Here is a 135,728-nt window from a genome sequence, read left to right as displayed (position 1 = left end):
AATGTGGTCCCCCTATAGATAGATTTGTGGCCAAAACAGGCCAACTTTATCATGATTTGTAATAACTTTAACGCGTCGGTCCACCGCAACCAGCGGAACCGTATACTACGGTACCGTCAGTGAGACAACTATGCCTCGCATCGTGCGGCAGACCGACCGGAACGTAGAAGGCGGTTTCGCTGACATGCCCACTACAAGGGCCATTAATGGTACATCATATGGCAAACTGATGGGAACATCTTAGACGAGTATGGGGATGTATCCCACTACAAGGGCCATTCATGCCACATCATATGGCAAACTGATGGGAACGTCTAAGGCAAGTATGGGGATGTATCCCACTACAAGGGCCATTCATGATACATCATATGGCAAACTGATGGGAACATCTTAGACGAGTATGGGGATGTATCCCACTACAAGGGCCATTCATGCCACATCATATGGCAAACTGATGGGAACATCTTAGACGAGTATGGTAATATATGGTAAATAAAAACTTGAAAAAAACTTTAAAAAAAATAAGCACGTCATCGAACGATCAAGTCGTTCGAGACGTGCTATACAGTCCTAGTACGATACCTCCACTAGGTCATGTACTATCCACGGGACCGATTACCAGAGTAGAATCAGTTGGCAAGAGACATAGAATGTCGCACTATACCACTATATGGTATAGTGATATAGTGCGAAAAGTTTTACTGACAGTAAAACTTTTCGCACTATATCACTATACCATATAGTGGTATAGTGCGACATTCTATGTCTCTTGCCAACTGATTCTACTCTGGTAATCGGTCCCGTGGATAGTACATGACCTAGTGGAGGTATCGTACTAGGACTGTATAGCACGTCTCGAACGACTTGATCGTTCGATGACGTGCTTATTTTTTTTAAGTTTTTATTTACCATATATCACCATACTCGTCTAAGATGTTCCCATCAGTTTGCCATTTGCTAATTACTAATTACTATTACTATTACTAATACCAGTTTTTGCAACCGGGTTACTTGACCAAGTTTCCATCTGTTGATCACATCGACCCAGTGATATAAAGTTCTGGGTCGTACATGTCGTAACAATTGTTAAGTGCACGAGTGGTTTAAGATTGGTGATTGGTTGAAAACGTATCTATGGCTAACGCCTAACAGCGATGCACATGCAGCGAACCGCTCCCGTATACGCGTCCGTAGTTATGTATACAGTGTTAACCGTTAACGCCTATCGATGCGGCATAGACAGCGGACCGCCCATATACGTGTCCATGGTGATGGTTCGTACCGAGAGGCATTATTTAAAATCGTTGTTACGGCTTACTTTGGTAAACGAACGTAACGACATATGGTGCGTTCTGGTAGTTTTGCGACGTACTTTCACGACGTGAAGTCCGTTTTGGAAAATCTGCGCACAAATTTTTTGTTCCATACAAATGTGACCAAGTTGCAACCGGTCAACCCGGTTTACTAAGCGTATGCCTCTCATGCTGCGGCCTTCCAGCATGTTACCCATGTACGAACTGGCACATATCCCGCACGGATAGGCATTGCGCCTACGTTCGTAACTTATCACCTATCCCGCGTACTACGCTCACGTCAATTGCATTCGACAGAGCGGGGACGGCACTACCATATGCGAAACAGCTGGGTTTTGGAAAAAAATGCGGGTGTTGACTGAACTAAATCGGTTGTTGGAATAACTAAAAAAGTGTTGGACTTAGCTAAGAAAAAAAAATCGGATAGGTTGTTGGAAAAGCCAACTGAAAATATGTAGGTTGTTGGAATTGCTAACTACGGTTTGGAGGGACAGGTACGAACAAAGAGGCGAATAGCTATATGAGCTCTGGTGAAGTGGTGCACTACCGTGGCCCACTGCCAGATAGGTGGGAGCTCGGGTAAAATATTATCTCCCGGGCAACAATGAGATACCACCGTTGCTTCCGGCACTTGTCGGAGGCGTAGGAGGGAGAGTCTGTCAGGTTTCGTATCGTATTCCGAACGAATCCGGTTCAGACAAGGTTATAGTGATATAGTGCGAATTCAATATTGATCAAAGAAGTATTTATCAAGTGTGTGTGTGTGTTTAGATAGAGGAGCGTATTTAGAGTTAAACCATTAACGACTAAATTTTGTGTGGTGTTTATACGATGGCACCTACAACAAGAGCAGACCGCAATAAGCTGCAGCGGTCACTGACGGACATTGCGTCGTCATTGGTAGTAAGACAGGGCGATAAAGCTATCTGCAACATCGATCCCGCGTCAGGATGTCCATACGTCCAGAGTAGATTTGCCCCTGGCAACTTCATCCGTCACTTTCGTACCGTACATACGGAACGTGCATGTGCAAACAATCTCCTTACAATTGCCTATCCAATGGAGAAGAAGGAAAGAGTAATTCCTAAGCGTTTAATAGCTATTGACCGGCAGTTACTAATTGCGTCAGCAGTTAAGCTGACGACCTTCCATCATCTTCCTATTTCCTGCTTCGAGTGGGAAGGCTTCAAAGACTTACTGAAACCGATTACAACGACTCTTGGGTGCACTTTGAACCGTGTCACAATGAAATGTCATCTCTCGAAGACTGCCTGTCGTCTAAAAGAAATGTTGATAGATGAGATGAAAGGCAAGCTCGTCTGCTTGAAAATAGATTCTGCTGCCCGACACAATCGCCATATCTTAGGCATCAATGTACAGTATGCCCTAGACGAGCAGGTGGTCATTCGTACCCTTGGTATGATCGAAATCAAAGAAAGTCAAACAGCGGTGTTCTTGAAATCAAAAGTTATGGATACTTTGGCCGACTATGGGCTATCTCTTGAGAACATATTTTCCGTGACATGCGACAATGGGGCTAATATGGTGGCAACGGTTAGAAAATTAAACAATTATACGTACGTAATGCCTACAGAGCAGCAGGCTGATGGTACGAACATAGATGAGCTGGATGAGTCGGATGTGATAGAGGATGATCAACAGTGTGAACGAAACGTTACTGCTGAACTGGCCAATGAACTGTCCGAAAGGATTACTCTTGTGAGATGTGCCGTGCATACCTTACAGCTTGCAATACTGGATGTTGTTGATAAATCCGATGAGTCTATCCGAGCCATCACTGCTGTTGCTAGAAAATGTAAGCTGGTGAAGTACCGGTCAGAGTTTGAAAACTACGATGCTTCATACCCACCCGTCTGGAGTAGGACACGATGGGGTGGTATATTCAAAATGATGGAATCGTTCGTACACCAAAAAAGGTTTTTTAACCAGTTGGCCGATAATTTTCCCGAACTAGACCTTTCCAATCAATGGTCGTTCATTGAGCATTACTATGATACGTTTAAGCCGTTGTACATCTGCACAAAGCAAATGCAAGAGAAGCACGTGTCGTTATCTGACTTCTATATAGCATGGCTGATGGCAACGAGTGAGGTACAGAAAGTTCGCGAAAACTCTTTCAGTCCCCATTTACTTCGGTCGTTGAACAATAGATTGAACGTTTTGCGCCAATTGAAGGCGGTTCAGATGGCATTATACCTGGATCCAAGGTTCAACTATCGAGGTTCTAAAATATTCACGGCTGAGGAAAAAGATAAAATTCAGCAATACATAGTCGATACATGGGAACGTATCTGCCAACTGGGTAAAACACCGGCTAGTACAAGTAGAGAATCGTCAGAGTCTACCGATGATTTTGATCAGTATCTTACGCAAATGTTTGGTGAATCCGTGAATCTTGGTTGCGAGACCGGGTTTCTTCAACAAGTTAAGTCTTTGGACCTAGAGCCACGCCAAAAACATAACTACAACGTGTGGGACCATTGGTTGCGCCGTAAGACTACGCACCCAGAGATATATGCAGTAGCAATGGTTGTACTATCCACACCATCGAACCAAGTCTCTGTTGAACGGTCTTTCAGTGCCCTTGCCTTGGTTCTCTCTAATCAACGCACTGGCCTTGGGAAAGATACGTTGGAAAACATTTTACTTATTAAATTAAACAAAGACTTATTCTCCAGGGCGCTGGGAACTGCGTATGATTGGAAGGGCCCAATCGACCCGGTTGACGATGATTCTCAGGAATGAATATGATACCGTTGATGCTCAACTGAATGTCGAATGAGACAAATATTGTCGTCTATCACTGGCTCATCGCCGGGTGATAGGGGGATAACTTTTGTTTACATTTTCATGAAATCAATTTCCAATGATACTGAAAGGGTTCGGCAGTCATGATACTTGTTATGATTCAATTAGCGACAATCGTCGTTGGGTGGACGATGATATATGTGTTGTCTCAATGTAAGCTCGAGTCACCATTGTGATAACGAATTTTTTCAGCACTGGTTCACTTTCTCTTTCGAGTTTTACGGTCCAATCAGTAATCTTTCCATCTAACACTTTACATAGGATAATAGCAAAACCCATCAACTTTCGATATGAACTGTAGAATTGGTTGGAAATTACTCGAATTTGCGTAACAATTGAAAGAGAAAGTAAACCAAGAGAAACTGTCATTTGCACTTGGGACCTTCTCTTCTTCTTCTTTACTTTTGGTGGCGTCACCTCACTTGAAATGATGCCGATTGATGGCACAGCGATTTATCTATATTGCCAGTTAGTTTTCGTTTATAGTCCAATGGACTTTCTTTTCACTAGACTACAAGTGAACCCCTCGCTATGTGACAACGTGAAGTCACCGAAGTACGGATGAAAATCCTTTCTTTCTCGCGAAATACTCGAATTTTCACCGCACTAACACGATACGACGAGTTCACTCGTTGAGGGTTTCACCGGAAGTGGGACTTCTCTAATGTTCATCCAGCATTGTTTTTTTTTCTGTCGATAAAACAGTTGGATAAACACATTCAAATAATTTTGAATGGTATTTTGCTGCAAAACGATAACGATAATATGAGAAAATGGAACAGAACAATTTATCCTCGATATACCATTATTGTGAACGTAAAGATATGGCTACGATTTATGTACGACTCAGACGATCCGTCTCCTTCCGTCACAGTCAACCTCCGTCACCGTGAACATTAATTACATGCATTCTTATGGAGACATTCACACGTAACGTCACCGTCACGGAATTTCTTGACGGACGGAACGTGTGAACGTTCCGGTAAATAAAGTATTAAACTAATTTTGACGGAAACTGACGTTCCGGTGACGGTGACGAAAGAACGCGGACCGTCTGAATCGTACATTATTCGGAAAACTATAGGTAAATTTTTGGTTTTATAAGGCGATCTATAATAGAACTACAATTGAAACAAACGTATCCCCAGCCAGCCGTTCTAATTTTATTTATTCGAGCAGTACTACTGTCAAATTTAAAACTTAGGGTAACGGCTCTCTATTTCATCTGAGCTCCTATTTCCATCTCATCCCTTCACCTCATTACTTCGAACATGAATAATATTTTAACACCTACCTGAACCAAACTGTGAAATGTTTTAGAATGATTATAAAAGCTATTGTCACACTTTCCTATTGAAAGAAATGGTTTTAAGGTCTTCGGTTATCGTTTTTTTTTTTCATTTCAAATAAACTCACTTTTCAATTCAGGACACATTTTCGTCTCAAGATTTACAGTTCGTCATGTTTCTGATTATCTACTAATCGATTCGTCTCAAAACGTGATCACTTTTTCGCACAATTACACTACCATTGAATGCTGGATGACTTCATAATTAGTAATGTTCATTTGCTACTTGTTTAATTAACGAATTATTACTTCAAAAACTACCCGACAAACAATAAAAGTCTTTAAAAATATGAGATGAAAGTTTTTCACTTAGTTCACTTGATTGCGCTTTGTTTTCATTTCATTTGGTTTCGCAAAGTTGCCAAGTTATCTCATAATGTTACAAAACAAAAATTGTTTTTCTTCTTCAAAATCTCATCAAAAAGTATGTTTTTTGGTATCCGTGACATTAGTTTAATTATATTATTGATATTAATATTTCAATAAAACTGTTTCGGCTTCGAATATTAAAAGGAAGAGCATGTTAAATACTAATGAAATAACCATTGTGGTAAATATAGTAGCACTGGTTTCATTCCGCTATTGAGAAATTTGACGTCTCAGTTACTCACACCGATGCAGAGTGCGCAGATCTATTCATATACGAAATTAGAATGTGTGCGAGCCGAAGTCAAAGTTTGATGTGGGTTCAATTTTACACTGAGGTAAAACATTTTTGACTCATATTCATACACTGCGAAAAATGCATATAGAAATTCGTAAGCTATGAACTAATGAACCAAGTAGAAGACAGTTCCATTGCGTGATATAGAGTTCCATGAACGATTTTATTTCTTTCTCAACTGTTCTCTTGGCATTACAGTGTTTTTTATTGCATATATGTCTTCAATAATTGGCACGATGCGGCTCGACAAAATTCACTGGGTTATTTCGACATACTCACACTAGCATTAACCTTTCAACTGCTGAGAATAGTTACACCAACACATTCGCACGTGGATTGGACTATACGTCAACCTAACGCTGTGAAGTGTGTGTGTTTCATCGGCTGTGCACAGAGATGCCAGATATTTTCTGTTTTCACTAATAAAATCTGATAACATCATTTTATTAGTGAAAACAGATAGACCAGATATAGACTTTCCATGCAACGTAATACATATTCTATGAAAATATCTGGCTTCAAATAGTTCAAATTGGTTCCAAATTTTAATATAAATGTTTGTCAGTGTTCATAATCAATTATCTACATAAAAGATTTCCACTTTAACATGTGATTTGTCCGTTGGTTAATAAACTTTTAAAGAATCACCGCAATCATATACTAATAGATACTCAGAGAGAAAAGTCTAATTTTTTACTTCTTTCTTTCTATGAACCTGTACAAATCTGTATTAAATTTAGGAAATCTTTACAAAATCGGTACTTTGATTTAAACCAGTATGCGAACGCAAAAATCTATACTATACATATAAATCTGTATAAATGGCATCTCTGGCTGTACACTTTGTTTTAAGAAGGGCTAATGAATAAATGGTAACAATTACATTTTTGTTTTTATTTAAAGTTCACCAATTTAACTTTTCAGTAAAATTTTAAATTTAAAGCGAAAGGTAACGGAAACGAATAAAAAATTTTTAAACATTGAAATGATTACAAACTGGTTCTAAAAATATCGTATATTGTCTCATAGTTGGCATTAGGCCGTTTTTAAGAAGAATTCTGACATTTTGAACCTGAGAGTGTAATAGTGGAACATTTCGTTTTGATTGCTGTCGCCATTGCTAATTTATAGGATGAATAAAGGATCAACGATAAGATGGATAAAATTCCATTGAGATGAAATTAGGAGCAGAAAAGTGAACATTTCATAAGTGTTTTTTGCTGTTTTATGAACATAATTTTAATTTCCAAGGAATGTGAATCAAATCTCAATGTGGAGCAAGGCGAATGAAGCAGTAATATGAAATAGTTATAGTGATTTTAGTGGCTAAATCGAGGTGTGAAGGCGACGTCCTTACAAATGAGATGAAATAGGGAGCCCTTACCCTATATACACTGTCGTTTTATTTTTTATATTTTTGGCTGCTAGTTTTTCTTGTTATAAGTTCCAGATTTAAAAACCGACATAAACTATGCATCTAGAACTGATACACTCCTGAACATGCCTTAAACTACCATCACCTTTGCAAACTGTTTTTTTATTCAAAAATATAATGTTTAAAGCACACTGCTGAAGCTCTAAGATGCCGAGGGCTTTTTTAAATTTTAATTAACGACTTACTTAAAACTAGGGTTGTATCATTAGGTCGTATTGGGGTCGCAGTGGTCGACTTTGGCAGATCCAGCCTTCATTTGGCGATCGGCACCGACCGGTTGATCGTCCATGAAGTTTGCCAGCTTTCGAGTTTTCTGACGAGAAATACTGAAAAATTCATTGAAGCATATTGGTCTTTCGTAAATATCACCTTCTAATGCGCCCACTTTAGCCAGTGAGTCAGCCTTTTTATTGCCCGGAATGGAACAATGCGAAAGGACCCAGACTAACGATATTGAATAAGACCGTCCAGATAAAGCTATTAAATGTTCCCGTATTTTCCCCAGCAAATATGGAGATGTTTTCTTGAATTTCCATGAATCTCTTCTTTCATGGGTGTATCGAAAAGCACAGCAGAATCAAAAGTATCCAAGAAATGAGCACGGTTGGAAGCAAAAAAAGAAGGATTAATATTCTGAGCCATGTAATCAAAATACAAGGACATAAAACAGGTTTGAGAATTGAGATCAACTAACCTTTCGAAGTTTTCAATCACCAGAGGATTCAAAATGTCGCATCGAATGAGCAAACGATATGAGAGATCCCAGAATCGGGTTTTCAATGGATTCTGGGATCTCTCGTATCGTTTGCTCATTCGCCCGCCAGCACTTCGAGGCTCATCGTTTGAGTCGATTGCATGCAATCCAAGGTAATACGCAAACAACATACTGAATTCTTTCCAGCTTGATGAAATGAGTGTTCCCCACGGATCGGAAGCAGAAGCATCCGTAGGATATTTATAGAAAACTGAGTCAAAAGTCCCTTTAATGTCTAGGAAATCTGACGCCATTTGTTCTATACGAGCAAATGCCATTTGAATTTTTGTTGAGAACAACGCAAGACAATCGTTCTGTTATATTTTGTACAAAAGTAAAGAAGCGCACATCTACTCAGTAATCGGTGCTTTATTCAACTGACTTGCTTAAGACTACAAAGTGGTATAAATCCAGTGAGAGCAAGGTTAATCTAAACAAGGTGTGATTTATAATATAACATCCCCCTTTCAAGCCTTTTTGGTAGTTTCCTTTCACGTCTTGGTCGACTATCATGTTGTATCGAAAAACACAGCAGAATCAAAAGTATCCAAGAAATGAGCACGGTTGGAAGCAAAAAAAGAAGGAATAATATTCTGAGCCATGTAATCAAAATACAAGGACCTAAAACAGGTTTGAGAATTGAGATCAACTAATCTTTCGAAGTTTTCAATCACCAGAGGATTCAAATTCATTCGCATCGAATGAGCAAACGATATGAGAGATCCCAGAATCGGGTTTTCAATGGATTCTGGGATTTCTCATATCGTTTGCTCATTCGCCCGCCAGCACTTCGAGGCTCATCGTTTAAGTCGATTGCATGCAATCCAAGGTAATACGCAAACAACATACTGAATTCTTTCCAGCTTGATGAAATGAGTGTTCCCCACGGATCGGAAGCAGCAGCATCCGTAGGATATTTATAGAAAACTGAGTCAAAAGTCCCTTCAATGTCTAGGAGTCAAAAGTCCCTTTAATGTCTGTGGTATATTTGGTTTAAGAGTGGGATCTTGACACCGAATACATACATAACAAACGTCAGCTCAATACCGTAATCATATGAATCGTGCATGTGTGCGATAATCACAGTCCGTCAAATATTCTTTCGGAGAAATGTTGACGGAGCTTGCCGTTGACGGACGTTGACGTTCCGGATCTCTGCTGGATCGTGTGAATGCGCAAAGGGAAAACTCGTTTGACTAATTTTGACGGAGGCTGACGTTCCGGTGACGGTGACGGAAGAAGCCGGATCGTCTGAATCGTACATTAGCTGTCAAATCTGTTTCCACTGACGTTGTTTGATTGTTATTGTTGTCTGGTTTAATATCCTTTGCAGAAAAAGAAGAAGAAACGTCGAACGGTGACAACGCGTTTGCGCACTCGGATTTTTAAAGTTCTTCGAAGTTTTTTCGGATCTTTTACTTTGTTTGTACGGGAAAGTGATTTCGGCTAGGCCAGGATCGCGGATTACGAGTGAAGTGGAAATGATCACACGGCCTTTTAGGTCGGTTTTAGGGTTGTTATTTCTTGCCCTCTACAGTAATCAAAATGGCGGCCAAGGAATCAAAGAAAAAATAAATTAGGCATTTTTATACCTGCCTTGTGTTTATAATTGTAGGAACCTAAACTGGTTTACGGTGAACAAAAGTTATTGATAAATACGGTTACGGGTTCCATAGTATAAAATTGCGCGTAGTGTAAATTGAATTTAGAGTGCAGGTGCACTTCGCAGTGGTGGAAATTTCCGAGTGAAAATTAAAAAAAATTGCTTTTACATATACGAAAATGAAAAATTTAAACAGTGTTCAGAAAACCAAACTAACCGTAAAATCCCAACATGCCGCAATTGGACGGATTGCCAAAATGCAAATCCGGCCATCAAAGGCACAAGGCACTACAGCTGGAAAAGGAGTAAAAACTACGAATCCAGACCCTGTGCAAACAACAGATGTCATATATCTCGAGCCACAAAATTTTGAAAGATCAACCGCACTACATCCCGCTGCGGTGGGAAATTTTCATATGGAATCTGGCCTTAAACAATGCAAGGAAATTACAAAAATAGGAATGTTTCGTTTCAAAGTCGTACTGGATGGTAAAACAGATCCGGCGCAACTAACACAAGTCGATTTGGCAGCGATGAGCCTCTCTCTTTTCACCCCAAAAGGGAAAACACAAACCATTTGCTTCGTGCCGGGAGTACCAATAGATTTCACTGACGAAGAACTGCAAACGGAAACCACAACAGAATATCAGGTTGTAAAAGTAGAAAGGATTCAACGAAAGGATAAGCAAGGAAATCTTAAACCAACTGGGAATGTCAAGGTAACTGTTCAGGGGAAAGATGTTCCCAAATCTGTTAAAATCTACGGGGTAAACTTTAGATCGGAGCTGTATATTTTTCCGGTTAAACAATGTTCTGGGTGCTGGAAATTTGGACACATAAGAGGAAGATGCACCGGCAAAGCAAAATGTGGAAACTGTGGCGAAGAACATCTTGCTAAAGACGACTGCAATAGCACTCCAAGATGTGTCAATTGCCAACAACAACATGCTTCGAATAGTTCAACATGTCCAGTCAGAGCAGCCATTATTTTCGGATTTTTTGTCGTGAATACGACTTACTTTACTATGGGGCGCCTTTTCAAAATTTACCCTCTGAGAGAGTGATAAGTTTTTGATCGTGAATATCTCCTGTTATATCTAACAAATCAACATAATTCTTGCTACATGCCATCGGAAATATGATCACAATTTTATGATAAAACTTTCAGTTGTGTGACATATTCTTAAATAGTTCACAATTAAACTTTTCTGAAATGTTTGGTATAAACGAGTATCAAAGAGGATAATTCATATGGCGCGTTTGCCTTTCTCGTATTTTGAAAGCTCATAGCTCAGTGATCTGTAGAAGGATTTATATAATCTAACTACCAATAGAATCGAAAATATTCAACTTGAACGTGTATTACAACAATATTGAAGTTTCTCAATAGTACACTATCAGTCACGTACCCAGAGGGGGGGCCCAAGGGGCCCGGGCCCCTCCCGAAATCAAAAACTGATATATAATTATTTAGAAGATCTCAGACAATAATGTAATACAATAACAGTTTCAGAGGAAAAGTTTAAAGTGTCTGTTAAAAACACCCGTAAAAGACACACCGAGAATTAGCTGTATAAGCAATCTTCAGTAACATAATTTTTTTATCTTTGGGCCCCTCCCGAAACGAAATCCTGGGTACGGGCCTGTACACTATTGAAAAACCTGTTTGATTTAACCCATGACAGCACCAGCCAATCAGAACGCGAGATGTCTGTATCTATACAAGAGCATCCATATAAAAGTTGAATGGTTCACTTTTCCTATCATTTGCTGAGCAACTCTCCCCGAAACAAGACACACGACAGCAACATCGAGGACCTGTCGTCTCATTGTTTCCCGATATGAATGCACGAGACACCGTCAGCACAATGAAACCGAAAAAGGCAGCCAAAAAGTCCAGCAAGGCCCATTGCCGAAACAAGACACACACGAGAACCATCTCAGATCTCAATATTTCCTACCAAAAGATTCATCAAGATGGGAGTTAAAATAATTTGCACCGTCACTAACACATTCAATTACGAACGGCAATGCGAAAGCGAAAGTGATGATTTTGAACACATCTTTATACTAGTTTACAAATATGCCGTGCGAAACAGAGTTGCCACAGATCAATATGTATTTTTGTCGCGAGTACTTTAGTATGCGGCCGAAAACAAAAATTGTTAGAACAAATGTTTCCACTTGATTTGCGCATTCTACTTTCCAGGCGTATCAGAATTGGCTAAACTTAAAGCAATTCTAAATATTTCTTTATCACAGTGATGTGGTCATCCTGAAAAGGACGGGGTTTTCAACGGATGGCCAGCTGCAGATGACGAGGGATGATTTTCGTTTTCGTTGTCATGGGCAGCGTTACCGGTCAACTCCAACACTTCGGCAACCAAGTACTCCATCACTGCCGCCAGATAGACCGATGCACCAGCACTGACACGCTCGGCGTAGTTCCCCTTCCGAGGCAAACGATGGATTCTGCCGCCAACTGGGCACTTCAGACCAGCACGGTTTGAGCGGGACTTTGCCTTGCCCTTAATTGTTCCTCCACAGCTCGACGACCCATTCAGTATTACTGGCTGCCGCTCTGCTAACTCTCTCTTTTATATCGTTTCACTGTTTCCCGTTCTGCGTATAGGAAAGGAATTCTAACAAAGGGGACGTCCTACCGTGCTACCACTAGCACGTATAAAAGGAAATGTGATGTGAGAAATAGCGTCATTTAAGTTAAAGCAGCTACTCTGTACGTACGAGACACCGTCAGAACGATGGCTCCGAAGACAGGTAGAAAAGCAGATTTGTACCGTCACTAACACATTCAATTACGAACGGCAATGCGAAAGCGAAAATAATGATGTTGAACACATCTTTATACTAGTATGGGGTGGTGTGAAAATATGCCTTGCGAAACAGGGTTGCCATATATACAGATTAATCTGTATTATCATTATTATTATTATTATTATTATTATTATTATTATTATTATTATTATTATTATTATTATTATTATTATTATTATTATTATTATTATTATTATTATTATCATTATTATTATTATTATTAGAATCACTCTTGCATACCGAAGATCGTAGATACATTTCAGACCAGGCCATTGCAATTGTCTCGTACTGAAATTTCGAGAAGAATCAGATATCTTCGAACTTCATAGCTTCAATAAAAATAAACTACAAATTTGTCGTACCTAGCTTCCTATATTAGCAAATTAAAAAGGAATTGTTTCAAGTTTGGAATATATAGTTGTAGAATAGTAGCTGTTTAATGTAACTAAACTGTACTTTAATGTAGGTGTATCGCTTCAAATTCTATTAGTGAAAAAGAGGAAAGCTTGCACAATTCATACAATCAATCAACTAACTGATATTCGGAAAAGTGATGGGAGCGTGTCAGTTTTTTCGTATTCACGACATCCAGTTATGTCTCTGACATTACTCACCCGCCTTTTTTTCAAATCGAAACAAGACCATCCAAACAGGAAAAAATCAGCGCATGGTCAGAACATCCAACTCACATAACGAACCAAAAAATATCAGTTCACAACATGGCTCTAAAGGAGAGAAATACACCGAGATGAGAACAAATCCGATCAGAACTATGGAACTGGAAAGATTCTTAGCACAATTGAGGCAAGACTTGATGCAGTTTTCCTACGCACAATCGTTGCTACAACAATTGATTGTTCTACAAAGGAGCCTCAACCAAAGAATCCAACAAGTGAGAACCGAAATAGAAACGGATCAACTTTTAATCGAGGTCAGTACAGAAATGCAATAATTACGGAAGGAGGTTGTCACACAGGACCTCAGAACTTAGAAATGCAACCTTGCAATGACCACTAAACCGTAAGAATTATTCAACAGAACATTCAAAGCATACGTCAGACCGAAAAAAAAGAATTGCATATACAGGGTGATTTTTTAAGAGCTTGAGAACTTTTTTAAACAATAAAACGCATAAAATTTGCAAAATCTCATCGGTTCTTTATTTTAAACGTTAGATTGGTACATGACATTTACTTTTTGAGGATAATTTCATTTAAATGTTGACCGCGGCTGCGTCTTAAATGGTCCATTCGGAAAGTCCGCTTTTTTATCGACAAATTTTGTTCAGCGATGAGGCTCATTTCTGGTTGAATGGCTACGTAAATAAGCAAAATTGCCGCATTTGGAGTGAAGAGCAACCAGAAGCCGTTCAAGAACTGCCCATGCATCCCGAAAAATGCACTGTTTGGTGTGGTTTGTACGCTGGTGGAATCATTGGACCGTATTTTTTCAAAGATGCTGTTGGACGCAACGTTACAGTGAATGGCGATCGCTATCGTTCGATGCTAACAAACTTTTTGTTGCCAAAAATGGAAGAACTGAACTTGGTTGACATGTGGTTTCAACAAGATGGCGCTACATGCCACACAGCTCGCGATTCTATGGCCATTTTGAGGGAAAACTTCGGAGAACAATTCATCTCAAGAAATGGACTGGTAAGTTGGCCACCAAGATCATGCGATTTGACGCCTTTAGACTATTTTTTGTGGGGCTACGTCAAGTCTAAAGTCTACAGAAATAAGCCAGTAACTATTCCAGCTTTGGAAGACAACATTTCCGAAGAAATTCGGGCTATTCCGGCCGAAATGCTCGAAAAAGTTGCCCAAAATTGGACTTTCCGAATGGACCACCTAAGACGCAGCCGCGGTCAACATTTAAATGAAATTATCTTCAAAAAGTAAATGTCATGTACCAATCTAACGTTTAAAATGAAGAACCGATGAGATTTTGCAAATTTTATGCGTTTTATTGTTTAAAAAAGTTCTCAAGCTCTTAAAAAATCACCCTATTCTATGACTATGACCTCGAACAACATACACATTGCACTGCTGCAAGAAATATGGCTCAAGGAGAAGAAACCGTTTAGCTTCAAAGCTCACAAATTAACCTCAAACAGACGCCCTGAAGGATATGGTGGAGTAGGCATCTTGATTCGCGATGGAATAGAATACGAAGAAACCTACCAGACTTCAACACGCTCGAAACGAAAATGGTCAAAATAACCAAAGGATTTACACCAATACACCTCATCTCAGCATATCCACAACCACACAGGCGTCAATCAAGTGAAGACAAGGAAGACCTAGATAAATTTTTCGAATTCGTAAATAAACTAAATGGGGAAACGATCATTGGAGCAGACCTTAATGCACATCACCCATCGTGGAGTCCAGAATGCAATGCATGTAATCGCGGGAAGATCGTAAAGAGTATCATTGATGAATCTAACTTTATTCTACTAAACGATGGAAGCCCAACAATGATAAACTCACCAGGCGGAAAGCATTCTGCAATCGACCTCACACTTTCAACGACAGGTCTAGCGCGGAAAACAAACTGGCTGATTGAAGAGGAAGACTACGGCAGCGACCATATGGCTATCAGGCTTGAAATCATCGACGAAATTCCAAGAAACCTTCGATCTTTCACAAAGATCAACTCAAGCAAATTGATAGAACGACTGAACTCAATAAGACCGCAATTCATGTACGACCCAGAAGAAATGGTGTCAATAGTCGAAGAAGCAGTGAAGCGTTCTTCGTACACGGATCTGAACAACATGCGACCCATTGCGCTGATGAATATAGAAATCAAACTAATAAACGCGGTCGTTAAAGATCGGCTCACAGAAGTGGCAGAAATCAAGCAATTGATTCCCAATCTGTCATTCGGATTTCGGAAACACGTCTCAGCAACCACTTGTATTAACTACGTCGTCAACTCAATCCACAACGCAAAATAAATGAATAAAGAAGTTTTCGTTATCTTCCTGGATATAAGCAAAGCTTACGACTCAGTTAACACCGAAATACTTCTGAATATCTTGAAGCCTTTACCGGGCAAACTGACCGGGAAATACCGGGCATGGCTGTACGAATACCTTATGAAACGGAAAATGCTGCTAAAGACTGATGCTGGCACTATTGAAGTGGATATTTCAGAGGGCTTACCACAAGGATGCCCCTTATCGCCGATTTTGTTCAACTTGTACACAGCATCCCTACATGATCTCTCATCAGACATTTGCGAACTGGTACAGTTCGCGGATGATTTTGCTGTCATCGCAACAGCCGACACAATTGAAGACGCAACAGAAATATGCAATCAATTTCTGCATCGAATCTACGCAAGATTAGCAGTGCTAAATTTGACTCTAAGTTCCCAAAAATAAGCTGTTATCCCTTTCACAAGAAAACGCACTGATCACATCAGGATAAAAGTACATGGAGAAGCCATCGAGTTGGTATACACCCACCTGTATTTAGGATATACGCTGGACAGCAATCTTACTCATAGACAGCACATTGAAGCAATAGCAAACAAAGCTAGCAGGAAGCTGGGACTGATAAAGATGCTTTCCAAGACAGCTAGTGGTGCAAACCCAGAGACACTTATAAAAATAGGTAACACCCTAATTAGAAGTCGAGTAACCTCAACAAACTCCAAGTAATACAGAACGCATAAATCAGAAAAGCAATGAATTTCCTGAACAGCACTCCAGTACATGTTATGCTGGCCGAATCTGGACAACTGCCAAAGAAAGGGAGCTTATCAGAACCACTGGTGTAGGACACCTTTAATGAAATTCATTAGCACCACCTTGAATAGAGAAATGGGCAACGAGTCGTACTTCACTGAAACAGCAGATATGAACATTGACCTACTATACCAGATTCATCCATCCGACCGGGATTTCCCTTTCCTTAAAGGACTATTCACACATTTCAGTTCACTTCAGTGAAAGTGCCTTCAGTCCGCCGCCAGTGTTCTTTTTTGTCGGAACCCTTCTGTTCCGTTCCCGTGCCGCTTCCGTTCCGGCACCGCAAATGCAGGGACATACCGACTCCAGTGAAAATAAAAAATATCGGCGACGACGAATTTGAGTTTGCCGGACGGAAGCTACACTGACGGCGAGCTGCACTGAAACGGCACGGTGCCGGATAGGTGTGAATGCGCGCACAGAAAACAAATGAAATAATATCAGTATCCGTGCACGGTGTCGTGCCGGCACTGAACCGGACCGGATAATTGTGAATAGTCCTTAAACGTATGCGGTTTTTTGGAAAAGTAGAGTTCGACAGAATCGTTGGGACGATACTAACAAATGAACAACAGAAAAAGAGCTACACAAGCGCATCAACCTGGCAAGCCCTACACCGAGAAAAAATGGGTACAATATACAAGCTACATAAAAAAGTGTACACCGACGCCTCCAAAACAACCTCGGGCACTGCCTTTGCCGTGTACGATGAAACCGACCGAGACGTCATCAGCGAAGGAATAAGTAACAACTTTTCAATCACTAACGCAGAACTGTTAGGTATCCTGAAAGCGGTGGAGCTAAATAAAACCAAAGGATATGAGAAGGCCGTCATTCTTACAGATTCTAAAAGCGCTTGCGAGATGCTACTCAACGAGCACTCCTTTGGAGAAAACTACCTCACAGCAGAAATCTACAAAGAATTCTACGGTGCAAGGACTGTATTCAAATTCAATGGATTCCGAGCCATAACGGAATATATGAAAACGAAAAAGCGGATCAAGAGGTCATTGCGAAAACGAGAAAACCACAATCTATGTTCAACGGAATCACCATGAACCATAATACTTGGCAATCAAGAAACATGGAATGAATGGTCAAGAAAATACAGATCCATCTCGGCGGAGAAAAGGAAGTGGCACTACAAGATTCTAGAAAAACCCAGTCCGAAAATATGGAACAAAAACTTAACACTTAAACCCGACCAAGTCGAAATTCTAAATAGAATCAGAGTCGGACATAGTCTAACTAAAAACAGGAAAGCAAAGTGGGGATTAGAACAAGACGAAAAATGCGAATGGTGTGAAACAACAGAAGACCTGAAACATATCCTGTACGAAAGTCCACGATACAACCAAAGCAGAGTTGACTATCCAGTACATGAATACATGAAACCAATCGAAGAAATACTACGAGGAAAATGCGAAGAGGAAATTGAACAAATAGTAATTTTTGTCGTGAATACGACTTACTTTACTATGGGGCGCCTTTCCAAAATTTACCCTGTACAAGAATGGGCAGAACTTTATCGCGAATATCTCTTGATGTACTTAAACTAACAACATAATTTTTTCTGCAAGCTAGCAGAAATATGATCAGGAAATTGTGATTGAATTTTCAACAGCGTGAGATAACTGAAAAACAAAGTTTCCTAAAACTTTTTGAAATAATGAGGAAAATTCATCACGCATGCTTGCCTTTTTCGCACCCGGACGATGGTTTTGAAGTAGTCAAGCACATATCAGTTCATTTCTTCTAGTGCTTCAAACGGAACTGGATGTCGAGGTGAGGTTCTCCCACCATTAGTAAGAACAAACCTGATATAAAGCTTGAAACGATCAGGTCGTGCTTTCATTTGGATTTCGGTCGTCAAGAGGAGCAGTCGGCAATAAAAACGCCGACCTTTTGCGTGGTAGAAAACCTCAAACGCACAAATCGCAGAGCCAGTTCTCCTTTTAAGAAGATCGTTTGCTTCATGCTGCTGTTGGTGGTTTGCATTGGAGCAAAACCAGCCCTTCTATTGGCTCCAAATGTTATCTAAAGAACTATAAAAATTGCTTCTTTGCAAATCGGAAATTCAAACCATCAGTGTAGCGCAAATCTAGGATAATTTAATTAGCTTTGTGCAATTTTCGCAACGCAAAGTTCGCAACAGTGTTTATTATCGTTTATATCATAAAGAACTATACTGGCTATTTCGTAATATATAATTGTATGTCAGAATGTTTAATGTAAATAATCTGTACTGGTGCATTGTTTAAAATTCTACACGCAAAAGCCAACGATAGCAAAACAACTAAAATGTTAGTTGTTATTTCTGAATTTGATTGGTTAAAATTTGGTACTACTACTGGTACCAATCGATTGTTGTTTCAACTAAACTGTCATTTTTGATTTATCATTCTACCAGTTTAGCAATTAGGTTTTTTATCGTGACGACACAAATGAACAAGTATTCATCCTTGACAGTTCAGCGGTACTGTTTACAAACAAGCTTAAACAAAAATCGAAGAGCACATCTAAAACAATCATCTTTACACTTGGAACTAGTCACTTTTATTTAATAAATATCAAAAACGAACCGTATTCAATCGTGAACAAATGTTTTAAAACTTTATTTAGGCGATACGGACCGTAAATGGTCTGATCCAATTTGTCAATAAACAAACAAAAAAAATTTCTGTTTACAAACAGTACTGCTGAACTGTCAAAATGTGTTCATCCGATTGAGGTTAGCAGTGACGGTAAAAAACCTAATGACACCCATCAACGACACGCACCACAAACGAGTAATGAAACATTAAAGTTGAGCAATGACGTACACCCTAAGGGGAAAATGAAATGTTTCGATTAGGTGTCACTCGTAGAACTGAGTAATAACATATTCCCAACAAAGCTACCTGTATGCATGATAGCAAAAAATATCTCAGTTTTCAGAGTGGCTCACTAAAAAAGCTTTTTTGATTCGGTTTTCAAGAATGTTGTTGATAAGACTAATGCTACAGATGCACTTTCAAGAAAATACAAATACTATCACTCGACTTTAGCAGTAATTTTTTAACATTAAGCGTATTTATTTACATTGACATAAACTGTCCAAAACTACATTACTCGCAGTTGAATTTAAAACATATCGTAGGAATATATATTCAAGTACATGGAAAACTTGTTTCAAAATTAAACTCTTATGTTTTTCTGAATACTTTCATTTAAATGAAACGGTCACTACGTAACTGACATAAATGACGTTCATTTGCCATTGCAAATTTTCAAAGGTGAAATGAAGAGGATATTTGTTTTGCGTTTCGCTGTCTTCGTTTTCAACCCAGTGACAGCATTCGAATACAGCTATTTAGTTTACCTGAAGGGGTTGTGACAAATGTTAGTTAAATCAACAACATTTTAGTTGAAACAACTAGGACGTGAAACAAAAATTGCAATGTTGTAATTTTGACTTCTGCGGGTTATCCGTGTAGTGGTGAAAAAGGGGAAAGCTTGTAAAATTCACAAAATCGATCCCCTAATTGATATTTTTGGAAGTATAAAGAAAGAGGGTCAGTTTAATTCGTATTCACGATATTCAGTCATGTCTCTGGCATTACACACCCGTACTTTTTTAAAAACAAACAACAACACTAGGTCACGGCGATAAGGGGATCCAGCTACATCCACTACGTACGATCGATCGTTATGTTTTTGACTTACAGTTGCAGGTGTCCAATACTTATTCGCATCTGGTTGTAGTTGAACGTACAGCAGATAGAGGTCGAGATTTGCGATCATAGTAGTATCACAAACGAATTTCCAGACATGACAGTCACGATCTTTTTTTTGACGCACATCTACGGTCCCCCATGAAACTGGCAACAATGGTGATAAACTGGTTGCACTGTTGAGTTCCCATCATCACATTTATAACACAAATGTCAAACCGTGAGAACCTTTCGATTCGTTAGCTCATTTGTATATATTGAGATTTTATGGTACACTTAATATTTTGTTTGTTTTGATGTAATCAGCTAACACTAGAGATGTGCGAAACAGCTCACATTGGTGAGCAGCTCCGAACCGATCAGCTCACCAAAATGGACCGATTTGATGTATCAGCTCATTTAGATTGAACTGATTGTTAATTTTGTTACCCGTTTTTCTTGTGCCGTGAGAAGTAAGAGTTCTTACTGATAATGTCTCATTTAATCCGTTGAAGAAGGATAGATGCAGGCATGGAAGAAATAACGAAACTTGGTGCAAACATTTTTGTTTTCGAAGATCCGTTCACTCGCATATCAGTCCCATATCGATTTTCGCCAACATTGAGTTAGCTTGAGGAATGCAATCTATTTTTTTATTCAATAATATAATTATTTTTTAAGGCACACTGCTTAAGCTCTTAGGTGCCAAGGACTTTTTCTAATTTTTTTAACGACTAACTTAAAACTAGGATAGTATGATTGGATAATGTTGTATTGAGGTCGCAGTGGTCGACTTTGGCAGATCTAACCTTCAGCTGGCGATCGGCACCGGCCGGTGGATGGAATATATCATGAGTCTTCCAGATGACGTTGGCCGCATCCCTCGGTCCGTGTGGGTCCGCGGGAAACACCCCCAGGCTACGAACACCCGGCGGGTGGCCCGCATGACTAGAGCGGCCTTCCGTGGGTGATGATGGTGATGTTACATAAGAGAACGAAAAAATATAGAGAAGTAAATATTGCGGAAAACGAAGTAAAATGGGGATATGGGAACGAAATGACTAAGAACGACAGAGATCTAATTAATTGACATCGAGATGGAGAAGAGACGGGGAGGGGGGAAGCGAAAAGGTTAGTGACAGCAAAAAGATCTTGTTAGTTCCGATGAAGATGGTGGACAGATGAGGAATCGGGATAATCGGCGGAAGTTAGTGTCGAACCTGCAGGTGAAAATTATTCTTAGCCACAGTTGAAATAACGTCGATAAATAGGAGGAACTTTCTAAGCAAGATGTAACAGATTACACTTGTATATTAATGTGTTTGAGGAACTGGTATATCAGAAGCATATATGAACTATCCCGACTCGCCAACACATCCCGAACCGGAACCTCAGTCGGTCTACCTCGGGCCCTGAGGGATTCCAATAGCTCCGATCTGGCGTCGCGATACTCTACGCACGACCACACGACATGCTCGATGTCCTGATAACCGTCGCCACAGGTGCAGAGCCCGCTCTCCACGATTTCGATACGCCGGAGATGTGCGTTGAATGTATAGTGATTTGACATGAGTCGTGACATAACGCGAATGAAATCACGACTCACGTTCATCCCCTTGAACCAAGGTTTCGTCGATACCTTAGGGATAATGGAGTGTAGCCATCGTCCCAGTTCGTCATTCATCCATGAAGTTTGCCAACTTTCGAGAGTTTTCTGACGAGAAATACTAAAAAATTCATTGAAGCAGATTGGTCTTTCATAAATATCACCTTGTAATGCGCCCACCTTAGCCAATGAGTCTGCCTTTTCATTGCCCGGAATGGAACAATGCGAAGGGACCCAGACTAACGATATTAAATAAGACCGTTCAGATAAAGTTCTCAAATGTTCCCGTATTTTCCCCAGGAAATATGGGGGATACTTTCCTGGCTTCATTGCCCGGAGAGCTTCTATTGAACTTAGACTGTCCGTGACAATGAAGTAATGGTCTTTGGGCAATGTTTCAATGATCTCAAGGGTGTACTGAATAGCAGCTAATTCTGCGACGTAAACTGAAGCCGGATCACTGAGTTTGTAAGAAGCGGTGATGTTTTGATTGAAGATGCCGAAGCCTGTGGACCTATCGATGTTTGATCCATCAGTGTAAAACACCGTTTCACAGTTGACTGTTCTAAATTTATTATAAAATATATTAGGGGCCACTCGAGGGCGTACGTGTTCCGGAATTCCACGAATCTCTTCTCTCGTGGATGTGTCGAAAAACACAGTAGAATCAGAAGTATCCAAGAAATGAGCACGGTTGGAAGCAGACGAAGAAGGATTAATATTCTGAGCCATGTAATCAAAATACAAGGACATAAAACGGGTTTGAGAATTAAGCTCAACTAACCTTTCGAAGTTTTCAATCACCAGAGAATTCAAAATGTCGCATCGAATGAGCAAACGATATGAGAGATCCCAGAACCGGTTTTTCAACGGTAAGACGCCCGCCAACACTTCAAGACTCATCGTATGAGTTGATTGCATGCAACCCAAGGCAATACGCAAACAACGATACTGAATTCTTTCCAGCTTAATGAAATGGGTGTTCGCGGCGGATCGGAAGCAGAAGCATCCATATTCCATAACGGACAATATCGTTGTTTGGTACAACCTGATCAGGTCTCCTGGGTGGGCACCCCACCAAGTTCCGGTTATTGTACGAAGAAAATTGATTCTCTGCTGGCATTTTTGTTTCAGATACCTAATGTGACATCCCCAGGTGCCTTTGGAGTCGAACCAGACCCCGAGATATTTGAATGTGAAGACCTGAGCTATGTTTTCACCCCCTAGTTGAAGCTGTAGTTGTGCTGGTTCTCGCTTCCTTGAAAATACAACCAGCTCAGTTTTCTCCGTAGAGAACTCGATACCCATTTGAAGAGCCCATGTGGATAAGTTGGCAAGAGTATCTTGTAACGGCCCTTGCAGATCGCCAGTTTTGGGTCCTATAATGGACACAACGCTGTCGTCGGCAAGTTGTCTGAGCGTGCAAGATGTGTTGATACATTTATCGATGTCGTTTACGTAAAAATTGTATAAAAGGGGGCTTAAGCATGAGCCCTGAGGAAGACCCATGTAGCTGAATCGTATTGTCGACAAATCACCATGCGCAAAGTACATGTGTTTCTCAGACAATAGATTATGTAAAAAGTTGTTCAAAACTGGCGAAAGACCATGCTGATGCAACTTCTCAGATAGGATATTTATAGAAACTGAGTCAAAAGCCCCCTTAATGTCTAGGAAAACTGACGCCATTTGTTCCTTACGAGCAAATGCCATTTGAATTTCGGTTGAGAGCAACGCAAGACAATCGTTCGTTCCTTTGCCCCTGCGGAAACCAAATTGTGTATCTGAAAGTAAGCCATTAGTCTCGACCCAATTGTCTAGACGAAACAGAATCATTTTTTCGAACAATTTCCGGATACAGGAAAGCATAGCAATCGGCCGATACGAATTGTGATCGGAGGCTGGTTTTTCCTGGTTTTTGAATGGATATCACTTTCACTTGTCTCCAGTCATGTGGAACAATGTTGTCCTCAAGGAACTTATTGAATAAACTCAGCAAGCGCCTTTTGGCGGGGTCAGGCAGATTTTTCAGCAAGTTGAATTTTATTCTGTCTAATCCCGGGGCTTTATTGTTACATGACAAGAGCGCAAGTGAGAGCTCTACCATCGAAAACGGTGTTTCGTTCGTCTTTGGTGTCGCGGCGCGGGTGATCTTCTGTTCCGGAACAGAGTCTGGACATACTTTTTTAGCGAAATCGAATATCCAGCGGTTAGAATATTCCTCGCTTTCATTCGTTGTGTTATGATTGCGCATTCGTCGGGCTGTGTTCCAAAGAGTGCTCATAGATGTTTCTTTTGTTAGGCCGTCTACGAACCGACGCCAGTAACCGCGTTTCTTAGCTCTAATCAAGTTCTTAATTTTAACGTCTAACGCCGCGTAATTCCGGTAATTATCAGGTGTTCCATTTTTTCTGAATATTTTATACGCGGAGGCTCTCTCCGTGTTTAAATTTGTGCACTCTTTGTCCCACCACGGGTTGGGAGGACGGATGTTAGTTTTCGCGCCGGGTACACGTTTCGTCTGAGCTTGAGTCGCGGTGTCGAGAATCAAGTCAGCCAAAAACGTGTTCTCTTCCCCCGGAGGAAGTTGTTGAGTTCTTTCAAGTTTCTCAGATATCGCGGTCGCATAGCTTTTCCAATCAATATTTCGTGTGAGGTCATACGAAACATTGATTGTCTTCGATGGTTTTGAGCCGCTGGTGATTGATATTACGATCGGTAAATGATCGCTACCGTGGGGATCAGGAATTACCTCCCACGTGCAATCCAACCGTAGCGATGTCGAGCAAAGGGATAAATCCAGCGCACTTGGTCTTGCTGGTGGTGCAGGAATCCGTGTCATTTGTCCCGTATTCAAGATTGTCATATTGAAGTTGTCGCAGATATCATGGATCATAGCTGATCTGTTATCGTCGTGAAGACAGCCCCATCCCGTACCGTGTGAGTTAAAGTCTCCTAAAACCAACGTCGGTGCGGGAAGGAGCTTAATGATATCACTGAGCCGCAGATGCCCAACCGAGGCTCTTGGGGGAATATAGATTGAAGCAATGCAAAGATCCTTGCCTTTCATTGTAACATGACATGCGACAGTTTCAATACCTGATATCGAGGGGAGGTTAATTCGATAAAAAGAATAGCACTTTTTGATCCCCAAAAGTACTCCTCCGTAGGGATCATCTCGATCCAGGCGAATAATGTTAAATTCGTGAAAGTTTAAGGGTATTTCAGAAGTTAGCCAAGTTTCGCACAATGCAAATGCGTCACATTTCAGATTGTTTACTAGAAATTTAAATGAATCTATTTTTGGGATGATATTTCTGCAATTCCACTGTAAAACAGTGATTAAATCCGTGACCTCGATGGATGATTTAGCCATCGAAGGATACAATCGCTGAGAGAAGGGGCCAATTTGCGGTCAACTGCTTTAAATATGTTTTTACTGTTGGCATGAAAGCAATTAAAATGCTTTTAAGAGGGTCAGAAATATTAAAAGTTGTAAAAATCCAGTCCACAACATCAGAGAACTTGATAAGTCCAGCACCTAGTTGGTTCTCTGATAGATTTTCAGGGACGTTTGGGGATTTTGTTGTCCCGGGAAGTGGTGGGAATTCTATCTCGGAACTGAGTTTTCCGAGACCAGGAGCCTTTTGCTTCGGTGGTTTGTCCCGATTCCCGTTAGCTGTAACTTTTCGAAGCCCTTCGGAAGACACCTTCGAACCCTTACTAGGTAACTTATGAGAGGATTTATTCATTCTTTTCCTACAGCTATGAGGGACCGCCGATGATGGACCTTCCAAAGGGTCGTCAGAATCGCTCTCGTCAGTTGACAAGCAGGCATATGGGTTCGTTGTCAGTTTAGGAGGGGTGGCACTCTTAAGCATCTCGGCAAAGGAACGCTTGGAGTGTTCCTTCAGGGAACGCTTCATCCGATCTCCTCGCAGCTTATACGCAGGACATGCCATTAGGTCATGCGGACCTTCCTTGCAGTAGAGACACTTTTCAGCATCCTTACCGCAAGAGCCATCCGCATGAGCCTCCCCACAGTTAGCACACCGGGGCTTATTGCAGCAATGAGAAGCTGTATGCCCCAATTGTTTGCAATTGGTACAATTCATTACTCGAGGTACAAAAAGACGAATAGGCAGACGAACCCGGTCCAAGAGGATGTAGTTGGGCAAAGCAGAGCCGGCGAAAGTCACACGATAAGAGTCAGATTGGGGATAAGACTTTGTTCCATCCCCGGCGATCGATACTGAATGCAATCGCTCTCCGTACTTAAGAACGTCCTCGCAAGTCAAACTCGAATCGGTGACCACACCGTCGATTTCTACTTCGCGAGCTGGCACGTAGACGCGGTACTCCCGCGTAAAATGATCATTTTGAACGAGCTCATTAGCCTGCTTTGAGCTGGTGAGCAGAACCCTGAGCTTATCTGGGCGTATTTTATCAATACTTTTTATAGTATTGTATCGCGAGTTCAGATCCCGCGATATTTTCAAAATATTCAATTTTTTTTCTTTAGCCTTGGTCCGGAAATAAACCGAGTAAGGCCCGGCCGAGAGTGCAAGCCCATCGGGATAACTCTTTATGCGAGACTTACTGCTGCCAACAGAAGTCTCCATCTGATCATCGAGAACGGAGGGGTCGGGATTCGAATTTGACATGTCGCGGAGCTACCTCCGCGCAGAAATAAATGATTCGGGGGGAACGGTCGAATGAAGAAAAAAAAATATACAAAATAATAGTACTTAACTTTTAATCCAACGGGGGCCACCAAGGCCAAGCCCTCGTCGATCGACGTATCGCCGCTTCGAGGGTGTGCAAAAAACCTCCGAGAGGAAAAATCACACGCACTTGTAATCCGCACAGTATAACCACAATGGCCACTGAAATCCGGCCTTGATCGATCAAACAATCACCGGCTAACGGTACTGTTTCGATCATCCGCTCACAATAATGCACTGCTTCAGTATATAATGTGCAAAAAACCTCTCACAGAAAAAAGCACTATTGTCTATTACACAATAGCGATATAATCTAGTTTTGATCGTCCGGTCACGTTATCACACACGGCACTGGTTTTCAACGCTTTCGCAGTAAACACAAAGCACGTCCGTTCGCTCGGAAGGTTGAAACGGCAATGAATGCAATCTATCCTCAATATACTCTCAGAAATTGCAATAAAAGTTGAGGGTTTGTTCAGTAAGATGTGAAAAAAATATCAACTCATGTCTGTCTTATATGCAAAGTACCCGCATATCAGTCCCATTTAGTGCAAATTTCAACAATTTCATTTGTTGCAATATTGGAACAGCAGAGGTGTATTATCGACATTTCATGTAATAATATCATGATTTAGCATTAGGTAGCACAATCAATAAAAAAAAATCTAAAATAAAATTTTAAACGTCTTTTTCTCGACATGTTGATTTTCCATATGGGACTGATATGCAAGTATGGGCAGTTCAGCTCGCATCTTATTCCTCGCTTCACAATGCGGCGAACTGGGTAGCAAATGAGTGAGCTGGTGAGCTGCGATTCTTTTAAAAAGAGCTGTGAGCTGTCAGCTCACTTTTATGATTCGATTCATTGGAACAGCTCAGGAGCGAATTGCCCATCTCTAGCTAACACCATGATCTATCGTGTATTTAAATTAATAACGAGAGGACAGTTTACAGCAGATATGAATCATAGCAGTTAAATGGGAGTTACATTGTATACTTTTCGCGTTGGAATTTAACCATAGTTAGTCACCCCTATTCAGCATATTGAAATTTTGGCACTGAATTTCATCTCAATGTTCGTTCATACATTTTACATTTTAGAAAATTTAAACTTTGTGTTTTTTTGGATATCTCTTGTAGTAAAAAAATTTAATCATAAATTGCTGAACATATTTTCGATGGTGTGGAGAATAGATTATGTTACTGCCTTAAATCAAAGACATCATATTAACAAGATATCCCGAACAAATCATTGGCAACATCCTTTTTTGCGAACATGGTGCCCTCAGGCGAGTCCGCATCGAATCTCGTATATTCGTGCGCAGCACCGCGCACCCATACAATTGACATGATATGTTGAATGTGATGCCGTGCGATGGCGTTGCTGAACTGAAGATTGATTTCGCTCCAAGCTGACAGGGTCCCTTAAATACAACAAGAGATATTCACGATTAAGTTCTACTCAATCGCGCCCTACAGTATAGTTAGTCGTATTAACGACAAAACACATTTTGTGTGAGAGTGCGAGTAATCATCCTCACACCACTAGGTGGATGAAAACAGATTTTTATTTATAGGTCTTATATGTTGATACCTAAACAAAGTCTCACAGCACAAAAACAAATTGGCTCAAGTGGCATGTTCCTCTGGTTATTTGTAGATTTGTGTCTGTAAATGTTGTCTATGTCTGTAAGTAGATGCATTGGACGAAGCTTTACTTAATATGAAGGAAATATTAATAGCACAAGCGGAAAAGATAAAAATATTTTAATGAGCTGACATCACTACTGTAAACATGTTATTACAATCATATATTGTCTCGTCGTTCATCAATTTGTGCATCATTTTGCTCTTCTCTTCCCCAGTTGAAACCACCAGGTCGATCTTCTGGCAGTGCTGTATAGTCTATATCCTCGAATGGTTCATCAAAAATATTTTTCCTGTAATAAAATAAACAAAATTAATCTCGTGTTCGATTTTATAACTATTCTAGCCTAACAAAAACTGAGGTGTTCTTAGCACATGAAAGCTGTTGATTTGGTCCGGAAACACATCTTCCAAGAAGTAGTATATGTGCCCAACAACTATACCCATCAGGTCCACCCATATAGTGTTACCAATAAGTACAGAGAATCCTAGCAAAACCCATGGTAAGTAAGGAGCCTGTAAAATGAAGAGAATAATTTTTCATACATAGGACGTTTTGGAACCATATTTCTTAACCTGGAAATTCAATATCCCGAAAAAGTTCATTCTAACGAAGGGATTTCTTCGAGACCACACGTACACTAACATTATAGTGAAAGCTTGTCCTAAAAACAATAAATTTACAAAAAATGCAAATATCTATTTATTTTGTTAAGGAATGTAGGCCTTCAAAATTCGCTTAGACAACTAAAACAGTTTTTGTGAAATCGGTAACCAGAAAATTTAACACAATGTTTTTTATAAAGGATACGATCATAACGATTCCTCCAAACAAGAACATCATGATGAAATCAGCACTCCTTCCACGAAAGGATCCTTCCTCTAACATTCGACAATACCTAAAATAAGAAAAATGACAATATTGCGTTTAAAATGTCAATCATAATCCACATTTGTCTAAGTGACATTTCATTGAATAACGAATCCTTTATTCCGTAATTATTTCAGTAGTGATGTTTAAAACAAATTTTAACAAAGAAACATATCCTTATGACCAAGGGTGGCAAAAACTCGCTCAAAAGATTCGATTTTTTCTATTAATCAGCTCACCTCATGATTTACGATGCAATCCGTAAAATGATGGTAAAGATGAAACTCATCGCTGATCTAAGCAAACACACTCACCTATACAGAGCACCGCTGACATCAAATTATGATGGTATTGATGGTTCTCAGTTTTGATTTCATAGCATTTAACTCTCATTCCTAGTTTTAAAAAGTGAGTACTGAGTTTGGCATCACCGTACCGAGCTACACCGGAGTGTATGCCTAAACCACAGAGCTGCCAACACGACCCAGCTTTTCGGTTTTGTTTTTGCTGGTACTCAAAACGAACACGTGCATTAATGTACGAAAACAAAAGTCGAATCGTAGCGTGATGTTCCGTAGCGATTGAATTTCATGTCTCGAGCTAAACACAACTGGCTACTAGAACCGAATGCGTTTTCCAGCATACGAAAACATGTCTTGAGAATTGGATTGAAATGGCATCGATTCGAACGTTGGCCACCCATGGCAACTCTGTTGGATGGGGAATACAAGCGAGACAGTGTCACAAGAATCTGATTCAATGTGTTTATGTACAAACACATCAAATCACAACTCACAAATCGTCTCTCAGTGGGTTCTAATATTTGATGTGCACTCAGCGCTCATCTGCTGATTGCTTGACACTACGATGTTGAGACGATGTTTTCTCTACACAAATGGTTACCCAGTTACTCAACTCGCTCAGCGATGCTTCTGAAACCGATTTGCAGGTGAGCTGAACTCGGTGATGATGAAGTACGGAGTAGATTATTGCCAGCCCTGCTTATGACTGCCAGTTACGTTCCGCTCCGTTTTTCGATTGCAGGGTTGTTACGAAAAATTTCAAAATCAAAACGCGCGAAATCCGCGCGAAGTCGAACACTAAAACGCGCGAAATCCGCGCGAAGTTGAAAACTGAAACGCGCGATATTCGAGCGAAGCGTTAGACAACTATTTTTATGCAGGTGATACTTTACGCAGTACTTGAAAATTCACTTAAATATAATTTAAAAATCTGCATAAGTTTGTCATATGAACACAATAAATAAGTCCGCATACAGCACGTCACTTCGAAAAACCCAACGAAAACGATTTCATTTTTATTCTTCATCTTTTTCGATGCCCTTAGTTAAGGAGCAAGACTTTTTGCAAGCGTATGAGTAATGTCAACAATATGTGCGTAAAAACAAATTCCGGCGCTTCTTTTACTGATTTTAATCAATAAATCTTCCATATGGTTGAAAAATAAACCAATCAGTTCATTCTACTTAAAATTGCAATTCAAGAAAAGTGTCTTAGTCTAGAACTCTTCGGTTTTCCTTAAAACTGCTCGAGAAAAATTATCTCAGTTTCAGCTTACTTCCACTGACACATTTGATTAGCAACAAACACATTCCTATATGGATTTCCTCTTGCAAAATTTTTTTTCGTAGCTTCTACAAGTGAACCCGTAAAATAGGAACCTTTAATTTAACATGCGAGAGGCAATGGAAATGGCATGTTGTCGTAAAACTATTTATTTTTCCGGAAAACTACTTTTTTAACAGAAAATATTTAGTTTTGCTTATTTTGTGTAGCGCAATCTAATACAAATGATTTGAAGCAGTGATGCCAACTTTTTTATAAGGGAATTAAAATCTATATTCATAAAATGTAAGCAATTTTCCATCAAACGTTGGTGAGAAATTGTTCAAAGCTGAAATATCATACAAAATGTCAGGTTTAACATTCATTTGAGAATAAATTATTGTTAAAAAAAATTGTTTGAAACTCAATCCTGCAAGTTACTTTAAGAAACTCGTTGCACTGCATTTATTAATCTATAACAAACGTACTGAATAAATTGTACGTAATACACAAGTTAACTTGGTTTATTCTTGATCCTTAATTAATACTCTCTGATGTACGGAAAATGTTACAGTAAAAATAAAAATGCTTACACTTGTGATTTTAAAAGAAGTGAAACAGATTTCATCGAAGATATTTTTTTTTGTTTCGACTTTTTTTTGCTCGGCAAACATTTCCTTCTTGGTAAGAAGAATTTTTAGGTAAACCACATCGGGATGATCTGATTCACTCTTTTTAATATCAGTTTCAATTATAATAGCGTCTTCTTCTGCTGAAAGATTTTACTCTGAATGTCTGAGGAGGAAATCATCTTTTATTCTTTTATTTGGATCAGGGAAAAGCTCACTGGAATTAGTTTCTGTCAAACTTGTTCTCAAGTAGGCATAAAAACTCCTCATCTTTTGCATCAATAGATCAAAATCATCCAAATGATACATTTGCTTAAATCTAGTGCTTCTATAGTAACTACATCTAATGAGACAGTAACATGAGAAACGATTTCTTGATAACATTACGTAATAAATGAAAGTCGAAAGAATTGAAACATTTGTTAAATATGCAGCACATGCTAGCAATGGGCTCGTTATATCCATAATTAGTTCTAACATAGGGAATCCGAAAAAATAGGAAAACTACGATGTCGAATGTCAAATTGTAACAATTGAAAGCTCTATGTGCTCTTTAAAATTTAACTTGGTTTCCAGAACACCCAGGTCCTTAACAGACGATGCGCGTTCGAGAACAGTTTGTGGCATATTGTAGTCGAACTTGAATACAGACTTTTTGCTACACAAAGAGACGACGGAGCATTTAGTGGCATTTAAACCATTTAGAAATATGAAATACGAAAGTCATCAGCGAACGATAGTTTCTTACACTTGATCGAAAAATTTAGATCGTTGATACAATAAAATTATGAACGGTCCAAGGTGACTTCCTTGAGGAACTCCAGATGTAACAGCACTTGGTGAGGTTGTACAGGCTCCTTTTTTCACTATCATTTCATTACCAGTTAGATATGATCGAAGCCAATTAAAAAATTATCCATTTAATCCCAGTCTACTTAACTTGGAGATCGTTATGTGATGATTGATTTTGTCGACCGCAGCAGGGGAAGTTGAAAGCTTTGGCATGGATCCAAGCTGAGTCTCTGATATGTAGTCAGAGCAACTATGTGTTATAAAATCCAGAACTATAATTTCAAACAGCTTCGATACAGCGCACAAAGTAACAATTCCAAGGTAGTTGGATACTATACCCTTATTCACATAGGATTTCTTCCATATTTCAGGACAAATTCCAGAACGCAAAAAAACAAACTATTAGAACACTTTCTTATCACCACGAATGGAATCCCAGAACTTCTTCGTTTCTTTTATTATCAGACTTCGCTTCGTAGGCATGTCGTGTAATTTTTGCTTTAAGAATTCGATTTTTATCATACACAAAATTTGTTACTATATTATTGAAGAATCGCATTCCATTTATTACGTTCTTTGCATTATTGAATGTATTATCACTGAGACGATATCTTCCATCTGACATCAATATCCTTGAGTGCAAAATGTTGAAATAGCAACTTGTATCACTCGAGATCGAAAAGCATAAAATCGAAATTATGTCCACTGAAGTAAACATTGGCTAGAACCGCCTTCTAGTAAATTTTAGTTTTATCAAGGGAAAATTCGGTCAACTCGACCAATTGCTGAAACGTTCGCCCATCTTTAATTGTTTAGGGTTTCATAAAACTCACAAGTTTCAAAAATTTGCAAAGAATTTTGTGGAATGATGTTTTTTGAAATTCGCGCGAAATCCGCGCCATAGCATCAAAATCTTAGCAGAAACCGCGCCAAATCCGCGAAAATCGCGAAATCCGCGAAAACCGCGAAATCCGCGCGACCGTAACAACCCTGCGATTGGTCCTCATTCTACGATTACGACTGTCGTCGTATATTGCAAGCTGAATCCATCTTCAAGTGCTGATCCTGATCTTGGTCTTTAGGGCGGAAGAAATGCACTCAAAATCTACTTGTACCGACAATGCTGTTCAACATCTCTTTTAACGCGGAATTTTCAGAGTTGTGGAACCAAGTAATCATATGCATTATATCACGGCACATATACAACTCTATTTTATGTAACTCTGCTAATGTAATATTGCTGAGTGCGATACTTGTTGTGGTCAAATGATCATTTATACATCTATGTAATTCCTTGTAAACTATTTATACTCAGATCCATGGTAGTTTGCATAAACAATACGAATGTGGCTATTCACAACAATACACTAAAACTTTATGAGTTATCCGATCAGTTATTATGAATCTAGTAAAATGTTTTTTGCTTTTCTCATATAGAAAGGTTATGCAATCACTGTGAAAACCGACTTTTGAACCGAGGCCCGGAGGGCCGAGTGTCATATACCATTCGACCCAGTTCGTCGAGTACGCAAAATGTCTGTGTGTGTATGTGTGTGTATATGCGTATGTGTGTATGTAACGTTTTTTGGCACTAATTTTTCTCGGAGATGGCTGAACCGATTTTCACAAACTTAGATTCAAATGAAAGGTCTTGTGGTCCCATAAAAAATTCCGGTTCGGGAGTTATGGGGTAAAATGTGCAAAAAAAAGAAAATATGTTTTCTAATTTTTCTCATAGATGGCGCGACCGATTTTTCACAAACTTAGGTTCAAATGAAAGGTCCTGTGGTCCCATGCGTAATTCCTGATTTTCATGCGGATCAGACTTCCGTATCCAGCAATATAGGGTAAAGTGGGTTAAAAATTGTATACCATCACTGAAAATGGGGAAAAACCATAAAAATTTTTGTAAATCGACCTCAAATCTTTTCCAATTGATAGTTTTTATTATCGATTTCGGTTATTCTTTTAAGAATCGAAGAAAATAATTTTGAAGAATACCACAGTATTATTTATGATAGTATGATTGATATGAGAAAGGCATCATCACACCACTAGGTGGATTAAAACAGGTTTTTATATTCTTATGAATTTCGAATTCCAACAGCCAAAACCGAGCTGATTTTTAGAAATGGTGTTGTATTGTAGAGGACACCGGGGCAGGTAGGCCGAAGAGGAGGTTGTCCGTGTGCCTTTTATGAACACGCTATTTTGCACAGTGGAGACATCTATAGTGATTTTCGTGGGGTACAAGGTCAACCATGTACCGATGAAATTTCAGGCTTTTTTTCTATCGACACTGGTGTGTAAATTTCTATTTATGTAAAGTAATATGTGTAGCCCGAAAATATTTACATTTTATTCCCAAAAACATGATACTACTGAAAAGGGTATTTCAAATTTTACAAAATGGTATAACTTTTTCTAGCGTAACCTTATTTATGTTTTTTTTTTTTGTAAAACGTGATTGTTATCGAAACAATGATTGGGTTAGGTTGGCCGTATTTTATATTCAGGAAGAGTTCATCGTAGTTTGGACGAAATTGGCAGTTATACTAATATTGATGATTATAGGGAGAAATATGCATGAGAAATCAGAAATAAAAATAAACTGAAATGATTAAAATAAAGAAATAAGAGACTTCAATCATCTAAAATTTGTCGTTGATTAAAAAGATGATTTCAATATTTGAAAATCTGTTGGCCTCTATGGAGACGTCAGACCTCTTCCCAAGTCGAGATCACGAACTGATTCGAAGGAGCGTCAACGTTTTAAACGCCGATTTATTCAAATTTTGATCAATCCAATAAAAGCAGCTTTGGATGAGGAAAAAAACGTAAACCTGTACGCTAGTGGAGGAAAGATAGCAGTGTGAGCTGTAAAAAGTTCACTTATGCTGGCAAAACTAAACCTAACAGTAAAAAAAACTTTAAAATGTGGAGTTTTTGCCTCTCTCATATAGATAGACTATGCAATCGCTGTGACAACCGAGGCCAGGAGGGCCGAGTGTCATATAATTCGATTCAGTTCATCGAGATCACAAAATGTCTTTGTGTGTATTCATGTGTATGTGACAAATAATGTAACTCAATTTTCTCAGAGAAGACAGACCCAATTTTCAAAAACTCAGATTCAAATGGTCTTATGGTCCCCTAGACTGCTATTGAATTTTATCCCGATCCGACTTCCGGTTTCGGAATTACAGGGTGATATGCACAAAAAAAGAAAAAATATGTCACTCACGTTTCTCAGAAATGATTGAACCAATTTTTACGAATTTTGATTCAAATGAAAAGTCTTATGGTCCCATACAAAGTTCATGAATTCCATTTGGATCCCACTTCCGGTTCCGCTTTAACACCGCGATAAGTGAAAAAATGTCTGCTTCATGAGTATTTTTTTAAGATGTGATGGCGAAACAAGGTGCAAATTTTCATTAAACTTACTGAGAAATTTATCTTACTGGGATTACTAGTCCCTGGTTTCCGGTTCCGAAAGCACTACACAAAAACGGCTAACTCCGATTTCTCAGTAACGGTTGAACCGATTTGCTCAAATCATGATTCAAATTAAAGCTCTCATTATATTAAAAGATAGTGTGCAATTTCATCCAGATTCGACTTCCGGTTCCGAAATTATAGGACGATGAGTGTCGAAACATTAAAACCACTATACAAAATGACGATGTAAAACCGGTACGCGTCGGTACGTGCTGGTACGAAAAAAGAAAAATTCTTATTAACTTGACATAAATGTTTACAAACTGAAAAGGTTATGTTAGTTCATACCCAAAGAAAGTTTCTTTTTGCCTTTCTCTATAGAAAGGTAGTAGAATTGCTGGAAAAACCGACTTTCGAAAGGAGCCTCGGAGACCCATAGTGTTATATACCATTCGACTCAGTTCGACGAGATCGGAAAATGTCTGTGTGTGTGTGTGCACTTTTCGAAGATATTTGAACGCGCTCAATTTTTTCAGAGATGGCTGAACCGATTTTAACAAACTTGGGCTCGTTTGAAAGCTACTGTCGGACCATTGATCAAGTTCGAAGATCAAATGGTTGTGACTTTTGGTTCCGGAGATATAATTGTATAAGTGACGTAACTGACAAAAAGCGTTGTATTTGAACGCGCTCAATTTTCTCAGAGATGGCTCAACCGATTTTAACAAACTTGGGCTAGTTTGAAAGCTACTGTCGGACCATTGATCAAATTTGAAGATCAAATGGCTGTGACTTTTGGTTCCGGAGATATGATTGTATAAGTGACGTAACCGACAAAAAGCGTGGTATTTGAACGCGCTCAATTTTCTCAGAGATGGCTGAACCGATTTTAACAAACTTGGGCTCGTTTGAAAGCTACTGTCGGGCCATTGATCAAGTTCGAAGATCAAATGGCTGTGACTTTTGGTTCCGGAGATATGATTGTATACGTGACGTAACCGACAAAAAGCGTTGTATTTGAACGCGCTCAATTTTCTCAAAGATGGCTGAACCGATTTTAACAAACTTGGGCTCGTTTGAAAGCTACTGTCGACCCATTGATCAAGCTCGAAGATCAAATGGCTGTGACTTTTGGTTCCGGAGATATGATTATATATGGGACGTACCCGACAAAACACGTTGATTTTTACCGCTCTTATATATATAAGAGTGCCAAAATTTTGGGATCACCTCTATTTTTGTTAAGCTTTAAAGCTCAAAAGTTTAAGCACCTCGAAAAAAGCCTTCATGCAAAATTTGAGCTAAATCGGACATGTGTAATGGGTGCTGCCCGTTGGTAAAGGTTTGATAATTTTCGATCTTGAAAAAGCACCATAGGGGAGTACTTGAAATTTTCAAAATCGAAAAATTTTTCTGATGCCGAAACTCTTAAAATTGCATGAAACGTCGAGATTTAGTGTTATCTCAAAAAAAAATTTTTTTGAAAAAATCAATTTTGTGGGACTTAGAAAAATGTAGAAGTCCCAAAAAATCGATTTTGTCAAAAAAATTTTTTTTAGAGATGACACTAAATCTCGACGTTTCATGCAATTCTAAGCCTTTTGGCATTAAATTTTTTTTTTCGATTTCGAAAATTTCATGTACTCCCCCTATGGTGATTCAAGATATATGAAAATTCCACTAAGTGGATTGAGAAGGCTTTTTTTAGATTAGCATCACTGTTCTCATACAAATAGGCAACTCAAATGTCAAGCACTAGTTTGAAAAAAATGATGCTGACTGTGTGACATAAACACCGAAGCATGCTTTTGTGAACTACTTGAATCAATCTGAATCAATTGGTGTCAAAATTAGTGTCAAAAATTATTCAATGAAGGTATGAAATATATTTTCATGAGACGGTTATGAAAGAAGAGAAAGGCATTATCACACCACTAGGTGGGTTAAGGAGGGTTTTTTATTTAAATTTGAAAAAAAGTCTTGGCAGAATCTCCTAATGATATTTTCGAATATATAAGTAATAAGAGAATCGCATCATCACACCACTAGGTGGATTAAAAAGGTTTTTTTAGGTTCCTAAATAATACAAAATGATGCACGCAAATTTTTTTCATTAAAATTCAATTAATGCATTTCATGTGTTTCAAATATTTTATCTAACTCGGTCAACCTACCCCGGCCCTTGGGTTGGTTAGCCGAGTTTTGTCGTGAATACGACTTACTTTACTATGGGGTGCCTTTTCAAAATTAGCCATATGGAAGAATGGGCAGAACTTAATCGGTAATATCTCGACTTGTATTAACGGTAGCAACATAATTCTTTCACCAATTCATCAAAAATATGATCAGGAATTTAGGATAATTTTTGAACAGTGTGAAATAACCACAAACAACTCAAAAATTAAGTTTTCTCAAACTTTGAAAACAACACGGAAAACTCTACTTTTGAGTGGCTTTTTCGCGCAAGGACGACGAGTTTGAAGTAGTCAGGCACATTTCTTCATTTGACTGCGTATAAAAGGGGAACCGTGATCAAAAATCGATCATTTCTTCTTGTGCGTTGGACAGAAGTAGACGTCGTGGGACCAGCAGCTTCGGAGAGTTCACCTTCTGGGTGGTTAAAAACCTCAAACGCTCAGGTCGCAACTCTCATTTGGACTTCAGTCGTCAGGTGGAGCAGTCGTCAATGAAAGCAGTCCTTTTGTCAATGTCAATGGCAGTCGTCAATGAAAGCAGTCCAGTCGTGCTCTCATTTGGGTTTCAATCGTCAGGTGGAGCAGTCGGTAATGCTTTCATTCGGACTTCGGTCGTCAGGTGGAGCAGTCGTCAATAATGAGAGCAGACTTCAATCGTCAGGTGGAGCAGTCGGCAATGAAAGCAGACCTTTTGCGTGCTATAAGGCCAAAACCTCAAACGCTCAGGTCGCAGTAACAGTTTTCCTTCGAAGAAGATCGATTACATCATCCTGTTGGAGGTCATTTGAATTGGAGCAAAATACAACGGGAAATGGACAACAATGTGGAACATTATGCAAAATCAGCCTTTCTAATGGCTTTAAATGTTACCTAAAGAACTATAAAGATTGCTTCTTTGTAAATCGAAAATTAAAATTAGCAGTGCAAATCTAAGATAATATGATCAGTTTCACAGTTCTAAATTCACAGTTCTAAATTCGCAACAGTGTTAAAAATCGTTTATATCCAATCAGTGTTTAATATCTTAGAAAATTATACAATTTGGCCCTTCACGCACGCCTTCATAGAAGGTTATTTCCAAAACCACCAATATTTTATCATAAAGAACTATACTGGTTATTTTGTAATATTTATGTGTCAGAATGTTTGATGTAATTAATCTGTACTGTAGTTTGGGTATATCGTTTCAAATTCTAGTAGTGAAAAATGGAAAAGCTTGCACAATTCACACAATCGATCAACTAATTGATATTCGGAAGTATAAAGAAAAAGTGTCAGTTTTATTCGTATTAACGACATCCAGTTATGTCTCTGACATTACACACCTGTACTTTTTTCTCCGCATTTGATTAATAATAACTTTTCCCCTGATTTTTATTTAATAATGATAAAATTCTCATATATGCTCAAAAGTTGTATCCTGTAACGTTTAATTTAATTTAATGAGTAAACTTTAGTTCAGTGCGAAAGGGGAGGCTGCATTTAGTGTGTAGACAGGTAAAACCATGCCAAATGGGCGCACTTAAGTATGAGCGGTTTTGACAGACTTTACGGTTTCTGCTTTCCAGAAAAGAAAAGGAGCACGACAAAAAAGAGTAGGTGAACGTGTGGAGTTCGGCGATCGCTTCGCTGACCTCGTGGTGCGGTTTTTTGAGTGGAAAAAGTGGCTCAGAACCCAGAAGTTTCAGCCACCCTCTCGATTGTTACGAAGCCAAACCAGACTGGTGTCGGAATACACGCGTTTGATGCTAATTCGACGGCCGAATCCATCGTGGAAAGAGGCAAAATGAGCCGTGGTTACACCACCAGCTCGGATTTACCCGTGGGGTAAGCTGTTTTTTTTGGGCGATCCTGGAATAGCCGGCACTGTCCACTCTGGTACGTTTTTTTGTTGCGAATGTGTTGGAAAACGTTTTTTTTTTGTGAGCGACGGTAGGGCACCCAGCCTGCACGGTGCGTGGATCAAACGACGGAGAAATGAACCAGTCGGTACAAACCAAGGAGATCTGAAGCAGTCGAAGGCGACACGCAGTGCAAGAAACTCAGCAGCGACCGGAGAACGGCACTATCCCGCCAAGAACGATCACTAAATTTGAGCATACTAAGCCCGGCGCGACGCTGGAGGACGTTTCCTCTTTTCGAAGAACGAGTAATGCAGCAGCGCGCGAGTATCCACGCATATCGCTGCATCTAAATGCGGTTAGTCTGCACAATTATTGCATGCCTCTATTGCACTTGTTTGCACATGTGGTGACGTAATTTATAACAATGGCGCTCAACTAAAAAAACCATTTTGTTTTCGTGTTTCATTATGAGATGTTGGATTCAAACAGTTTATCGAACCAAAAAGTTAAGAAACAATCTTTAAGACAACGCACACCGTTTATCAAATAGTCTAACCAGAATAAGTACAGACATTTCGAAAACAAAACTCAGCCAACCAGCCCCGGTCTTCCCTATCCTCTTATTTTCAATTTATGGCTTATAGGGTAACAGAGGTATTTTGGACCGCCCTAGGATTAATTTTATTTTGCCCACTTTGTAAAAATATCCACCAAATGTTGTAATATCTTTGAAAAACTCTTACGCAATAGGTAATGTAATGTGATTAGCTACAATTTGATGCAACATGAATTACTTAACGTCGATTAAATCCATAAAGTTTGTTATGTGGGCCGAAATATATGAAGTGGCCAAAATACCACTGTTACCCTACATTACTATATGATTCAGATACAACAATTTACCAAATATGTTTGGCACTCCCCAAAAGGTGTCTCAAAAATACGAATATTTTGCGTTATAAATTGAAGATATTTGGTGTCATTTGATTTTTGCCTTTCTCATATAGAAAGGTTATGCAATCACTGTGAAAACTGACTTTTGAACCGAGGCCCGGAGGGCCGAGTGTCATATACCATTCAATTCAGTTCGTCAAGTACGCAAAATGTTTGTGCGGGTATTGTGGCAGGTTCTTTCGTGTATAAATAAAAAGGTGCGTTTGCTTTTGACTTCAGAATGTCGAATTATTTTTCCGCATTTTAGTTTTATTTTACCACAACGTCCACATCGATCGAATCGAACGAGTTCAAAAATGTTTCATTCGATTTGCACTACAATGACTTCCATGGCAAAACAATCTTCAATTATCTAGCTACGAAAATCGCTGCGCTCTGATTAATATTCCTACACTAAAAAAGGCAGGTGGGTAATATCAGAGACATAACTGGATGTCGTGAATACGAAAACAACTGACATGTTCCTTAAGACTTCCGGATATCAATTAGTTGATCAATTGTATGAATTATGCAAGCATTCCCCTTTTTCACGTTTTTCGCAAAAACAAAGAAGGCTTCACTTGATCTCGGTTACTGTGAATTTCACACAGAAAAAAGTGCACAAAACTAATCAAACTATTCTAGATTTGCACTAAACTGAGGATATTTACCTTCGATTTGCGAAGAAGAAATCCCAATAGTTCTTTAGAAAACTTTTAGAGCCATTAAAACGGCTGATTTTGTGTGATGCTCTCCACCGTTGTCCTCTTTTCGTTTTTTTTTAACCAATGCAAACGACTGGCAGCTGTGATGTAATCGCTCTTGTCGGAAGCGAAACTAGCTTTGCAAACGACACACAATACATCTGCTCGCAGTGGCGATAGAATCCAAACTGATCCAATTTTTGTTAAGAGGTTTCTTTTTACGTGATTTCGTTTGTAGCTTTTTCGCTAATGGGCGGTCCTAACGGCTATAAAAATAGCCGCATACAGAGCTATAAAAATAGCCGCATACAAATCTTATTTCGGATTTGCATTTCATTGAAAGAAACTATCGGGAAGTTGTACGGGATTCATTTCTGCTTTTCAGAAGGACCTAATACAGCAGCAGATATTTTGTCCTCTTCCTCAGAACGCGTTCTGATTGGCTGGTGTTGACATGGGTCAAATGAGACAGGTTTTTCAATAGTGTACTATTGCAATACTTCAATGCTTTTGCTATACACGTTTAAGTTGAAAAATTTCGATTCTATTGGTAGTTAGATTATATAAATCCTTTCACAGATCACTGAGCTATGAGCTTTAAAAATACGAGCAAGGCAAACCTCTTTGATACTCGTTTATACAAAACATTTCAGAAAAGTTTAATTTTGAATTATTTGAGATTATGTACACAACCGAAAATTTTATCATAAAATTGTGATCATTTTTCTGATGGCATGTAGCAAGAATTATGTTGATTCGTTAGATACAACAAGAGATATTCACGATTAAAAACTTATCACTCTCTCAGAAGGTACATTTTGAAAAGGCGCCCCATAGTAAAGTAAGTCGTATTCACGACAAAACAGACGAATTTTTCTTCAGCGACTGTTTGTCTTCGACTTGCTTTCAAATAACATCGACTGCCCAGCGCTTTGGGAGAGATTGCATTTTAATATTCCGGGAAGATCATTGCGGGGAACAGACTTTCTTTGACGATCAGTCCATCGCACACAGTACGGTCAAAATAATCCTATGGACGTTTGTTGTCATCGTTCCAATAGTGTTTATCATTTATTTGATTTTACAATGAACAAAGACGCATTTAAAATTAAAATATTTATGTTAGATTAATGAGAGTAGTTGTATAGTAATAGTCTGTGCGATAATTTTATTTTAATCGAAGACAAATTTAAATCAAAAAAAAGATAGGAGGACCGTTTTTGGTACCGAGCATAATTTCGGTGATATCGGTCCAACTCATAAAATATTATTAGTTCTTTTTTTTTGTAATAAAATTTTTTATTCTGGCCTTTTTGCGTAAAAGCTTTACGTGGCCGATTGGCTTACATTTTTGTTACTTAAAATTTATTTTTTGCTATTGGATTTCGTTGTAACCCTTTTTCTATGGGGAGATGAGTTTCCATTTCCATCCAACGAGGATCGGGGGTCACTTCGTCCGCGGCTTATCTCATCATCCATTGCTTCATCGTCGGTGTTGTGTGTGATTTCCGTTTTATTTTCGTTGTCTTTATTGATCGTAGTCTTGGGCTCGTTGAGAGTTGCTGCAGATTCACCTTGTTGTATATTGGTTGCAATTGCTGGTTGGTTGGAGGGTAAGTTGTTAACTGCAGCCGGTGTACTTTGTTCTATAGAGGATACTGATGGTTTCGTTGAAGGGGATGCTTCACTGTTGTTGGTGACTGTCACAGGTGTACTGGGATTGCTTGGGGTTGGTGAGAAGGAAGCACCGTTGTCCTTTGGTGTAGTTGTCTCCTTGTCCAGTTTATCACATGGCTTACCGTAGTGAACAGCTTTTTGACAATATTGACATGTGGCCATCTGATTGTCATAGGTAACAAGTGATTTGCATGGAATTCTTGTATCTTGACCGAAAATCACATAAGGTATTTTTTTTACAAGGTGAAATGCATTCACGAACGGAGTGTGGGACTCTCCACAGGACTACCCAACTGTTGATTGGAACTACCCACTGAAACACCTTTTACCTCCCCCTGGCACCACCGCTAGGTATTACTTCGGGGTGACATAAGAAGGTATAGGCCTCTTTTCAAATGTATACGTAACAAACGTACGCCATTTAGAATACTGGGGAAAAAATTCTTCCACTTTCTTTTTCGATAGAGAGAATCTCTTCGTATTGGGACATAGTTTTGCGAATATAAGAATCGTTGACGCTTGAGGGAAGATCATGCACACGCAATTCTATAGCACTATCTTCGATATATACTGGAATGTTGTACTTGATATTTTCATGCTCCACATAGTGCACATTGTTATTGTCTTTTGCGAATTGAATTGCATCCAACTCTTTATAAAACTGGATGTAAACAACATCATTCGTCTTATTGCATTGAAGTAAATGCACACGTTTAATGTCAAGATGCATCTGTTCCTTAAGCAAACCTTCAAGTTCTCGTATCGATTGTCGAATTTTGCACTGCATGAAGTCAACAACAATTGTATTCTTTCGTGTCGGCGATAGCTTTTGTTCGTTTGGTTCACTCATTTCGAGGTCGTTCTATTGTTCACTACACAATACTGTACTTGGATTCTTCCGTCCCGAACGTAAGCGGTTTTGTTATATCGACTGACTTGGATGCGATGTGAATGCGAACTCATAAGACTAAATGTGCTACGATGTATGGCTGGTTTCCATACAATGTATTCTCAAGAAAATGTTTACAATGTAGTTACGTCGTTGTGTGTCGAAATGAAACGTAATATTGAAATTGTTCTGAGGGATTAACGTGGAAAACGTGGTGGTTCTGTAATTCCGCCACACCTTCCCCGTAAAAAAATGATGAAGTTTACGAAGTCGTTTTCGGTTGATAAAGATTAAGGTCTATTCTCAAGAAATCTCTTATAATATTGTGTGAAGTGAAATGTGTTTTACAATGTTTTGATTTTTCTTCTGTGATATAATTCCTGGATTTTGATTTTAATGTGGAACACATTTTTGTTTTATATAGGGGTGCAAACTAGAAACTCAAGAAAAATACATGTAGAAATGTGGTCAGGTTTTGAACAATTACAGCTCAGTCAATTTTTTGTATCAATTATTAATATCACCATTTGATTGGAAATATTACTACGTATTGATTTGAATGTCATAGCCATGTATTTTCAATAGTATATCATTGAAATGTTGATTAATAGCTAGCAGTGTCCTATTTTGCATGCAAAAAATCTCCAGCATACCGGATTTCCCTGCCATAGTCGACGGTTTTGAAGGAGTAAGCGATATATCATAGGGAAAGCAGCGCTCTGATTGGTCAATCGATGCAAATGCGAAACAGGTTGTTGCTAGACAGCAAGACAAAAAGTGCCATGAAACGATTTGAAGCTTTAATTGCTATGCCCTGATCTTGTGTCATGAAAGATTGGATGAAATTCCATGTTATGTCGTTTCGCCTGAGAAATTGATAACTAACCCAGGATAAATTTTGAGTGCATAAGATTAATTTCTTATTTATATAAGATGAACTGGAATGATAATGAAAAAAAGTTTATCGCTTCAACCGAAATCGCAGAATGGTAGTAATGGATGGTAGAGAATCGCTTTAAAAATAACTACTTGTATACAAAACTTGAACACAAGCTTGACGAAAAAAAGCTTAAATATCGATATCTGTTTCGCAAGCATGTACAAACATAATTACATACATTTGGGCTATTGATGTAATTTCGTCGTCTAGAAAACAAATACAAATCATGACAAATATAGTCTATATTTTGGGTTCGCGTGTTCGGTGTTGGTTCATAATAAAGACTAAGCAGACTCTCGTGCATTTGCGGATTCAAAAGTGTGACGACTGATTGAAATTGTCGATCATTAGAAATTTTGGTTGCCTTGTTCCACATCAATAGCTCGAACAGCCCCATGGGGCTGATCCTTGTAGTTTTATTATATTATTGTATAATGGTCAATAGTGTAATTTGTGTGATATGTGATAATATTGTTGTATTTGATTACAATTTAACAATTTGATTTTTGTGAACTGTATGAGTTTGCTTTGTTTCTAGGTTTTCTATTATTGCATTTGGGTGGTCTATGCTTTTTACTATATAGGGACCTTTGTAAATTTTGTCTAATTTTATTCCATTGTGATTTTCTAACATTACCTTCATTTATTTGAATGAAAGAGGGTTTTGATTTATTTTCTTGATCTGAGTTTCGTTTAGTTTTGCTTTTGTCTATAAGTTCTTTTACTTTCAGCGCTGCAGTTTTTAATTTGTATTTTAATTCTGAATAGTATTCATCATAATTATCTATCGGTTCTATGGATTCTGGATTCGTTTGGTACTGATGCTGATTTTCCAAAAATCAGTTCAAAATGTGTGTATGAAAAGTCGGTGTGAGGAGTTGTGTTATAGCAAAACGGGTATTAAGGCAGCCAGTCAAGTCACTCGTTGACGAACTGTCTTACGTACTCATTCAGACATCGATGTTTTCTCTCTAGACTTCCGGTAGTTTGTGGGTGATACGGTGTCGAAAATTTTTGAGTAAATTTGTGTAACTCGTTAATTTTTTGGAAGACTTCATTTTTATATTCGGTTCCCTGGTCTGTTCGTATAATAGACGATTTGATTTTGTAAATGGTCCTATTGTGTCCATAGATATTGAAGAAAATGATTTTTGTAGTATTGGTGTTTGAATAAAATTTTCTGTTGTTCTAAAGGTATGTTTATTTTCTTTGCATGTGTGTGTTTATGTGCGTGTGTGTATGTAACGTTTTTTGCACTAACTGTTCTCGGAGATGGCTAAACTGATTTTCACAAACTTAGATTCAAATGAAAGGTCTTGTGGTCCCATACAAAATTCCTGTATATTATTTGAATCCGACTTCCGGATCCGGAATTATAGGGTAAAATATGCAAAAAATTGTGAATATAAGTGCACAAACTTTTTGCGTCCCGGGTTGGTTCAATGCATAGGACGCTGGTCACACAAGCCAGTTGTCGTATGTTCGAGCCCCGACCTGGAAGGATTCTTAGTGTCAGTAGGATCCATAGTACTAGCCATGCAATGATTCTGTACGCTTAGAATCGGCTGCGAAGTCTGTTGAAACAGAAAGGCCAAATTCCACAAAAGGAATGTAATGCCAACACTTTGCTTTGCAATTTTTTTCGGAGATTGCTGAACCGATGTTCACAAACTTAAATTCAAACGAAAGGTCTTGTGGTCCCATACAAAATTCCTGAATATTATTTCGATCCTACTTGCGGTTCCGGAGTTATGAGGTAAAATATGCAAAAAAAAAATGGAAATAAATATGTGTTCTAACTTTTCTCATTGATGGCGCGACCGATTTTCACAAATTTTGGTTTAAATGAAAGGTTCTGTGGTCACATACGTAATTCCTGAATTTCATCTGGATCCGACTTCCGGATCCATATATATAGGGTAAAGTGTATTAAAAATATTAAAGGGCGAAAAACCATAAAAAAATTTCTAAATCGACCTCAAATCTTCTCCAATTGATAGTTTTTATCAGTAGACGGTCGAACAAACCGTTCTCGGTTTTTCTTTTAAGAATCGAAGAAAATTATTTTGAAGAATACTACAGTATTATATCCGATAGTATGATTGATATGAGAAAGGCATCATTACACCACTAGGTGGATTAAAACATGGATTTTTACATGTTATACGTCGGTCGTCGCCATCATTTTACTTCACAGTATTATGAAAATGCAATTTTTTCAATTCACAGTATTATGAAATTCCAAATTTTTTGGTAAGATTTTACATAAATGTAGAATAAATAGCTATAGAATTCGCTGAAACTAAGGAAAATTTTTCCAAAGTGTGGAAAACCATGTCAGTTTTATCCGTATTCTCGTCATCCAGTTATGTCTCTGGCATTGCCAAGTCGTCTTCCATCCTACTTATTTTAATAAAGCAGCCTTTCTAGTCACAATAATTGAGAGACAAATATTGAATATTAACGAAGAAAACATGTTGATCGATAAAAAACGCATCTTTTCAATGCTAGGAAGAATAAGCACGTTTCGTTACTTGTATAGTGGCCTAGTAGCTCATGAAACTGGAACTTGGAGATGCAGATTATTTAGTAATACACAGAAAGAAATTATGAATTTTACAGGTGACATAATTCTTCAAACGATACAATTCATAACTACTAACTTCTCAAATGACACAATATTCCATTCGTACAGAAATTTACTGGCTCCGAGTGTAATTTACACTCGGCTAGCAAGTGAGACTGTATGAATTTATATGCACGATTTACCAGCCAAGCAGATATGCTTCTGTGGCTCAGTCGACTAACTGGTGTGCTTTGTGATCTAATGTTTTTCGGTTCAAGTCGCGTTGTTGATGTCGATCTTTTGATTTTTATTCCTTTCGTTTGAATCGTTTGAAAGCCATGCAATTTTCAAATCACACAATTTTATATGTTCTTGAATATAAATTTGTGTGAAATATGACGCTCCATTTATGTGCATTTGTTAATATGTAAAATCACAAGAATTTTTCGAACTGTGTAGTATATAATATTACCCAAAATTTAGGTCAAACCTAATATGAGATTTTTAAGGAATATCGACAAATCGGAAATCACTATCTTGGTTCTTAGAATGCTCTAAAACATCAATTTCCAAATACTACTTGACAATCCAAAAAGACACCATCTTGGATTTGAAAATTGTCTGAAATATTACTTTTTGACATCTATTCGTCATCTAGTTCTAAAAATACCAATACAACATCGATAAAGTGTAAGCCATCTTGGGCTAGTCACTTGAAATATCAATTTTTGAAACCTACTCGTCGAATCCCTGTCAAAAAATTGAAATCGAATCCCTGTCAAAAATTGATCCAACTACAAATAACCTAGTCATAAGCGTTTACAAATGTGGTAGTTCTGAGCCTACCCCGTTACTACAGCATCACCTGCAACTCCATCGTCCAGTGAACTGAAATAAATAATGAACTACAATGCAGTGAACACTCGCCCCAACGAACACGGTGTGCGACAAACGACATCCTTGACATATTTGACATACCCGAATACTGCAAACCGAATGCAGAACTGCTACTGAAAGAAATGCGAGGTGTGAAACAACGATCAAAACTGTCGGTCGTATTAGAGAAATCGAGAGGATGACATAATTATGGCATGCGCTGGTTGGATCGTGAAAACATGGGTCGATTCAAACTGGTCCTTCAATACTAAAACTGTTGAAATACTAAAACAACGTTGCAATACGTGTTTTTAAATCTATTTGTAGTTTAATTATAACACATGCATGGGCTGAAAAGTCCCAGGCATAGAGAACACGATTTTTTGGTTCGAAAATGAACTTTTTCCATCAACGTTATCTTCATCAAGAGCAACGCCTAAGTAAGGCACGCTAAAGATCATCAAACAATTGTGGCGCTAGTTAAGCGCAAAAGTGAAGCGCAGCCTAAGTAAGGCACGCTAAAGGGTGAAACGCTTGTTAAGCGCACCACAGAGCAAGAAAATTTCTTAAAGACTTGCGGCGGAAGACCAGGAGTGGCAGCGCAGCGGGTCAACGGAAGCTACTAGAGGAACCAACCGGAGATCAGTGAAACATTATATAAATAAAGGTAAGAGAGAACACAATGGCTTCGGGAGGGGTAAATTATAAACAAAACAAAAAAGGGCATTGCTAGCTTTGCGACAACCCTGACTCAGCAGACAATATGGTCTGCTGTGACGATTGCGACAGATGGTTTCACATCGTCTGTGTACGGTTGGATCACAATCCGACTAAATCAGAATTTTGGGTTTGCCCAAAATGCAAGATTACGAGAACGCGAATAAATGCGCTTGAAAGTGAGGTCACTAACCTAAGACGATTCTCAGAAGAATCAAATAAAAATTTCCTGATAAAATCGGGGGACATGTTTCAAGCCCAGCAAACATTTTTTGCTGAGCTTGCAAGTAAATTGAACCTTTCACCATCATCCTCAGTTAAGGAAGAGGTGAAGAAAAGTGGTTCCGATGATGCGACCACAAAAATGATAAGATTAATAGCGAGGCAATCTCTAATGGATTTGCCCTATTTTGATGGATCATTTAAAGTTTGGTCCAAATTTGAGACTACGTTCAAAGAAACTACTAGGGAAGGCGAGTTCTCTAACTTAGAAAAATTAACACGTCTTCAGAAACATCTTAAAGGTGATGCATTAAGGATAGTGGAACCCCTATTGCTAGAAAGCAAAAATGTTCCAAAAATAATGGCTACCTTAAAAGAAAATTTTGGTAACCAACAAAAGATATATAAAGAATTCAGAAATGAAGTGAAGGAACTGAAGAATCCTAGAATGGATGTTCCAAAAAGCATAATAGAGTTTGTAAAAACAATTGATAATGCAGGATCAAGCCCTGATAGATAAGATCTTAGATAAATTGCCATTTAATCTAAGACAAGACTGGGCCCGAAAGGAAATTGATCGTAAGGATATTGCATCAGAAGCACATCCTTATGAAATTCCGACACTAGAGGATCTTCTCCAATGGTTGAAGCCTCAACAAAGAATTGCACAAGAATTAACATAGTCAAAATTAAAAACCGATAAACAAATGAAACCAAGAGATAATGCATTTAAATACCGATACCAGCAAATGGTCCAAGGTATCTTGTTTTGCCTGCGATAAGCAGCACAAAACAACTGACTGTCCTACGTTCCAAAAGTTGAACGTAGAGCAAAGAAAAGCCATACTTGTTAAGCAGGCCCGTACTCAGGATTTCGTTTCGGGAGGGGCCCAAAGAAAAAAAAAATGTTACTGAAGATTGCCTATGGACCTAATTCTCGGTGTGCCTTTTACGGGTGTTTTTAACAGACACTTTGAACTTTTCCACTGGAACTGTTATTGTATTACATTTCTTTACGTTTTTTGTCTTGCTATTTCTGTAACACATGTCTGAGACCTTCTAAATAATTATATCTGTTTTTAATTTCGGGAGGGGAAATTTCCATCCGAATAAAGGGTAATGGAGTAAAAACGTATCTCTTGAATAAGAATTTGAATTTGAAGAATTTGAATTTATGGATTTATGGATTGGAAAAACCGAAACTTTCAATTGGTTTGTCTCATTCACAAATTATGCGTGCTATCGATACTCGTTCAGGAAGATTTAATGAGTCGATAGCTCAGAAAACTAAAATTGGATGGGTAATATACGGGACACAAATGGACGATCGAAAACAAAATAACTTCTTAATGATGATTAATAATGACGAGACTTCCGAAAAAAAATCCACGAAGGAAATGATGCGTAGTTATTCCTCGACTGAAGAATTTGGTGTTATGGTACCGAGTAAGCCTTTCATGTCTAAACAAGACGAAAGAGCTTTACAAATTATGAAAGACGCGATTAGTTATACAAATAGTCAATATGAAATAGGACTATTATGGAAAGACGATAACGTGTCGCTCCCAGATAGTTATCAATTTGCCTTAAGGTAGCGCTTCGCCGTGGTCAGGTCGAAGCGAGACAACTCACTGCTTCCTCTTGCTTTGTCGTCGAAATTTCACCCTAAATTGCAAATTTCTCCAATACTAAGCCGATTCACGAAAAATCAAAAACATACGATTGTAGGTAAATGATTTTACTATGCATTTGGCGAAAAATATTAGTTAGAAAGCTTTTCTTTCGCGAGATTTCGTGCGAGTTTTGTTAAACATTTTGTTTTCTTTTTTCCTTTTCTCGCTATAAACAACTCGCATATGTAGGGATGTGCTACGTTTTCAACAAAGCGTCAAAGCTAGTAGCGATGAAAATCATTACTGATTTCTGGTTCTACTGAAACATGAATAGACATTATTTTACAAAGTAGTAACACTTACTTACATTTTCTACTCATCTATATTCAACGTTTACGCAGAGAGAACAAACAACGAAAACAAAAGAAATGTTGTTGGCGTCTACCGCATGTGACATTTTGCACAACCCAATGCATGCGTTGACATTGTGTGCGTGCGAAAGAAGAAGGAAAAACTCATTTATTTTTATAACTCGCACGAAATCTTTCGATAAAAACGTTTATCAGGCACATATTATATACGAATCGATAGAAAAATTAATTATCTAGAATCGTATGTTCTTGGAATTTCCGTTTTCTTCCCCGTTTTCTCACAATTTTGGGTAAAGTGCATGAAACCCCGGGATAGGCAGCGAACTCCCGTGACCACGGCGAAGCGCTACCTTAAGCAGAACTAAAGGGACAAGAGAAAAGGATGCGTGAAAATCCTGAGTTGCGAAGGTGGTATAATGATAAAATATTGGAGTATGAATCAAAGGCATACGTAAGGGGCTGTCCATAAAAGACGTCACGCAGCAAGGGGGAGGGGGGTGTTTCATAAAACGTGACCTTTTGTGACAGGGGGAAGGGGGGGAGGTTTTTGGAATGTGACGTCCAATATTTTCAATGAGCGCATTTTTGAAATACCTAATTATATTACTGCTTTGCCTTATTTCCTGAAAAAATCTCCACAATAAACGATTACATTCTATAGGTTCTTCTTGTAAATTCGAAAATGAATGATGCAGGAAATCATTTCTGTTGTGATCAGTAAAAGTGCACGGAGGAGTTAATAAATTAATAAATTAATAGTTAAGTTAATAAATTTTGCTTAATATGAGTAGAAAAGAAAAAGATGCCTTCAAACGGTTTAACTTAAGTTATGTACTGACAATTTTTTCAGTAATTTGATTTTCTAGCATTGATAATAGTATATCATAAGAATTTCTCTTCTCTGATTCTGATGCAGTTTATTCAATTGTACTACATTTGAAAAAGGGCGGGAGATCAACGATTTCAGACGTAGATCATGTCATGTCTTATCTTGATCATATGTGATTTTCCTCCACCAACATCAAAGCTTATCGAATCATCCAATGATTGAACTTACATGAATCAAGAATCATTTTAGCTCAAAATCACTACCGATTTTGTGTGACGGAAGATCAGTACCGATATTAATCGATGTGATTTAAAATTCACTGATCAACTGATCATGAAAAGATTCTCCGGCAGTTATCTCGTTTTGATGAGGTTTTACCTAAAACAATAATATATCTGTGTACCCCTAGGAGGAATAAAACAGATGATTTAAATGTTTCATCAATTCCAACCAAATCCTTTGGTAATTTATATATTTGATATTAATAAAATAATTCCGAAACATGTTATACCCAGGTGGGTAATTTTTCATACTGCGGAGAACGACCTACTATTTTGAAGTATTTCTCTATTTTAATGGAAATGATATTTATCCCTATATTTATCACTCTGCACTTTAGTCTTTTTTTTTTAAATAAACTATTGATTCTATAAAACTTTTCATGAAACGCGTGAATTAGAAGTTTGAAGAGTTTTCGGTACTAAGTTTTAAAACAAAATTTCGCATCTAAGGTTTCAAAATCACTACCAATTTTTGTTTTCAATTCAAATTACCAACCTTCAAAGAACATTTAATGTCAATAGCACCACGAACACTGAATCTATCGACATATAAGTGACGTTACTAATTCATTTATGAAAAATGGAAATAACGAATTCCGTGTGTTGCTAAAACATTACATTTTAAAGGGAAAAACGAACAAGCCCAGCAATAGCTTAAGAAGTGTTTTCCCCACTAGGATCCATTAAAAATGAAGGTTTGTGGTATTTTGATTTTGAACGTGGCTAAATGAAGCAGTCAACCGGAAAAAATAAGTTCGTGAGATTAGATATGATGAGATCGTTAGCACATGAACTGGAAGTTCTTTTACGATCTTGTACGAAAATCTGCGCATAAAAAATCATCTCCAAATTTATCTCGAACACGGCCGCTCATAATTAACAAAAGTCTGCCGCAATAAAATGGAATACGTTGGTATGAAACAATGGACGAAACATGGATCCACTATTCTTATCCGGAGTCATACCAGCATTCAGATTGGGAAAGCCATTTGAAAACGTAACAGGTAGCAGGAACAATCATGGCATAAGTTTTTTAGATGTTCGAGGTATAATTAACATCGACTATCTTGAACAGGAAAGTAACATCAAATACGAGTCACCATTAACCAAGACAATGCCCCGTGCCATAAGTCAATGAAAACAATGAAGAAATTAAACGAATTGGGCTACGATCTGTTTACTCATCCACCTTGTTCACAATTACCTATCCCCCAGCGATTGCTTGTCCTTTGCGGATCAGAAAAAGACACGCCGGGGAAAAAATTTGGCTCGAATAAGACAGTCATCGCCGCAAAGGAAGCCGATGTTTAGACCAGTGACAAATCATTCTATAAGGATGGTATTAAAAAATTATTAAAGTGCTAGAACGATTGTATGTCATTTGAAGATGATATTGTTGATGAATAAAAAATATGCCTTCACATGAAATTATGTTTTTCTGGTTAGTTCCTGGACTGTTTGAACAATGTTTACAACTTTTACTTCTTTTCTGAACCACACAGAGTTCAAGTTTATTCGATACAGAATCTTGGTTTGTATGAGTGGTTTTATTAAAAGTGAACACACTCATTGAAACGCAGAAATTCAATGGAAACCGTGAGCTTGCGTGTATTTGTTAGAAGAAACCATGACCAAGATTTTTGTTACTAACTAAAGTTTCGATCTCCAATTATCTGAAATATGATTTTATAGATAGAGATTAATCTACTCTAATCGAAGTGTAGGAATATTTTTAGTGCAGTTCATGTCATGATATGGAAAATTAATTAAAAATGATTGAGATATAGATGTTCAAAACCTGAACACTGTTTGTACGGTTTTCAGTATTTTGAGTTTGCACACCGGTATAGAAAACAAAAACGTAGTCATCCGCCCGATTCTCTCGAAGCCCGTCCCTGTCCATTGAAACTAACAAGATCTTTTTGTCGTGAATACGACTTACTTTACTATGGGGCGCCTTTTCAAAATTTACCCTCTGAGAGAGTGATAAGTTTTTGATCGTGAATATCTCATGTTATATCTAATGAATCAACATAATTCTTGCTACATGGCAGAAATATGATCACAATTTTATAATAAAATTTTCAGTTCTGTGACATATTCTCAAATAGTTCAAAATTAAACTTTTCTGAAATGTTTGGTATAAACGAGTATCATAGAAGATAATTCATAAGGCGCATTTGCCTTTCTCGTATTTTGAAAGCTCATAGCTCAGTGATCTGTAGAAGGATTTATATAATCTAACTACCAATAGATTCGAAAATTTTTAACTTGAACGTGTATTGCAACAACATTGAAGTTTTTCAATAGTACGCTATTGAAAAACCTGTTTGATTTAACCCATGAAAGCGCCAGCCAATCAGAACGCGAGATGTCTGAATCTATACAAGAGCATTCATATAAAAGTTGAGTGGTTCATTTTTCCTACCATTTGCTGAGCAACTGTTCCCGAAACAAGACAGGCGAGAGCAACATCGAGGACCTGTCGTCTCACTGTTTCCCGATCTGAATGCACGAGACACCGTCAGAACAATGACACCGAAAATCGGTAAAAAAAAAGGCAGCCAAAAAGTCCAGCAAGGCCCATTGCTGAAACAAGACACACACGAGAACCATATCAGATCTCAATATTTCCTACCAAAAGATTCATCAAGATGGAAGCTAAATTAATTTGCACCGTCACTAACACATTCAAATACGAACGGCAATGCGAAAGCGAAAGTGATGATTTTGAACACATCTTTATACTAGTTTACAAATATGCCGTGCGAAACAGAGTTGAACAAATGAAAGAGATGAACAAATGTTTCCACTTGATTTGCGCATTCTACTTTCCAGGCGTTTCAGAACTGGCTAAACTTAAAGCAATTCTAAATATTTCTTTATCAGTGATGTGGTCATCCTGAAAAGAACGGGGTTTTCAACTTCTCATCGTTAAGGATGGCCAGCTGCAGATGGCGAGGGATGATTTTCGTTTTCTTGTTGTCACGGGCAGCATTACCGACCAATTCCAACACTTCGGCAGCCAAGTACTCCATCACTGCCGCCAGATAGACCGATGCACCGGCACCGATAGCCAATTCAGTATTACTGGCTGCTGCTATACTAACTCTCTCTTTTATATCGTCTCACTGTTTCCCGTTCTGCGAAGGGGAGGTCCCTACACCCTTACCAGTAGCAGGTATAAAAGGAAATGTGATGTGAGAAATAGCGTCATTTAAGTTAAAGCAGCTGCTCTGAACGTACGAGACACCGTCAGCTAGATGGCAAAAACCGAAAAAAGGCAGATTTGTACCGTCACTAACACATTCAATTACGAACGGCAATGCGAAAGCGAATGTGATGATGTTGAACACATCTTTATACTAGTATGGGGTCGTGTGAAAATATGGCATGCGATACAGGGTTGCCATATATACAGGTTAATCTATATTTTATTTACACATACATATATGTACAGATTAATCTGTATTATTATTATTATTATCATTATTATTACTATCATTATTATTATTAAAATAACTTGCATACCGAAGATCGTCGATACATTTCAGACCAGGCCATTGCAATTGTTTCGTACTGAAATTTCGAGAAGAATCAGATCTTCGAACTTCATAGCTTGAATAAAAATAAACTACAAATTTGTCGTACCTAGCCTCCTATATTGGCAAATTAAAAAGGAATTGTTTCAAGTTTGGAATATATAGCTGTAGAATAGTAGCTGTTTAATGTAACTAATCTGTACTTTAATGTAGGTGCATCGCTTCAAACTCTATTAGTGAAAAAGGGGAAAGCTTGCACAATTCATACAATCAATCAACTAACTGATATTCGGAAAAGTGATGGGAGCCTGCCAGTTTTGTCGTGAATACGACTTACTTTACTATGGGGTGCCTTTTCAAAATTTACCCTCTGAGAGAGTGATAAGTTTTTGATCGTGAATATCTATTGTTGTATCTAACGAATCAACATAGTTTTTACTACATGCCATCGGAAATATGATCACAATTTTATGATACAATTTTCAGTTTTGTGACATAATCTCAAATTGTTCAAAATTAAACTTTTCTGAAATGTTTGGTATAAACGAGTATCAAAGAGAATAATTCATAAGGCGCGTTTGCCTTTCTCGTATTTTTAAAGCTCATAGCTCAGTGATCTGTAGAAGGATTTATATAATCTAACTACCAATTGAATCGAAATTTTTCAACTTAAACGTGTATAGCAAAAGCATTGAAGTATTTCAATAGTACACTATTGAAAAACCTGTCTCATTTGACCCATGTCAACACCAACCAATCAGAACGCGTTCTGAGGAAGAGAACAAAATATCTGCTACTGTACAACAAATCGTTCGAGAAAAATGTTCCGAAAAGTGTTGAATATCGTAGTGATTTCCTTAATTTGGTCGTTCTGAATGCTAGAAACGAATCCCTACAGCATATAGATAGTTTCTTTCAATAAATTATGCAAATTCGAAATGAAATAATCGACATTAAAATTCTGTATGCGGTTATTTTTTTAGCCGTTAGAACCCGCCCATTAGTGAAAAAGCTACAAACGAAATCACATAAAAAGAAATCTCTTAACAAAAATTGAATCAGTTTGGATTCTATCGCCACTGCGACCAGATGTGTTTTGTGTCGTCTGCACAGCTAGTTTCGCTTTCGAACAGTTTGGTTAGATTTTTGCACTTTTCACTGTGTGAAATTCACAGTAATCGTGATCAAGTGAAGCCTTCTTTGTTTTTGCGAAAAATGTGAAAAAGGGGAATGCTTACATAATTCATACAATTGATCAACTAATTGATATCCGGAAGTGTTAAGGAACATTTCAGTTGTTTTCGTATTCACGACATCCAGTTATGTCTCTGACATTACCCACCCGCCTTTTTTTATCACTAACTTTTTCGTTCTCCTTTCCTCCGGCTCTTCACCATTTCGATGGCAACTAATTAGATCTCTGTCGTATTATACATGGTGTACCCACCTCCCCTTTTTACCTCGTTTTTCACAATATTTACTTCTCTTTCATTCTCTTCAGTAACATCACCATCACCGACAACGGAGAACCGCTCCAGTCGATGACCAGGCTACGAGCCACCGAGGTCTTCGTAGCCTGGGGATTCACGCGGACCCACACGGACCCACACGGACCGAATGATGCGGCTAACATAGATATTTACCAACGCCATCTGGAAGACTCTCATGCTATATTCAATTCACCGGCCACTGCTGATCGCCACCTGAAAGTTGAATTTTAGAGAATCCGCGACCCCGATGTGACATTTCTTAATGATACTATTCTAGTTTTAAGTGAGTGGTTAATTATAATTAGAAAATACCCTCGGCATCTTAGAGCTTAAGCAGTGTGCCTTGAAATTATATTCTATTATTGAATAAAAAAATAACGTAGTCCTACGTCAAAAGCTTTTGAGTGATTTTCGTCATGTGAAGATATAGAAGGTGAGATGTGACAAGGTTCATTTAATCATGCAGAAATCTTTTAGTAACTTAACTTTCACTTTTTACAAGAGGAGTCGACCTTAAACATCTGCCGCAAAATTCCGATAAAGGTCTTCTACTATTTATTATTCCGGCAAAGCTACCAAAAGTTGTTACTTTCTACTTACTACTGCATTCTTCTTTTGCCGGTTCGGAATGTAAAGAGTAAAAGACCTTTATCGGTATTTTCCGGTATCTCAGAGACCCGAGTGATTCGCATTGTTGAGATGCTTAAGCTCGGCTCCTTTGCTGGAAGGGAAAAGTTAAGTTACTAAAAGATTTCTGTTTGCTCAAATGACCCTTGTCACGTCTCACCTTTCTGCGGTACATCTTCACATCCTTGCTCTACCTTGAGAACTAGTATTCTATAATTCCGATTTTATTTATTATTCCGAATTACAATAAAATTATTCTTATTATTGTGAATAATGCTAATATTCCAATTGTTTTTTGTTAGAAATTTCAGGTGGGTAAATACCCACCTTTGGAATTTTCGGGTGGGTGATGCTACCCACCGTACCCACCTCTTTCACCGGCCCTGGTTAACTGAAACCATTTTAAAGAGTCTGCGACTTGAGGTAGAAAAAGTAATATATTGGACAGACTCGACAGTAGTTTTGTCCTGGATTCAATCTGATCCCAGAGAATACAAGCAGTTTGTCGGCCTAAGAATCAGCGAGATTCTAGAAGGCACAACGATAACGCAATGGAGATAGGTGAATTCGAAGAATAATCCAGCCGATGAAGCTACAGAAAGGGAATACATATGGAAGAATGGTCCAACATTTTTGAAAGAAGATGAAAAATTGTGGCCTCTTAGACCGATCAAGTTGAATACCAAGGAAGATATAAAAGTAGTGAATTTAGCCAAGGAAACTAATTTCACGAAATTTTAATTTATCAACATCGATTGGTGTTCGAACTGGAAACGTGCTAAACGAGCCGTAGGAAGAATCCTGATTTATGTCGACACATTGAGATCAAAAATTAAAAATGAATCTTACGAACGGATCGTTACAAAAGAAGTTTTAGATCGAGCAGAAAATATTATACTACGAAAGGCACCGTGGGAAGCGTATCCGGATGAAATGAGAAAATTACACTCGGATTTTCCGATAGATAAATCAAGTAAAATAATAAACTTAATGCCATTCTTAGATACAGATGGATTAATTAAGTCGAAAAGCAGGATCGAAAATGCAACTATGCTTCCGTACGGTACTAGATATCCTATTATATTACCGAAGAAGCATCATGCAACTTATTTGATATTACAATTTTATCACGAGATATTTTTTCACAAAAAATTGGACGCAGCAATCGCTGCAGTTAGACAAAGGTATGGCATATAGTCGGCACGACTGGCCCTCTCCTCGAACTGACAGCCGTCAGTTCAACAAGATGAAGAAGAAGAAGACAAAGGTACTGGGTAGTTGACATTCGAGCCTCGATGAAAAGGACAAAAGGTGCATGTCAAAGGTGCAGGAACGAAAGAGCTCGACCTGAATGCGAACGTAAAACCGTTTACCTTCAACGAGGATGATTACTTCGGTCCAATGACAGTTTCGATTGGAATATTGAAGTAAATCAACAGTGGCGAATAACTTAAGCACTGACGCCTTTTTTGTGTGTCTTAAGAATGTAATACACAGAAGAGGAAAAATTTCACAACTTTACAGCGATAATGGTACCAATTTCATAGGTGCAAATAACGAATTAAAAAAGATTCAAGAAAGGCTAACAGGTTATGGAATAGAATGGTTTTTCAACCCGCCATCCTCTCCGCATTTTGGCGGAGTATGGGAAAGAATGGCAAAAGAAGTTAAAAGTATAATGCCTTCACTTCAGACAACTATGCCAGAAGATATATCACGAAGTGTGTTAATAGAAATTGAGTTTATCGTCAACAACCGACCGTTAACGCATATTCCTATCGAATCAGAGGATGATGAAGCGTTGACGCCAAATCATTTTTTATTGGGATGCTCAGTTGAGGCCGAACCAAATGTAAACGACGTCTCAAAGGCAGAAACTACTCGACAGCAATGGAAAAGACTACAGCAAATTACGAAAGAATATTGGTGCCGATGGGTAAGGGAATATTTACCAAACCTGGCTAGGAGACCAAAATGGCAAGAGTCATCGACCTCTCTAAAGCTAGGAGACATAGTATTTTTTCCGGATGAAGCGAGAAAGGGAAAATGGATAAAGGGTCTCGTGGTTGAAGTACGACGCGCTAAAGACGGTATAATTAGGTCCGCCGTCATAAAAACACAAAAAGGAACAGTAGTAAAACCTACAGTTAAATTATCGGTGCTGGACGTAAAGCCTAGTGAACCAAAAATAAGTACCGACACTCAAGATGAAGTGGAGGTCTCACAAATGAAAGGAAACAACGAACAGTAAGATGCCATCGAGTCTAGTAACAAAACACCAATCCGAAGACAAAATTGAAAAATATTTGTTTGGCAGCCTTGGCTTTGATGATGATAATATGTCAAGCATTTGGAACCATTGCTCCTGGATTGATTGCATACGATTGTGCAAATCCGGAGATAAATATAACTACATATTCGTGGCTAGACGTAGCACCATGTTTTCCACCGACAAATAATTTAACGACAATAGAAGTTCCAATACAAGTTTTACAAAAAAATGCGAAAGGATCTGCTCATGCGTATCAATGTAAAGTCATCTTGAAAAGATCTATATGACATTGTGGGATGCATTCTCACACTTCGGACTATCAGCATGGCTATTCCCATTCGGTTAAGAAGAGTGTAGAATAACTCACTTATTGAATTCAGTACGTTTGACTCAAGAGACTAGAATTAACGAGGTCAAGAGAAACGGAACGACTCATGGAGAAGTACTAATAATCGGTCATGTACAAGGAAGCTCGTGTAAGGGTGGAATTTACCGAACACCATTTTACACCTGGGTAGACGCATTGGTTTACTATGAGTATGCAACTTTATTGTACGACTATACAAGTTCTGTGGATTATGAAAATGATCAGATAACACTACGCAACGGAATAGTTTGTACGTACTCCCAAGGGAAATGTTTAGACGGGGAACAAGGATATATGACATGGGATGTAAACGGCGATAAACGTTGCAAAGACGATGAATTCGAAGTAATTTATCAAGTAATGGTAAATAAAACTGTGGATGCTGGTAAGAGAATAAATACGCAAGCCGTATATAGCGCTATTTCAGACTCACATGTATTTTCCGTGAGAACCAGAGATCCAATTCGTATATGTGGATAGAATGGTTACAAAACCGATCATCCGAGAATATTGATCCTAGAAGAAACAGAATTCAAATCGCCATTCAAAAGACGTCCGAATGGAAAAAATTATGACTTGTTTACTTACTTCAACTAAAAAATTACGCTAGTAGAAAGCTACATTGAGCAAAAGTTTGAGGAGATCTATAATACAATTATGGCAAAAATGTGCAAGGTTGACAATACGATAATGGAGACAAAGCTGACTCTAGCTCGGCTTAATCCAACGGAGTTCGTTTCAGGGATAGTGAAGCGATCTGGATACACAGCTGTTGTAGCAGGGGAGGTTTTACACATTCTGGAATGCAAACCTGTCTATGTCACGCATAGAACAGCGGAGCGATGTTATCAGGCAATTCCAGTAAAGTATAACGGGACAGAAATGTATTTAGCTCCAGTGTCAAGAATCCTTCAAATGAGGGGAACCGAAATAGATTGTACACCAATCCTTCCTGCGAAGTATATGTTTGGTGGAAGATGGTATACTACAGATGGTCGTTTGAGAGAAACGACGTCGCCAAATAAGTTAACTACGGACATAGTCACGATGTGGACGTAAACGCCGCTACCAAGCCTAATGCAAAGCGGAGTTTATGATGCCGATAGCATTGAAAAGATGCGTAATATGATTTATGATCAAGGAGAAAAAAGAATCGCTTCAAATATGCTTCATAAAATTTTAGCGAGTCAACAACCAAACCTACAGGGGTATAATTTTGACGCCTTAGTATCGGAAAGAGTGATAGAGAACGCTCTGAATAGATATTGGGAAAAATTAATATCTTGGACGACATGGCTGGGAAATTTAACTTCTACATTCTTAGGAATTTACATGATAGGGAGAATATTAAAGTTTGTGATAGACACAATAATGCATGGGCGTATATTGTATGATATTTATGGATTAGGGTGGCAGTTAATTGCTTCATTTTGGGATTCGCTAACTACTTTCTTGTCTCATAGAAACTCGTTGCGAAGGTCTCAACAAGAGGCAGATAAGAACGAAAAAAATAACTAACGTCGAGATTTAGTGTCATTTTGAAAAAGTCCCTGGAAGTCGATTTTTTCAAAACAATTTTTTTTTGAGACATGGTAATTTTTCAAGATCGAAAATTTTCAAACCTTAACCACCGGGTAGCACCTTTTACCTATGTCCGATATAGCTCAAATTTTACATGGGGACTTTTTTGGAGGTGCTTAAACTTTTGATTAATAGCGCTTAACGAAATTAGAGGTGATCCAAAAAATATTGGCACCTTTATATACATTAGAGCGGTAAAAAACAACGTCTTTTGTCGGTTATGTCACTCATACAATTATATCTCCGGAACCATAAGGCACATCTATTTGATCTTCAAACTTGATCAATGGCCCGACAGTAGCTTTCAAACGAGTATAAGTTTGTTAAAATCGGTTCAACCATCTCTGAGAAAATTGAGCGCGTAAAAATACAACGCATTTTGTCGGTTAGCTTTCGTGGCTCCTGGCTAGCCCGTCGAATACCCTTCTCAGGATCGGCTTTCTCACTTTCTCCGGGAGGACACACTTACCCTTTTGTTTTTTTCGACGAAATAGATTCAAAATAGACCAACCAGAAGGAAAACCAAGGCTCTCGTAGTATGAAAAGTGGCACAAACACAAGAAAATCCAGTTTACATTTTTATTAACAATAGTTTACATAACCGGGAAAGGGAGAGGGGAAGGAATTCGGTGCGGCCGTTCAGCAACAATGAAGAGTCCTTCAACTTCATGCGAGTGGTAAGAGTAAATCTCGTCCTTTACCTGTAGTTTTGTAGTGGTACACCTTCGTAATCGGATGCAATCCTATCTGGCCAGCAGTGGTTCGTGGGCTTACAAACATCCTTCGAGAATCTTTCCTTTTCGTCTTGATTAATACCGACGTCCCTCGTGCTCGCTACCGGAGCGGCAACACATCGGATTTTGGAGCTCAAGCAAGCGGGGGTAAACCCGCCGGACCTCACGTGAGTCTTCACCTCCAAAACTTTGGTTACCTTCCTGCCGGTGCGTGTGGTGCGGCGATAGCGTGAACTCGGCGACCACCAGCACGGAGCTCGCCGATTCGATTTCGTGCGGGATACCTGGACACCTTCGTCAACTCCGATATCTTCACTTTCCGGACAAGTGCGGATCTTCCGTAAGTGCAGTTTCCACTGATGATTTCTTCCCAAAATAAGAACGGAATGGTTCTGCCCACGCGGTATTTTTTTGTCTTTCTACCACGCACGTCTATCTTTCACGACTGCCAGATGATCTCTCCTCTTACTCTCCTAATCGTCTTGCTTCCGCCATACTCTCCCTTTCGCATCTTTCTTTCTCCCTTTTCCGGAACTCGAAACGGTTCGGCCATCATTTTAGATTGATTTCATATGACGTAGAGATGTGCACCGTGTGAAAGATGTGGATTAAGTTAAATTGTACAAAGGAGCGTAAAAAGGGGGGGGGGGGAGGATGTTTGGATGATATCAGGCATATAATTCATTTTATTTTTGGTAAAGCTCTAATGGCCACATGATATAAGTTTAACGTTATTTATTCTAGTAGAACTAATAATTTATTCTGAAAGTTTGGCTTCCATTACTGGGGTTAGCAGGTAATTTATAATTCAATTACTCAATGGTTTCCGCTTGGTCGGAAACAATCTCCGGAACCAAAAGTCACAGCTATTTCATCTTTTAACTTAATCAATGGCCCAACAGTAGATTTCAAACGAGCATAAGTTTGTTAAAATCGGTTCAGCCATCTCTGAGAAAATCGAGCGCGTTTTAATATATTCGAAAAGTGCACACACACAGACATTTTCCGATCTCGTCGAACTGAGTCGAATGGTATATAACACTAAGAGTCTCCGAGGCTCCGTTCGAAAGTCGGGGTTTCCAGCAATTCCAATACCTTTCTATAGAGAAAGGCAAAAAGACGGAATCAGGTTTTTTACCGTCACTGCTAACCTCAATCAGATGAACACATTTTGACAGTTCAGCAGTACTGTTTGTAAACAGAATTTTTTTTGTTTGTCGGTTGATAAATTGGATGAGACCATTTACGGTCCATATGGCCTTAATAGAGTTTTAAAACATTTGTTCATGTTTGGATACGGTTTGTTTTTGAGATTTCTTAAATAAAAGTAACTAGTTACAAAGTGTAAAGATGATTGTTTAGGATGTGTTGTTCAATTTTTGTTTGCGCTTGTTTGTAAACAGTACCGCTGAACTGTCAAGGATGAATGCTTGTTTATTCGTGACGTCACGATAAAAAAAAATTCAGCGGTACTGTCTGTAAACAGACTTTTATTTGTTTGTCTGTTGACAAACGGATGATAACGTTCACGGTCCATATCGCCTAAGTATAGTTTCAAATCATTTGTTAACGATTCGATACGGTTCTTTTCAGAGATTTATTAAATAAAAGTTGCTAGTTGTAAAGTGTAAAGATGCTTGTTTAAGATGTGTTCCTCGATTTTGTTTAAGCTTGTTTGTAAACAGTACCGCTGAACTGTCAAGGATGAATACTTGTTTATTAGGTTTTTTATCGTGACGACACAAATGAACAAGTATTCATCCTTGACAGTTCAGCGGTACTGTTTACAAACAAGCCTAAACAAAAATCGAAGAGCACATCTAAAACAATCATCTTTACACTTCGCAACTAGTCACTTTTATTTAATAAATATCAAAAACGAACCGTATTCAATCGTGAACAAATGTTTTAAAACTTTATTTAGGCGATACCGACTGTAAATGGTCTGATCCAATTTCTCAATAAACAAACAAAAGAAATTTCTGTTTACAAACAGTACTGCTGAACTGTCAAAACGTGTTCATCCGATTGAGGTTAGCAGTGACGGTAAAAAACCTAATTTGTGAAGTCAGGATAAAAAATCTAATTAGATTTTGCACGATGACGACACAAATGAACTGCCGATGAATCAAGTTCATCTTTGACAGTTGCCGTGTACTTGTTTTGTTTTGAGACTGCAAGTTAAAAATTGAAAAATTACGAAAAAGTGCCTGTTAAAAACGTGTTCCACAGTGAAAAGAACTAAAAAGATTGCCCTGTATGTGTTTCCAGCATCAAGGAGCGATATATGCATGAATCTGTTTAGTGTGAGGCGACTTGCTATTTTTACATTCGAACGATGAACCTCTGATGAACTTTTAAACTGTAAACAAGTACACGTCGACTGTCAAAAAAAAGTTTATTCTGTTCATTTTGTGAGGTTATGGCATGTTCGTGCAAAACCTAATAAGGTTTTTTATCGTGACGACACAAATGAACAAGTATTCATCCTTAGCAGTTCAGCGGTACTGTTTACAAACAAGCTTAAACAAAAATCGAAGAGCACATCTAAAACAATCATCTTTACACTAGTCACTTTTATTTAATAAATATTAAAAACGAACCGTATCCAATCGTGAACAAATGTTTTAAAACTTTATTTAGGCGATATGGACCGTAAATAGTTTCATCCAAATTGTTAACAGACAAACAAATGAAATTTCTGTTTACAAACAGTACTTCTGGACTGTCAAAAAGTGTTTATCCGATTGAGGTTAGCAGTGACGGTAAAAAACCTAATTAGGTTTTTACCGTCACTGTTAACCTCAGTCGAAGAATCAAGTTCACCGTTTGACAGCTATCAGTGGTTTGTTTACATATCTATTAACACGTTATCAAATTAACGCAATGAACACACATACAAACCACTGACAGCTGTCAAAATTGATTCATTTTGTTCATTTTGTGAGGTTAGGTCATGTTCGTGCAAAACCTAATAGAGTTTCAAAACATTTGTTCACGATTGAGTACGATTTGTTTTTGAGATTTATTATATAAAAGTGACTGGTTGCAAAGTGTAAAGATGATTGTTTTAGATGTGCTCTTCGATTTTTGTTTAAGCTTGTTTGTAAACAGTACCGCTGAACTGTCAAGGATGAATACTTGTTCATTTGTGTCGTCACGATGAAAAACCTAATTAGGTTTTGCACGAACATGCCATAACCTCACAAAATGAACAGAATGAACTTTTTTTTGACAGTCGACGTGTACTTGTTTACAGTTTAAAAGTTCATCAGAGGTTCATCGTTCGAATGTAAAAATTGCAAGTCGCCTCACACTAAACAGATTCTTACATATATCGCTCCTTGATGCTGAAAACACATACCGGGCAATCTTTTTAGTTATTTTCACTGTGGAATAAGTTTTTAACAGGCACTTTTTCGTCATTTTTCGATTTTTAACTTTTAACAAAACAAGTACACGGCAACTGTCAAAGATGAACTTGATTCATCGGCAGTTCATTTGTGTCGTCATCGTGCAAAACCTAATTAGGTTTTGCACGATGACGACACAAATGAATTGCCGATGAATCAAGTTCATCTTTGACAGTTGCCGTGTACTTGTTTTGTTAAAAGTTAAAAATCGAAAAATGACGAAAAAGTGCCTGTTAAAAACTTATTCCACAGTGAAAATAACTAAAAAGATTGCCCGGTATGTGTTTTCAGCATCAAGGAGCGATATATGTAAGAATCTGTTTAGTGTGAGGCGACTTGCAATTTTTACATTCGAACGATGAACCTCTGATGAACTTTTAAACTGTAAACAAGTACACGTCGACTGTCAAAAAAAAGTTCATTCTGTTCATTTTGTGAGGTTATGGCATGTTCGTGCAAAACCTAATTAGGTTTTTTACCGTCACTGCTAACCTCAATCGGATGAACACTTTTTGACAGTCCAGCAGTTAGGTTTTGCACGATGACCACTCGAATGAACCACCAATGAACTGCCGATGAAACAAGTTCACCTTTTGACAGCTATCAGTGGTTTGTTTATATATCTATTAACACGTATTCAAATTAGAATGAACGAAATGAACACATAAACAAACCACTGATAGCTGTCAGCATTGATTCATTTTGTTCATTTTTGTGAGGTTATGTTATGTTCGTGCAAAACCTAGTACTGTTTGTAAACAGAAATTTCTTTTGTTTGTTTATTGACAAATTGGATCAGACCATTTACGGTCCGTATCGCCTAAATAAAGTTTTAAAACATTTGTTCACGATTGAATACGGTTCGTTTTTAATATTTATTACATAAAAGTGACTAGTTGCAAAGTGTAAAGATGATTGTTTTAGATGTGCTCTTCGATTTTTGTTTAAGCTTGTTTGTAAACAGTACCGCTGAACTGTCAAGGATGAATACTTGTTCATTTGTGTCGTCACGATAAAAAACCTAATTAGGTTTTGCACGATGACGACACAAATGAACTGCCGATGAATCAAGTTCATCTTTGACAGTTGCCGTGTACTTGTTTTGTTAAAAGTTAAAAATCGAAAAATGACGAAAAAGTGCCTGTTAAAAACTTATTCCACAGTGAAAATAACTAAAAAGATTGCCCGGTATGTGTTTTCAGCATCAAGGAGCGATATATGTAAGAATCTGTTTAGTGTGAGGCGACTTGCAATTTTTACATTCGAACGATGAACCTCTGATGAACTTTTAAACTGTAAACAAGTACACGTCGACTGTCAAAAAAAAGTTCATTCTGTTCATTTTGTGAGGTTATGGCATGTTCGTGCAAAACCTAATTAGATTTTTTATCATGACTTCACAAATGAACAAGTATTCATCCTTGACAGTTCAGCGGTACTGTTTACAAACAAGCTTAAACAAAATCGAGAAACACATCTTAAACAAGCATCTTTACACTTTACAACTAGCAACTAAAATGTGTACTTCGATTTTTGTTAAAGCTTGTTTGTAAACAGTACCACTGAACTGTCAAAAATGAATGATTGTTCATTTGTGACGTCACGATATAAAATCAAAATTTAAGCTACGATACGCTCTTGGATATTTGGAAGCGTAAAGTTAAAATAATAAAATTCACATATAAGAATCACTCTATACGACATTTTCAAAGTGTTTTGTTAACTATTTTTGTCAAACTTGTTTCATGTTGTTTTTAATGACGAATACTGTTGTTTTTTATGACGAAAACGTACCTGTACGTGAATATCATGTTGAACAGGAAATTGAAACCAAAAGTTCCGAAAAAGAGAAACGTCGTTACAAGTCGCCATAGTTGGTAGTGTTTAAGAATAAGCGTTGGATTGAAGTAAAGCTGAAATGGTGTAACAATTTCCAAATGCTGCCGGAGAAAAAATAAAGGCCACGTCACTAAACAGTTCATGTAAAACTTTGTCATAATTTTCTTAGGGTAATTCAACCAATATGCTAGTAACAAATTGAAGTAATAACCATAAACAAGATACTTACTACAGATAGTGTTGTGATTATACAGGCTGTTGTATATGCTCTAGTTACCACAGGTATCTGGAAGTATTCCTGCCGCAACGTTTGATATGCCATAACTATCTTATATTAGAGCCTAATTGAATCGATGGATATGGTACACTTAGAGATTACTTATCAAATTCTAAGCAAGTACTTATCATAATAAAAAATCTATCGTCTTTCAGAAAACTTGAATAAATGTCAACATATCGACGTGAATATTTCATAAGGTCACATAAATCAATGAGAGTTTCTATTTGCTTACTCTCTCTTCCTTCTGTTAATAACTACTTAATTTACACATTTACTCTCAAAAATATTTGTGTCCGCTTTACACGAGACAATATTATTGTCAATACAAGTCAAGTCAATACAATACATTTGATCGTGTTATGGAAACTTCATTGGATTGACGAAAATATTGTCAAAAAATCACAACTGCTCATCAATCCGACAACACTTTCTCTCCATACACGCTCGTTCAATGTTACTCTAAAGTGAGTACAATTTCACTCACTTTCGTTAAAAGTGGAACTACTCTATAGTGAGTAAAGCTGGTATATGTCAAATTCTGAGTAACATTTACATTTGAGTAAACATGGAATATGTCAAATTCTGAGTAACATTTACTCAGTGCTACAAATGGTAAAATTAGCTCGAGTGAGTAAACATTACTTAATATCATTCGAATTGAATAAGGGATTCGAATAAGGAATTCTTTGCTTTAAACAAATACTGACTTATTTCTATCCAACGAATGAAGGAAGCCGCTACCTGTTCATCGGCCATTGGAAAGGATCCGTCTGCCTTCCTCCGTTCCGCCTCCGACAAAGGGAAAAGTTCAGTGAACGTAAATTTTCACGCAATGTTTTTAAAGCTCTGTGAGTAAAACTGGTTGTCAATTTGAAAACTGAGTCGAAGTTACTGATTCTTCTAAAACAATATTACTCACTTTTTGACGTTTGAACTAAATAAGCAAAAGTGAGTCTAACCTACTCACTTGAGAATAACATTGAATGAGCGTGTAGAGAAACTGTTAAATATGTGCAATGACCTCTTCTCCTAATATTTGAATATTCAGTTGCAATATTTAAAGCGCAAAAACGCTTGAATTTTTCGAAAAACTCGGACTCAAGTATCAAGTCAATTGGATTGATGGTATTGACAATACTTTGGACTGACAATAATATTGTCACGTGTAAAGCGGCCCTTACACGAGACAATATTATTGTCAATACAAGGAGTATTAACAATACTCTTGATCGTGTTATGGAAACTTCATTGGATTGACGAAAATATTGTCATAAAATCAAAACTGCTTATCAATCCGACAATACTTTCTCTCCATAGAGAAACTGTTAAATATGTACAATGACCTTTTCACTCAATAGCGGCCCTTACACGATCATTAAAAGTGTCATTACTAAGTAATGACACTTCTGCTCAAACGCTCGTCATTACTACATTACTGTACATCATTACTTATTTGCATTACACGTTCATTATTAATTATGAGTATTTGTAACTACTCCAGCACGGGGCTTGTAACCAGAATAACTTTCCCTCAGCAATTAAAGAATATTAGCAATGTTCTTTATCTTAGTTTAGCTGAAAATAAATTTTATTTGCCATTGAAACGTTAAGGTTAATGAAACATTAATAATTTAAATCTACACTTTGTCATTCCTAGATTTTTTTTCACGTATAGTTCTGAAGAGAATGTTTACTTCATGGTTGTCAAATTTTCTCATCTAATACAACTGACGATATTTAGCACTTCCACAAAAAATAATAAGAAGAAATAATTTTGGTAATGATGGGAATTCCATCATTAACGGCTATCCGCATTAGGCCGATCCGACCGATCCGAGCTCTCCGGCATTTACTTTTTCTCTGCTTCGGCTATGGCTGAGCTGCACCTGCACACAGCTGCATGTGCAGCTCAGCCATAGCCGAAGCAGAGAAAAAGTAAACGCCGGAGAGCTCGGATCGGTCGGATCGGCCTAATGTGGACAGGGCTTTACTCGTGGCATTACTGAACTCGCAGACCATACAAGTTCATTAAGTGTCATTACTTTTTAGTAATGACACTTTTTATGATCGTGTAAGGGCCGCTAATGTTCCAATTAGGCTCTCTGACAGCTCACTTACCACAAATGCAAATGAGATTGGTTTGTTTTCATCAGGAAACGAATGCATTAAACACAGTTCAGACGATCAATCAACTTTGGTCGACGTCCAGATTGGTTTATTAATTTTATTTAGCCGAATATTGCTCACGTATCCGACGATAAAAAGTTCCGTGAACTTGACGTAGTGTCCTTTCATATGAATTGCTTACAATTAATTTTGTTGCTCCGTAATCGTTCCATTAAGGTGATAGCCGCTTGATGCCGCGTGTGAATCGCTTTTACGTATTGTTTTGTTTTCATCAGGAAACGTGTTGGCCACCCATTTTTCAGTAGGGCCACCGTTCATTTTTCACCGGGCATAGAAACCTCAATATTCAGTTGCAATATTTAAAGCTCCAAACGCTTGATTTTTTTTTTGAAAACATGGACTCAAGTTACCAAGACAATTGGATTGACGGCATTTACAATACTTCGAAATGACAATAATATTGTCACGTGTAAGGGCCACTAATGAATAATCACCCCTATTCTGTACGTCGATCGATTCGAAATATTCCGATCGAATGTGCAATTTCCATTCTGCATTCCGTTCGAGTTGGGTATGAACTCGAATATCATTCGTTCGAGTTGTTAAATTTTCGAACATTACTCGATCGACTAGCGTACGTACGACTTCCGTTCGGAATCATTCTAACTTGTTTATACAAGTGTGACGGTTTCGTTTACTAAGAAATGAATAATATAAATAATATTCAAATTCGAACTCGAACGAAAGTGTAGATTCGTTCGTATCACAAATCCGTCGGATTGCAGAATCGGGGTGAATATCTCCATTTTTCCAGAGATGCCACGTAAAAATTTCCAATATTTTCAGCCAGGTTTGCAGTCAGTGAATCCAAAAAAAATGTCTGCAATTTCTCTATAAAGCATGAGACGCTGAACTCACTTGGCGAGCAAAATAAACGTCGCGGTTTGTAAATTTTGACAAAAGTCTACGAGAAACTCGATTTTCAAAAGTCTGCAACAAACAATGTCTGCAACACTATATAAGAAATCTGCAGACCTTGCATCTCTGCATTTTTCTAACAATATCATAAGTGTACCAGAGTTGCCATTTCAAAATCTGTGTACCATCTGTGTGGTATATTTTCGATCATAATCTGTGAAAATCTGTAAAAAACATTTTAAAAATCTGCCATTTTGTTGAATTTTTCATAAAAACTATAGAAATCTGTGAATTTTGATAAAATCTGTGTTCTGTGACACAGAATCTGTGTGGAAAAATAGGGCAAAAACTGTCGTTTTACAGAAAAATCTGTGAATGTGGTAACTCTGATGTGCAATGATTAAAATTTGCACGATTGACTCATAATGTGAGTCTTTTTAGCGGCCCTTACACGAGAATGATTAATGTCATTTTTAACGATAACTAAGTAATGATATTTCAAATTTGAATGGAGAACTCATCATTCCCGCTTGTGAGGAATTCTGGCAACCGTCAGAAGACTGGCTGCATTCCGGCTGCTGTCAAAATTGTTCAGGTGAAATTGTGTCATTATCTCGCCGTGTGTGTCTTGTTTATATCTCTCTTCCTTATTTTTTTATTCGACTTCATTTGATGTTTATCAATCCCGCATGTACATACAAAAAACGAATCTTGAGACGAGTTAAATGAGATTGAAGTATGTGTATGTTAGGTAGTGAGAAAGCACTGTTATTGGCAATAACATTTTCATAATTAGTATGTATGAAGGGCAATAATTTATTGCCTTTCATATGTACTTTTTAATGAAAAAATGAAACCAAGACGCTAAATATGTAGAACCGATTCAAAACGGTTCTGCCAATCTTGTATGGCAAGAATCTGGCAGAAACAGAACCGTTAATAATCGCTAGGCGAAATTCTCTGCCGGAAACGGTTGTTGCATTGTTGCCAGACTTTTGCCGGAATTCTGGCAGAATTCTGGCAAAAATGGCTGATAGACATAGCCAACCGTCTGGGGGGAAATCTGCCCGCCGAGTACAAGTGGGTTACTGCACATTACACGTTTATTAAAATATTAAAACACTATTGCTGGTTGCCAGCATGCTGGCAATGTTTACACTAATGCTGGCCATTTCTTGCTGGTATAAATTGGCAAGCGTTCACATTTGTTGTGGGTTATTTGATTTATTGCTTCTTGGGTTAAGCGTAATTCTCATTAAAGACATTTTCATGGCCGCCATTATGATGTCCTATACTGTAGCATTTATTGACATCAAATATACTTCGAAATGCAAAAACGAATAAAAATGATGGGCTTTGAAGATTCATTTTCAGAACGTATACACAAGTTTTAATGCCACGAAATAGTTTTATGCAAAAATGACGAAGAATCACAAAAAACAAATTTTCAAAAATCATGGAGATTTTCGCAAAAACTGCATTTATTTCAAGGCGATTAGTTATAATTCCTATTTTTATCCGAGGGGGACGACACTAAAAAACTGCACTTCGCTTCGATTAGGCTTTTTCACGCTGCATACGATTATGCACACTTTCCTTCTCTTTGCTACACATAATAGCGTTTGAATATGGATCGATCGTCTTTTCTTGGATTTTTGCTGGTTAACAACATAATCATGGAGATATGATGTATCGTAATAGGCCATGAAACCTGAAAGTTACAAATGTCACATGAAGATGCCAGATGCAGACAGTTCGGGAGTTGTGAACTATCGTCCTATAAAATCAGTTTTGTTATATTCTGGTGCATAGCTAACCCACACACCGAGAGCGTATGCTCCGGATTATCTGCCATATCCTGTCGGAATGTTGGCCATTCTCGTTTAATATCTGCCTCATTTTCCACAGTTTCTATATTCAACTCGAACCAAAAATTATTCCGAATTTCATTTACATCGTACACTGTGTGGTTTCTCTTGTAGAGACGTTCCATTGTCTGATTTTTTTTAACGTCTGCAAACCTTCAAAATATGCTAGAAGGGAAATCGTGAAGTAAACAAGTATGTAGTTTGCTGTTAATCTGTATTAAAGTAAAAAAATGAATTGTTATCCTTTCTATAATATTTTCAATACCATATTAAACACAGCTTTATTCAGTTTTGGCTTCAGTATTAATGAAAAACGTTTCTAAACATAAAAATTGCAAGTCTTAGCATCTAACAAAATATAAAACCAGTTAAATATCACAGACAGAGATATCCTTGGGTAAACCTTCAAAGGGCTACAATAAATTGAAATATATTCCATCTTCATGCTCCCAGCTACTAAGAGAAAAAATTTTTCAATGTTGTTTAACCCTAATTTAATTTTACCAATCTGCTGACGAATCAATGTTGACACTCAGTGAATGTCAGGACCAGTAACAGAAACTTTTTAAGAGATCATATGTTCTTTGACTTTCTTTTACACGGTTAGAAACGCTTTCAAACGGATCGATCTAGATGTTTGGATAGATGTAGTTTTTTTCGCTTTCCATTGACTTTTTGTATTTTATTTGAAAAAACCAGATCTGTCGTCCCCCTCGTTTTTATCCAAACATTCACGATAAAAATAAAAGCGCATGAAGTTTTTACTTTCGGAAATAACCTCAAACTTGTAAATAAAATCTAATATATTCTTATTGGTTGCATTCAAAGCAGACATGACACACACACATAGCCATGAAAAATATTATCAAAACGACAATTTAGTCATAGCGGAATTCATTCCTTCCGATTAAATTAAATGTTGATCGTAAAGCTGGTTTCAAAATTTTCTTGAATTTGGAGTTTTAACGCAGGTTTATGCTAATTCTTCACTTTGCTTTATAAACCTTATGAAGAATGGTCCACTTGGCAGGAACATGCTCTTATAGAGGTTTTTAGTAGGCTTTCGTGGAGTGCAAGATTTATTATGTAGCATTGAAGACAGCTACAAGTATTTATTAATATTAAAATTGTTACTTGGGTAGTAGGTACAAATATTAATCAAGACACCAACCAGAAAACGATAATACATTGTAGCACACTGTCATCGTCGTCATCATCGTCATCATCGCAGCATAAAATGCGGGGTGGTATGCTTTGAAGGCGGCGGTGGGATAGGGATGTAAAACGCCGATTAAACCGCGGTAAAACGCTTGAGCGAAATCTTGTATTATTCTGACGCGGAAGAGTGAAGGTTGCATCAGCGAGTCACACACCAAAAGTGACAACGCGTTTCAGCTCGAAAAGTTTGAACTTGATCCAAAGGGATCAAAATCCGTTCAGAAGATCCACACAAACGCTTGTTTCTGTTCGGTTAGTCGGGATCAGTGTGGTTGCCGGTTTTAAGCTTGAAGAGCAAGTACGATGCGAGTGCGATATAAGGTCTGTGTTGGCGAAACTAAAGACGCCCGTTTCGACGCCTCAACCCACGTATCGCAGGGTTCGGCGGGAACGACCGAAAACGTTGATATTCCACTCGATTCAGTGTTAGACACTCGCGATAGATAGAGCGCAGTACTCTCCGGGTTGTTTGTGAAGCGCAGGCCTCCGTTACAAATAAGCCGAGTTGCTGCATCATTTGGACACCCTGGTCATCACATCACTGTTCCATCGCCCCGTAGGAGAGGTCCACCCCGCCCGTCGTCCAGAGAACCATCAAGTCGACCAACGTGCATCACGGCCGCAACGGAGCGTCGAAAACAAGAATTTCTCCAATAAATAAATGCGCAAGTAACAATAGTGAATAGATACAATATAGTCGACGACACGACCTGCCACCAAATACAAATTATAATACGGAGTACTCCGACAAATTTTCAAGGACACATCTTGCATCGTGCGGTACATTGTCATGATACACTGTCAGAGTGACAATGTACTTTAACGAATTTCCTATAAAACTAGCAACACTGAAGGGTAAGAACAAGTTCACTATAGTTACTGTTTATTATGGTAGCGCTTCGCCGTGGTCAGGTCGAAGCAAGACAACTCACTGCTTCCTCTTGCTTTGTCGCCGAAATATCACCCTAAATTGCAAATTTCTAAAATACTAACCCGATTCACGAAAAATCAAAAACATACGATTGTAGGTAAATGATTTTACTATGCATTTGGCGAAAAATATCAGTTAGAAAGCTTTTCTTCCGCGAGATTTCGTGCGAGTTTTGTTAAAATTTGGTTTTCTTTTTTCCTTTTCTCGCTAAAAACAACTCGCATATGTAGGGATGTGCTACGTTTTCAACAAAGCGTCAAAGCTAGTAGCGATGACAATCATTACTGATTTCTGGTTCTACTGAAACATGAATAGAAATTATTTTACAAAGTAGTAACACTTACATTTTCTACTCATCTATATTCAACGTTTACGCAGAGAGAACGGACAACGAAAACAAAAGAAATGTTGTTAGCGTCTACCGCATGTGGCATTTTGCACACCCCAATGCATGCGTTGACATTGTGTGCGTGCGAAAGAATAAGGAAAAACTCATTTATTTTTATAACTCGCACGAAATCTTTCGATAAAAATGTTTATCAGGCACAATTTATATACGAATCGATAGAAAAATTAATTATCTAGAATCGTATGTTCTTGGAATTTCCGTTTTCTTCCCCGTTTTTTCACAATTTTGGGTAAAGTGCGTGAAACCCCGGGATAGGCAGCGAACTCCCGTGACCACGGCGAAGCGCTACCTTATAGTGAAAAATATGTAAACATATTACTTACATATTTTGATCCTTAGGAAAACACATCCCTCTACTAAGCAACTTCTCACCATTTCGAAAGCTTCTCGGTTTATTAGCCGGCGATATTTAGACTGATTGTTGCAGTCTAATACAGCAACGATAAACAAACAAGTTTGTTTTGCACCGTAGCAACTAGCATAAAGCGTTGCCAGAAACGATCTCCTTTCACACTATCGCAACGAAAGGGAGATATTTGCTAGGCTTACTTGTTAATGCTGTGAACCAAACATTGGCGATTCGTTTATATGGGACTTAGGGGTATTATTATTTGTATTTGCTGCCACTCGTCTATAAAAACTGTATCGCAAATTTAACTACCCCCTAGTAACTGGTAATGTCAAAACGAAATTGCTTGAAAATTTAGTGAAACTGACAACAATTGTCGAAAACTGTTTATTTAAAATAACAGTTATCCATGGTTACGTATGTTGTTTCATTGGAATATATTTAAAAAAATCTCAGAAGAAAAACAACACGTAATTTTTGAGAATCAGAAGGAGTTAAGATTTTTGTGAATCAGAAGCGGTAGAAAATATTCAATATTATCACCGGGGCCCAGAATTATCACAAAAATGTAACAAAAATGGCACATTCGTAGGTATTAGCTTTGAATTACCATTTTGTTACGGACCTTAACTCGATTTTTTATATTGTAGATCATACACTTTGGTATGAAAGAAGTAGTAGGTCTCATCTTGTCCACGGAGGAGAGCAGGAAACATCCATGTGCGGGAAAGTAAATTTGTTAAACTTGGAATTCTAGCTTTGCTCGGGAAATAAATCCTTAACTACGGCCCAGTAGTCGAACTGATTGGGTTCCTATGTACGATAATGCGAAGCATAATATTGATCCCGTGAATTTATACGAAATCAAAAACGTTTTTTCATAGTAATGCAAATTAATATTGGAAGAAGTCGTCGATATAGTGTTTAAAAAAAGTTAAAAATTGTACGGTCTTTCTTTATATACAAGCTGTGTCGTCCATTTTGTTTTTTTTTTGTGTAACTTTTTTCCGCCGCAAACGACTCGCTCAATGACCACAGGTGTGAAGAAAACTCCGCCAAAAGACACCTAAAGGTAAACGACCCTGAACTGGTAGTCCGGTGCTGAAAAGCAGCCACCAGTAGTGATATATGAATCGTAACAAGATATGAAAACAGTACCCTACATCACTTCTTCGAATTGGACGAATTTGATATTTTATCTTACGATTTCTCCATAAATATCAATCAAACATACTATGGCAAGTTACTGAATAATTGACGATCGATTTTTTCAATTAAATATTTAAACTCTTTTGTCGTGAATACGACTTACTTTACTATGGGGTGCCTTTTCAAAATTTACCCTCTGAGAGAGTGATAAGTTTTTGATCGTGAATATCTCTTTTTGTATCTAACGAATCAACATAATTTTTGCTACACGCCATCGGAAATATGATCACAATTTTATAATAAAATTATCAGTTGTGTGACATAATCTCAAATAATTCAAAATTAAACTTTTCTGAAATGTTTGGTATAAACGAGTATCAAAAGGGATAATTCATAAGGCGCGTTTGCCTTTCGCGTATTTTTAAAGCTCATAGCTCAGTGATCTGTAGAAGGATTTATATAATCTAACTACCAATATAATCGAATTTTTTTTAACTTAAACGTGTATAGCAAAAGCATTGAAGTATTTCAATAGTACACTATTGAAAAACCGGTCTCATTCGACCCATGTCAATACCAGCCAATCAGAACGCGTTCTGAGGAAGAGAACAAAATATCTGCTGCTGTACAACCAATCGTTCGAGAAAAATGTTCCGAACAGTGCTTAATATCGTAGTGAGTTCCACAATTTGGTACTTCTGAAAGGCAGGAATGAATCCCGTACAGCATCCTGAAAGTTTCTTTCAATAAATTATGTAAATCCGAAAAGAAATAATCGACATTTAAATTCTGTATGCGGCTATTTTTATAGCCGTTAGGACCGCCCATTAGTGAAAAAGCTACAAACGAAATCACGTAAAAACAAGCCACTCAACAAAAATTGGATCAGTTTGGATTCTATCGCCACTGCGAGCAGATGTATTTTGTGCCGCTTGCAAAGCTAGTTTCGCTTTCGGCAAGAGCGATTACGTCACAGCTGCCAGTCATTTGCATGGATGAAAAAGCAACGGTGGAGAGCATTACACAAAATCAGCCGTTCTAATGGCTCTAAAAGTTTTCTAAAGAACTATTAGGATTTCTTGCTCGCAAATCGAAGGGAAATATCCTTAGTTTAGTGTAAATCTAGAACTGTTTGATTTGATTTTTGCACTTTTCGCTGTGTGAAATTCACAGTAATCTAGATCAAGTGAAGCCTTCTTTGTTTTTGCGAAAAATGTGGAAAAGGGGAATGCTTGCATAATTCATACAATTAATCAACTAATTGATATTCGGAAGTGTTAAGGAACATGTCAGTTGTTTTCGTATTCACGACATTTAGTTATGTCTCTGACATTACCCACCCGCCTTTTTGCGTATATGATATGTTGCATAGTATATAATTCATGAGAAAACATAAAAACTCGAGCTTTTTTTTAATCATCAAGCAAAAACTGATCACCATCGAAAAATCTGATCACCATCGCTTAGCTCAAAGCTCGCCACTTGAGCAGCACAACGATCGCAGAAGAGATGGTTGGATTCTTCTATATATTTCCTGTTGCATCGTGTTTAATGCATGCTCTTCCTGATGAAAACAAATCAATCTCATTTGTGAGCTGCCAAAAAGCCTAATATACTACTTTTCAGTGCAGCATAGATTGCGACAGAATCGCCGCTGTATAGGGAAACGAGCGTCAGAATGCAGGTGCCAGGTTGAAGATTTACATGTAAATTTGCCAATTTCTTATGTAGGCAGACTCTGCAATTTTGAAAACTTTTAAAATTGCGTTAGGCTTCTTGTTTGTTTTTTCTCGTCATACTTATAACTTAACACTGGAGGATTTCTAACGTGCAAAACAACTGGAAAATTTTACCTGACATCGTTGCCAGGTAAAAATTTCAAATATCTGCAGACAGGGTCTGTAAATCTGAAAAAAAATCTGCAGTCAGCAAGTATGTCTTGCTGGTAGCAATTTCTCTATAAAGTATGACACGCAAAACTGACTTGCCGAGCAAAAAAAAAGGTCGCGGAAATTTCAAAAGTCTGTAAATATAGACGAAAGTCTGCGAGAATCTCTAAAGTCTGCAAAAATCTGCGAGAATTTCAAAAGTCTGCAAAAGTCTGCACAACAAAAAATGTCTGCAGCACTATACCCCAAATCTGCAGATTTACAGACAAATCTGCAGACCTGGCATCTCTGCTGCCAGGAGTTGGGCATAGCGTTGCCAGGTCATTTTTACAAGTATGTATTCGGTACAAAAATTATCTGGAAGCAAATCCTGTCAGCTTGGAACGAAATCAATCTTCAGTTCAGCTACGCCATCGCACGGCAAGACATTCAACATACATTGTCAATTGTATGGGTGCGTAGTCAACCCACACCCTAAAGCCTGACAGAAATGAGCCTGTTTCATATGTGTTCCACTAAATTAAGAACGGCGCTAGTGTATCTAATCCAAAGATAAAAGATAGAAGATTGAAAAATGTTGGGTCAGTAATCGTGAACCAGTTATTTCAGTAATAATGTAATTTTATTGACCCTCAGTTAATAAACGTCGACTTTTTACGACAAAATGCCGTGGAGACAGTACAAGTTAGGAAAGAAGGAAACATATGTTTACATTCAGCACATAATGAATTCTTGCCCCAACTAACTTGTATGCTTCATGGGATGAGGAAATAAAAAACTAAATAAATTCTAGGTAATGGTTATAAGTAGTTTTTACTTTCTTATTGTAAGAATCACAGGATATGAAGCAAAATTTTTTAATATCGTTGATACTCTAACTTGATATTTTTTTTCAAAAATAAACATAATCATTGTCATAGTTACGACGCATCTAATGATCATACGCTTGTTGTTTTGCTTCAAAAGACTGAAACTAACAGTGAACCGAGTTAATCGTGGCGTCCTATTCGAATAATACATAAGAAATCGCATCTTGAGTTTATCTTTGTCTAAACAATACGGGTGCAATGAATTACGAAACAAAAAGATTACAAGAGAAACCAGTGCTTCATTACGTTATTTACGGTCACTGGGTATGCGTCCAGCAATATATTTAAAAGAGGCATAATTTTCATATTGTGACTCACGGCAAGAACTCCTGAATGAAATGAAAATATTGCGATTTTTTCTAACAGCGCTGCATAGCAACAAACTCATCAATAACACACGTCATAATTCTCCAAATATGCGTATTTTGTAATCTTTTTATCTTTTAATTCACTCTGTCCAACGTCTTCTCTTTGGTCTGAAAAGAAAACTATTAATAGTAATTGATAGAGTTAGAAATAAAGTGTTTTTTTTGAAATGTGGTGTATACCTAACATATTTAGTCGTATCAACGAAAACACAAGGAATTAGTAGCCATTTGTAGGAGCATTTGTTATCATTGGATGATCTTCTAACGACTCGGATAAATATAGGAGAACCATAGATTTCATCTTGGTTTGAAAATTAGTAGCATTGTTCTTCAAGATTTAGTAGAATACATTGCTTCACGTGCATTGTTCATTGAAATGTGATGAACTACTTTTAAACCTTCTATTGATGAAAAGAAAAAAATTATACTTATACTAAACCATAGTAACTTATCATCATAATTATTTTATTAATGTAAAGAAATGTTAGAAAAAATTACTTTACTTATTTAAATATTAAAATTTAAACCGCAAATTGTAGAAAAACAGATACGTTATTTCCAAATGTTATTCTATTTCACGACGCCATTGTGCAACCAGAGAACCAAAACTGTTACGTATATTCAGCGTTGTGTTCCAAAAATCTGTATACGACGCAAAAATCTATCTGCACCATATCGGTATCAGAATCCCGTAACATAAGTACCAGGAAAATATCACCAAAGCACATTTTTCTCATATCTATCCAAACTAAAAACGAAAATGGATATTTATCTGTACGATCAGTGAATTATCGGTATTTTGGGAGTACATATCTGTATTGCGGTATTGAGGTCAAATATCTGCCTGAAATGAAAATCTTATTTATATTCATTAGATTTGTCATATGAATCATATGCAGAATATAATTCATAGAAATTATATGGAAACTTATAATCTTTATTTAATGTGTATGTCAAATCTAAATGGACGTTATCATAATGAAAGTTATAAAAATATCCCATATAATTTATATGGAAATCCGATGAAAGTCGTGAATAGTTGTGTCCTCCTGCTCCAGACCATTTTTTTCAGGAAGTTCCGCATCTCAATGTAATTTTAAATCGCTGACAAGACAGCTCATCCAACTTCGTTCAAGGATATGCGTTAACGGACCATGAAATATAAAAGGTGATTTTTTTGAGGTTAGGATTTTCATGCATTAGTATTTGCTCAGATTTTTTGAGGTTATGATTTTCATGCATTATTATTTGCTCAGTATGCTTTGACATTTCATCATGAATAGACTTACTAACGAATGTGAATGAAGCCCGAAAGTGAATGGGCCCTAGAAAAGTTGGCAGAAAATCCGCTTTTTTATCGACAAATTTTGTTCAGCGATGAGGCTCATTTCTGGTTGAATGGCTACGTAAATAAGCAAAATTGCCGCATTTGGAGTGAAGAGCAACCAGAAGCCGTTCAAGAACTGCCCATGCATCCCGAAAAATGCACTGTTTGGTGTGGTTTGTACGCTGGTGGAATCATTGGACCGTATTTTTTCAAAGATGCTGTTGGACGCAACGTTACAGTGAATGGCGATCGCTATCGTTCGATGCTAACAAACTTTTTGTTGCCAAAAATGGAAGAACTGAACTTGGTTGACATGTGGTTTCAACAAGATGGCGCTACATGCCACACAGCTCGCGATTCTATGGCCATTTTGAGGGAAAACTTCGGAGAACAATTCATCTCAAGAAATGGACCGGTAAGTTGGCCACCAAGATCATGCGATTTGACGCCTTTAGACTATTTTTTGTGGGGCTACGTCAAGTCTAAAGTCTACAGAAATAAGCCAGTAACTATTCCAGCTTTGGAAGACAACATTTCCGAAGAAATTCGGGCTATTCCGGCCGAAATGCTCGAAAAAGTTGCCCAAAATTGGACTTTCCGAATGGACCACCTAAGACGCAGCCGCGGTCAACATTTGAATGAAATTATCTTCAAAAAGTAAATGTCATGTACCAATCTAACGTTTAAAATAAAGAACCGATGAGATTTTGCAAATTTTATGCGTTTTATTGTTTAGAAAAGTTCTCAAGCTCTTAAAAAATCACCCTGTATATCCGGTACATTTCATTACTCTATCTGTCTAGTAAGATTATTTTTTTTTAATTTTCAGTCTCGGGATCTCACTTCTCTTTCGCAAATATCATGAGGTGCTCTCTTACCGAATGGAATACTAGTATAGCTTGAATCCTCAAAGAAAAGTAGTAGTTGGCAATTATCTGCTATATATATACTAGTCATATGGTATATATGAACCTATTTAAATAAATTCGAAGTGAATATAATATGCGCTTCACAAATTGTTTCAATGTATGTTGTGCGAATATGTAGTAATGGTTATAAGACGCGCCAATATATTTGATTCAGACTGGAAATTTCATTCGTTATATGGAAATCCTGTAAAAATAACGTTAAGAAGAGTTGTATGTTTCATAAGATTATCTCATATATTTGACATGATGTTGAACACATCTTGTAACTATTATTGGAAATGCTAATAGTGCAAAATCATTAGAATATCATATAATGTGAAAAAGAAAATTTAGCTCAGATGTATAAATACCGAGAAATCGGTATACCTGGCAACGTTGCTTATATTCTCGATGTATTAGGTTTTTTACCGTCACTGCTAACCTCAATCGAATGAACACATTTTGACAGTTCAGCGGTACTGTTTGTAAACAGAGATTTTTCTGTTTGTCTGTTGACAAATTGGATGAGACCACTGACGGTCCATATCGCCTAAATAGAGTTTTAAAACATTTGTTCACAATTGGATACGGCTTGTTTTCGAGATTTATTATATAAAAGTGACTAGTTGCAAATTGTAAACATGCTCGTGCATGTTTTCTTGGGAAACAATTAAATGTGCAGTTTGCATATTGTTTGAAACACTACGTGCACAATAAATTCAATCGTGAATCCTAGAAACAATACATTGAATAGTTGAAAATCTTGTCAAGATACAATAAAATGTATTGTAACCCATAGATCTAATTGTGAATCAATTGTTTATGCTGTAAAATCAATGGTTTATTTTTATACGGGTAACCAAGATCAAAGTTTTGATTCGTATTTACCAATACGGGAATACATGATAGCTTAGAGAAATTAAACTACATACCTGAAAACACCACATATTAGCTCTGAAATAGAATTTTGAGTAATGTTTTTTTCTGATGTTTGCTTGCGTGAAAAAATCTCGATGTACATTAGAAAAGGTCCCAAGTGCACAAGATAGTTGCTCTTGGTTTACTTCTCTTTCTATTATTACGGCAAATTCCAGTAATTTCCAACAAATTCTACAGTGCATATCGAAAGTTGATGGTTTTTGCTATTATCCTATGTGAAGTGTTAGATGGAAAGATTGCTGATTGTACCGTAATACTCGAAAGAGAAAGTAAACAAAGAGAAACTGCCATTCGCACTTATGCCCCGTTTACGCTTCTGCTGGCTGCCAGCATGCTGGTGTCAGTGTACTGCCCTCTTAGGAAAAAACGTTCAACTGTGGTCCAATGATCCAATGTATTAGACCAACGAAGGACCACCGTTGAACGTTTTTTTCCTCAGAGGGCAGTACACTGACACCAGCAGGCTGGCAGCCAGCAGAAGTGTAAACGGGGCATTAGTACCAAATACAAATAATAATACCCCTAAGTCCCATACAAACGAACCGCCAATGTTTGGTTCACAGCCTAAACAAGTAAGCCTAGCAAATTACTCCCTTTCATTGCGATAGTTTGAAAATGTGGAAGGAGATCGTTTCTGGCAACGCTTTATGCTAGTTGCTACGATGCAAAACAAACTTGTTTGTTTATGTTTATCGTTCCTGTATTAAACTGCAACAATCAGTCTAAATATCACCGGCACTAGCACAAAAGATGAAAAATGAACACAAACACCCACGAATCTACAAATATCAATACAGCTAGTAGTATATTCATGGTGGCTTAACCATTCTAGATTATTTTTAACTTACATTTCGCTTGTGATCTTGATTATCAGATAAAAACTGTTTGTTTATTTATTTTTCACTATAACAAACAGTAACTATGGTGAACTTGTTCTTACCCTTCAGTGTTGTTAGTTTTATAGAAAATTCGTTAAAGTACATTGTCACTCTGACAGTGTATCATGACAGTGTACCGGACGATGCAAAATGTGTCCTTGAAAATTTGTCGAAGTATTCCGTATTATAATTTGTATTTGTTAGTACCGTTTCTCGTGTTTGTCTTCAAATTACAAAAAACAAGTCAAACCGCCCTATCTCGCCACCAGTGTTAATTCTACATCGTGATGGAAAGTGTGCACAGATTTTCGCTTCGTTCAAAATTTTTTTGCAAAAATGACTTGGCATCCTTCTAACAGTGACTAGTGCAGAGATGCCTGGTCTGCGGATTCGTTTGCAAAGTTGCAGAATTTTTTTTATTTATAGAGGTTTTAACCTTAAGATCATTCATCTCTTCAGGTCAGAAAACCTTCTGACCTTATGTGCGGGGTTGGTAATCGAACCCAGTTGGGCTGCGTAAAAGCTATTCCCGTCCCCTAATCTTCAGATTTTTTATGAAGTGCTTTAGACATTTTTGTTGCAGAATTTACAGACTTTTCAGTTTGCCGTGTTGTTTTTTTTTGCTCGCTACACGCTTACTTGTGGCTACCCAAAATTGAGTCAAAAGTCACTCAATTTCGCAAAAACTATACCTACCCAAAATTGAGTACAGTAAGTATTACGCAATTTTGGGTAAATATGCTTTTCGCAAAATTTGAGTAGAACTTACTCTCTTTTGTTGACATTTGTAAATATGTGGAAAGTACCCATTATTATCCAACCCAATGATGTTTAAATAAATTGCTTTAAAACCTTTTAAAAAACAACTACGTTTTATTGCAATACCCACATGTGCAATAGGTTTAATTCAAGGTTTTTTTTCAAACATGTATCCGGAACAGTTCTGCTTCTCTCGGCATCAATCCACCAAGCAACCACAAACGGGACGTTTGAAATCTGTTCGTAGTTCAAATGTATTTTTATTGCATAATGTAAAAATGCATTTTAATGTATTTTACTTACCAGCTAGAGCCTGACACGACTCGCTGTCTATATCACTTTTAATTTTATCCATCCGGAAAAACTTGAAAATGTCGGATGGCGCGGTTAAGTTACTTTGACACAGTGACAGTTTTAAATTCTACTCATTTTTTGACATCTGTTCACAGTTGTTGAAAATGAGTACTTTCGATTCACTCACTGGGTAGCCACAAGTAAGCGTGTAAGCCAATTTTATTTTATAGTTTATAAAGAATTAAATGCCCGCACTCCGCAGATATTTTTTTTAATCATTGACTTTTGCAACCCTGCTTTAAGGTATTAGAAATTTTTACCTGGCATCTCTGCTCTGGTAACAACAATTAATTGATAAACAAAGAATGTTATCATGTCGGTTGAAATAGTTAATTGAAGTGGCAGTGACAGTATTGTCTCGTTTATATTCGTTTATATTTTGCGAGAATGAAGGATTTGTCTGCCAGAGGTGTATTTCAGATTCCAATTGTTGCAAGATCTTTTATCGATCGAAGTGGTTCAAAAAACGCATCCCTGATTCATTATCAACGTACTAATGTTTTGTTTTTTATTGTTCCGTAAGTATTGTAAAGGTATTTGACTGATTGTATCTAGAGTGCCAACGACTCTCAACGTGTGAGCATGTGGGTTCGCACTAGTGCGATTCGAGGAAACAAGATTTTTCTTGTCCTGGAGTGAATCAGTGTTGCGACGCCGTGTTTCAATGAGATGATCGAAGTTATTACAGTAACCAAATACCCGACTAAAGTCTAACATCAAAATAAGAACAAATTAAATTTTGATTATGAAAGCAACATCAGATTGAACTCCTCCTCGACTCACAAATTTTCAATTGATATGACATTATGTTATCATTTTGCTGTTCGTCATAAAAAAAAAAATTAAGGATAAAGTTTTGCGATATTCAAAAAACGAAAATATTATAATCAACAACTTAAAAATCCTTGAAATTGGGCAAATTTCAAATGGCGACACAAAAACACAAAGTAAAGTTAAAAAAAAAGAAATATTCCTATGTTGCCTTTACAAAAATATTCTGACATCCTGCCGAGTAGCCTTGTGGCAGTTGACCGCAACCATAACCGTGAAGAAAGTATTGTTTTCAACATATTTTCAGCTTTATGCAAATAATGCTCCTTCTTTCTAGCCGCAAGAATATTGGTGTAGAACCACACATCTGGGAGGTATTGTATAAATTGGCGATCATCGGTACCACGTTTGTTTGAAGCTGGTTAATCTGAATAGTGGCTTTGACATTTCCATCTTGCAGATCGTCAGCCGTAGAAGGAGCTAATTTAGGAATTTGATATGAGCAATATATTTGACGTGATGGATTTCCTTCTAGATACGTTAAGTATCCGGTCCTATAACAATTTTTGCGTTTAGCATCAAATTTTTTTGTCGTGAATACGACTTACTTTACTATGGGGTGCCTTTTCAAAATTTACCCTCTGAGAGAGTGATAAGTTTTTGTTCGTGAATATCTATTGTTGTATCTAATGAATCAACATAATTCTTGCGACATGCCATCGGAAATATGATCACAATTTTATGATAAAATTTTCAGTTTCGTGACATAGTCTCAAATAATTCAAAATTAAACTTTTCTGAAATGTTTGGTATAAACGAGTATCAAAGAGGATAATTCATAAGGCGCGTTTGCCTTTCTCGTATTTTTAAAGCTCATAGCTCAGTGATCTGTGAAAGGATTTATATAATCTAACTACCAATAGAATCGAAATTTTTCAATTTAAACGTGTATAGCAAAAGCATTGAAGTATTTCAATAGTACACTATTGAAAAACCTGTCTCATTTGATCCATGTCAACATCAGCCAATCAGAACGCGTTCTAAGGAAGAGAACAAAATATCTGCTGCTGTACAACAAATCGTCCGGGAAAAATGTTCCGAAAAGTGGTGAATATCGCAGTGAGTTCCTCAATTTGGTCCTTGTGAATGCTAGAAACGAATCCCTACAACATATTGATAGTTTCTTTCAATGAATTATGCAAATCCGAAATGAAATAATCGACATTAAAATTCTGTATGCGGCTATTTTTATAGCCGTTAGGACCGCCCATTAGTGAAAAAGCTACAAACGAAATCACATAAAAGGAAATCTTTTAACAAAAATTCAATCAGTTTGGATTCTATCGCCACTGCGAGCAGATGTGTTTTGTGTCGTCTGCACAGCTAGTTTCGCTTTCGACAAGAGCGATTACGTCACAGCTGCCAGTCATTAGCATTGGGAAAAAAAACAACGGTGGAGAGCATTACACAAAATCAGCTGTTCTAATGGCTCTAAAAGTTTTCTATAGAACTATTAGGATTTGTTGTTTGCAAATCGTAGGGAAATATCCTCAGTTTACTGCAAATCAAGAACAGTTTGCTTAGATTTGTGCACTTTTCGCTGTGTGAAATTCACAGTAATCGAGATCAAGTGAAGCCTTTTTTTGCGAAAAATGTTCCAGAGTTTAATGTCGTAGAGAATTACGCAATTTGACTCTTATGAATGCTGGAAACGAATCCCTACAGCATATTGATAGTTTCTTTCAATAAAATATGCAAATCCGAAATGAAATAATCGACATTAAAATTCTGTATGCGGCTATTTTTATAGCCGTTAGGACCGCCCATTAGTGAAAAAGCTACAAACGAAATCACGTAAAAGAAAGCTCCTAACAAAAATTGCTGACTAAAATCACAGCTGCCAGTCATTTGCATTGGTGAAAAAGCAACGGTAGATTTTTTGTAATGCTAAAATGGCTAATGGCTTCTAATGGCTCTAAAAGTTTTCTAAAGAACTATTAGGATTTGTTGTTCGCAAATCGTAGGTAAATATCCTCAGTTTACTGCAAATCAAGAACAGTTTGCTTAGATTTGTGCACATTTCGCTGTGTGAAACTCACAGTAAACGAGATCAAGTGAAGCCTTCTTTGTTTTTGCGAAAAATGTTCCAGAGTTTAATGTCGTAGAGAATTACGCAATTTGACCTTTCTGAATGCTAGAAACGAGTCCCTTCAGCATATTGATAGTTTGTTTCAATAAATTATGCAATTCTGAAATGAAATAATCAACATTAAAATTCTGAATGCGGATATTTTTATAGCCGTTAGGACCGCCCATTAGTGAAAAAGCTACAAACGAAATCAGGTAGAAACAAGCCTCTCAACAAAAAGTGAAGCCTTTGTTTTTTGCGAAAATGTGCAAAGGGGAATGCTTGCATAATTCATACAATTGATCAACTAATTGATATTCGGAAGTGTTAAGGAACATGTCAGTTGTTTTCGTATTCACGACATCCAGTTATGTCTCTGACATTACCCACCCGCCTTTTTCGTCATTTGTAATATGACTATAAATGTCGAAAGACGTCGCAAAGTTCAATTCCAAATTCTTTCGACCATTATTTTCATTGCATCCAGAAATCGGGGATCTGGATGGCCAAAATCATTTTCATGCACCAACTAACAAGTCCTTTTTTCCATAAATACGTTTATTTCATAGGCAATATACATAAGTATTTTTTCTTCGCCGTGGCATCCACTATACATAGTACTTTAAACCTAATACATTTCGAATATCTTATTAGTATTTTGGTATTCATTAGTTATTCTAAACATTGCTATTATAAATTACATTAAATAAAATACATTCATTTTGTACATGATCTTATAACTATTTCAAGTTTGTATGTATCAGTTCATCACTTTAATTTATTATAATATAGCTGGCTATTGGTTGAACTCATGGCAGAGAAAACCGTCTAATATAAAATAAAATTCAAATTGAAACTCCAACGATAAAGAAGTTTCATTAAAGGAAGGTCACGACAAGCAAGAATGTCGCGAACTGGGAGATTAGATAGTCTACCTTGGGTACGCAAGGAATTTATTAGTTGAGATCTGTCATCACGATACTCCACGCATGTCCAAACGACATGATCAATATCGCGATAACCTTCGCCACAAGCACAATGATCAGTCTCGGAAAGTAATATTCGAAGGAGATGTGCATGTAACGTGTAGTGATTGGGCATGCGTCTGGACATCACACGAATGAAGTCCCTACTCACATCCAGTCCCCTGAACCATGCCTTTGTCGATATTTTAGGAATAATTGAGTGCATCCACCGACCCAGATCATCTTTATCCCAAGAAGCTTGCCAGCTGGCAAGTGTTCTTTTGCGGGCCGCGCTATAGAATTCGTTGAAAACAATCGGTCTCATAAATTTCATCCTCAATAGCATCACTTTTGGCTAAACTATCGGCTCTTTCATTGCCTAGAATGGAGCAATGAGCCGGGACCCAAACTATTGTGATTTGATAATTAATATTCAATATGACGTTCAGGCACTGTTTTTATTTTGCCCAAGAAAAACGGTTAATTAACAAGTCCTTTATATTAGGTAAATTCACTCGCTCTTCTTTAAATAGTAATTTTTAAAATCAAAATTCAATTCATGGAATAATGGATCTTTCAATATGCAAATCATACGTAATTCGGTATTTCCAGTGATTGCATAGTAGGGTTGAATTGAATTAAATATCGTTTATTTTCATCCAGCATAGTAGGGTAATTGTAGCAATTGTCATTTCATCAGTAAAATCGTCATGTTAATTTTCGGACTAATCGACTCTCAGTCAACGAATTGTGGTAAAATTGAATGCAATGTCTTTGCTTCCACTGTAAGAACCAATGCCGAAGGAAAAATAGTTCGACAATTGTGCGATATTGCTGTTATAGCCACGAGAAAACTAGAAGCAAATTTTAATCTAACTCGTAGAGTCAATGTAGCTCTCGAACAGAGGCAGTAGTTTTAGTATATGAGGCGCAGTTGAAGGAATACCTTTAATCACACCAGTAGAGAAGGCGAATGCGCTAGGCCAGCAGTTTGTGTGATCTAACAATTTAGGACTCAACATTGGTAGTCCACATGAAAGAGCCGTTGCTGACAGAGTAGCTAAGGTTGACCAATCAGACAGTTTGGTTCCTGAGGAAAGTAGAGTGACTGCGAATGAGCTGATGGCTATTGTGAAAAAAAAATCAAAAAATGAAGGACCCCGGTTTCGACAATACATTCAACATTGAGCTGAAACATTTGAGTATTCGCACATTTGTTTCCTTGTTACAACAAAGATGAAAGGCCAAAGGGTCAAAACACTTGTACTGTAGAACGTTGATGTAAAACAAAAAAATTAGATTAATAAACAGATATTTATGCAAAAAAATGCGAAAATCGAGTCTATATAAAAGTCTGGAGTCTTTTTATGCGAATTTACGTACCACATAAATATAAAACTGCATAAAAAACCGCATAACTCTGAAAATTCGCATAAAAAAACCGCATAACTCTGAAACTTCTCATAAAAAAACCGCATAACTCTAAAACTTCGCATAAAAAACGCAAAAGGGGAACCGCATAACTCTGAAAATTCGCATAAAAAACGCATGACTCTGAAACTTCGCATAAAAAAAACCGCATAACTCTGAAAATTCGCATAAAAAAGTCGCGTGAAAAAACCGCATAAAAAAGACAGCATAAAAAAAGACCTCAGTGTACTGGTTATTTTATCATATTTAATTGTGGCACAGAATGTTTACTGTAAGTAATCTGTACTTTAGTCTAACACATGCACTCTTACCAGCCGCTACCTAATTTTGGGTCAAAACCTACCCAAAATCAACTAAAGTGCATCTCCCCAATTTTGGGTAACGAGTGATGACCTCAAAATTTAGGTAACTGTAAGTTTAGTACAAATGTTATGCCATAACAAAGCACGCTACCCATTTTTACCGATCAACTCAAAGTTTGAGTAGATAACGACCTAATTTTGGGTAGCTTATAGTAGAGCTCGACAACGAGTGATTTCTCCTCAAAAAAATAGGTAGAAATGGTTTTCAGTGTGGATCAATAAGTCTAACAATGGAAACAAATTTTTTTTTGCAAATTTTTTTTTTATTCATCAACATAATCACCTTTTAGGCTGATACAATGGTTCCAACGTTTTTCCAATTTTTCAATACCATGTTTATAAAAAAAATTATCTTTCGCTTCAAAATAAGCTTCAGTTTCAGCGATGACCTCCTCATTTGAGCCAAATCTTTTTCCCTGGAGCATTTATTTAAGATCAGCAAAGAGCCAGTAGTCACTGGGGACTAAATCTGGCGAGTATGGGGGGTGGGCAAGCAGATCAAAGCCCAATTCGTTCAATTTCGCCATTCTTTTCATCGACTTGTGGCAGGGTGCATTGTCTTGATGAAAAAGGATTTTTTCTCCGCATGTGCGGTCGTTTTTTGCGATTTTCTCCTTCAAACGCACCAGTAAGTCAATATAATAATCACTGTTGATCGATTTACCTTTTTCGAGGTAGTCAATGAAAATCACGCCATGCGTATCCCAAAAAACTGACGCCATGACTTTGCCAGCTGACTGCTACGTTTTCGGACGGCTTTCGCCAGCTGTGCGCCACTCAGATGACTGCCGCTTCGACTCTGGAGTGTCGTGATATATCTATGTTTCGTCCATGGTCACGTAACGACGCAAGAAATCTTTTTTGTTGCGAGTAAACTGCTTTCTGAATCATCGACTCGTTGCTGTTTTTGTTCCATCGAAAGCAATCGCGGCACCCACTTGGAAAAAACCTTTTTCATGCTCAATTTTTCATGAAGGATAGTAAATACACTTCCATATGATATCTGTGTCATCTCAGCAATCTCACGAAGCTTCTTTTTACGATCTTTCATTATAATTTTTGTCACTTCACTCACATTTTCCGGTGTAACGGCTTCCACAGGTCTACCCGAGCGTTCCGCGTCATTTGTGTCGGTACGACCACGTTTAAACTCGGCGAACCACCGACAAATCGTTGCTTTTGATGGACAAGAGTCCGGATAACATTTTTCAATCCTTTGTTTCGCTTGCACGGTGTTTTTACCCATTAAAAAACAATGTTTTATCAAAACACGAAACTCGGTTTTTTTTCATTTTTTAAACAAACTACAAAACGACTTTACTCCAACCTCGATAACTCAGCTGTTTCTGGTCGGATCGACTTAAAATTTTGACCCGTTTCAAGCAAAGGTTAGTACTCTAGAAAGACGTGGTTACTGGTTTACTACGAGCGCCATCTCTGCTTTAGTCTCGGGACTTATTGATCCATGTGTTAGGTGTATCGTTAAAATTCTAGTAGTGAAAAGGGGGAAAGTTTCACAATTCACACAATCGAACTATCAATTCGAAAGTATGAAGAAATCGTGTCAGTTTTATTCGTATTCACGACATCCAGTTATGTCTCTGACATTACACATCCGTACACACTTAAAACCATTTCTTGAGCTCGAAATAATAAAATGCCGGAACTAATCAGAAACACGTAAATTTGCTGATTGCTCAGTAATCAATACGCATGTTTCTGAACTTCTTTGAATGCATTCACTGGAACCACTTGCAAGTAAAAATATTGAATAAATAGCTTGAATGTTTCGCTTTATAAAAAACGACTTTATCAGAGCACTCGCGATTATAGGGAACAACACCCAACACGGGGCTCATTTTTATTTTTATATTTCCAGCTCGACTCAAGGTGGCCGCATCCGGAAACGTCGCTGTTGGTAGTGATGTCTGAGGAATTTGGCGAAGGAGTCTGCTCATTAGTTTGAAGAGATGTAATAATCCCCATAGGACCGGAAATACTGTCAGCATTTGAAACTCTTTGCATGGTTTTACAGTATTCGGTATCAAATACGAGCCTTCCGACAAACTTTTTTAAAATTTTTTTTTATGCTACTTGTTTTCAGGTAGAGGCTTTAAGCACTACTGGCAACAAATTTGTAAGCCTCCTTTAAGTGCTAATAAAATGAATTTTTGATCCTGAACGGCGTGTTTACAATGTTGAGAAATTAAAAACAAAATTAATTGACTAGATTTTTAATGACTGATGATTCGGTAATTTATTTTTTCATTTTTTCGTTTTATTGGATTGCCGAATATTCAGTGAACGTTTCACTGAGCAAACAGTAAATTTTATGCTGACGATTTCGGCAATATTTGACGTTTGACAAATTTGAGGGTGCCGAGACGCTCAGTAATTTTATTTTTGCCGAGATGATTGCTGATTACTCGGCTGTGCGAATCTCGGCATTTTTTTGCCGAGACTCAGCTAAAAAATTTAAGTGTGTACTTTTTAATATAGTAATTGGTTATAACGATTCGTTTACTTATTTTGAATATTCTTCTGATGTTATTTGTTTTTCAAGAAAATTATAATAATAATATTAACAATCATAAGATATTATTGTCTCTGACATTACCCACCCGCCTTTTTCTTCCATCCAAGTGATACAGGTTGATGTAAAATCCAACATGTTCGTGTTCACCGATCGCATAGGCATAAAACCGTGCTGATTAGTAGAGATGTACGTTTTAGTTTGGGAAAGTACGATAGTGCTAACTATCAACTCAAAAAGCTTCGACGTTCCATCATCACTTAAATCCACCAGACTAACAGGAACGTCCATTGCGGCGGTTTCAGCCTGCGAGGCAGAGACGGTAAAACAAACTCTTGGCATTACATTCCTTTTGTGGAATTTGGCCTTTCTGTTTCAACAGACTTCGCAGCCGATTATTAGCGTATCATTGCATGGCTAGTACTACGATGCTACTATTGAATTTTCTCAGTGGAGATTTCTCAGAGATGAATTGGCAGATTTTATTAACTTGGTCCAAATGAAATGTACTATCACCAAATACATCATATCAACAAGATATTCAGTTCTCACATTTCCCGAACAAATCATTGGCAACATTCTTTTTTTTGCCTTTCTCTATAGAAAGGTATCAAAATTGCTGGAAAAAACGACTTTTGAACGGAGCCTCGGAGACCCATAGTGTTATATACCATTCGACTCAGTTCGACGGGATCGGAAAATGTCTGTGTGTGTGCACTTTTAGAAGATATTTGAACGCGCTCAATTTTCTCAGAGATGGCTGAACCGATTTGAACAAACTTATGCTCGTTTGAATGCTACTGTCGGGCCATTGATCAAGTTCGAAGATCAAATGGCTGTGACTTTTGGTTCCGGAGATATGATTGTATAAGTGACGTAACCGACAAAAAGCGTTGTATTTAAACGCGCTCAATTTTCTTAGAGATGGCTGAACCGATTTTAGCAAACTTAGGCTCGTTTGAAAGCTACTGTCGGGTCATTGATCAAGTTCGAAGATCAAATGGTTGTAACTTTTGGTTCCGGAGATATGATTGTACAGGGTGATTTTTAGAGATCTTGAGAACTTTTTTAAACAATAAAACGCATAAAATTTGCAAAATCTCATCGGTTCTTTATTTTAAACGTTAGATTGGTACATGACATTTACTTTTTGAAGATAATTTCATTTAAATGTTGACCGCGGCTGCGTCTTAGGTGGTCCATTCGGAAAATCCGCTTTTTTATCGACAAATTTTGTTCAGCGATGAGGCTCATTTCTGGTTTAATGGCTACGTAAATAAGCAAAATTGCCGCATTTGGAGTGAAGAGCAACCAGAAGCCGTTCAAGAACTGCCCATGCATCCCGAAAAATGCACTGTTTGGTGTGGTTTGTACGCTGGTGGAATCATTGGACCGTATTTTTTCAAAGATGCTGTTGGACGCAACGTTACAGTGAATGGCGATCGCTATCGTTCGATGCTAACAAACTTTTTGTTGCCAAAAATGGAAGAACTGAACTTGGTTGACATGTGGTTTCAACAAGATGGCGCTACATGCCACACAGCTCGCGATTCTATGGCCATTTTGAGGGAAAACTTCGGAGAACAATTCATCTCAAGAAATGGACCGGTAAGTTGGCCACCAAGATCATGCGATTTGACGCCTTTAGACTATTTTTTGTGGGGCTACGTCAAGTCTAAAGTCTACAGAAATAAGCCAGTAACTATTCCAGCTTTGGAAGACAACATTTCCGAAGAAATTCGGGCTATTCCGGCCGAAATGCTCGAAAAAGTTGCCCAAAATTGGACTTTCCGAATGGACCACCTAAGACGCAGCCGCGGTCAACATTTAAATGAAATTATCTTCAAAAAGTAAATGTCATGTACCAATCTAACGTTTAAAATAAAGAACCGATGAGATTTTGCAAATTTTATGCGTTTTATTGTTTAAAAAAGTTCTCAAGCTCTTAAAAAATCACCCTGTATAAGTGACGTAACCGACAAAAAGCGTTGTATTTAAACGCGCTCAATTTTCTTAGAGATGGCTGAACCGATTTTAGCAAACTTAGGCTCGTTTGAAAGCTACTGTCGGGTCATTGATCAAGTTCGAAGATCAAATGGTTGTAACTTTTGGTTCCAGATATATGATGGTATATGTGACGTAACCCACAAAACACGTTGATTTTTACCGCCAAAATTTTGGGATCACCTCTATTTTCGTTAAGCTCTAGTGCTCAAAAGTTTAAGCACCTCGAAAAAAGCCTTCATGCGAAATCTGAGCTGAATCGGACATGCGTAAGGGCTGCTGCCCGGTGGTAAAGGTTTGAAAATTTTCGATCTTGAAAAAGCACCATAGGGGGGAGTACATGAAATTTCCAAAATCGAATTTTTTTTCTGATGCCGAAACTCTTAAAACTGCATGAAACATTGAAATTTAGTGTCATCTCAAAAAAAAATTTCGAGGTGACACTAAATCTCGACGTTTTATGTAATTCTAAGCCTTTTGGCATCAAAAATTTTTATTCGATTTCGAAAAGTTCATGTATCCCCCCTATGGTGATTTTTCAAGATATATGAAAATTCCACTAAGTGGACTGAGAAGGGTTTTGCCTTTCTCTATAGAAAGGTATTAGAATTGCTGGAAAAACCGACTTTCGAACGGAGCCTCGGAGACCCATAGTGTTATATACCATTCGACTCAGTTGGACGAGATCGGAAAATGTCTGTGTGTATGTGTGTGTGTGTGTGTATGTGTGTGTGTGCACTTTTAGAAGATATTTGAACGCGCTCAATTTTCTCAGAGATGGCTGAACCGATTTTAACAAACTTGGGCTCGTTTGAAAGCTACTGTCGGGCCATTGATCAAGTTCGAAGATCAAATGGCTGTGACTTTTGGTTTCGGAGATATGATTGTATAAGTGACGTAACCGACAAAAGGCGTTGAATTTGAACGCCCTCAATTTTCTCAGAGATGGCTGAACCGATTTTAACAAACTTGGGCTCGTTTGAAAGGTACTATCGGGCCATTGATCAAGTTCGAAGATCAAATGGCTGTGACTTTTGGTTCCGGAGATGTGATTGTATAAGTGACGTAACCGACAAAAAGCGTTGTATTTGAACGCGCTCAATTTTCTCAGAGATAACTGAACCGATTTTAACAAACTTGGGCTAGTTTGAAAGCTACTGTCGGGCCATTGATCAAGTTCGAAGATCAAATGGTTGTGACTTTTGGTTCCAGATATATGATGGTATAAGTGACGTAACCGACAAAACACATTGATTTTTACCGCTCTTATATATATATGGGTGCCAAAATTTTAGGATCACCTCTATTTTCGTTAAGTTCTAGTGCTCAAAAGTTTAAGCACCTCGAAAAAAGCCTTCATGCAAAATTTGACCTAAATCGGACATGCGTAAGGGGTGCTGCCCGGTGGTAAAGGTTTGACAATTTTCGACCTTGAAAAAGCACCATAGGGGGGAGTACATGAAATTTCCAAAATCGAAATTTTTTTTGATGCCGAAACTCTTAAAACTGCATGAAACATCGAAATTTAGTGTTATCCCGAAAAAAAATTTTTTTGAAAAAATCAACTTTCTGGGACTTAGAAAAATTTTCATATTTTTTCTAAGTCCCAAAAAGTCGACTTTTTCAAAAATTTTTTTTTTCGAGATGACACTAAATCTCGACGTTTCATGCAATTCTAAGCCTTTTGGCATCAAAATTTTTTTTTCGATTTCGAAAATTTCATGTACTCCCCCCTATGGTGATTTTTCAAGATATATGAAAATTTCACTAAGTGGACTAAGAAGGCTTTTTTTATTTTAGATTAGCATCACTGTTCTCATACAAATAGGCAACGCAAATGTCAAGCACTAGTTTGGAAAAATGATGCTGACTGTGTGACATAAACACTGAAGCATGCTTTTGTGAACTACTCGAATCAATCTGAATCAATTGGTGTCAAAATTAGTATCCACATTTATTTAATAAAAGTATGAAACATATATTCATGAGACTGTTATGAAAGAAGAGAAAGGCATTATCACACCACTAGGTGGATTAAGAAGGGTTTTTTTTGGATTAGCATCACTGTTCTCAAAAAAAAAGGCAACGCAAATGTCAAGCACTAGTTTAGAAAAATGATGCTGACTGTGTAACATAAACACTGAAGCATGCTTTTGTGAACTACTCGAATCAATCTGAATCAATTGGTGTCAAAATAATATATTTTCATGACTGTTATGAAAGAAGAGAAAGGCATTATCACACCACTAGGTGGATTAAGAAGGGTTTTTAATTATTGGTACTACTGCATATCATAAAATAATTATGTACTATATTGCAACAACAAATCATATCATCTGGGTACAATACTTTGTAGTGTTTATATAATTTAAACTACCAGTTGCCATTTCCAATTATGTGGGTAAAGTTATTCTAACTATCAATAAAACAATGTCATTTTTAATTCAGCTGTTTGCTGTCTACTTAAAAGCAAAAAGGTATCGTTATATGACATTGTAATATACGACGTGACGTAAGAATAACTGGACTTCGATGCTTAAAACGTCTTTTCCCTATTGTGTCATATCGATAAAAATTGAAAAAAATAGTATGGCAAAACACTAATACATCTTTCCATTGCCCGCACAAGTAAACATAACTGTTATATTGCTTTTTGCAGGACTCTGGTCGAGACCTTAATTACATTTTTCCACTTTAGAAATCACTTTATCGATAGCTGTATCAAGATAGAAGAAAGACTCATCACCATCCACTACCCGTCGGTGCTCATATAGATTTCCGAGAGCCATTCTTCCAAAATCGTTAATACTTCCTTGAACCAATTCCGAATATCGAGCTCTGTAACATTGTTGTTGATCATCTGTCACCTTACACAATATCAAAAGTCTTACGGCGAAAACGCATTTTTTCTTAAAATATAGAAGGTAAGAAATGGCGTATTTTTTTTATTAAACAAAACTGTTTATATTTCATTTTCATAATTCTTACTTCAAATAGCTCGTAAATATCGGCCTACTTCATCACAACAACAAAACGCGTCGTTTTTGAGATTAATATCTTTTGAAAAATTATGGCGAAAATTCAACCTCCTCTTAATTTTTTGTCATTCGTAGATATTAACTGACTGACATATTTGAATAAATTATTGTCGTGAATACGACTTACTTTACTATGGGGTGCCTTTTCAAAATTTATCTTCTGAGAGAGTGATAAGTTTTTGATCGTGAATATCTATTGTTGTATCTAACGAATTTTAATAATTTTTGCTACATGCCATTGGAAATATGATCACAATTTTATGATAAAATTTTCAGTTTTGTGACATAATTTCAAATAATTCAAAATTAAACTTTTCCGGAATGTTTGGTATAAACGAGTATCAAAGAGGATAATTCATAAGGCGCGTTTGCCTTTCTCGTATTTTTAAAGCTCATAGCTCAGTGATCTGTGAAAGGATTTATATAATCTAACTACCAATAGAATCGAAATTTTTCAACTTAAACGTGTATAACAAAAGCATTGAAGTATTTCAATAGTACACTATTGAAAAACCTGTCTCATTTGACCCATGTCAACACCAGCCAATCAGAACGCGTTCTGAGGAAGAGAACAAAATATCTGCTGCTGTACAACAAATCGTTCCGAACAGTGTTTAATATCGTAGTGAGTTCCACAATTTGGTCCTTCTGAAAGGCAGGAATGAAATGCAAATCCGAAATGAAATAATCGATATTAAAATTCTGTATGCGGCTATTTTTTAGCCGTTAGGACCGCCTATTAGTGAAAAAGCTACAAACCACATAAAAAGGAACCTCCTAACAAAAATTGAATCAGTTTAGATTCTATCGCCACTGCGAGCAGATGTGTTCATACAATTGATGAAGTAATTGATATTCGGAAGTCTTAAGGAACATGTCAGTTGTTTTCGTATTCACGACATCCAGTTATGTCTCTGACATTACCCACTCACCTTTTTTTTTGTAAAAAAGTGTTCACATATGATCGAAATGATATCGTTTGACAATCAAGTTGCACTTCCGGTGAAACTCTCAACGGGTGAGCACGTTGCATCGTGTTAGTCCGGAGAAAATTCGAGTATTTCGCAAGAAAGGATTTTCAGCCGTACTTTGACGATTCGACGCAGCCACACAGCGAGATTTTTGCTTGTAATCAAGTGAAAATAAAGTCCATTGGACTATAAACGAAAATTAACTGGCAATATAGCCTTAGTTGCTGTGCCACCAATTCGGCGTCATCTCAAGTGAGGTGACGCCAACCAGAAAAGAAGAAGTTCAAGTCAGCCCGGTGGCATAGATAGGGCGCTCCAGCAAGTGCTAGCGTAGCCAACATCTGGGGCATTTGGTGGGCAATCAGAGCGCTCAGAGTACGGTAAACAAACATTCGAGCATTTCAATTCGAGTAAAATCTTAATTTCCTTATCGTAGTGATGATATTCTGATCGATAATTTTCGGGGAAGTGCTTTAAAGGGCACTGAAAAATCAAATAGTTTGTAATATCCAGTTTTTGGTTAGCCATTTTTCTTCATTGTTTTGGTTTTTGCAGAATGATGCTGGCCACAGTTTCATGACGTCATAGCAGGGGGCTGGTTCAAGTTGTCATATTGAATGTTCCCATTAGGAGTAAGATTAATAATATTGCTTTTCTTTCATAAAATTCAATCAATAATGGAAGTCTTGCATTAAATGGTCTCCGAACGCCAGTATTCGTTGAAGAATTCGAAATTATAATGATTGTTTATTTTCACTCTCAAAGTGACGCTCATAAATAAGTGCGTTCAATGCCATTATCCGTGTTGCTAGTTGCGATTTTTGACAACTCGACATAATATCGTACATGATATCCCGGATATCATACCAAAATGGTGATACATTGTATGAGATATTAAGTGATATCGCGCATGATATCATCGGATATCAAGTATATCCGTATATCACTTGATACCAGTGCTAATGTGAATATACTATTAGGGGTTTTTGGTTTGTACAAAAAGTACATATTTCGTTTCGATTTCTTCGCGTTTCACCTTCGGCCAATCAGTGCTTAAAGCCACCGCCATCTCTATATGAAATAAAACAGACATAATTTTTTCGTTAAAAGTAGAAATTCGTTTAAAAACAGTAATCTACAAGTTTGGAATAAACATAATTCATGTTTAAAAATCCAGCTTCATTTTTCAGTATGGATAGGGTAATAAAGATTTTCAATGAAATTTTCTGGCATCTCTGATTTGCAGCTCTGGCGCAAACGTCATTATATTACAACTACATCAAAACGAAATACTTCTTCTCGCCTGTCATTAAGCTCGCGCCAAAAATATGATGTTTGAAATTTGTATGCTACAATTTGTTAGCCTCAACATCGCTCACTGCCCAAATTGTGTATACAGACGTTTTCAATTTTTCATAGAACCCATTGAACTTAGGTGAATTGTTAGAACAAATTATTTACATACATTATTTGCTCAATTTATTTACCTGCAGGACGAATGGCGACATCGATTGGATCGGAAAAGCTTGGTTTGAGAGGTAACCAGCCATTTACCGTCTTCATTGAAGGAAACATTGGCAGCGGAAAAACGACTTTCCTAAACCACTTTCAAAAGTTTAAGGAAAGTGTTTCTTTACTTACGGAACCGGTAGAACTATGGCGCGATTGCGGGGGTGTGAATCTTTTGGATCTAATGTACAAAGAACCGAAACGATGGGCAATGCCATTTCAGACTTATGTGACATTAACTATGCTTAACATGCATACACATCAAACGGATAAAAGTGTCAAGTTGATGGAGCGTTCCATGTTTAGTGCAAGGTAAGTATGAATGAATTTATTCGTATACAAAAAGAAGATTGCACACATGCCATTATTATTTATCGTTTATTTCATCATTGATTTACAATCTTTTTATATCAAGGATTTTTTTTTGCTCATGAGTGCAATTCATAAAAGGTGATCACACTTTGAATATATGCTAATTCAATCTTTATTGTTAGTGATTACTCTTACACTACAGCTATAAATCATGAGTAATTATGAATGACTAACATGAGGCTATATGTATATGTATTGACCAACTTGCTAACCATGTATATGTCTGAGTTTAGTAGCAAGCATGGATTCTCCTTCAAAAGAACGATTGAAGACGAGATACCATTCAAGTATTTCCGATATCTTTGCCAGTCGTTTACCAGGCCCTTCCCGCCGATGAGATAGAATTTACGTAAAAGTATTTACTTGACTCGCATGATAGAGCGCGGTCGAATTTACTTATCGAATACATTCAATGCCAATATATTCCATTCTAATTGACTTTCATTATCATCTTCGAATAAGTAGAAAGTATGATTTCTGGTGTGTCAATAGGATCGTAGCACTAGCCATGTAATCGAAGCTATGCTATGAGTCGGATGCGAAGTGTTAAAACAGAAAGGCCAAATTTCTCAAAAGGAATGTAATTCCAAGACTTCCACACCCAGACATTTTCCTAGTGTGGATTCAGTATTCTCCCAATACGGTTCCGACGCTCCTTGTCTGCGAAGTCTGTTGAAACAAATGGTCATATTCAACAATAAATGTAATACCAAGACCTTGCAATGCATTGTACTCAACAGAATTGGTCATTATTAGCATTATAAATGATAGTTACTTAGAAAATAAACGATTTCTTACAATACCCATTTTATTTCAACTCGTTTTTATTTCAACACAAAACCCAATGGTGCATAAATTCGAGTCATTATTTTATATGTAATTTTTGCTCACGATATAATGCCACCGTGCATTTCTCATACTACCTCAATACGTAACAGCAGCGCGCAATTAATGAAAAAAATTGCATTTTCAGATTCTTTGTGAAATTCTGCTACAAACATTACTTTTCAGTTCTAAAATCATCCCCGTGAAACGGAACAGTAACCGTTTATACATTTCAAAAACCAATTACGGCTCGCCAAAGCAAAATTTCAAAATTCTAAGAATACTTAGTTATGATAAATTTGATTTCTAAAACTTAAGTGTTTTTGGTTTTTCGAAAATCGGTCTAATTTTTTAATAATTGATCAAAAACCCGATTTTCGCATTCCGCTACATTTCACCTTAAGGAATAGATTCGGGAAACTAATTGGGATCGACAGTTGTTGATGGAATTGGGCTTGGCTCTGCTCATCCGCAGTGTAGTTACTCCATCGTAGCTGATGTGTGTAGCGATGAACTGGTCTGGCGGGAATGGCCAAGTGAATTACTGTCTGATACTGGTAAAGATATCGGGTTCGATTCCTGATGTGATCAAGGATTTTAAGGCACAAATCTCCAAAAAAAACTAGGAGAACGTGCCACTTGAGCCAATTAGTTCTGATTCTGAAGATATGTGCAAAAATATTAATTATTATTTAGATAACTCGTTCTGCTCACACCTTTGTAGGGGTATGAGGTGGGACCATCATCATCATCATCATCATCATCATCATCATCATCATCATTATCATCGTCATCATCATCATCATTCGTGTGACTCATTTTCACTATGGCCATGCTGAAACCATGAATGGTTAAGAAACGGAGGGCGTCTGCTATTTCTGTAACTCTTGCAGTGAGCGTCGCACGATCAACATCTTGTCTTAAAAATCGTGTTGCTTCGCGATAACTCAATTTATTTACACATTTAAACATGGAATCTCTTTGTAAAGGTTTGTACTTTTACAATACTTTATCATATTTTGTTTTGAAAACATTTTTTTTTAAATATGTGTTGAACTTTTGCTAATTTTTCGGATGTTCAATATTTAAAACTAACTTTGAAAAGGCCTAAAAAATTGCATCAAGTTCCACTTAGATTTTTTTCTAATATTGTGAATTGTCAAAAAGTCAACAAAATAAAAATCGCAACAATTTGCTTAAGTTTCGCGTGCGAGCATGAGCTTGTTTATGCGTGTTTACGCGCGTCCAGGCTGGTAGTCGCTGGTTTCACTCCTCCTCGGAAATAGGATAGAAATATCTTTCATATATTTGCATACATGCATAGCATGTATAGTAAAAATTTATATACATTATTATCTTGTTATACACTATATTAATTTGAAAGCTGGAAAGGAATTGTCACTGGAAGCAATTGATATGCTAGAACTTACAATAGAACAAGAAAATACAGAGCAAGAAATTACCGACACAAAACTTGGACGATATCGTGACTGATACTGATAGATCGAATGCAATGCGACTAAGTAACATACTATAATGATTTATTAGGTAACATTGATTGCTTAATTGATTGATTAGGTTGTGAAAAGTATTTTTCTCATTTTTTTCTCAAGATTGAAAACAAATTTTTTTTGTGAAAAAAAATTATTTTTATTCGAAATTGGTACTACCCCCTTAACAAAAATTAAGGTGCATCATTTGGAATGACGATTTGAATGTTTTGACACTCATCGCTCTATAATTTCGGAACCGGAAAACGGATCTGCACAGTATCTTTTAAGATTTTAATTTGAATCATGATTCGTGAAAATCGGTTTAACCATTGCTGAGAAATCAAAATGTGTTCCGTTTTTGGAGCTTTTCTTCACTATTATCGGTGCTTTCGGAAGTGGAAACCGGGTAATATTAGTCCCAAAGTAGTTTTATATATTCACTAACTAACAAAATCTGCCAACTGGATAAGTTTAGAAGTAAGTTGAATAAAAATGTGCACCTTGTTTCGCCATCGCTTGTGAAAAAATGCTCATGAAATTGAAAATTTTCACTAATCGCACTGTAATACCGGAACCGGAAGTCGGATCTGGATAAACTTTTTGGGGACTTTTTAAAGAGTTTTAAGACCTTTTATTTGTTTGTGAAAATCGGTTGAGAAATTTCCGAAAAAATTTGCACATTTTTCCATAAATTTTCACATATTTCCTTGTAATTCCGCAACCGGAAGACAGATCCAAATGAAACTCAGGAAAATTGTGTGAGGCCATAAGACCTTTCCTTTGAATCTAGGTTTTTGAAAACCGGCCCCGCCATCTCTGAGAAACGTGTGTGACTAGTTTTTCCCTTTTTTGTGCATATCACCCTGTAATTCCGGAACCGGAGGTCGGTTCGGGATAAAATTTAATAGCAGTCTATGGGACAATGAGACCTGAAAATCAGTTCAGTAATCTCTGAGAAAATTGAGTGACATTATTTGTCACATACATACATACACACAGACATTTTGTGATCTCCACGAACTGAGTCGAATAGTATATATAACTCGGTCCTCCGGGCCTCGGTTGTAAAATCAGTTTTCACAGCGATTGCATAGCCTTTCCATATGAGAAAGACAAAAAAGGTGGGTGGGTAATGTCAGAGACATAACTGGATGTCGTGAATACGAATAAAATTGGAACGCTTCTTTCACACTTCTGAATATCAGTTAGTTGATCAATTGTGTGAATTGTGCAAACATTTCCCTTCTTCACTACTAGATGCACCTACACGAAAGTACGGATTGGTTACATCAAACATTCTGACACACAATTAAATAGTACAAAGTAATTTTTATAGTTCTTTATAATAAATTAATGCTGGTCCTGAAAAGAACCTTTAATGAAGGCGTTCGTGTTGGAGAGTGACGAGTTGAATTCGAAATTCGATGGATGCCACTGATTTCCGTCATCTATTTGAAAGATGACCTGTTATCCGTAGATGAGACACTGATATGGATGGCATAGGTATAGTGTTCACAACCGATTAAAACCTTCCAATATAGAAAACAACAATGCACTGGGTTGATCAATAATCCAATAGGCCTATGATATGAAAAGTATGAAATATATCTACGGCTTTCTACATTGAAGTTCCTAGCAAATACGAGATCAATACATGTGCCTCCGAGCATAGTAGCTTGTGAAGAAGCAGACCACATATGTACTTCATATACTTGTTCATGAAATCAATGGATTTAGTATAATCTTGTTTTGAAGCATCTATATAGAAATCCCCCATAACTATCGTTGGTGTATTTTCACGAGAATATAAAAATTAAGCGTACTTGATTTCTTAATCCTCATAGAAGCATGAAATATATTAAAAAAAAAACTTTTTAAACAAATGTAAATTTCTGGCGGTGTAGAGAAATAAAATTCAGATTAATTTGTATATGTGGCAACACTGTTACGCACGGTATATTTAGAAATGACACACATATTAGTATAAAGATGTGTTCTACATCAACACTATCATTTTCGTATTGCATGAGAGCGTTTCCGTCGTAATTGAATGTGTTAGTGATGGCGCAAACTTTTTCCACTTTCATTTTGATGAATCTGATGCTTTTGGTATGAAATGGAGAACTAATTCTTAATTATGACCTATGGAACTGAAAAGTGCCTTGAATTGTCACGAACAACAGGAACTGCATTTAGACAGAACTGAGATGGCTTTTGGCGTGTACAATCAGTAAACTCGTCCGAAATTTGATTAGGAATTCAATGTGATTTCCAATTCGATTCCAAAGATGAAACAATCCATTTGGAATCAGTAGGTGCATTTGGAACTCACAATGATTCCCAACTCAGCGCTCTCATGACGACTGGCAGACTTTCGGTGTGTGTCAGGTTTTTGGTGTGTTCCTGGTTGCGCCACAATTCCGCTATTCAGCGCTCGCTCCATTCCAAAAGCGTGAGGTCTTCGATGTTAGTCTCCCGTAGGCCGTATGTCTCGCTTCGATAAGTGTTGCTCTGTTGATGCAAAAAGGTGAGATATTCATCTTTTATATCGATGCATATATTATTCTCGTACTCAAAACGCGGAACACTTCAATGTTGTTGCAATATACGTTCAAGTTGTAAAATTTCGAATCTATTGGTAGTTAGGTTATATAAATCCTTTCACTGATCACTGCGCTATGAGCTTTAAAAATACGAGAATGGCAAACAAGCGTCATGTGTTTTCATCTTTAATACTCGTTGATTCCAAACATTTCAGAAAAGTTTAATTTTGAAATATTTGAGATTATGTCACACAACTGAAAATTTTATCATACAATTGTGATCATATTTCCGATGGCAAGTAGCAAAAATTATGTTGATACGTTAGATACAACAAGAGATATTCACGATCAAAAACTTATCACTCTCGCACGGGGTAAATTTTGAAAAGGCGCCCCATAGTAAAGTAGACCGTATTCACAATTAAAGTAATAATTAAAAATATTGGACATCACATTCCAAAAGCACGAGCCCCCCTCCCTCTCTTTTAGCGACGTGACGTCTGTTATAGACGTCACTTCTGTACTATACGTGCAACTTTTCATAAACGTGATTCCAGTTTAATGAATTGTTTCATTTTAGATACTGTTTTGTAGAGAATATGTTAGCGACAGGAATGCTTCACCAGGGAATGTACAATATACTTCAAGAATGGTATGAATTTATTCACGGAAATATTCATATTCAAGCAGATTTAATAGGTAAACATTCAATGTACTTCTAATACGTTTAGCGTTTCGCCATTTTTTCACTATTACAGTATACCTTAGAACGAGCCCAGAAATAGTTTTCGAACGGATGAAGAAACGTGCTCGCTGTGAGGAGAGCTGCGTACCGTTGAAATATCTGCAAGAACTACATGATTTGCATGAAAACTGGCTCATCCACGGAACATTTCCAAGAGCTGCACCGGTGATTAAAAAAAATTGTATGAGGATCCATGTAATCTAATATTTACTTTGCAGGTTCTAGTACTTGACGCTGATTTAGATTTAAATAATATTAGTTCAGAATACAAGCGATCGGAAACCAGTATTCTGAAACCGATTCTAATCGAAAATACCAATCAACATCAAATTTTGACATCGCCTAGTAAACGAACTAGAACTGAGTTGTAGTATGGGATAACATTTTCTGACTAAATAATCGTAATAATTGTAGCAAATTTTTAAAACTAGCTTAAACATAATTGACTTCAAAAATGAGTTTTAGAAATAAATTTCGTTTCTCGTATTTTACATATTGGAAGCATTATGATACGCATGATAATCATTTAAATTGTATTCCTCACGATATTGTCTTTGAGAATTGATATGGTCAGTTATACGTGGTTGTACTGATGAATTCATAAAATAAATTATTGAAAAAAGAAAATCTAAATTTTATTTTGAAATCACTATTGATTCAATAGTCATATTCCTAATAGATGAAGTTTGATTGTGGTCCAGAAATTTTGAACGACAGGTAAATAACGGCATGACTTATTAACAAATTTTCAACTGAGAGACTTCTTGCTGGATCGCTTCGTATTAAGCTAAGAGTCTTCTGCAAGTAGCAATCCGCAACTAGCTATGATACGAATAAGTCCAAAATATGTTGCAACAAGAGCACGAACTTTTTTTATGTTATAATGTAAAAACAAGGTGACAGCAATATTACTTCATGAGTTACCAGGCGAGCTGCTCAAACATGGAGGAGAGGCACTGACTAGAGCGCTGCACTGGATGATTTCTAAGATTTGGGAGGAGGAGATTCTACCGCAGGAATCGATGGATGGAGTGGTATGTCCCATCTACAAAAAGGGCGATAAGCTGAATTGTTGCAATTACCGCGCAATCAAATCCTTTGCCGTCGTCTATCACCAATAGCTAAGGAATTCGTAGGGCCGTGCCAAGCGGGATTTACTGGAGCCAGCGCCACTACGGATCACATATTCGCGATAAGACAAGTACTCCAGAAGCGTCGTACCCACGCATCACCTGTTCATTGACTTCAAAGCGGCATACGACACAATCGATCGAGAACAGCTATGGCAGATCATGCACGAATACGGTTTCCCGTATAAACTGACACGATTGGTCAAAGAAACGATGGATAGAGTGATGTGCTAGCTTTTTGGCTTCACTTCGCTTTTTGGTATTGTGACACGTAATCTTGAGAAGATGACGGAAACCTACAACGGACTGAAAGCTTAAGCTAAGCGTATCGGACTGGCCATAAATGCGTCAAAAACAAAATACATGAGAGGAAGAGGCTCTAGAGAAGAAACACTACGCCTCCCACCACGAATATTGATAGACGGTGACGATATCGAGGAGGTTGACGAGTTTGTGTATTTGGGCTCACTGGTGACCGCCGACAATGACACTAGCAGAGAAATACAGAGACGTATTTTGGCAGGGAATCGTGTGTAGTTTGGACTCAGAAAAACCCTTCGATCGAGAAAAGTACGCCACCGCACGAAATTGACCATCTACAAAACGCTAATTAGACCGGTTGTTCTCTATGGCCACGAGACCTGGACTCTGTTTGCAGAGGACCATCGCGCCCTCAGTGTTTTTGAAAGAAAGGTGCTGAGATCCATCTATCACGTCTACGATGGGCTAAGCATGTCATAAGGATGTCGGACGACTGCCCAGTGAAAATGGTTCGTGAATCTAATTCGACTGGTACAAGAAGAAGAGGAGCGCAGCGAGCAAGGTGGATCGATCAAGTGGAGGGTGATCTCAGAAGCGTCCGTGCCTTGAGTAGCTGGCGACGAGCAGCCATGGACCGAGTTATGTGGAGACGTATGCTTGATACAGCAAAGGACACCCCAGGCTTATAGCTTTTAGGTAGGTAAGGTAAGGTACTTAATCAAAACATATCTTTAATCACAACTATGCTTCTAACTACAAGTTGAAAATAAGTTTATTTGACTTCAATCGTAGAAACCCGTAACTAGTTCTGATACTACTTACAACATATTTTTTGATGTGGAACACTTCTTTATTAGGGGTGCAAATCACAAACTACACGTAGAAATGTGGTCAGGTTTTAAACACTTACAGCTCAGTCAGTTTTGTATCAATTATTAATATTATTTCATCATTTGATAGGAAATATTTCTACGTATTGATTTGAATGTTCATAGCCATGTATTTTGAATTGTATATCATTGAAATGTTGATTAATAGCTAGCAGTGTCCTATTTTGTCTGCAAAAAATCTCCAGCATACCGGATTTCCCTGCCATAGTCGACGGTTTTGAAGGAGTAAGCGATGTATCAAAGAGAGAGCATCGCTCTGATTGGTCAATCGATGCAAAAGCGAAGCTGTTGGAAGCACGCGAATCTATAAATAGAAGCGAAATTAAAGCTAACGTTTCAGTCCTTCTCGTAGCAAGCTAGAGGTAGGTTGCTGCTAGACAGCAAGAGAGAAACGCCATAAAACGATTTGAAGCTTTAAAAGCTTGCTGTGCGTATTACATTTCTCTCCATTCTCTCTCGTAAATGTATAAAAAGACTCACGATGTGTCCGGGTGGCCAAGAAAGTTTTGATATTTTCGGTTACAAGTTTGATTACATCACATAAAATCCAATAAAGCTACCGCTTGTTTGGCAACCTTGCTGAGCCATTTATTTTATTCCTCTCTCATGTTTCGTTACGTTACCAGGGAACTAAAATGGCGCCACCATACAAATCGACTAACCTTTACAAAAATAACTTTCCCTTCACTTTTATCGCGACAACATATATGTTTTTATGCACTAATTGCATCTAAATGAAATTATCTAGACATTGTCAGGATAGATTTTTGATCCATGCTTTTGAAGGCAAGATATTCAGTGAACAATTTGAAAGACGGCGTTTTCAGCTATGCAATTCTTCCTTCAGAAAAAAGACTTTCCCGACCGCTAAAGTCAAACAATCATTCTGAAATTTTCACAGAATAATTTTAACTAATCTTCTACGAGATTGTCAGTTGGGTTTTTTGATAGTCGTCACCGTTTCTGAGAAAATCAGATTTGAAGCGTGAAAATAGCCCTTTAAAACGCCCTAAAACACACTAGTCTCAGCCCTTAATTGGTATGCTCTGATCTTGTGTCATGCAAGCTCGGAATTCCTTGTTATGTCGTTTCCCCATGAGAAATTGACAACTACCTCTGGATAAATTTTGAGTGCTTAAGATTAATTTCTAATTTATATTAGATGAACTCGATTGATAATGAGAAACAGTTTATCGCTTCAACCGAAATCGCAGAATGGTAGAGAAACTTAACGCTAAAAAATTGCTTGCATTATAAACTTGAACACAAGCTTGGCGAAGAGAAGCTTAAATATCGAAATCGCAAGTATGTACAAACATATAATTGCATACATTTGGGATATTGGTGTAATTTCGTCGGTCATAAAACAAATGCAAATCAAGACAAATGATGTTCGGTGTTGGTTCGGATTGATTGAACTTTTTGATTGTAGATCATTAGAAATTTTGGTTGCCTTGTTCCACATCAACGGTTCGAACAACCCCATGGGGCTGATCCTTGTAGTTTTTTATGTTACACTGGTTAAAAGAAGGTGACAGCAGTATTTCTTTATAACATGAATATTGAACTATCGTTTGTAATTTATCGTTACCTAATTCTAACATATTTTTAATCACTGCTATGCATGTGACTACTTGTTGAAAAACCTTTTTTAATCCTCCTAATGGTGTAATGATGTCTATCTCATATCAACCATACTATCATATATAATACTGTGGTATTCATGAAAAAAAAATCTTCGATTCTTGAAGGAATAACCGGAATCGCTTTAATAATGATAATGATTACCGATCGGAGCAGTTTTAATGCTGATTTAGAAATTTTTTCACGCTTTTGGTTTCGCCTCTTTAAGTGATGGTATAAAATTTTAATCACACTCACTCTATAATTCCGGAACGGCAAGTCGGATCCAAATGAAATTCAGGAGTTCCGTATGGGACCGTGAGACCTTTCATTTGAATTTAAGTTTGTGGAAATCGGTCAAACCATCGCTGTGAAAAGTGAGAGATCCATTTTGGAATATATGGCCACTATTTCCGGTGCTTCAAGAACCGGAGATTGGGAACCAGGATAGCCGGAATCGGTTTGTTTAGTTGCCTACTGATAATGGTTATCGATTTGTGTAGTTTAGAGACCCGTTAAGGAAAAAAAATGCGTGTTTTGTTTTGCCGGTTTATGTGACGGTGTACAATATTTAACACACTTAACCCTATAACTCCTTAACCGGAAGTTGGATTCGGATAAAATTCAGACCTTCCATTTAAATCTAAGTTTGTCAAAATCGGTTCAGCCGTCTCCGAGAAAACCTGGTGAGATTATTTGACAAATACATACACACACACACATACAGGCTGTGCTCAACTCGATTAACTGTGTCGAATGATATATGGAATTTTTTCAAGTGATTGCACAACCTTTCTATATGAGAAAGGCAAAAATGTATAGGCCCATAACCAATCGAGAGCGCGAAAAGAACTAAACTGATTGACGTTTGGAAGTATAATAATTAAATTTTAACAAAATCCTATTATCTATGCCAACCACGATAATTGTGAAACGGAAAAAATTCTGCAACTAACCTGGGTCAGTTTCAGTTTTCTCAAGCGAAAAAGACTGGTGGGTAATGTCAGAGACATAACTGGATGTCGTGAATACGAAAACAACTGACATGTTCCTTAACACTTCCGAATATCAATTAGTTGATCAATTGTATGAATTATGCAAGCATTCCCCTCTTGCACATTTTTCGCAAAAACAAAGAAGGCTTCACTTTTTGTTGAGAGACTTGTTTCTACCTGATTTCGTTTGTAGCTTTTTCACTAATGGGCGGTCCTAACGGCTATAAAAATAGCCGCATACAGAATTTTAATGTCGATCATTTCATTTCGGATTTGCATAATTTATTGATAGAAAATATCAATATGCTGTAGGGATTCGTTTCTAGCATTCATAGGGGTCAAATTGCGTAATTCCGACGACACGACCTGCCACTCGTCTATCAAAACTGTATCGCAAATTTAACTACCCCTCAGTAACTGGTAATGTCAAAACGAAATTGCTTGAAAAGATATTAAAACTGGCAACACAGGTCGAAAGCTGTTGATTTTAAATAACAGTCATCCATGGCTACGTCCCACACGACGTAAAATACACTGGTGGCGTGGTAAGACAGTTTTGGTTGTGTTGGTAATTTTCTCACGAAATTAAGTATGGAGCGCCGGGATTCAAGCATGTAAACATAAACAAACGACCATTTCAGATCGGGATTTCACTTTTAAGTTTCTCCAGTTGTCGCGCAGCCTAGCGAATCTTTGGCACTAATTGAAAATCTGGACATTTTTTCTTCAAGGGCTTGCAAGGTAACGTCGAAATATAGAAAATTTTACACACATCCGATTCTGTTCATTTCGTTGGAGGAAGGATTTGGCGGATCGCACTGTGGTATCTATTACAGTTATTATGAATAATGAAGTGATTGTGCTGTGGGTGGCATTTCAAATGCAGGTGATGAAAACGACTGAAACATCCCGGAACAAAGCACCGCATTTCACTGTCAATATTTTCGCAAACAGAACCAAATCTAAATATTTTCATAAAAGCAACTCCCGAAACGTCATTTGTTTATGTTTTTTCTTCACGTCTCTCTGTTATTCCAAAATAAAATGACAACCGCACTAACACATAGAAAAACGTGATCACCAGGTATTTTACATCGTGTACGTCCCACATTATCGAAATGATGGAATGCGTAATGAATTCTTACTCGACTGCATGATTTTTCAGTGCTCGATCGGTTCAGTGCTAGAATTTTCGCCTGAGTTGGCTGCTCGATCAACCAGATTGACAGTGTCATTATAAATGTCATTGAATATTCGCTCATTTTATGAATGTGTTAGTGTAAAATTTAGGCGACTTAAGCCATTTCATTACACCGACGACACGACCAGGCACTCCGAAGAAAAATCAGCATTAAAACTGTTCGCTAACGATTCACCGCCAGTTACCACAAATCTAGCGACCCCTTGTAAATGATAAAAATAATCTTCTCGAGCAACACTGTTTAAGTTGCTATGGACTAGTTACCAAGGAACCCCAAAACAAATAAACATGTTTTGAAAGCGGTGGAATATTTCTATTAGTGTTAAACTTTGTCCAAATCAAGCAGAAATGCATTCAAATGAACTCGATTTTCGGAATTTAATCGAATCTATGGATGAAACCACCGAACGAGAACAATGATCAGCTTCCAGCGATTCATCCGTACACTTCAACTGCTAGCTTTTCTGGGCAGTAGGATTCGGTGTAATATGCCGGTGTCATAATTGTTTTGTGTCGGTTGATTGCGCAGCAGTGGAAACAGTATTTCACCTTGTTGACCACTATTCGAGGATTACTAGCGGAATTCCACAAAGAAATCATTTTACCGTACGTTATGCAGGTACCGCAGAGCACTAGCCTCGCTCAGCTCGTTGTCGGTCATTTCCATGTCTTCCTTCTCACACAACGGTTTCATGTCAAGACCTGAATTTTGAACTTGGTTTTATGAAAGACATAACTCATACTCCTCAATTTTTACATTCCGCTCGAGTCAGGTAAATCCATTAAAATGTTCCGTAATATAATAACCGATCTGAAATTTATTTTGTTTACATTCATCTTGCCTTCGATATGCAGTAACCAAGGTTATGGTGACTGTTATTCAAAATCAATAAATATATCAACTTGTGCTGCCAGTTTAAAAAAAATCATTGGCGTTTCCGATTTGACATTTCCAGTTACTGAGGGGTAGTTAAATTTACGATACAGTTTTGATAGACGAGTGGCAGGTCGTGTCGTCGATTACACTCCAGCTAGAGGAATGGATGATGCTGACTAAGGTAGGCCGTTTTGTTAATTTCCAGCGAATTTCAACAGTTTATGTTGGAATTCTAAGAAGAACTGGTTATTTACTAGTTCTGTGTATCTGAAAAACATGAAGATTTCAATGTGTATAATCAGTTATGTAATGTTTTCATTTAAAAATAAACTGAAAGTCAGCACGAAAACGTGCAAAATCGGGAAAGAAGAAGAAGAAGAAGACAAATTGACAATTCAGTCCGCATCTTCTCACTCAATTCCGACTGATTTCCGAATCAACCGGTTGTAGGCGAAATTCATTCGGAATCGGTTGTTGCACTGGAGTTGGAATTGATTCGGAATTCATTATGATTTCCACATGAAATTCCGAATAAAAATTTCTTGCCGATTCGGAATTGATTCGGAATCCATTCGGATTTGATAATGTGGGGTATGTTGTTTAATTGCAACATATAAATAATCTCGAAACGGCAACAAAATGTGATTCCTGCGAACCGGTTGGTTACTACCGCCCACATTATCAGATCCGAATGGATTCCGAATCAATTCCGAATCGGCGAGAAATTTTCATTCGGAATTTCATGTGGAAATCATAATGAATTCCGAATCAATTCCAACTCCAGTGCAACAACCGATTCCGAATGAATTTCGCCTACAACCGGTTGATTCGGAAATCAGTCGGAATTGAGTAAGAAGATGCGGACTGAATTGTCAATTTGTCTTCTTCTTCTTCTTTCCCGATTTTGCACGTTTTCATGCTGACATTCAGTTTATTTTTAAATCAAAACATTACATAACTGATTATACACATTGAAATCTTCATGTTTTTCGGATATACAGAACTAGTAAATAACCAGTTCTTCTTAGAATTCCAACATAAACTGTTGAAATTCGCTGGAAATTAACAAAACAGCCTACCTTAGTCAGCATCATCCATTCCTCTAGCTGGAGTGTAATGAAATGGCTTAAGTCGCCTAAATTTTACACTAACACATTCATAAAATGTTGCATTCCGTCATTTCGATAATGTGGGCGAACTTGGACGTACTTCGCAATCAATTTTTCAATAGGTCTTAACATCAAGTGACTGTTCCGCTGTTTACTTTCACTGTGGACAAATATGATTTCTATCAAACTTTTCGGTTAAATTCATCATTAAGATATCATCAAGCGTAAACGTGGAAACGGCTTAGTAATCAATACAGAAGACTGGGGGACGGATGTAGCGTGATGAGTTAGGCGATGCCTTTCATGCAGCCCACCTGGGTGCGATTCCCAACCTTGCACATAGGGTCAGAAAGTTTTGTCGTGAATACGACTTACTTTACTATGGGGTGCCTTTTCAAAATTTACCCTCTGAGAGAGTGATAAGTTTTTTATCGTGAATATCTCCTGTTGTATCTAACGAATCAACATAATTTTTGCTACATGTCATCGGAAATACGATCACAATTTTATGATAAAATATTTAGTCGTGTGACATAATCTCAAATAATTCAAAATTGAACTTTTCTGAAATGTTTGGTATAAACGTGTATCAAACAAGATAATTCATAAGGCGCGTTTGCCTTTCCCGTATTTTTAAAGCTCATAGCTCAGTGATCTGTGAAAGGATTTATATAATCTAACTACCAATAGAATCGAAAGTTTTCAACTTAAACGGGTATAGCAAAAGCATTGAAGTATTTCAATAGTACACTATTGAAAAACCTGTCTCATTTGACCCATGTCAACACCAGCCAATCAGAACGCGTTCTGAGGAAGAGAACACAATATCTGCTGCTGTACAACAAATCGTTCGAGAAAAATGTTCCGAACAGTGCTTAATATCGTAGTGAATTCCACAATTTTACCCTTCTGAATGCTAGAAATGAATCCCTATAGCATATTGTTAGTTTCTTTCGATAAATTATGCAAATCCGAAATGAAAATTGGATCAGTTTGGATTCTATCGCCACTGCGAGCAGATGTGTTTTGTGTCGTTTGCAAAGCTAGTTTCGCTTCCGACAAGAGCGATTACGTCACAGCTGCCAGTCAATTGCATTGGTGAAAAAGCAACGGTGAAGAGCATTACACAAAATCAGCCGTTCTTATGGCTCTAAAAGTTTTCTAAAGAACTATTAGGATTTCTTGCTCGCTAATCGAAGGGAAATATCCTCAGTTTAGCGCAAATCTAGAACTGTTTGATTTGATTTTTGCACTTTTCGCTGTGTGAAAATCACAGTAATCTAGATCAAGTGGAGCCTTCTTTGTTTTTGCGAAAAATGTGGAAAAGGGGAATGCTTGCATAATTCATACAATTGATCAACTAATTGATATTCGGAAGTGTTAAGGAACATGCCAGTTGTTTTCGTGTTCACGACATCCAGTTATGTCTCTGACATTACCCACCCGCGTTTTTCTGGTTCGAAGAAGCGAATAACCTTGAGACTGAAACCGCTATGATCGAAACAAAAAAATACAGAAGACAATAAACAAAAAAAAACACTTGTTATCAGGGCATTTAATGAAAATACATCACAAAGAATTGTAAGGTAGAAAGTTTGACAGGCTTAGAATCGTGAACCACGTCGCCATAATGATTCCGTTCGTATCGATCAAGAATTATTCGCTCACGTCTTTTGGTGAAGCAAAGCATTTACTAATAGTGCGCCGTTCTACCGAACGAGAATGGGAACGAGTGTGCTTGAGGTCAGGGAGCAGGGTCACCTAAATATATCCGAGAATTCAATCCAAACCGTCGTAAACGAGTTAAAGAACGGAGATCGTTTGGTTCAGAAGCGATATGCATGTGATGTTGATCGTGATCTTGAGCTAGCCTGTGAGCTGCTGCATGAATTCCAACATTCCAACATTCTTAATCGTCCTGGGTCTATGGTGTCTAATTCAGAATAAGTTTGGATTCTTTAATTTCTAACGCTTGCCTTGCCATGGTCGCCGCCTGCACTTTGTTCTATTTGTTGTATGTGCATTCAGATAAACGTATCCTACAGGAAAGGCTTTTTTCTTTGGTTTTTAATTGTTTGGAAATTTGTGATATGAGTACAGAGCACTACATACTGGGAAAAAATGTGTTTTACTATTTCTACATGTTTTAAAATAATGTTAATCACTACCTAGATAAAGAAATATATGATTCCGTCGATCTAGATAATGCAACACAGTTTATCACTTAATTATTTTACAATATTACCACGAATTACTAGCGATGGCAAGCGAACAAGTTCCCAATAGAAGAATAGTTTTTTTTTGTTCATTCGTGTTGAAAAATAGGTTCCTTGGTAACGTTTGTAGCAACCAGAAAAGTGTTGCTGGAAATAGTATTTTCAATAAATAACAAGGGGTCGCTATATCTGTGGTAACTGGTGGTAAATCGCTCACGAACACATTCCGATTTTTATTCGGAGTGTCTGGTCGTGTCGTCGGTAATTCTCTTCTACATTAAATTCTGAAACAGTTTTCGCAAAAAACAAAGAAAACTTCACTTGATCTCGATTACTGTGAATTTCACACAGCGAAAAGTGCACAAATCTAATCAAACTGTTCTAGATTTGCACTAAACTGAGGATATTTCCTTTCGATTTGCGATCAACAAATCCTAAGAGTTCTTAGAAAACTTTTAGAGCCATTAGAACGGCTGATTTTGTGTAATGCTCTCCACCGTTGTTTTTGTCGTGAATACGACTTACTTTACTATGGGGTGCCTTTTCAAAATTAGCCATATGGAAGAATGGGCAGAACTTAATCGTGAATATCTCGACTTGTATTATTGTAGTAACATAATTCTTTCACCATTTCATCAAAAATATGATCAGGAATTTAGGATAATATTTTGAACAGTGTGAGATAACCACAAACAACTCAAAAATTAAGTTTTCTCAAAATTTCAAAATAAAGCGGAAAACTCTACTTTCGCTTGGGTTTTTCGCGCAAGGACGACGATTTTGAGGTAGTCAGGCACATATCTTCAACTGAATGCGTATAAAAGGGGAACCGTGGTGAAAAACGATCATTTCTTTTCGTGCGTTCGATGGAAGCAGACGTCGTGTAAGTTAAACCTTCAACCAGCAGCGACGAAGAGAGCGCCTTCTGCGTGGTTAAAACCTCAAACGCTCAGGTAGCAACTTTCATTCGCTGGCTGGCCTTCAAGGCGAGCAGACTGCCATCGCGAGAGTTAAACCATCAACCAGCAGCGACGGAGAGAGCGCCTTCTGCGTGGTTAAAACCTCAAACGCTCAGGTAGCAACTTTCATTCGCTTGCTGGCCTTCAAGGCGAGCAGACTGCCATCGCGAGAGTTAAACCATCAACCAGCAGCGACGGAGAGAGCGCCTTCTGCGTGGTTAAAACCTCAAACGCTCAGGTAGAAACTTTCATTCGCTTGCTGGCCTTCAAGGCGAGCAGACTGCCATCGCGAGAGTTAAACCATCAACCAGCAGCGACGGAGAGAGTGCCTTCTGCGTGGTTAAAACCTCAAACGCTCAGGTAACAACTTTCATTCGCTTGCTGGCCTTCAAGGCGAGCAGACTACCATCGCGAGAGTTAAACCATCAACCAGCAGCGACGGAGAGAGCGCCTTCTGTGTGGTTAAAACCTCAAACGCTCAGGTAACAACTTTCATTCGCTTGCTGGCCTTCAAGGCGAGCAGACTGCCATCGCGAGAGTTAAACTATCAACCAGCAGGGACGGAGAGAGCGCCTTCTGCGTGGTTAAAACCTCAAACTCTCAGGTAGCAACTTTCATTCGCTTGCTGGCCTTCAAGGCGAGAAGACTGCCATCGCGAGAGTTAGACCATCAACCAGCAGCGACGAAGAGAGCGCCTTCTGCGTGGTTAAAACCTCAAACGCTCAGGTAGCAACTTTCATTCGCTTGCTGGCCTTCAAGGCGAGCAGACTGCCATCGCGAGAGTTAAACCATCAACCAGCAGCGACGGAGAGAGCGCCTTCTGCGTGGTTAAAACCTCAAACGCTCAGGTAACAACTTTCATTCGCTTGCTGGCCATCAAGGCGAGCAGTCTGCCATCGCGAGAGTTAAACCATCAACCAGCAGCGACGGAGAGAGCGCCTTCTGTGTGGTTAAAACCTCAAACGCTCAGGTAGCAACTTTCATTCGTTCGAGACGTCAGTTTAGACGTTACACTTCTTGTGTACAAAAAAGTGTCTTGCAAATAGCATTAACTTTACGTCTGCTCAGCGGATTATGTTGATCCGGGGGTTTGCGTCAGCATAATCTGCTGACGCACTGATGAGTCGAAGACGAAACGTAAACTTAACTTTCATTCGCTTGCTGGCCTTCAAGGCGAGCAGACTGCCATCGCGAGAGTTAAATTATCAACCAGCAGCGACGGAGAGAGCGCCTTCTGCGTGGTTAAAACCTCATACGCTCAGGTAGCAACTCTCATTCGCTTGCTGGCCATCAAGGCGAGAAGACTGCCATCGCGGGAGTTAAACCAGCAGCGACGGAGAGAGCACCTGCCTGCATTTGGTTTTCGGTAGTCGTAACGAGAAGTTCAATTTTCAGATTTTAGTTCCGCAATATAGGTTTAGAATTCAGAGCCTGCGTGCTGAAACTGAATTCTGGAACTGTATTCCGGAACTAATTTGAGTTTCGAAATTGCACTGGATTCTGAGTCTGTTATTGGTTCTAAATTTAGTTCTTGAACTCAAGATCCAGTTCTTTATTCCAGACTTCTTCTATTCGGTTCTTTTTAGAACCATAATAATACTCCTAAAGAATTATGCGGAAATTTACTTTACAGGGTCCGGCACTCGAAGTGTAACCAATTAAAAAGGCCATAAATTCAGTTTGGAAAATTACTTTTACCTAATTCAAAGTACAAAATGTGTAAAAATAATACAAAATTCAGAATCAATTCACTTTTGCTCGATATGACCACCTTTTGCCTTGACTTGATGACTTGAGAGAGCGAAGGAGTTGCTTCGTTGGGCCGAATGTGACTTGCAGGTATTTTGGCCCACTCGCGGACAATAACTTTTTTCAGCGCCTCGAGACTGGTGTATCTTTTAGTTCGGACTTTGCTCTCCAAAATGGCCAAAGAGAATAATCCATTGGATTCGCATCTGGTGAATTCGAGAGCCATTGTGTGGACGTGATGAAGTTCGGAATGTTGTTTTTCAGCCATTCTTGGTTCACTCGAGCTTTGTGAGACGGTGCCGAGTCCTGCTGAAACGTCCATGGTCTGCCACCGAAATGTTTGTCTGCCCACGGCTTCAAAGCAACCTCCAGAATACTTTCCCGATAATATGTCGCATTTACCTTGACGCCAGGCTCGATGAAAACGATTGGAGAGCGTCCATCCACAGACTAACAGACAGGACACTCAAATTAGATTCTACAATCATTTTAACGGTCATTTCGAATATTCCTTTATTTGGGACAGTACTCACATGTGTCATGATGGCGCCACGTTACCCTATCAAAAACATCCTGTCTGTCATCTAGACTGTGTTTATTTTTTTTCATTTACCAACAGAGTTGCCATTCATACAGAATTACCTATAATGTATTGATTTGTATACGTCCATGCGAATTTAATGCAGGATACAGATTTAATACATATTGCCAAAACTAAAAAATCATCACTTTGATCTAAATAACCGAATTTTCCGCTATTCTCATAATTATTGACGTATTCCGCATAATTTTTCCAGAAATTCGGTTGTCTGAAATACATGTACCGAAAACTAGGTAATTATGTACCGAGCAGTTTGCACTTTGAAATAATTCGGTAAATTTGACAGAAATAATACGGAACGATCAGCAGTTTATCAACTTTTAACGAATCGTTCGGTAAAAATTGCCGAATCTAACTGTTATACGTAAACATCTAGTACGCCATTTTGTATATGTATTTTGTAGTTGAATTTTAGCAAAATGAGTAAATTGGAGTTAATTTTGAACAAAGTTCAATGTCTGGATGCTTCGTTATTCGTACTGTTCAGTAAGTAATATAATTCTTTCTACAACATGTCATCTTAACAATAACTATAAAAACTAAAGTGTTTAACTATAAAAGCCACATTGCAGATAAACTGTTTGGAATCGGAACGCTTACAACAACTGGGAAATGTTTTCGACGAAGTTTGGATTTTATTTTATAGAAAAATATTCATATATAAAATAAATAACAAAATGCATTTGAATTTCAATTGTTTTGGTGTGTGTTATCCGAAATTCCAAACATTAAAGTAAATATCCAATATTGATTTTATACTGTACTGAACTGTACGAATAACTGAACTAATTGGTTGTTTTTGAGAATACGTTCGGTTATCTTTCCGTGCAGAATAAACAGTATCATATTACCGAATCCGCATCACAAATTACTGATCAGTATAGTGAAAACTGACAGCTCGAACAAACTTCAGTTTTACGGAACGTTCGTCAATAAATAAATTACTGAACTGATTGCGGTACGTTCAGCTGAGTAAAAGTCGGTAAAATATTACTGAATTCGGTAAAAGAAATTAAGTGTGTACATAATTGTGCCTACTTCTCATCCTCCAACGCAAGACAAAATCGAACCCGTTTTGTTACAATATTTACTTGCTTCTGGTCTGCCGCCACTTAATTTCGGGTGATAACTACCAACACAATAAAAAATAGTCTAGATGAACAACGTTGAGTCAAATAAATGGTTACCTTCCAACATCGCGAAAAAGTTAAATATATTATCAACGTTATCCAATAATTTATTGGATTCATTTTCAAATATTTTGATGAAATCAGGCATCCCTGCAAGCAGCTGATCGGTGTTGACAACCGAGGGGAGACCAACTAGTAAAAAATCTTTTACATAACACAAGGGGTGTACAAATAGTAAATAGTTCGCGCAGTACAATATAGGTGAAGCTAGTGCATAACGAAAAATTTTTTTTATAAGAATTTACTCATACTGTCATGTCTGTTAGTCTGTGGTCCATCTGCGGTTACAGCGGTCCAAACCAATATCTGTTGCGGGTGCTGCCTCCTGGTGGCCAATCGATGACTCAAATTCTCGTATGAACGGTCGGTCAAGTAAACCCTATCGTAGTTTTACGAATTGCTCAATTGGAAAAATTTTCTTATCAGAAAATTCAATGTTCGGAAATTGACCGCTTTCGGCCAAACGAAGCAACTCCTTCGCTCTCTCAAGTCATCAAGTCAAGGCAAAAGGTGGTCATATCGAGCAAAAGTGAATTGATTCTGAATTTTGTATTATTTTTACACATTTTGTACTTTGAATTAAGTAAAAGTAATTTTCCAAACTGAATTTATGGCCTTTTTAATTGGTTACACTTCGAGTGCCGGACCCTGTACTGTACTCTATAAAACCCATTCTGGTAGTCATGGCGAAAATCGTCTTCATGTTTTAGAGCTTAGTTCTGGAATATGGGTTTAGAATTCAGAGTCTGCGTGCTGAACTAACTCAAATCGTCACAATTTTTTTGTCGTGAATACGACTTACTTTACTATGGGGCGCCTTTTCAAAATTTACCCTCTGAGAGAGTGATAAGTTTTTGATCGCGAATATCTCCTGTTATATCTAACGAATCAACATAATTCTTGCTACATGCCATCGGAAATAGGATCACAATTTTATGATAAAACTTTCAGTTGTGTGACATATTCTTAAATAGTTCACAATTAAACTTTTCTGAAATGTTTGGTATAAACGAGTATCAAAGAGGATAATTCATATGGCGCGTTTGCCTTTCTCGTATTTTGAAAGCTCATAGCTCAGTGATCTGTAGAAGGATTTATATAATCTAACTACCAATAGAATCGAAAATGACAGCACCAGCCAATCAGAACGCGAGATGTCTGTATCTATACAAGAGCATCCATATAAAAGTTGAATGGTTCATTTTTCCTACCATTTGCTGAGCAACTCTTCCCGAAACAAGACACACGACAGCAACATCGAGGACCTGTCGTCTCATTGTTTCCCGATATGAATGCACGAGACACCGTCAGCACAATGCACCGAAAAAGGCAGCCAAAAAGTCCAGCAAGGCCCATTGCCGAAACAAGACACACACGAGAACCATCTCAGATCTCAATATTTCCTACCAAAAGATTCATCAAGATGGGAGTTAAAATAATTTGCACCGTCACTAACACATTAAATTACGAACGGCAATGCGAAAGCGAAAGTGATGATTTTGAACACATCTTTATACTAGTTTACAAATATGCCGTGCGAAACAGAGTTGCCACATATCAATATGTATTTTTGTCGCGATTACTTTAGTATGCGGCCGATAACAAAAATTGTTAGAACAAATGTTTCCACTTGATTTGCGCATTCTACTTTCAAGGCGTATCAGAACTGGCTAAACTTAAAGCAATTCTAAATATTTCTTTATCACAGTGATGTGGTCATCCTGAAAAGGACGGGGTTTTCAACGGATGGCCAGCTGCAGATGGCGAGGGATGATTTTCGTTTTCGTTGTCATGGGCAGCGTTACCGGTTAACTCCAACACTTCGGCAACCAAGTACTCCATCACTGCCGCCAGATAGACCGATGCACCAGCACTGACACGCTCGGCGTAGTTCCCCTTCCGAGGCAAACGATGGATTCTGCCGCCAACTGGGCACTTCAGACCAGCACGGTTTGAGCGGGACTTTACCTTGCCCTTAATTGCTCCTCCACAATATGCTGTTAACAGCTCGACAACCCATTCAGTATACTGGCTGCCGCTCTGCTAACTCTCTCTTTTATATCGTTTCACTGTTTCCCGTTCTGCGTATAGGAAAGGAATTCTAACAAAGGGGACGTCCTACCGTGCTACCACCAGCACGTATAAAAGGAAATGTGATGTGAGAAATAGCGTCATTTAAGTTAAAGCAGCTACTCTGTACGGACGAGACACCGTCAGAACGATGGCTCCGAAACCAGGTAGAAAAGCAGATTTGTACCGTCACTAACACATTCAATTACGAACGGCAATGCGAAAGCGAAAGTGATGATGTTGAACACATCTTTATACTAGTATGGGGTCGTGTGAAAATATGCCATGCGAAACAGGGTTGCCATATATACAGGTTAATCTGTATTATTATTATTACTATCATTATTATTATTAGAATCACTCTTGCATACCGAAGATCGTAGATACATTTCAGACCAGGCCATTGCAATCGTCTCGTACTGAAATTTCGAGAAGAATCAGATATCTTCGAACTTCATAGCTTCAATAAAAATAAACTACAAATTTGTCGTACCTAGCTTCCTATATTAGCAAATTAAAAAGGAATTGTTTCAAGTTTGGAATATATAGTTGTAGAATAGTAGCTGTTTAATGTAACTAATCTGTACTTTAATGTAGGTGTATCGTTTCAAATTCTACTAGTGAAAAAGAGGAAAGCTTGCACAATTCATACAATCAATCAACTAACTGATATTCGGAAAAGTGATTGGAGCGTGTCAGTTTTTTCGTATTCACGACATCCAGTTATGTCTCTGACATTACTCACCCGCCTTTTATTATAAAGAACTATACTGCTTATTTCATAATATTTAATTGCGTTTCAGAATGTTTAATGTAACTAATCTGTAATTTAGTCTAGGCGCATCGTTTAAAATTCTAGTAATGGAAGAGGGAAAAGTTGCACAATTCAAACACTCGACGAACTACCAATTCGAATTCGGAAGCATAAATAAAGCGTGTCATATTCGTATTCACGACATCCAGTTATGTCTGACATTACACACTCGTACTTTTTTTCACCAATGCTAATGACTGGCAGCTGTGACGTAATCGCTCTTGTCGAAAGCGAAACTAGTTGTGCAGACGACACAAAACACATCTGCTCGCAGTGGCGATAGAATCCAAACTGATTCAATTTATGTTGAGAGCAGAGATGCCAGGTAAAAATTTCAAATATCTGCAGACAGGGTCTGTAAATCTGAAAAAAAATCTGCAGTCAGCAAGTATGTCTTGCTGGCAGCAATTTCTCTATAAAGTATGACACGCAAAACTGACTTGGCGAGCAAAAAAAAAGGTCGCGGAAATTTCAAAAGTCTGTAAATATAGACGAACGTCTGCGAGAATTTCAAAAGTCGGCGAGAATTTCAAAAGTCTGCAAATGTCTGCACAACAAAAAATGTCTGCAGCACTATACCCCATATCTGCAGATTTACAGACAAATCTGCAGATCTGGCATCTCTGGTTGAGAGGCTTGTTTCTACCTGATTTCGTTTGTAGCGGTCACTAATGGGCGGTCCTAACGGCTATAAAAATAGCCGCATACAGAATTTTAATGTCGATTATTTCATTTCGGATTTGCATAATTTATTGATAGAAACTATCAATATGCTGTAGGGATTCGAGCATTCACTAATAGTGCACCGTTCTACCGAACGAGAATGGGAACGTGTGTACTTGAGGTCAGGGAGCAGGGTCACCTAAGGATATCCGAAAATTCAATCCAAACCGTCGTAAACGAGTTAACGGAGATCGTTTGGTTCAGAAGCGATATGCATGTGATGTTGATCATGATCTTGAGCTAGCCTGTGAGCTGCTGCATGAATTCCAACATTCCAACATTCTTAATCGTCCTGGGTCTATGGTGTCTAATTCAGAATAAGTTTGGATTCTTTAATTTCTAACGCTTGCCTTGCCATGGTCGCCGCCTGCACTTTGTACTATTTGTTGTATGTGCATTCAGATAAACGTATCCTACAGGAAAGGCTTTTTTCTTTGGTTTTTAATTGTTTGGAAATTTGTGATATGAGTACAGAGCACTACATACTGGGAAAAAATGTTTTTTACTATTTCTACATGTTTTAAAATAATGTTAATCACTACCTAGATAAAGAAATATATGATTCCGTCGATCTAGATAATGCAACACAGTTTATCACTTACTTATTTTACAATATTACCACGAATTACTAGCGATGGCAAGCGAACAAGTTCCTAATAGAAGAATAGTTTGTTTTTGTTCATTCGTGTTGAAAAATAGGTTCCTTGGTAACGTTTGTAGCAACCAGAAAAGTGTTGCTGGAAATAGTATTTTCAATAAATAACAAGGGGTCGCTATATCTGTGGTAACTGGTGGTAAATCGCTCACGAACACATATTATTCCGATTTTTATTCGGAGTGTCTGGTCGTGTCGTCGGTAATTCCCTTCCACATTAAACTCTGAAACATTTTTCACAAAAAACAAAGAAGGCTTCACTTGATCTCGATTACTGTGAATTTCACACAGCGAAAAGTGCACAAATTTAATCAAACTGTTCTAGATTTGCACTAAACTGAGGATATTTCCTTTCGATTTGCGAACAACAAATCCTAATAGTTTTTAGACAACTTTTAGAGCCATTAAAACGGCTGATTTTGTGTAATGCTCTTCACCGTTGTTTTTGTCGTGAATACGACTTACTTTACTATGGGGTGCCTTTTCAAAATTAGCCTTATGGAAGAATGGGCAGAACTTAATCGTAAATATCTCGACTTGTATTAAAGGCAGCAACATAATTCTTTCACCATTTCATCAAAAATATGATCAGGAATTTAGGATAACATTTTGAACAGTGTGAGATAACCACAAACAACTCAAATTTTAGGTTTTCTCAAACTTTGAAAACAACGCGGAAAACTCTTTACTTTTGCTTGGCTTTTTCGCGCAAGGACGACGATTTTGAGGTAGTCAGGCACATATCTTCAACTGACTGCGTATAAAAGGGGAACCGTGGTCGAAATTCGATCATTTCTTCTTGAGCGTTAGATGCAAGCAGACGTCGTGGGACCAGCAGCTTCGGAGAGTGCGACTTCTGCATGGTTAAAAACCTCAAACGCTCAGGTCGTAGTTCTCATTTGCTTCCGGTCGTCAAGGCGAGAAGACGCATTGAACCAGTTTCGCATCATTTGGCACTTCGAGCGAATGTGTCGGTTTGTACGCAAAGCTAGTTTCAATTCATGCAAGAACGATTGCATCAGCTGCTGGTGCTTTGAATTGGAAAGAAAGAAAATGAGAAACGAAAAGTGGACAACATTATATAAAATCAGCCGGTCTAATGGCCTTAAATGTTATCTTAAAATCTATTAAGTTTATTTTTTTGAAATTCGAAGGTAGAAATCATCAGTGCACTTTTCGCTGTGCGAAAATCGTTCGAGATAAATGTTCCGAACTGTGCTAAATATCGTAGAGAACTCCACAATTTGGTCCTTCCAAAAGTCAGAAATGAATCCTGTACAACATCTTGATAGTTTCTTTCAATGAAATATGCAAATCCGAAATGAGATAATCGACGTCAAAACTCGTTGAAAATTTTAGTAGTGAAAAGGGGGAAAGTTTCGCAATTCACACAATCTATCAATTATCAATTCGAATTCTAAAGTGTAAACAAATCGTGTCAGTTTTATTCGTATTCACGGCATTCAGTTATGTCTCTGACATTACACACCCGTACTTTTTTTCACCAATGCTAATGACTGGCAGCTGTGACGTAATCGCTCTTGTCGAAAGCGAAACTAGTTGTACAGACGACACAAAACACATCTGCTAGCAGTGGCGATAGAATCGAGACTGATTCAATTTATGTTGAGAGGCTTGTTTCTACCTGATTTCGTTTGTAGCTTTTTCACTAATGGGTGGTCCTAACGGCTATAAAAATAGCCGCATACAGAATTTTAATGTCGATTATTTCATTTCGGATTTGCATAATTTATTGATAGAAACTATCAATATGCTGTAGGGATTCGTTTCTAGCATTCATTAGGGTCAAATTGCGTAATTCTCTTCAACATTAAACTCTGGAACATTTTTCGCAAAAAAACAAAGAAGGCTTCACCAAATACAAATTATAATACGGAATACTTCGACAAAACTAAGGACACATTTTGCATCGTGCGGTACACTGTCATGATACACTGTCACTGTTCTATAAAACTAGCAACACTGAAGGGTTCTTACAAGTTCACCATAGTTACTGTTTATTATAGTGAAAAATAAATAAACAAACAGTTTTTATCTGACAATCAAGATCACAAGCGAAATGTAAGTTAAACAATAATCTAGAATGATTAAGCCACCATGAATATACTACTAGCTGTATTGATATTTGCAGATTCGTGGGTGTTTGTGTTCATTTTTCATCTTTTGTGCTAGTGCCGGTGATAATTCTGAAATTCTGATTCTAGTTAGTTATTTTTTAAGCAACTAAAAAAACTTACTTTTGTTGATTTAGATTTTTTAATTCTCATTCCCCTAGTAATAATAATAAAATATTAGTTGAAATGGCTATTTTTTAGTTGAATTCACCAATTAAATGTGCTGTCATTTCTTAGCTAAGGCACACTCCATTTCCATTCATCTAATTTTTGCCATAAATGCGTTTATTTTTTAGGCAATATACATAAGTTTTTCTTCGCCGTGGCATCTACAGTACATAGTACTATAAACCTAATACATTTCGAATATAGTATGTTGGTATTCATTACTAAAAACTGTTTTGTCGTGAATACGACTTACTTTACTATGGGGTGCCTTTTCAAAATTTACCCTCTGAGAGAGTGATAAGTTTTTGATCGTGAATATCTCTTGTTGTATCTAACAAATCAACATAATTTTTGCTACATGCCATCGGAAATATGATCACAATTTTATGATAAAATTTTCAGTTGTGTGACATAATCTCAAATAGTTCAAAATTAAACTTTTCTGAAATGTTTGGTATAAACGAGTATCAAAGAGGATAATTCATAAGGCGCGTTTACCTTTCTCGTATTTTGAAAGCTCATAGCTCAGTGATCTGTGGAAGGATTTATATAATCTAACTGCCAATAGAATCGAATTTTTTCAACTTAAACGTGTATAGCAAAAGCATTGAAATATTTCAATAGTACACTATTGAAGAACCTATCTCATTTGACCCATGTCAACACCAGCCAATCAGAACGCGTTCTGAGGAAGAGAACAAAATATCTGCTACTGTACAACAAATCGTTCGAGAAAAATGTTCCGAAAAGTGGTGAATATCGTAGTGAGTTCCTCAATTTGGTCCTTCTGAATGCTAGAAACGAATCCCTACAGCATAATGATAGTTTCTTTCAATAAATTATGCAAATCCGAAATGAAATAATCGACATTGAAATTCTGTATGCGGCTATTTTTATAGCCGTTAGGACCGCCCATTAATGAAAAAGCTACAAACGAAATCACGTTAAAGAAAGCTCCTAACAAAAATTGAATCAGTTTGGATTCTATCGCCAATGCGAGCAGATGTATTTTGTGCCGTTTGCAAAGTTAGTTTCACTTCCGACAAGAGCGATTACGTCACAGCTGCCAGTCATTTGCATGGATGAAAATACAACGGTGGAGAGCATTACATCAAATCAGCTGTTTTAATGGCCCTAAAAGTGTTCTGAAGAACTATTAGGATTTGTTGTTCGCAAATCGAAAGGAAATATCCTCAGTTTAGTGCAAATCTAGAACAGTTTGGTTAGATTCTTGCACTTTTCGCTGTGTGAAATTCACAGTAATCGAGATCAAGTGAAGCCTTCTTTGTTTTTGCGAAAAATGTTCCAGAGTTCGAAGAGAACTACGCAATTTGACCCTTCTGAATGCTAGAAACGAGTCCCTACAGAATATTGATAGTTTCTTTCAATGAATAATGCAAATCCGAAATGAAAGAATCGACATTAAAATTCTGTGTGCGGCTATTTTTATAGCCGTTAGGACTGCCCATTAGTGAAAAAAGGAGGGTGGGTAATGTCAGAGACATAACTGGATGTCGTGAATACGAAAACAACTGACATGTTCCTTAACACTTCCGAATATCAATTGTATGAATTATGCACGCATTCCCCTTTTTCACATTTTTCGCAAAAACAAAGAAAGCTTCACTTGATCTCGATTACTGTGAATTTCACACAGCGAAAAGTGCACAAATCTAAGCAAACTGTTCTTGAATTGTAGTAAACTGAGGATATTTCCCTACGATTTGCGAACAACAAATCCTAATAGTTCTTTAGAAAACTTTTAGAGCCATTAGAACGGCTGATATTGTGCAATGCTCTCCACCGTTGTTTTTTTCCCAATGCTAATGACTGGCAGCTGTGACGTAATCGCTCTTGTCGAAAGCGTGCAGACGACACAAAACACATCTGCTCGCAGTGGCGATTGAATCCAAACTGATTGAATTTTTGTTAAGAGATTTCCTTTTATGTGATTTCGTTTGTAGCTTTTTCACTAATGGGCGGTCCTAACGGCTATAAAAATAGCCGCATTCAGAATTTTAATGTCGATTATTTCATTTCGGATTTGCATAATTTATTGAAAGAAACTATCAATATGCTGAAGGGACTCGTTTCTAGCATTCAGAAAGGTCAAATTGCGTAATTCTCTACGACATTAAACTCTAAAACATTTTTTGCAAAAAAAAGGCTTCACTTGATCTCGATTACTGTGAATTTCACACAGCGAAAAGTGCACAAATCTATGCAAACTGTTCTTGATTTGCCGTTAACTGAGGATATTTCCCTACGATTCGCGAACAACAAATCCTAATAGTTCTTTAGAAAAATTTTAAAGCCATTAGAACGGCTGATATTGTGCAATGCTCTCCACCGTTGTTTTTTCCCAATGCTAATGACTGGCAGCTGTGACGTAATCGCTCTTGTCGAAAGCGTGTAGACGACACAAAACACATCTGCTCGCAGTGGCGATTGAATCTAAACTGATTGAATTTTTGTTAAGATTTCCTTTTATGTGATTTCGTTTGTAGCTTTTTCACTAATGGGCGGTCCTAACGGCTATAAAAATAGCAGCATACAGAATTTTATTGTCGATTATTTCATTTCGGATTTGCATAATTTATTGAAAGAAACTATCAATATGCTGTAGGGATTCGTTTCTAGCATTCACAAGGACCAAATTGAGGAACTCACTGCGATATTCACCACTTTTCGGAACATTTTTCCCGGACGATTTGTTGTACAGCAGCAAATATTTTGTTCTCTTCCTTAGAACGCGTTCTGATTGGCTGGTGTTGACATGGAGCAAATGAGACAGGTTTTTTAATAGTGTACTATTGAAATACTTCAATGCTTTTGCTATACACGTTTAAATTGAAAAATTTCGATTCTATTGGTAGTTAGATTATATAAATCCTTTCACAGATCACTGAGCTATGAGCTTTAAAAATACGAGAAAGGCAAACGCGCCTTATGAATTATCCTTTTTGATACTCGTTTATACCAAACATTTCAGAAAAGTTTAATTTTGAATTATTTGAGACTATGTCACAAAACTGAAAATTTTATCATAAAATTGTGATCATATTTCCATGTCGGCATGTCGCAAGAATTATGTTGATTCATTAGATACAACAATAGATATTCACGATCAAAAACTTATCACTCTCTCAGAGGGTAAATTTTGAAAAGGCACTGCAAGAAAAACAAGCAGAAAAAGCAAACATCAGACGAAAACATTGGAAGCGGAAACAGCAAAATAATACAAATTACAGTATACGCAGTAAAAACAACAACTACGCCAACAACAGCAAACACGACAACAACAACAACAACAACAGTAGCAACAACAACAACAGCAGCAGCAGCAACAACAACAACAACAACGACAATAATGTGCACTACAACAGCAACTTGAACACTAATAGTAACAATACCTGCCACAACAATAACAATAATGTGTCATTACAATATACCTTACCCTTGGACAAAGACTTACTAGCAGCTGCACGGGTTCAATTCTCCGGGAATCCAGGTGCAGATATTGCCTCAAAATTCATAAATTTTCAAAAAGGTGAAACAATCAACCCTTACAAAGGAACAAGAAGTATTCAAAACAACACTACTCCGGTCTTAGGAAGTAATGACATCGAAGCTGCACCATCCACTAACTATATGAACACATCTTCAATATCACAGAACATAAATACGTCTGCAATATCACAGGACATGAATACAGACAGCCAATTCGAAATTGATCCAATGCGTCCTCCAATTGTACGTCTTACTTCACAATCTGCAAATGGCGACGAACGCTTCTTAAAAGCAAGGCTTCGTGACCCGAAAATAATGCACGTCGTCCGTCTGTATTTGTCATACATGAAAAATCAACAACCTACAGTATGCATCGAGGGTATGACACCAACTAGTATAAAAATGCTATTAGCATCAGAAGGCCTTCCAACAACACCTGACCACCTCCTACGAATCTTCATCGAAGTGCATCAGGAATATGGAATGAAACCTAAGGAAGCGCTGGCCGACCTGGACTCTTATGGGAAATTTTTGACAAGTGAACGTACCCGCCGACTCCAACTAATCCGGGAAGCCGAACACAATTTTACAAGGCCGAATTTTCGGAAATAACGACGCCCTTTGACGAAGGAATAGAAACAGGAATTAGTAATGTAAGTATTCCAGAATTCTCAAAAACTTCTTCGCTTCACAAAAAAAATGTGACTGAAATTTTGGTCTATTGCCAAAATTTCAACCGCATGAAAAGCCCGGCCAAAATGAAAGAAATTCACCAAAATTTAATAACCTCCTCTTTCGACGTAATCCTTGGAACTGAAAGCAGCTGGGATGAAAGTGTAAGAAGCGAAGAAGTATTTGGAAATAATTTTAACGTATTTCGGCACGACCGAAATTTATCTCTCTGTCAGAAAAAATCTGGAGGTGGAGTCCTTATAGCCATTAACTCTTGTTTTACTTCTGAAGAAATTATTACTCCTAAATATAAAGAATTTGAGCATGTATGGGCCAAAGTCTCAATATTGGGAGAAGAACATATTTACTGCTCTGTCTACTTCCCACCCGAAAATGCGAACAAATTCTCTTTTGAATTATTCTTTCAATCTTTAGACACAATTATTTCGAATATGGAACCTGAAGTAAAGCTTCATATTTTTGGCGACTTCAATCAACGTAATGCGGACTTCATTTCTGACATTGAAAATGAATCAATCTTACTTCCAGTCGTAGGAGAAAACGAAACATTGCACTACTTTTTCGACAAAATTTCTAATTTTGGTCTACATCAAGTAAACTCCGTAAAAAATCAACAAAACGCATATTTAGACCTTCTTTTCACAAATTGCACAGAAGACTTTTGTGTGAATGCATCAAACCTGCCATTATGGAAAAATGAAGCATTTCACACCGCAATTGAATATTCATTATTTACACACAATGCATCCCTTCCCTACGACTTGGAATATGAGGAAGTGCCGGAATACAATAAAATTGACTTTGAAGTAGTCAAGTGTAGACTAAGTATAATAAATTGGCGGAACATACTGAGTACAGAAGGAAATGTCGACGTCGAAGTAAACAAATTTTATCACATTATAAACAAAATATTAGCGGAAACTTTGCCTATGAAAAGAAGAAGAAAAAATCATAACAGCAAATTACCTGTATGGTTCAATTCACAACTAAAACATTTGAAAAATAGGAAACAAAAAGCACACAAAACTTACAAACAAGAAAAAAGTGACGCTCATCTTCAAAATTACTTAAATCTATGCAATCAACTTAAAATAGCCATTAACACAGCACATGAAGAATATAACCGCAAAATTGAAAACGAAATAAAGACTTGCCCTAAGAACTTTTTTAACTACACAAAAACTAAACTAAAAAGCAACAATTTTCCATCTCAAATGCACCTCGACGAACATGTAGGGAAAAATAGTACAGAAATCTGCAATCACTTTGCAAATTTTTTCCAAGAAGTATATACATCTTATTCAGAAACTGACCGTGACCGTGAATACTTCTCTTTCATACCTGCATTTTCCAACTCCATCTCTGTAAACTATCTATCAGAACATGACATTTCGACAGCACTGAAAAACTTAGACGCCTCAAAAGGACCCGGACCTGACAGTATACCACCAATATTTTAAAAAAATCTTGCTGAAGAACTTACACTACCACTACAACTACTTTTTAACCTATCACTTAATAAATGTACTTTTCCTAAAGCATGGAAATCTTCCTTTCTTGTACCAATATTTAAATCTGGTGCAAAATCTAACATTCGGAACTACCGTGGAATAGCCATTATCTCATGCATTCCAAAATTATTTGAAAAAATTGTAAATGAAAAACTTTTTCATCAACTTAAAAATGTAATAACAAACAAACAACATGGCTTTTTTAAAGGCCGCTCAACTACAACAAATCTCTTAGAATTTATGACATTCACTCTGAATGCAATGGACGCCGGAAACTACGTAGAAACTCTTTACACTGACTTTAGCAAAGCCTTCGACCGTATTGACATACCATTACTTCTAAACAAACTACAAAAATATGGCATAAAACATACTCTTCTGGAATGGCTCAAATCATACTTAACGAATCGTGTACAGGTAGTCCGCTTCCAAAACATTCTGTCTGAACCAATTAATGTAACTTCTGGCGTACCTCAGGGTTCTCACTTAGGGCCTCTCCTTTTCATTTTACATATAAACGACATTTCCTTCATACTCAAAAATCTGAAAGTGCTTATATATGCAGACGACATGAAACTCTTCATGGAAATTAAAAATATCAACGACGCTGTAATATTCCAGAACGAAATCAATCTATTCCACATTTGGTGCTGCAAAAATCTACTCCAACTCAATGTAAAAAAATGTAACTCAATAACTTTCAGTAGGAAAAATGAAACTATACCTATAAACATACATCTAGGAAATCAACTTGTAGAAAAATGTAAAATTGTAAGAGATTTAGGCGTAATCTTAGACTCCAAGCTCACTTTTGTGGAACACTACAATACCATAATCAATAAAGCTAATAGCATGCTGGGCTTTATTAAACGCTTCAGTCATAACTTTCAGGACCCATACACAATTAAATTATTATACACTACATATGTCAGACCTATTTTGGAATATTGCAGCCTAGTATGGAATCCATACAATATTATTCACGAAGAACGCATCGAATCTATTCAAAAACAATTTCTTTTATATGCACTTCGTAAATTAAACTGGACAGCATTTCCTCTACCATCATATGAAGCACGCTGCATGCTCATCAATATACAAACACTTAAAGAACGCCGCGACTTTGCAATGCTTTATTTTATCAGCGACATTATTTCTCAACGCATTCAATCAGCTCCATTATTATCGAAATTAAATTTTTATATACCTAGCCGTCAATTACGTTCCAGGAAATTATTTTTAGAAAAACAAGCTAGAACAAATTATGCAAAATACAGTCCAGTCAATCGAATAATGCGCCATTACAATCAATACTGCGAATATCTTGACCTTACTATGTCTAAAAATCAAATCAAATCTCAGCTTTGTCGTAGAAATAATGCGTAGTA

At 37.5% G+C, this 135,728-nt stretch overlaps 2 protein-coding genes across 4 annotated transcripts; one reads left to right on the top strand and one right to left on the bottom strand.

The window, feature by feature from the left end:
* Positions 1–28,186: 28,186 nt before the first annotated feature.
* On the bottom strand, positions 28,187–68,643 carry LOC131440624 (derlin-2). 2 transcript variants are annotated; one of them, XM_058612067.1, is made up of 7 exons: positions 68,260–68,643; positions 67,986–68,131; positions 29,022–29,109; positions 28,787–28,909; positions 28,563–28,726; positions 28,369–28,503; positions 28,187–28,275 (listed from the first exon to the last, which is right to left on the bottom strand). In XM_058612067.1, exons 1-6 carry the CDS (start codon positions 68,350–68,352, stop codon positions 28,371–28,373), a joined length of 747 nt encoding a protein of 248 aa, XP_058468050.1. In that variant the 5' UTR covers positions 68,353–68,643; the 3' UTR covers positions 28,187–28,275; positions 28,369–28,370. The 2 variants fall into 2 exon arrangements, with proteins under 2 accessions (XP_058468050.1, XP_058468049.1); XM_058612066.1 differs by lacking the exon at positions 28,187–28,275 and having other exon boundaries at positions 28,316–28,503.
* A 17,288-nt stretch (positions 68,644–85,931) lies between these two features.
* On the top strand, positions 85,932–107,861 carry LOC131440623 (deoxynucleoside kinase). 2 transcript variants are annotated; one of them, XM_058612064.1, is made up of 5 exons: positions 85,932–86,088; positions 101,267–101,594; positions 107,096–107,214; positions 107,274–107,425; positions 107,479–107,861. In XM_058612064.1, the coding sequence occupies exons 1-5, from the start codon at positions 86,067–86,069 to the stop codon at positions 107,629–107,631; spliced, it is 774 nt and encodes a 257-aa protein (XP_058468047.1). In that variant the 5' UTR covers positions 85,932–86,066; the 3' UTR covers positions 107,632–107,861. The 2 variants fall into 2 exon arrangements, with proteins under 2 accessions (XP_058468047.1, XP_058468048.1); XM_058612065.1 differs by lacking the exon at positions 85,932–86,088 and adding an exon at positions 101,086–101,208.
* The last annotated feature ends 27,867 nt before the right edge of the window (positions 107,862–135,728 follow it).

This window comes from Malaya genurostris, chromosome 1 (genome assembly GCF_030247185.1).
Source record: "Malaya genurostris strain Urasoe2022 chromosome 1, Malgen_1.1, whole genome shotgun sequence".
Lineage (NCBI taxonomy): Eukaryota > Metazoa > Arthropoda > Insecta > Diptera > Culicidae > Malaya > Malaya genurostris.
The sequence above is the reverse complement of the archived record's forward strand: the minus strand, read 5'-3'. Positions and strand labels throughout refer to the sequence as shown.

Coding starts and splice junctions, on each gene's coding strand:
- LOC131440624 (XM_058612067.1), bottom strand. CDS start 68,352: ATGGCATATCAAACGTTGCGGCAGGAATACTTCCAGATACCTGTGGTA. Junction 28,727..28,786: donor TCGGGATATTGAATTTCCAG/GTTAAGAAATAT, acceptor TTCATTTTACAG/GCTCCTTACTTACCATGGGT. Junction 28,504..28,562: donor CTAAGAACACCTCAGTTTTT/GTTAGGCTAGAA, acceptor ATTTTATTACAG/GAAAAATATTTTTGATGAAC.
- LOC131440623 (XM_058612064.1), top strand. CDS start 86,067: ATGTTTTGTTTTTTATTGTTCC. Junction 86,089..101,266: donor GTTTTGTTTTTTATTGTTCC/GTAAGTATTGTA, acceptor ATTTACCTGCAG/GACGAATGGCGACATCGATT. Junction 107,215..107,273: donor TATTCAAGCAGATTTAATAG/GTAAACATTCAA, acceptor TCACTATTACAG/TATACCTTAGAACGAGCCCA.